General features: G+C 37.7%; 2 protein-coding genes and 1 long non-coding RNA gene across 11 annotated transcripts; 2 read left to right on the forward strand and 1 right to left on the reverse strand.

Annotated features, from left to right (window-relative positions):
- Positions 1-13,160: 13,160 nt before the first annotated feature.
- On the forward strand, positions 13,161-44,840 carry PCYT1B (phosphate cytidylyltransferase 1B, choline; the record flags this gene model as incomplete). The annotated part of the gene is made up of 8 exons (XM_081326624.1): positions 13,161-13,277; positions 18,863-18,962; positions 27,645-27,761; positions 28,765-28,916; positions 30,254-30,332; positions 40,624-40,766; positions 42,880-43,068; positions 44,573-44,840. The coding sequence occupies 8 exons, from the start codon at positions 13,161-13,163 to the stop codon at positions 44,783-44,785; spliced, it is 1,110 nt and encodes a 369-aa protein (XP_081182750.1). The 3' UTR covers positions 44,786-44,840.
- A 14,672-nt stretch (positions 44,841-59,512) lies between these two features.
- PDK3 (pyruvate dehydrogenase kinase 3) lies at positions 59,513-106,104 on the reverse strand. Of its 9 annotated transcripts, XR_014026335.1 has the most exons (15): positions 105,637-106,104; positions 87,745-87,886; positions 84,988-85,059; positions 82,863-83,047; positions 75,920-76,009; positions 73,224-73,301; positions 72,647-72,723; positions 70,671-70,772; positions 70,062-70,169; positions 66,300-66,413; positions 65,535-65,659; positions 63,346-63,390; positions 61,577-61,635; positions 60,838-60,921; positions 59,513-59,804 (listed from the first exon to the last, which is right to left on the reverse strand). XR_014026335.1 is itself a non-coding variant. In XM_081327008.1 (13 exons), the coding sequence occupies exons 1-12, from the start codon at positions 105,740-105,742 to the stop codon at positions 63,363-63,365; spliced, it is 1,227 nt and encodes a 408-aa protein (XP_081183134.1). In that variant the 5' UTR covers positions 105,743-106,104; the 3' UTR covers positions 59,513-59,804; positions 63,346-63,362. The 9 variants fall into 9 exon arrangements, 1 of the variants encoding a protein (XP_081183134.1); XR_014026334.1 differs by lacking the exon at positions 60,838-60,921; XR_014026336.1 differs by having other exon boundaries at positions 59,513-60,921.
- A 226-nt stretch (positions 106,105-106,330) lies between these two features.
- LOC308667929 lies at positions 106,331-116,765 on the forward strand. The gene is made up of 3 exons (XR_014026424.1): positions 106,331-106,467; positions 110,109-110,258; positions 116,598-116,765. It is a non-coding gene; the product is annotated as an uncharacterized lncRNA (long non-coding RNA).
- Positions 116,766-132,780: the final 16,015 nt, after the last annotated feature.

Raw genomic sequence — 132,780 nt, forward strand, 5'->3', positions numbered from 1 at the left:
CATTCATTCATTCTTATCCCAATTTTATTATTTTCACAAATAACTCAAGGCAGCAAACATATCCAACACACCTTCCTCCTTCTGTTTCCCCCACCACAACAGCTCTGTGAGGTGAGTTGGACTGAGAGAGAGTGATTGGCTCAAGGTCACCCAAATGGCTTTTATGGCTAAGGTTGAACTTGAACCTCATAGTCTCTTGATTTCTAGCCTGGTGTCTTAACCACTAGACCAAACTTGCTTTCTTTAAAATTAAGTCTTTTATCCTAGTGTCTGGTCTTTAATATGTGCAAATCTTAATTGCTTCCTAGACTGAAATTTCAAATAAGCGTGTTAGATTTTCTGATGCACAGCTCCAGTGAGATCTGAGTAGATCTTTTTTATAACTTAGCAAGCCGTAACTTTACATATAGACATGAAAAAGAGAAAACCGATCAGCAGTTTCAGTCATCCTGTTGCAAATAGTCTTATCTCCAGCAAGTTATGCTGACATGATCTTTAACCTTATTTCAACAGTCATAATGTACAACTTGGCAAAACCTTTGTCCGTTTCTATGAAGTGGAAAAAGAATATTTGTTCAATTTGTAAATGAAAAGTGTGCATGCAAAGGGATTTAAAGCATATTAGCAGCAATGGTAGGCCAGCAGAAATGTAAGATCAAAGAAGCTACATTAATTGCCTGTCTATGTCATCGAAAGGTGAGTAATTCTATCATTTTTATGAAGTAAATACAACTTTATGATACCAAATTATTGAGCCAGATAATTATCAAAGATTATATATTACATATTTGAACACACTAAATAGTCTTACTATGTGTTGTGCATGTGTGATGTACATATATATGGAGATTATCTTAATGCAAGTTTTCACTACACTTCGTACAAAATAAAGTATTTGAAGGCATGGCCCCTTGCAAGGGACCAAAATGTAAGTAGTACTGCAATAAGCTACCTCTAGACAAGATGCGCAGTACACAAATCTAATAAATAACTAAATAAAATAATGCAAATTAAATATAAACAGTAGTCTTCCACTTAATATTATTTATATAAATATAGATGATACAGATATAATTACATAGGTAATTACATAGGGGTTATATCTAGAGTGTTCTCTGCCATCTGTGATTTGGATTCCTGTTGTACTGGCTTCTGCATGGAGAAAACAGGCTGAAATTAAAAGTGCAGCAAGATGGAGTTGACACCAGTCTTGTCACTGGACAAGCTTGCAATATCTTTGAAAGAACCAATTTAGGATTTGAGGAAGTTTCTGGACTCATGGCTCTTGCTGGAGCATCAACTAGAAGCCATGGGTAGAGGGCCCTTTATCCAACTTCTGCTGGCACTACAACTGCAACTAAAGATGGTGATGGGAACATATAACACTAACATTGCAGGGCCTGCATTGGTTGCTGTTGGTTTATGTTCAATTTAAAATGCTTGTTTGAAACTACAAAGGCATTTATGACTTGGTACCTGAGTTCTTGCAAGACTGCCTGCTTGACCCTGAAGTAGTCTGACCCACTACTTCATCATCAATTACATCATCCTTGTTCCACACTTTTAGGAAGTGAAGGGAGCAAAGCCAAGAGGCACTATTTTTCAGTGGAATTTTCTGGAATAGTCGCTCAAGTAAGATCAAATTAGTTTAGAAAAATGCTAAAAATGAAACTTTTCCAGAGTGTGTTTTGCTGAGTTTATGGTTTATGTCATCTTTGATTCTTTTTATTTTTTGCCTTCATTTTTGTGATTATTATTGAAATGATTGATTGGTTTGTTTTAATGGTAATTGAATAATATATAATTGACACTGCTATGTTTAATGTTTTGTAAATATTTTAATTATTTTTTCCTATCCTAGAAACTTCTGAGAGTTCTTAGATTACAGTAAGATGTAAATGTGATAAGAGTGAAAGAAAGAACTACAGGTTATTAGTGTGTTAAGCATGGCTGCAGAGGTGTTGAATTCTGAATGAAAGGGTGCAAGAGGTAACTGAGCAAAATTTTGGGAAACTGCATGGTTTTATGCTGTCCTTGATCTATGTATATTTTTTATTTTTTTCAGTTTTGATATATATCAATGTTATATCGGCGTTTAAGTGACATTTGTTAATGTAGATAGAGGGTATAATAAAGTGATAAAGTTTTGTGCAAATAAGGAGTCAAAGGAAGTTTGCTGGATGTATTATATAATATCAGCTCATTGTAAAAATGGTAGATTCCATCAACCATTATTCAATAAAGAAATGAAATTAAAATTGACAAAATTCTAGTGCTTTTATTCTACAACTGTATGATGTAACCAAACCTGGGATGCTGTCTCAAGTTCTGATTATTGCATTTTTTAAATGATCTTTGTTAATCTTGAAGAAAGGACCAAACCAAACGAGGCACAGCTGTTTCCATATAAGCAAATATTCTTCTGTTTGGGACTTTATAACTTAGAGATAAAAAGGGAATAAGGCAATGCATAATTGAATTACACACATTTATGCATGCTGGAGGAAAAGCAGATAGGTTTTTTTCCCCCTTATGATAACTAGAATCTGAATCAGTCTGTCAGTTCAGAATGATAGAAACTACTTCTAAATATGGCATGTAATCCCATTTGAAATTTGCTATCACAAAATGGTGATGGTCACCAAACTGAACAGCTTTCAGAAAAAATCAGAGAAGGGAAGATCATCAATAGCTATCGACACATGGCTGACATTGTGTAGAATGTATCTTGATACTAAGAGCGATATTTCATGCTCCCTTTCAGGCAGGAAAATGTCTTGGACTTTTTTTTAATTCATAGGTTTTGGGGATCATAATTAGAAGGTTGCTATTGTCATCCTGTCTTGTCTTGAATGTGCAATCTGATTTGCTACTGTGACTAGATTCAGCAAGTCCCTTTTATATTTTTACCTCTTGGGGTTTCCATCAACGAATATTATATGAGAAGAATATTTAGTAGGCTTTGACTTAATTGCTTGACTAGATTATAGAGTTAAGATAAGAAACACATTTCATTTATCCAGAGTTTAATTGTTTACTAAAACAAGGGTAGGCTAGGAATTGCAAATATATCAGATTTTTGTATGTTTTGGACTTTGCTATTCAATTGTTTCTGACTCCTTTTGATCTGATGGACATTTTAACAGGATTTGCAATAACTGCTTCTTTCATTGCTTGTAAGGCTGTGCTTGTGTCATTAGTGATATCTTGCCAACTTGTCTCTTGTCAGCCTCTTTTTTTTATTAACTTTTCCAAGTATAAACTTTTTTACAGTAACTCTTACCTTTCTGTTACATATCCACAATATTAAAAATTTTAGCTTCATTATTAGTGCTTCTATTGAACAGTGTAGTTTGTTTTTCTTGTAGCTCAAGATCTTCTCACACTTTTCTTCAGTCCCTTAATTCAAAGAAACTTGTTTTGTTCAGCCTCTCTGGTGATCCAGTTTTTACAGCCATTTCTTAGAACTGGAAAACCATTCTATCTAGATGTATCACAATCTTTTCAACATGCCCACTTTTACAACGGCTACAATTGCTGTCTCTGCATATTTTTAAGCCTAGGAAGATAAAACTTATTTTTACTTCATACAGTACATAGACATAACTATGATATTGGCTGGGTGGAACTGATAAATTCTGAAAAGAGAAATGAGAAGAACAAAAGTCAAATGTATGAAATGGTGGATGGATGTGGTGGAAGGAAGGAGATTTGTAATGAATGATTAGATATAAATTAGTTTTAGCTATATTTTGTTCTCTTTTTCTTATTTCATGCCTCAGTTCCTTTTACTTATTGTTTCTTCCTCATTTCCTTTGTTTGCATAATTTGCCTTTACCAAAACGGAACAGAATTTTCCCTTTTCTGAGAAATTATTTTCTCAGAAAATAGAATCATTTTAGCAGGAGAAGGAAGGAAGGAAAAAAGATAAGAAAATAAAGAAATAAATCCCCAACCAAAACTAGAACTTGAATTGACTGATGAGCATGGTAGATTTATTGGGTGGAAGTCAATATGTCACTGGGAATTTATGATCCAAATGAGAACAAGTATTGTTTTATAAATAATTTTATTATGGAGAGTTTAATAGGCTTTTCTCATGAAAATTGGTGTTGGATGGGGCATTGGAATGGAGTGATCTCTCCCCACAATTGGACAGAACTTCTGAGAAAAATATTATTATTAAAGTTTTTTTTAACTTGAGGGACAATTTAGGGTTTGTTGATATATGGAGACAGAAAAATGGCAATTCAAGAAAGCATATATATTTGTCTGAAAGACATAGACCCTTTTCAAGAATAGATGTCATTTGGATTTCAAACAATTTGATTACCAAGGTTCATAAAGTAGAGGTGGACATAAAAAGTAAAGCCTTTTTCAAATCATAATCCTGTGAATTTGACACATAAAAGCTATTTTGGATGAAATAAAGAGAAAAGAAGAATTAAATTTCCAGGGAAGATATATTTTATATTTATATTTATTATATTTTTATACCACCCTTCTCCCGAAGTACTCAGGGCGGTGTACAGGGCAATAAATATAAAAACAGAATACAAAAGTTAAAAAACGATTAAATATTATGCCCAAGTTTAAAACAGTAATTAAAAACATATTAAAACCCCAACCCTAACCCATCAAACCAGGTCAGACTGCTCGAATAAATAAGTTTTTAGATCGCGCCGGAAGGAGCGAAGGTCAGGGGCCATCCGGAGCTCAACCGGCAAGCGGTTCCACAGGTCTGGCGCGCCCACAGAGAACGCCCTCCCCCTAGGGGCCACCAATTGACATTCTTTGATCAGAGGCACCCTGAGGAGGCCCTCTCTTTGGGAGCGCACTGGACGGAGGGAAGTTGACGCCGGCTGCAGGTGTTGCCGTAGGTAATCCGGACCCATGCCATGTAGGGCTTTGTAAGTCATAACCAACACCTTGAATCTCACCTGGAGGACAACCGGCAGCCAATGCAGCTCGCGGAGCAAAGTTGTAACATGGGAGTATCGGGAGACTCCCAGCACAACTCGCGCGGCTGCATTCTGCACCAGTTGGAGCCTCCGAGTGGACTTCAAGGGCAGCCCCATGTAGAGAGCATTACAGTAGTCTAGACGAGAGGTCACGAGCGCATGAGTGTATATCTTCTTCTTTATCAACTTTAAAACTTTAACAATGACAGTTACCTATATTAATAGTAAGAGAAATGAAAATAAAAATGATTATATAAAGAAAAAATAAGTTTACAAGTAAGCCAGGGAAATAGCAAATAAATTATGAAAAGAAAAAGAAAAATGTATTGAAATTACAAGAGAGAGATAGTGTATTAATTATGAAAAGAAAAAGAAAAATGTATTGAAATTACAAGAGAGAGATAGTGTATTAATGGACAATATGGACATACAAAAAGCATTTTACCAACTTTGTTTCCATTTGTATATAAGAAGTGACATGTCTCTAAAGTAAATAGATGAATATCTAAATAAACAAAATTTACCAGAATTATAGAGGAACAGATTGTTAAGAAACCTATAATAATGAAAGTTTCTGAAGCTGGAAAAGTGTTTGAACTAGGAAAGTACCTGGATCAGACAGATTATCAGGTTTTTATTATAAATGTTTTGAGAATGAATTTTTACAACATTTACAAACCATTCTGAATTCTATTTTACAGGGAGGAAAGAGGCCAGAGAATTGGAAAGAGCATTAATACACAAAAAGAGACAAGACTTAATTTTAACAAGAAACAATAGGACAGCTTCATTATTGAATAATAACTACAAATTCACATTCTAGTTGATAGACTGTGTTATATACTGGGTTCGTTGCTTGATTGACGAGATGAGGCGAGTGAGTGGGTGTCTGTCAATCTGTAGTGAATAACCCCAATAGCGGTTTATGGTCTGTGAAGACCGTGAAGTCCCTGCCATACAAGTAGTCATGGAATTTTTTTACTCCAGCTACTATGGCTAATGCCTCCTTATCAATTTGTGCGTAATTACGTTCTGCGGAGGACAGTGTCCTGGAATAAAAAGCAATCGGGACTTGAATCCCATCTCTCTCCAAGTGACTTAGGACAGCCCCCACCCCGTATGGGGACACATCACACACAAGGCATACCGGCATCGATTCCTTGAAGTGAGTGATCGTTGAACTGACGGATAGTAGAGCCTTCAATTCCTGAAAGCTTCTTTCGTGAACACTAGTCTACTTCCACGCAGTATTTTTGTCCAAGAGCTGGTGTAACGGCTCTGCAACTGCGGCCTTGTTAGGAAGGAACGCATGGTAAAAATTTAGGAGGCCTAGGAATGCCTGAAGCTCTCCCTTTGTTTTGGGGCTGGGTGCCATCTCAATGGCTTTCACTTTTGACTCAGCAGGGTGTATGCCGTCGGCATCGATACAGAAACCCAAGAATTCAGTTGAAGGGACTCCAATACTACACTTATTCTTTTTAAGCTTGAGGCCTGCTTCGCGCAGCCTTTGAAGGATGGCTCTGAGCCTCCTTGCCAGCACCTCAGTGGACTCACCAGCGATGAGCACGTCATCAAAATAGGGACAAACCCCCAGAATGCCCTTGAGCGTTCGCTCCATGATGCCTTGAAAAATGCCAGGGGCTACGCTGACCCCAAATTGCAGGCATTTTACTTTAAACGCCCCCCTGTGGGTTACAATTGTCTGTGCCGCGGCTGTGGCCTCGTCTACAGGAAGCTGTTGGTAGGCCTGAGCCAAATCTAATTTTGCAAAAATTGTACCACCTTGCAAGGACACCAGGATGTGGCTTACTACTGGTACAGGGTACGCATGCTGTTTGAGTGCACGATTAATTGTGCATTTGTAATCGGCACAGATTCTGACCTCCTCATTGGCTTTTAGTGGCGTGACGATTGGGGTCTCCCATTCACCCCCATCTACGGGCTGAAGTAGTCCCTGTTTTACATGTTTATCTAACTCAGCGTCTATCTTGTGTTTAAGAGCAAATGGCATTCTACGAGGTTTAATCCTGACCGGCACTACAGTAGGATCTAGTTTAAATGTTATTGGCAGGCCTGTGTACGTCCCCAGACCTGAGTCAAACACATCTGTGAATTCCTTGCATACTGTTGCTAGACTCGTGACTTGCATCCGGTTGATTCCGGTTACTTGGGTGCCTAGTGCATCAAACTAGTCGAACCTGATCAGGCTCATTCGCAGACCCCCTACTACGACAACATTCAGGTGCCCAGAAAACCACTTAAATTTGATGGCCAGTGTGGCCATAGCCTTGACTGCGACTCTGGCATTCTGGAAGTCGGTCAGTATAATGTCAGATGGTGTCAGCTTGGCCCATCTCTTACTGCGATTGCAGATGAAGTTAAATGTCTCAAATGATATAATGCATGGGTGTCAAACTCAATTTCAATGAGGGCCGCATCAGCATTGCGGTTACCCTCAGGGGGCCGGCTGGGTATGGCCAGGGTGGGCGTGGCCTACTGGGCAGGCGTGGCTAGAGTGCCTATGGCCTACTGGGTGGGCGTGGCCAGCTCTACATTGTTCACATCAAGGGTGCCTATGGGGGCCTGGGCAGGAGTGGGACAGATCTGGGGGTCTCTGGCAGAAGGAGGGTCTCTGGGCCAGGGCCAAGGCAGTGGGGGCCGTTCCCTCACTGTTTCCAGGATGGCTTTCCGGGCCGCATGAAACCACTTCGCGGGCCGGATCTGGCCCCCAGGCCTTGTGTTTGACATGTCTGATATAATGGATACGGCTGAGCCCATGTCCAGTTCCATCTTGCAAGGGACCCCTTGCAGTTCCCCATGAATTCTAAACTTCGGCTTAATAGGGCGGTGAGCTTTCGTGCGGCAAATGCTTCTGTGGCTGGAGCAAAACCCTATGCTATACTGCCCCAGGGCCCTAGTACCTCTCCTAATCAGAATGTCCGACTGGCGATTCGATTGCCAGTCCCTCTGGCGACCTCTGCAGACGGACGCAATATGGCCAGTCTTCCCACAGGCCCGGCATGTGGCTGTCCGGAACCTATAGTCCATACATTGGTGGCGGCTGCCACACCCTGGGCACCTAAGGAAGGGATCTGCCTTGTAAGTCGCCCCTTGTTGCTTGTCACTGTGACACTGTGTTGTGTTTTTGTAGCTTGTCAACTTCCGTGTTGTCTTCGGGGTCTTCCGCGTGTTCGGCATCCTTGTGGTGGACGGCTTCCTCATGGTGTGCTGTTTTGGTGGACCACATGGCTCGTACAGCCCCGCCGGCGGCTTCATCCTCCATGATTTCTTTCAGCGCATCTGGAAATGACAGAGTCTCTTTGGCGAAGAGTTTTTGCTGTGACTCTCGATTCCGGAGACCGCAGACAAACCGGTCCCGGAGCCTCTCCTCTGTGTCAGAGAACTGGCACAGGTGTGCAGCCTGCCTCAAGGCCACGATGAATTCGGACGCTGTTTCACCTTGTTGCTGAACCCTTTGTTCGAATGCGTGGCACCAAGCAATTACCGACAGCTTGAGCTGGAAATGGTCGCCGAGCTGTTTCTTCAAGTCTGTGAACGTTACAGACTCCAATGGCGTTGGTGCAAACAAGTTCTCCGCAATGTCAAACGTGTCTGGGCCACACACACACAGGAGCGTAGCGGCCTTCAGGCCATCCTCGGCGACTTGATTCGGGTGTAGATAGTTCTCGACCCTGTATAGATATGAAGACCATCTTTCCAGGTGAGCTATATCAAATTCTTCCAGCTTTCCGACCGTTGCCATTTCTGTTGGTCTTTGCGGCTGAGGCTCGACGTCTTCTTATCCTGCTCCTCCGTATGCCCAGGGACTGGCCCTCTGGGCATGTGGTCGCTAGCGTGGCTGTGCTAGGCCGACTAAGGGGGGTGAATCGCTTTTCCCACCAGGTGCGTTTGGCCTCTCCCCTAGTGACTCTCAGCTCTGTTGGAGAAGCAGGATCCCACCTTCGTCGCCAGTGTTATATACTGGGTTCGTTGCTTGGTTGACGAGATGAGGCAAGTGAGTTCAGCAAGAATCATTCTTTATTTGGTTGCAGGAACTGAACTGGGAAATGGCTGTGAATGCAGCTATTTATACCCTGGCCTCTAAGTGGTGGCCAATAGGTTTAAAGCAACCTATTGCCGCCCTAGAGGCAGCCAATGGCGGCACTGGAGATGGGTTGTCTGAGGAGCTGGTAGCCGTTAGCCAGCTTCCCTGCTTAAACAACCTTCCAGCAATTAACCCCACGTGATACTCTTTAGTAAGACAAAACCCAATTATTATTATTATTATTATTATTATTATTATTATTATTATTATTATTATTATTATTATTATTATTATTATTATTATTATTATTTAATTTTTATACCACCCTTCTCCCAAAGGACTCAGGGCGGTGTACAGGGCAATACAATAAAATACAATATATAAAAATTAAAAGAAATATTAAATACAATAGCCCAATTAAATAAATTAATACAAAATGTTAAAATACCCCTAAACCCATCAGACCAGGCCGGCTTGTTCAAATAAATATGTTTTTAGGTCACGTCGGAAGGAGCGGAGGTCGGGAGCCATCCGGAGCTCCACCGGTAAACGGTTCCAAAGGTCTGGCGTGCCCACAGAGAATGCCCTCCCCCTGGGGGCCACCAGTCGACACTCTTTGACCGACGGCACCCTAAGCAGGCCCTCTCTGTGGGAGCGCACTGGACGAAGGGAAGTTGATGCCGGCAGCAGATGCTCCCATAAGTAACCCGGACCCATGCCATTTAGGGTTTTATAGGTCATAACCAGCACCTTGAATCTTACCCGGAGGACAACCGGAAGCCAATGCAGCTCACGGAGTAGAGGTGTTACATGGGAGTATCGGGAAGCCCCCACCACCACTCACGCGGCTGCATTCTGCACCAGCTGGAGCCTCCGAGTAGTCCTCAAGGGCAGCCCCATGTAGAGAGCATTGCAGTAGTCCAAACGGGAGGTCACGAGTGCATGAGTGACTGTGCGCAAGGCATCCCGGTGTAGATAGGGCCGCAACTGACGCACCAGGTGAACCTGAGCGAAGGCACCCCTAGTCACAGCTCCTATATGATCATCCAAGGAGAGCTGTGAATCTAGGAGGACACCCAAGTTACGAGCCCTATCTATGGGGGGTAATATCTCACCCCCCATAATTAGCGATGGAATATTCTGAATTTCCCGAGACGCCGGCACACACAGCCACTCAGTCTTGTCAGGGTTGAGTCGAAGCCTGTTCCTCCCCATCCAGACCCGGACCGCCTCCAGGCAACGGGACATCACGGAGAGGCCAGACTGAAAATAATTTTGCAAGAATTTATTCTTGAGGATCAATATGGGTTTTACCTAAAAGACAGATAAAGGACAATATTACAAATGTATTGGACACTTTGGAATATTTGGAGCACATGATGAAAAACATGCCACATTGGTCTTTTAGATTCAGAGAAGGCCTTTGACAGTTTGAACTTGGCTTTCTTGTTCAAGGTTTTGTAAGATAAATTTTGGGTAGAACTTTACAAAATGGATAAGACTGATTTACATTTAATAGAAAACACAAATAATTGTTAATGGAGATCTAACAAAATCCTATGAGATGCAAAAAGGAACAAGGCAGTCTCCTTTCTCCTTTCTTGTTTATTTTGGTTCTTGAAAAACTAAATAGAGATATAAAACGAGTTCGTGGGAATAAAGGTTAAAAAGGAAACTTATAAGTTAAGGCATTTTGCAGATGATTTGGTGTTGGCAAAAATGTGAAAATAGAATTGATGAATAAAATGGGTTTTAAGATTGAGAAGGAGGTATGATATCTGAGTATCAGTAAGACAAATATGAATTGTATGTTATTTCAAAATAACCATGCTAAGACATGAAATGAAGTTTAAAAGACATGTTAAGATGTAAGAAATGACAACTTTCATTGCTGGGGAGAATTTCTATGATAAAAATGAATGCCTTCCCTAGAATGATGTTTTTCTTTTAGATAATAGTTGTTTTGACAACTGATGCACCATTTAAACAGTAACAGAGGGACATATCTATCTGTGGCAGGAGAAAAAAAACATGAGTTAAATACAAGGTGTTACAAGATGCAAAGAAAAAAGGAGGATAGGGATTACCTGATTTGAAATTGTATTTTGCAGCTTGCTGTTTGGTTTTGATGGAAGAGTGTGTATTACTGAGAAATAGAAAACTTCTGGTGTTAATACAACATAACCTGAAAATTGGGTATTTGTGATACAATAAAGTTAAAAGTAATGTGAGACATGCCATATTGAGAATATGCAATAGATCAAACTCAGATTGTGCCTGAAAATAGCTTTGTGGCTCAGGGCTATAGCTATCAATGGTCTCTTATTTACAATTATTGGAAGGATTAAAGGTAGATAAATGATGAAGATGTAATTGCTAAAACATAAACTTTTAATTTGAAACAGAAGAGCAACAAGTAAAAAAATGTTTGATAAAATGGTCTAAAATTTGTTATAATATACAGATGGAACAATGGAAAAATATGTGTGTGGAAGGATTGCAATATAAACTACCGGTATATTATAATATTAAAGAGAATTTTTATAAAATTATTGATTGTATATGTCACAAGAGAAATGTCTAGAATGTATTAAAGCACTCCAAATTTATGTTAGAAATATGAACAACAAGAAGGGACTTTGGTTTACCTGTTAAATAGCTAGAAAATTCTGGATTCGAATACATATACTGATTCAGAGGATTTTAAAGATTAATAAACAATTAAGATTAAAGGTTTTTCTTTTGGATTGATGAACAAACAGTTGGAAACAAATCATGAAACTTTGTTTTATACATGATAACTGCGGCAAGTTGCACAAAAATAGAAAGATTTTGCATCACCCACAATTAGTTAAGATAATGGAACTGGCTAAGATAGTTAAACTGACTACTTTGATCAGAGAAAAGACAATATGCTTATTGCTGTTTGGAAACATTGCATAGACTTTTTGTATGAAACAGGGAAAAAATGAACATGATATATGGTTTTTATTATTAAATAAGATAGACCAGTATTTCTCAACCTTAACAGCTTTAAAATGTGTAGATGACAATTCCTAGAATTCTCCAGCCAGCATTCTGGCTGGGAAATTCTGACTGTTGCAAGTCTGCACATCTTAAAGCTGTCAAGGTTGATAAACACTGGGATAAATTATAAAAACAATAATAAACCTACTTTGTTTCTAATTTTTTTTACTTTTTCCCCTTTGTTTCACTGTTAGCTTTCTCTTTAATTTTTTCTTTCTTTTTCTTTTCTTTCAACTTCATATTAATTTGCATTAGTTTTTTATTCCTTTTCAAAAAATATTTACTTAAAATTACATCAATTATGTATATCTCTAGTTTACATAAGTCAGCATTATTTGATCACTGACTTACATAGTTACTACTAAGAGGAGCTGTCCTTTCAGCACCATAATACCATTGTGTAAGAACTGGAATGCAAGCTTGAAATAATAGTGTGGAAAGTATATATTATTTTGACACGTTTGAAATGAATTTATGAATTCTCAATTCACTCAGCATTGTTAAATTCAGGGCTAAATGAGATCAATATTTTTCTCCATATTTCTTCTCAATTTATGACTTTCCATTATGCTCATCTCAGCCTCTTTTTCTAAATCATACATTTATTTTTAAATACAGAAATAGAATTTAAAACTTGGAGCAATTCAGTCATCAAAAAATCTCAGTGTGTGTCTTTTTATTTAAAAGAAGAGGAAGAAAAATTCAAAATGAAATAAAAGTATAATAATCAATGTGAAGAATATTATCAAATGTGTAAAGTCATGTGATGCTTAGCAGGAAAGCACTAAATAAAGAAAAGAAGGCATTCGTATCAACCTACCTTCCAGCATATATCAGCTACTTCAGTCAAAGTGGTACTATGATGACAGTAACCAACCAGAATGCGATATGCAAATTAGAATACTGTATCATGTACCAACTGCTCTGCTGCTAGCTGGTTGTTATAGTGATAAACTGAGGCCTTGCCTCTTGGCTTCTCCTTGAAAGAAAAACCTTTAATTTCTCAAGGGAATGAAAAGAAGAGAAGCGGGAGAAGGCGAGGGAGGGAAAGAATTACATGCGAAAACATTATCTGGCTGAGAGAAGGATAGCAGAAAGGGCATCACCACAAGAAGCATTCACTGGCCATGCCAGTGCTTGCAACTAATGCTGAGTCAGAAACAGGTATCCCAAAATCCCTTTCTAATGAGCTTCCTTCAGAAACCATGGAGGAGATAGAGCACACATGTCCTCAGCCTCGACTGGTAAGTAAAAGACAAAGGATACTTTCTTTTTTGCTTTTCTGGAGCTCAGTGCATTATGAAGTTACAGGCTAATCCTGCTTTGTAGTCTGAATAGAAATATAAAAAAGGACCTAATCTGTGTTAGCTCTGTGTTTGCTTTCTTTATTACCAGAATGGGGGTTACAAAGCAATTATTGTGCCTGCTGCATTCAGAGAGAGAATCTGGGATTACAGTATGTTTCTGCAGCCTGGTTTTTTTCAATAAAAAGTCCATCCAGCTCTGCAATAGGCTTTTCCTCTAGTCTTTGCTAGATTTCCCCTACAAAGCTTAATTCTTGTCTGTTAATTTGCCTTTTTACTTATTAAAACAAATTTGCTTAGAAACAGATTTTCACATTAATTTTTAAAAAGCCTACTCAGCATTAGGAAAGGATATCACAGTTCACTCTCTTTTTTTCCAAAGATGCAGTTAAACTGTATATATAAATCATGTGAAATTGTACACATATATGTCATTTTCAAGTAGTTCAGCACATATGAGTTGGGAGAGTTACCTTAGGAGAAAATCTGCATTTCCTTAGTAATTTATCTATTGAAGCAGTATGTATAAAGCAGCCAGTTGTGTATAGAATATAGCATCCTTTCCTTGCTGCCTAACATTTTCATTGGCATCATTTGGCATATACATTTTCTATTAAAGGAAACTCTTTTCTAAAAAGTAGTAAGGATAAGAGTTTGTTCTGTTCTTTATTCTATTAGCTTTGTGTGAGCTTCCATAAGAATTTATTAAAAATTTGCATGGAAGGAAGCAATCATTTTAGGAGATAATGAGATTTGGAAGACCAACATACTTTCTCCTGATTTATATGTCTGGGATGAGAAGATTTCTCTAAAAGTAAGGAAGCATGCTAAGCCTACTTCTCTGAAAGTAAATGTAGTTAAGATTAGGCCTGAGAACCTAACCTTGTCTATTCACAATGGCCCAGTAACAGTGTGCTCTCTGTAATAACAGAAGTTACAAAAAACAACAAAAAAAAATATATCATTTTCTTCACTGTAGGAAAAACTTTTCCTATGAAGGTTTCCTATTGATGTATTGTAGGTAGCAGCTAACTGAGAAAGGAAAACTCAGAAGAGCTCTCTACAAATTGTTGTTGTTGTTAGTTGCGAAGTCGTGTCCAACCCATCGCGACCCTACGGACAATGTTCCTCCAGGCCTTCCTGTCCTCTACCATCTTCTGGAGTCCATTTAAGCTCACACCTACTGCTTCAGTGACTCCATCCAGCCACCTCATTCTCTGTCGTCCCCTTCTTCTATTGCCCTCAATCTTTCCCAGAATTAGGCTCTTCTCCAGTGAGTTCTTCCTTCTCATTAGGTGGCCAAAGTATTTAAGTTTTAGCTTCAGGATCTGGCCTTCTAAAGAGCAGTCAGGGTTGATCTCCTCTAGGACTGACCGGTTTGATCGCCTTGCAGTCCAAGGAACTCGCAGGAGTCTTCTCCAGCACCATAGTTCAAAGGCCTCCATTCTCTGGCGCTCAGCCTTTCTTATGGTCAAACTTTTACAGCCATTTAAAAACTTACTGTACATTTAAACACATGAAACCACCTAATAATAGTTCCTGCACATATTACACTGGTTATAGTCATTTTCACAGCATAATTCAACCCAATGGGCACCATGCTGGTAAATTTTGTAGAAATATTCTGTGAAGTATTGCCCTTGCTAGCAAAAGGCCAGCATAGTAGTTTTATGAAGCTAGGTAGTGCAAAGCACTATAGAATACTTGAACTAGCACTGTCAAAGGATTTTCCTGTGGCACTGGGGGGCGGGGTTGAATTGCAAAACTGATATTTCCTAAAAGTAAACTCCCAGGAAACTGGCTTTTCCTATGTAGATTAGGATTAGCACTTGTAGACTCAGACTATATCCATGATTGTTTTAACATTTGTTCTTTGCTATTTAACTCAGTATGAACCATTTGGATTGGTTATTGTATAACTTAGTCTTACTTAGAAACAAAAGGGCAGTTTAGCGCTCAATTCCATTCCATTCCATCATTGTCTTTTGACAATGAGAAAGGAAAGGAAAGGACCCAGCCTCTATTATCATGGATAATTAAAAGGAAAAAATACTGCCTCGTGATCACTCAGTGCAAAAGCATGGTTTCTGAAAAAGAGACCTTTTCATTTAATTACATTTATTGCCTTGTTAGAAATATGCATTTATGTGGGAGGGCATTCTCTGTGGGTGCGCCTGCCCTTTGGAATGATTTACCTGTGGAACTCGGGACTGCCCCCGACCTGCACTCGTTTCGCCAGGACCTGAAAACCTGGCTTTTCGATCTATCTGGCCTGGACTGAGGGGGTTTTTAGTTTTAAGTTTTTAACATTGTTTTATTGTTGGGCTATTATTAATTTAATTCTTTTTAATTCTATTTTTTTCGTAATTTTATATTGTCTTTTAAATATTGCCCTGTAAACCGCCCTGAGTCCTTCGGGAATAGGGCGGTATAGAAAACTAATTAAATAAATAATCCTTACATTGGAAATAATATATTTTGCATAAACCTATGCAATGGATTACATATTTAAAATTTTTAATATTTTGAAAATCAGCTTAGGGATTTGTCAAAGAATCAATTAAATAAAAATATATGTAAACAAAAACAATATTTTGCAGAACCCTAATTGCTGTCTACAGTTATTCAGTGCTGTATATTTCAATGGAACTAACCTAAACAGTATATTTGTAAAGAATGATATGGTATAGTTATTCTAAGTTTGGTTTATGTTATCTCAAAATTGTAAGGTAGAATAAAAAAACTGAGCTTAAGACATATTTTAAAAAATAAAGGTTCCTTCGCACGTGCGTGCTAGTCGTTTCCAACTCTAGGGGCTGGTGCTCATCTCCGTTTCAAAGCCGAAGAGCCAGCGCTTGTCCAAGGACGTCTCCGTGGTCATGTGGCAATTAGTCATGCCTAAATTAAGTTCCCTTAATTTTGGTAAGACTACTCTTAAATTTATTTCTGTCAAAGATACCATATGCTACATCCAACATTATGTGAGTTGACATCTAATCATGTAATGTGTCTTCTTCTTTGTAACAAGGAATTAATACCGTTCTCTAAAATTTGCAGGGACAGAAGTGATTTCACAGGGAACATGAAATCTATTCCAATGGCAGATGTCATTATGACATAGATTTTTCCATATCCTATTCTAAAATTGAACTAGCCCTAAAGAAATTTCCTCTCTAACTGAGACCTGTGGTAGCCCAAAAAACAAAGGACTCTGGTAGTACTATTTTAGACTAACAATTTTTATTAAAAAGGTATAAGCTTTTGTGAGTTATAACTCTTATCAGTGCAATGAGGTGGTTAAACTGGTGTAGGATTTAAATTGAAATGAGTGGGTGAAGAGGGGTGAAGACAGGGTGGACATGAAATTGCTCCCCAAAGTGGGTTTAAAGTTAAAATAACAGAATGTCATTGCTCTTAGTGGATTACATGATATTCTTTCCTGTGTAGAACCAGCTTGATTTTTTTGCACCGAGATACATAAGTGCAAGCACAGGTCCCCAATAGCGTCATGACAGAAAAGTAACATAGAAAAAGGAAGGGCCAATGGACTGAAAAGTAAGAGCTGCCACAATTGCTACTCTCAAGCCACTTATTATTGCCTCAACAGTAGTATCATACGCTGCAGGTGGAGTCCTGCCTACCAGGAGTCTTCCTGGCAATTGCTTGCTAGTCTCTTCTTTTTTCTTCTCTTTCCTACTTATAAAGATAAAGATAATAAAACTGCCATATCTGGGCTGTGGAGGTCCACAGATGCCAATAAAGAGATAGAACCCAAATACAGTATACCTAGGGTATCTTTCAATTAGCTACTTTAAAAAATAGTTCTGGTAACAGAACTACCAGTATGAATCTGGGAGAACACCTTTTGATTTAAATCAATCTGTGCAGCTCAAAAAAAGCAGTCTTAACACTCTTGCAAAAAATACGAAACCTGTATTTTTAAGGACCCCATGAAAGATCTGACAAGCACTATGAAAAATGCTGGTTAGGGCCTGCAACCCGCGGCTCCGGAGCCGCATGCGGCTCTTTCAGCCATCTCCTGCGGCTCCCAGTCCTCTGCCATGTGCAGTCCAAAAAAAAAAAAGTGGGACTAAAAAAGTTCAACCAATCAATTCAAATATGCAGGGTAGGTACATATCTCGCCTTGGCTCCACTCTTCAGTCAAACCCTGTTCTGCGCATGCGCGCATGTACGCACATGCGCACACATTTTTTGCGGCTCCCAGTTTTTCCTTTTGTGAGGGAACCGGTTCCGAGTGGCTCTTTCACTGTTTCAGACTGCTGACCCCTGGCTTAGGCATTCTCCTGCAGCCTTAGACAAAGTGGCCTTGGAGGGCAGTTCTCAGTGATCCATAGAAAAGGAGTACCCACAGTAACCTAAAATAGCTAATAGGAAAGTTGGGCAATTTCCATCCCCTGATAGCATCAGTATTCATTGGAGAAGTGTGCCAAACTGTATCCATGGATACAAGAAGGGAAAACTACCTTTAAATTAATAGCTATGGATGACTGTACATCCCCAGCCTCAGATGTGGGCTGGGGATGAATCAGAGCAAAGCCATGCAGACATGGCAGAAAAAAAGCAGTGACTAGGTCACATTAGAGGAAAAGCTCTAAGGGGGGAGAAGTTAGGGTCTGAATGCAGAAGGTAAAACAGAAGGAGAAAAGGATATTTTATGGTGGCTGAAGAATTGAGGGAAAACCTTTTGGGGTTCAGGCCCACTGTTGCAATGGCAGTAAAGAACTCTCCTATTTTCTTTCTCCTGCTATCGTCACCTGCTGCAGCCAAAGTGGAACAGTATTTGCATGGCCTCACCATTGGCAGGCTGCATCTGAGAGGTTTATCTTTGTGCCCAGAAAGCTTTATTGGTTCCCCTACACACACATTGGTACCAGCCATAAGGATGTGGGAGTTGGAATGTTTCAAGTTTTTTTCCCAGCTTTCCAGAACTGTTGACTCTGCAATGTTACAGTAGTTTCACATGAAAGCTGACCGTGACAAACTTCACTCCTTTTTATTTTTTCTGTTCTTTCTATTCTTGCTTAATATGACATAAGAAGCCAAAAGAAGAAAAATGATATGCATAATATCCAGCTTCTTTATTATTAGTGGAAAGAATCTCTATTTGAATTCTTAATTAAACTTTTTCTGTTCTCAGCTCATATTATTGTATACTATGTATGGATGTGTTAATGCAATTTATTTAATGGGGAAAATTATAGATATTTCAAATAAAATTTTCTCAGGAATTGGAATAAATAGCAGTGAGAATGCACTTGAAATCAGTAGGTGAATGAAATATTTACATCCCTGTGTCCACTTCTAAAATATTTCACTGGAAGAAAACAAATGTGAAGGATATTATAAAGTTATTCACTCTGCTTAAGATTTAACTTTTTTTAAAAAAATCCTTATCAAGTGGTATTGGTGGAAGCAAGGAACAATAACATCATGTTTGATAATGTCCACAACTGACAATTTATTTTGCTCTCTTTTTTCATAATCTGACCTTTCCCATCTTCTAGACTTTGACAGCACCGGCTCCATTTGCGGGTGAAACAAGCTGTCAGTGCAAAGCTCCTCATGAGAAGCTAACCATTGCTCAGGCCCGTCTTGGAACACCAGGTGAGTCTGGTATTATGCATTATAAATTAATTTCAGAATGTATTTCAACCACATTAGTCCAGTGCCTCCAGAATTCCAAGCAGACTGGACTTTGTAGTCCCAATTTAAAGCACTTTTCCCCATCGTAGGGGCACCAGTTGGGAAAATTGGAATCAGATACAAGTAGTCCTTGCCATACAATGGTTTAGGGATTGTTCAAAGTTAGAGTAGCACTGAAAAGGTGACTTATGATCATTTTTCACACTTACAACTGTTGCAGCATCTCCATTGTTGTGTAGTGAGTTCTTCGCACAGGAAAGGAGACGAGGCAAGTGAGTTCAACAAAGCTCATGGTTTATTGCTTGCAGGATCTGAACTGAGAATTGGGCTGCAGCTTGCAGCAATTTATAGCCTGGCCCCTAGGCGGCAGCCAATAGGTTTAAAGCAACCCATTGCCGCCTAGGGACAGCCAATAGCAGCACTGGAGACCTGGAGTCTGGGTAGCTGGAGAGCCGTTAGCTGCTCCAGCTTACCATGTGGTGTTACAACTGAGCCCAATACCTAACACCCCTCCCCTCTTAGATCAGACAACATCATAGCAATAATTGGCAAACAGTACAAGTTACAAAAAAGGGACACGGTGGCTCAGTGGGTTAGGACACTGAGCTTGTCGATCAGATGGTTGGCAGTTTGGCAGGTCGAATCCCACGTGCTGCGTAACAGAGTGAGCGCCTGTTACTCATCCCAGTTTCTGCCAACCTAGCAGTTCGAAAGCACATAAAAATGCAAGTAGAAAAATAGGGACCACTATGGTGGGAAGGTAACAGTGTTCCGTGTGCCTTTGGCGTCTAGTCATGCCGGCCACATGACCACCGAGACGTCCTCGGACAAGCACTGGCTCTTCGGCTTTGAAACAGAGATGAGCACCGGCCCCTAGAATTGGAAACGACTAGCACGCATGTGCGGGGGAACCTTTACCTTTACCTTACAAGTTACAAGACTTAACATCAAAACAACTTTTGCAAAACAATGCAAGTTATATTATAGCATCAGTTAGCCCGAATGAATAGACTTCCATTATAGCACACAAGACAGTTAACATCATAGCTGCAATACTGTTTCAGTACAGCGACAAGTTACAGTACAGGCAACATTATAGTTCCTTTATTTTTCAACATAATCAGTTAGATAAGAAGGAGGCTTGCATGCCCTTGTGGAACGCCTTGGGGTTCCAGTCACTTTCTGGTCTACCAGCTTACCCATCGGGCCAGGTAGACCAATGTCCCTTGATGCACCTGAGTCAAAGGAATTAGATGCTCTCTGGCTGGCCTCTCCAGGTTGGCCCACCCCAGAGTTATACTGATCAGCAGAGTTGGCATAGCATTTGTTAAAGTCTGGTTGGCTTGCTTCTTCAGGGAATCCATGTTGCACTTCTGGACTCCCCTCCTCTATGCCCAGTTCCTCACTGCTTAAGAAGGAAGAGTCTTGAGAGTCCATGTATGGGCTGGCTTGGCTGCAAGTTTGAGGACTTTGGGAGGGACTTATGATGCAGTCCTCGCTTAGTGGCCATTCTGGAAACCGTTTTCTGAGTTGATCAATGTGGTGTCTGATAACTCGCCCTCCCTCCAGCCCTTCATAAGAAAGGGTACCAGATGATTTGGTAATTTTACCAGGAACCCACAGATTCCCATGTCCATAGTTTCTGGCCCATACCCAATCGCCCATTTGCAGCCCCCTTGGGGGTTTTGGTCGAGAGGCTTCTGCTGCCACTCTATCTGGATGCAACCTGTCCAGTTTAGTGATCAGTCGCCTCCCCCAACGAAGTTCTTCAGGACTTTTGCCTGTAGCAGTGCAGGGCATAGAATGTTGGCAGAGTAAAAAATCTGCCAGTCTGTGATGCCAGTCACCTGTTACGATGCGTTTGAGTGATTCCTTCCTAGTCCTCACCATTCGTTCAGCTTGACCATTAGAGGATGAGTGAAAAGGGGCAGATGTTGCATGCCTGATAAGATTTGCTCTTAGGAGGGCCTGAAATTCAGCAGCAGTGAATTGGGCCCCATTGTCTGAAACTAAGATATCTGGCAACCCATGTGTGGCGAAGAGTTTTCTCAGCACCTGGATGGTCCTAGCAGTAGTCATATTTGCAACTGGAATTACTTCCAGCCATTTGGAATGGCTGTCCACCACTATGAGAAAGAGCTGTCCCTGAAAGGGCCCAGTGTAGTCTATGTGAATTATAGACCAGGGAGTGTGCATTTCCTCCCACCTGTGAACTGGGGCGTGTGGCATCTCAGGCCTAGATTGCTGGCATGTATAACAACCATGTACCTGTGCCTCAATGTCCTTGTCAAGGCCAGGCCACCAAAGGTAGCTTCTTGCTAAAGCTTTCATTCTGACAATGCCTGGATGGCCCTCATGTAATGACTGTAAAACCCTGTCTCTCAGTGAAGAAGGGATTATGACTCTGTTTCCCCATAGGATGCACCCCTTGTGAGCTGATAGCTCATGTCTTCTGACAAAATAACTCTGAAACTCAGAGCTTGGGCTTTTATCTAACCACCCTGTGTGTACCCATGAAAGCACTCTACTAAGTGTTCTATCTGTAGCTGTTTCTGCAGCAATGTTTCTGCAGTGGGAGTCTGCTGAGGCCATCAGCATGGTCCATTTCTTTACCAGGTTTGTGAACCAATTTAAAAGTGTATGCAGATAAGAAAATAGACCATCTCAACATTCTTGGAGAAAGTATGTGGGGGGTTTGTTTGTCTGTTGTGAAGAGTCCCAACAGTGGTTTGTGGTCTGTAAAGACCATGAAGTCCCTGCCATATAAATAGTCATGGAATTTTTTTATTCCAGCAACAATGGATAGGGCCTCTTTGTCAATTTGAGCATAGTTACGCTCAGCAGAGGACAGTGTCCTAGAATAAAATGCAATAGGGACTTGTGTTCCATTCTTTTCTAAATGACTCAAGACTGCTCCCACCCCATAAGGAGATGCATCACATGCTAAACAGACTGGTTTAGACTCCCTAAAATGAGTTACAGTGGATTTAACTGACAACAGTGCCTTTAAGGCCTGGAAGCTTTTTTCATGAATGCTGGTCGATTTCCATGGAGCTTTCTTATCTAAGAGCCTGTGAAGAGGCTCTGCTAATGCAGCCTTGTTAGGCAGAAAGGCATGGTAGAAGTTGAGGAGGCCCAAGAATGCTTGTAGGCTCTCCTTTGGATTTAGGACTAGGAGCCATTTTAATGGCCTTCACTTCACTCAGCGGGGTGAATACCTTTAGCATCAATTCGAAATCCCAGAAATTCTGTTGAAGGGACCCCAATACTACATTTACTCTTTTTTAGTTTGAGGCCTGCTTCACGAAGCCTCTGTAGGACAGCCCTGAGCCTGTTGGCTAACACTTCTGTAGATTCCCCAGCGATAAGAACATCATCAAAATAAGGGCAGATGCCCTGAATGCCTTTAAGTGTGCGCTCCATGATCCCCTGGGAAATGCCTGGAGCTACGCTGACTCCAAATTGTAAACGCTTAACCTTGAAAGCCCCCCTGTGAGTCACAATCGTCTGAGCCTCAGCTGTGGCCTCATCAACCAGCATTTGCTGATAGGCCTGTGCTAAATCTAATTTAGCGAAAATAGTACCCCCTTGCAAGGAAGCTAAAATGTGGTTGACCACTGGGACAGGGTAAGCATGTTGCTTAAGGGCTTTATTAATTGTACATTTATAGTCTGCACATATCCTAATTTCCCTGTTGTCCTTAAGTGGGGTGACTATAGGAGTTTCCCACTCCCCACCATCAACTGGTTGTAAAACACCCTGTTCTACAAGCTTGTCTATTTCTGAGTCAATTTTATGTTTGAGACCCTTCGTGACTTAACCCTAATGGGAACTATGTTGGGGTCTAGCTTGAATGAGATAGGCAGTCCTGTGTATGTTCCTAGGGCTGAATCAAAAACGTCTGCAAAGTCCTCGCAAACTGACGAAAGGGTTGCAGCTTGTGTCCAGTTGATACCAGTTATCTGAATGCCTAAGGCATCAAACCAATCGAGTCCTATGAGACTTGTTCTCTGGCCCCCTACTACTATGACATCCAGGTGCCCATAAAACCCCTTAAATTTTACAGCCAAAGTAGCTTGTTAATTTCGGTCTGGCAAAAAGTCTTTGTTGGAGCGTTCGGTTCCACAGGCCGCAGACGAGCCGGTCTCGCAGTCGCTTTTCAAGGTTCGAGAATTTACAGAGGCATGCGGCCTGCCTCAAGGCCACGATGAATTCTGATGCTGTTTCGCCGGGTTGCTGCACTCGCTGATCAAACGTGAAGTGCCAGGCAATCTCTGAAATCTTGGGCTGAAAATGCTCTCCCAGCTTCTTCTTGAGGTCCGTGTAGGAAATCGATTCTAGCGGTGTTGAAGGAAAGAGGTTTTCAGCCAGGTGGAAAGTGGCTGGGCCACACACGCAGAGCAGCGTTGCAGCCTTCAGCCCATCTTCTGCGATTTGGTTTGCCCAGAGGTAGTTTTCTACCTGGGACAAGTAGGAAGGCCATCCCTCTGGATGCTTGACATCAAATTTGCGAAGTCTTCTGACCTTCAGCATTCCGTCTTCGGCTGGTTCCTGTGGTTTTTGATCCTGCTTCTCCAAGGCCCAGGGACTGAATCCGCTGAGCGTGGCTTCCTAGCCGACTGTAGGGGGGGGAAATGCCTTTTCCCTCCAGGCATGAGCTGCCTCTCCCCTAGTGAACTTCACCTCTTTTGGAGAAGCAGGATCCCACCTTCGTCGCCAGTGTTGTGTAGTGAGTTCTTCGCGCAGGAAAGGCGACAAGGCAAGTGAGTTCAAAAAAGCTCATGGTTTATTGCTTGCAGGATCTGAACTGAGAATTGGGCTGCAGCTTGCAGCAATTTATAGCCTGGCCCCTAGGTGGCAGCCAATAGGTTTAAACCAACCCATTGCCACCTAGGGGCAGCCAATAGCAGCACTGGAGATCTGGAGTCTGGGTAGCTGGAGAGCCGTTAGTTGCTCCAGCTTACCACATGGTGTTACAACTGAGCCCAATACATAACACCCATGATCACTTCATCAATATTCAGATACTTGGGAACTAGTTCATATTTATGACAGTTGCACTGTTCTGGGACCTGAGATCATATTTTGTGTCCTTCTAGCTTTATTTTTATTGTTCGTTTTGTTTTTAATCCTACATTAGCCACCTAGAGTTGCTTTTTGCAATTTTGACAGCCATACAAAATAAATAACTAAATTAAACATCTGAACATATTTAAAAGCAGTTTTGCAAATAGACAGACTGAAACAATCACCACAGCAACAGATGTTGGGGATAGCGGGGATAGCAGAAATCACTCTCCTATTCCTTCTGGGTTCTCCTTCTCACTCTTTCCTTTTCAGGAGGACAGGGGTCTGCATTCGGCACACAATTAGCCCAATTAGCCTGCTGCCCTTGTAGTCCTGTCCCATAACAAGTTCAGCTGCTTTTCAAGGGAAACTAGGCAATCCGTGACCCCTTGGATCATCCTTTTAGAGATATTTCCTTATCAGATTCCTCAATGCCTTTAACAGTTACAGAGCTTCATATAAGTTTTCTGTCATAAAATGTTGTATAAAATTTGTCAAATTTCAACTGCATGGAAGTCATAGGTTCCAGATTTTGGTCACATTCTGTAAGCAATCAAGTAAGCTGAACCATACTTTGGTTCAAAAAAAATTGTCCTGTGGTGCATCATTTCATCCAGTTAAAGGTTATAGGAAAGAGAGTTTTAATAGTATATAGATGAAAAAGTACCAAGAAATAAACATTTGAGTTATAAATGTGTGCATATGCTTCTCATTTTAAAAGAGCACTTTCTGTTTTAGCTCTACTATATAGAAGCAATTAGAATAGAATAGAGTTCTTTATTGGCCAAGTGTGATTGGACACACAAGGAATTTGTCTCCGGTGCATAAGCTCTCAGTGAACATACAAGCAAAAGGTGATAAATCATGATTATAATCATAAAATACATTCATCATAAATCATACGTTACAACACTCAGTGATAGTCATAGGATACTAAATAAGCAATCAATATAAATCATTCTAGCATACTAAATAAAAATATATAAATCGTAAGATACAAGCAACAAACTTATAAGAAGATAAGGAATAGGTAATAAAAAAAGATGAGAAAGGTGATAGTAATACAGCCCTACTAGGTAGCTTGACAGTGCTGTGGGAATTAGTTGTTTAGGAGAATGATGGCATGGGGGGGGGAAACTGTCCTTCTGTCTAGTTGTTTTGGCATGCAATGCCCTATACCGTTGTCTTGAGGGAAGAAGTTGAAACAGTTTATGTGCAGGATGTGAGGGGTCTGTAGATATTTTCATAGCCCTCTTTCTGACTCGTGCAGTATACAGGTCCTCAGTGGAAGGCAGGCTGGTAGCAATTGTTTTTTTTTTCTGCAGTTCTAACCATCAGTTGAATTCTGTGTCTGTCTTGTTTGGTTGCAGTGCCAAACCAGACAGTTATAGAGGTACAAATGACAGACAGATTCCTTTGCAGAACTGTATCAGCAGCTCCTTGGGTAGTCTGAGCTTTCTAAGTTGGCCCAGGAAGAACCTTCTTTGTTGTGCTTTTTTGATGACATTTTTGAAGTTAGGTGTCCATTTTAAGTCTTGAGATATTATAGAACCTAGAAACTATAACATCTATACTGTTGATTCTGTGTTGTCTAGTATTGTAAGAGGTGGTAGAATTGGAGGGCTTCTCCTAAAATCTACTATCATTTCCACAGTTTTGATTGTGTTCAGTTCAAGATTGTTCCGGCTGCGCCACAAGGCCAGTTGTTCAACTTCCCATCTGTATGCAGATTCATCATTGTCTCGAATGAGACCAATGACTGTTGTATTATCTGCAAACTTCAGTACTTTAACAGAGGGATCCTTTGAGATGCAGTTGTTGGTATAGAAAGAAAAAAGAATGGAGAGAGCACACAGCCCTGGCCTGGGGGGGGCTGTGCTAATTGTACAGGTATCTGATGTGATTTTGCCTAGCTTCACCTGCTGCTTCCTGTCTGCTAAAAAACCTATGACCCACTTACAAGTGTGGTCAAGCACAGCTAATGAATTAGTTTAGTTAGAAGAATATCTGGAATGATGGTGAAGTCTACAAGCTGAAGTCTACAAAAGGACATAGGTCCTTGGAGATTCAAGATGTTGTAGGATATAGTGCAGAGACATATTAACAGCATCATCTGCTGATCTGTTTGCTTGGTAGGCAAATCGCAAGGGGTCTAACAGAGGATCTGTGATAGTTTTCAGGTGAGCCAGCACTAACCTTGCAAAGGTTTTCATAATTACGTATGTCAGAGCAACTGGTGTGTTGTCATTCAGTTCCTTGATGGAGGACTTCTTCAGCACCAGGATGATAGTAGAGCATTTTAAGCAAGAAGGAACATAACACATCTCTAGTGATTTATTAAAGTTGCAGGTGAAGATGGGGGCCACTTGGTCAGCACAAGCTTTCAAGCAAGAAGGAGTTAGTGGTGGGATTCAAAATGTGAACAACCAGTCCTCTGTGTGGATGCTGCTTCCGAAAGTCTATTCTGGGCCTGGGCAACAAAAAATTAGCTACCAGTACAGCCGAAGTGGTGCAAACCAGCTGAATCCCACCACTGCAGTTATCTTGTCTGGGTCTGGTGCTTTTCCAGGCTTTTTCTGTGAAATAGATCTCGCACATCTTTTTCTGTGATCACCAGAAGTGGGGGACCCAAAGGGATGGGGTCAGTTGTAGGAGGCTTGGCTGTTGTTGGTGTATCTGAGATGGAGATGGTGGCGATAGTTGCCAGTGGTTTCCTTTCAAACCTATAGTAAAACACATTCAGGTCATCTGCCAGTTGTCAATTCCCTTCAGCATGGGAAGGAAGTTTGCTGTAATCAGTGATATTTTTAAGAATTTTCCACACATTTGCTGGTTCATTTATTGAGATTTGATTCCTCAGTTTTTCAAAGTAGCTTCTTTTTGCTGCTCGGATCTCCCTTGTTAATACATTTTTGGCCTGATTGTACAACATTCTATCTCTTTTCCTGTAGGCTTCCTCCTTGGCACGACGTAGCTGCTTGAGTTTAGCTGTAAACCAAGGCTTGTTGTTACTGTTACTGTTACTGTTACTGTTACTGCGGATTTCTGGTCTGCATTATTATAATTTAATAATTATAGTAATAGTTGTTAACAACAACAAAACAACAACAACAACAACAACAACAACAATAATAATAATAATAATAATAATAATAATAATAATAATTCATCTGGTAGTTTATTTCTTTATTAAGGAAATTGTCTTTGAACTAAACTCACCTTCTAGTGATATTGTACAGATTCCATGAAACAGAGTAATGGAGCAATCTTTTCTTCTGGGATGCAGATCAAATTCCCAATCTGATCTAGGGCTCTGGAATTTCTTGGTGCTCTTGTATCCGAGTATTGGGCCTGACTCTTGTTAGCTTCTGAGCCCAGCCAAGACCAGCCAATCACTGTTTTTTTTTTATGGTAAATAATTTTTCTGATATGGATTTTTATTGGGCTAAATGGCTCAACACTGCCTGAACCTCTTCCTTATATTTTTGAATAGAAGTAGCAAATGCATCATTATCATCTGACTAGATTTGAGATAAACTTCTGGTATGACATGAAAATTGTTTCTTATGTTCATAGTGGACAGACCTGTCAGAGTCTACGCAGATGGAATATTTGATCTCTTCCATTCTGGTCATGCAAGAGCTCTCATGCAAGCCAAAACTCTGTTTCCTAATAGCTACTTATTAGTAGGAGGTAAGCCTGATATTCAAACAATTATTACATTTAGACTGATATTCTTTTTTATATAGTTTGCTAAACATGCCCAGATTTTCTGAGTTTTCTAATTTTAATTTACTGAAAAGCAAGCTTTTAATTTTAACCTTTTCCTACGAAATATTAGGAAAGAACTAAAGTGCTTGCAAATGTCACATAAGCAGCTTGCTGATCAATAAGGTAATTTTTCTCTGATCCAGAAGATCTTTTTTCTGTTTGTAAAGCTGACCAGTTCCCTAAGACTTGTAGAACCTATGAAATTGAGATAAGAAAAGAAATTTAATATTACATATGTTCAAGATCAATTCTGGATTCTTCTTTCTCAGATATTAAAAACAGAAATGTGGAATGGAGCCTATTGAATGTCATTTCATCCAAATTTATATGCTGAAATATAATTGCTTCTTTCCATTAGTTTGTATTAAGAGAAGGCAATTGATGAACATGTCCCTATGACTGGTATGCTGATATTTCCATAAGAAATTGGAACAATAGTAATATCCAGAAAAAGAAATGCCATGGAGAATGTGGAAATGCTGAAATAAAACAATGGCCAGTCTAGCTTCCCTCAATTTCATTGCTATCTCTGTGTCTTGAGACAAGTCTCAGACTTTCCAGCTAGGACAGCAAAGAGAACTGCAAGAAAAGATCCACCATTCCACAGTTGAAAAGCTTTGGGACTCGCTTCTGAAAGAAACTCAGCTAGCAATTTCTCTGACCAACAAATTAGAGAAACAGCTATCCAACATAGAATAGCTTTTAATGTAATGGCCGTCCAATATAAGCAAGTTTTCAACTGACTAAATGTGATCAAGGGACTGAAAATGGTTTTCCAATTTTAGATTGCTGCCTTTGTGATTTGGTATGACAACTACTGTTTTAAACTCTGAAAATAGATTTGAATCATTTATAGCCAAAGAGATGCACTGAATTTTACAGGGTCATGATTACTCTTTTTGAATTCTTCTTGCATGTATGTCAGTTTGCAGTGATGATCTAACACATAAGTTTAAAGGTTTCACTGTAATGAATGAAGAGGAACGTTATGAGGCTCTCAGACACTGTCGCTATGTAGATGAAGTAATCAGAGATGCTCCATGGACACTCACAGCAGAGTTTTTGGAAAAGCATAAGGTATTTTTCTTTCTATTTTTTAACCTCTCCCCCCCATAAACCAGTTTCATACTAGTGCTGGTGCCAAATACTGCATATTTGTCATGTTTATAAAGCATAGTTGGACTCTAAACTGAGGTGTCTTTTGCTACCATTCCTACCATATTATTTGTGTAATTCAGGTTGTAATTCAAAAGTGGTAATAATTCTTTTGCTTATAGCTGTGATGGTAACAACACTATGAAAAACTCTTTTCCTTTTCTTGTCTCCTTTTAGATGCTATGCAGCAAAATCTTAGAAAATGTAATTAGGATTTGAGGAAGTGGGGAAAAAACTTTTCAGGCTACTATAACAAAAAGGGAAAATATCTTTTCAAACATTGACTCAGTTCCAGTAATAACAATGATAATGCAACTGAATTAAAATCCCGTGTGCAATCTTCCTTCCATCCGTTTATCTGTTACTTTCATAGGCCTTTCTTGTAACAATCCAAATCCCCAAATGTCCAAAATAGCATAGCATTTAGGCTTATATAATGCCCCATAGCGCTTTACAGTATTCTCTGGATGGTTTACAATGTAAGCATCATTTGCACATTGCCCCCAACAATCTGGGTCCTCATTTACTGACCTCGGAAGGATGGAAAGCTGAGTCAAGCTCGAGCCCTTTCAGGATCGAACTCCAGACTGTGGGCAGAGTTTGCCTGCAATACTGCACCTAACCTCTACACAACCAGGGCTGCTAGTAACCAAATTAACAATACAGTTGCAGAAAACTGGATTTTCTCTTCTTTCTTATAAACTGTATATACAGGTTACTTAGATATTTTGGGAGGAAACTGTTAATTGTTTTATTGCTGTGCAAGCATATATCCATGAAAAATCATGCTGGTTGATTGAATTGTAAGATTAGCTACTCTTCACTACCTACTACATGTTTATGTCATACATTTCTCAATAATATACAAAGCTCAAGTAAATAATTAGCTATGGTTGGTCTTCCACGTATTTTGAATAACTTTATTAAGTTGTATTATATTAAGAAGCAAAGTATAATAGTAAAAATGTCATTAAAATATTCTGAGATAAGTTTTTTCTTTAGCATGATTCTTTAGGTTTCAGCATAGTGAATATTTTGTATTACTGATGTGGTACTTAATATAATTGTAAACAGCTTAGATTCTTTAACTAACATCACATATATAACTAAAAGGTTTTGCAGTTTCATGTGCTATACAGTGATATAAAATCTATTATAATCATTTAAAATATTTTTTATTTAAAATTTGTTTAGCAAATAAGGAAGTTAGGTTTCCAAAGTAAGAGACAACTTAACTTCCTTTTATTCTGTATTTTTAGATTGATTTTGTAGCCCATGATGATATTCCATATTCTTCTGCTGGTTCAGATGATGTTTACAAGCATATAAAGGAGGCAGGTAGGTATGCTTTGTTGTTCCTTTAAGTAGCTAACCTCATTATTGCCTCACATAACTATCAGACTGAAAAAATACTTCTTCAGTGATTTTTTTTAAATCTTAAATTTTAAGACCACAATAAAATTTTTAAAAAGCATCCCTGACAGGTGGCAAAACAGCCTTCAGTTGAATACTGCCAACTGAAGAGGAACCCATTTATCTTTCTAAGTAATTGTTCCACTGCTGAGCCGATGTTAATGATAGGATATATTTCTAACATTCAATTGGAATCTGTCTTTCTGTAACTATTATTCTGCACACTGGAATAAAACAAAACAACCTTGACTTTCTTTGTGTGACATCCTCACACATTTGATGAATGTTGTACATTCTTCAGTCTCCTCAAACTTTTTCAGAGGTGTATTTCCATTTCCCCGATCATTCCCATTGCCCTTCTAATTTCTTTGAATACTTCTTCTTGTGTGGTTTCCAGAACTGAATGCAACATTCAGAGTGGGATCTGATCAAAATAGAAAAAATGAAATGATTACTTCTTGTGATTTGGAAATAATTCAGACTTAATTATACTTGCTTGTTTGGCAGCCACATTACACTGCTGACTCATAATCAGTTCTCCTAAATGTCATACTATCCAGTCTATGCTTAACTAACTTACTAATCTGAATGTCATGAGGTACTTCAGCAAATGTTTTGCTAATGTCAAAATATGTTGGATCTATCACATTTCTACAATTTATTAAAATTGTGTGAGAGAGAGTGCTTTCAACCCAGTCTTGAATCCTGGCAACTGGCTGTATCAGTTCATGCAGATTTCTTGGCAGTATTTTTAGAAATAGTTTGCCCTCACCTTCTTTCTAAGGCTGAGAGAGTAAGTGGATCAAAGTTACCAGTTGGTTTGCTGCCTAAGTAAGGATTAGAACTCAAGGTCACCTTGCCTTAAACACTATACCAAATTGACTGTCATTATAGAAATGACCCTATCCAATAACATGACATGACAAACAACATGGCATAACATAATGGCATAAATATTTAGGCAAGACATGCCCTTGACAAATGCTTGCTAATAATTCTGGTGATTATGGCATTTTTCCCAAGGTACTTATAGAATTTACAAACTTCTCTAGAAATTTCCTAGTAATCACTGTATGACTAATAAAGATGATAAGAGGTCTTGAAGCTAAACCATACCATGAACAGTTAAGGGAACTAGGTATGTCTAGCCTAATGAACAGAATGATTAGGGAGAAATGATAACTGTCTTCCAGTATTTGGAGGTAGCCACAGAGATGAGGGGTCAATTTATTCTCCATAGCACCTGAGGACAGGACAGGAATCCATGGGTGGAAGCTTATTAAAGAGAGATTCTTCCTAGAACTAAGAAAAATTTCCTGACAGTGAGAGCAATTAACCAATGGAAGAGCTTGCCTCGTGGAGTTGTGGGTGCTCCATTGGGGAAGGTTTTTAAGAAAAGATTGGACATCCATTTGTCCAGGATCCATTTGGGCAGGGGATTGAACTATAAAACATAAGTAAAATACTTCTTTAAAATACTTTTCTTATACATGACTTAAACGTGAAATGTTTTCTCGGTATCCTAGTTATTGTGAATGTTCCCAAGGTGACTGTGTTACATAGGACAGTTGCCCAGTTTAAGAGAGAATCAGCTATACTTAAATCGTCACAGAAAGAATTTAAGCAGCTAAGCTGCAAACATCATAAGGTGTAGAGAAATTTTTTTTCATGAAAAACCAAGTTCAGACTATTTGTTTTTTATTCCATCATAAAGATACAAAGGTAGCTTGCAAATAAGAGTTTGTTAAGCTTCTTTCTATACAATAATTTGAACTATTTGGACCAATGCGGGAGAGATGGTGATTAAGCAAAAAAATTGATTGGATTATCTAGCTTGCCTCTAGTTTTGATTATCATAATATAAAAAAGATGTTGAGACTGTAGAAAGAGTGCAGAGAAGAGCAAGATGATTAGGAGAACTAGAGGCTTAAACATATGAAGAATATTGCAGGAATTGAGTATCTCTCATTTAATGAAAAGAAGGACTAGGGGTAACATGATAGCAGTGTTCCAATATCCAAAGAGCTGCTACAAAGCAAAGAAGGTCTACTTATTCTCCAACACACCTGAAGGCAAGGTAAGAAGCAATGGATGGAAACTAATCAAGGAGATTTATGTGAGATTTTGTTTTTCTGATACTACAGTTGCAGTGTTGGGCTTTCTACATGTACTTTTCTCTGACGCTCTGGGATTTTTTTTCAGTCGCTTATATGTACATGTAGTCGATTAACAATCATTTATTTAGTGACCATTCAAAGTAACAATGACACTGAAAAAATTGACTTGCAACTGGGCCTTGTACTTACAGCCATTGCAAATCTCCACAGTCACACGATAAAAATTGAGGCACTTATCAATCAGCATGTATTTATGATGGTTGTAGTGTTCTGGGATCATGCAATTGCTATTTGCAACCTTCCCAGCCAGTTTCCAATGAGCAAAGACAGTAGGAGAATCTGAGTTCACTTAATGACCACATGATTCACTTAGCAACTGGAGTAATCCACTAAACAAGTATGGCAAAAAGTTGTAAAATTGGGCATGATTCACTTAACAGTTGCCTTGCTTAGCAATGTAAATGTTGGTCCCAATTGTGGTTGTATGTAGAGGACTACCCTTTTTTGTTTTTATAATTTCACTTTGTTTTTTGTGTAGTCACATTTGCATCCTCTACTATTCTCATTTCTCCCTCCTCCTCTTCCTCCTTCTTCTCTCTTCAAATTGTTTCCCATGCTTTTAGTATTCTTTTCTAAGTAATGCTGAATCATTTTAAGTTGCCTTCCTATTTATTTCTGCTGTCTTGAAATCCTGATTATTGTTCTCACAGTTATTAAAATCTAATTTTAAAGTCCTAGATCAATGATGGTGAAACTTTTGGGCACATTATGTCAAACATATGGCAAATGCCTAACTTGACTCTGCTGCCATGTCTCTCTCACACACAAACCCACATATGGAACAAAAGAGAAACAGAATAACAGAGTTGGAAGGGACCTTGGAGGTCTTCTAGTCCAACCCCCTGCTCAAGCAGGAAACCTTATACCATTTCAGACAAACGGTTGTCCAATTTCTTCTTAAAAACGTTCAGTGTTGGACCACCCACAACTTCTTGAAGCAAGTCATTCCACTGATTAATTGTCCTGTCAGGAAATTTCTCCTTAGCTCTAGGTTGCTTCTCTCCTTGATGAGTTTCCATCCATTGCTTCATATCCTGCTTTTGGGTGCTTTAGAGAATAGACTGACCCTCTCTTCTTTGTGGTAGCCCCTTAGATATTGGAACACTGCTATGATGTCACTCCTAGTCATTCTTTTCATTAAACTAAAGGTACAGTAAACAACTCTATGTATCCATTTATGTAAAAAATACATTCCGATCATGTGTGGTGCTATATATTATATAAAGAAACATGAAATAATTATAAAGATGAAATATGAATAGGACTCATTCTGATGGCTCCAGAGGCCCTGTGAGAGCATGGCCCACTTAAGTGATTTTTGGAGGGTCTGAAGACTAGGCAAGAGAAACCCCATTCTCACATAGCTTCAGCAGGCATCAAAAGTCATGTGAGTACATGATGTATTCTGAGATAGTTGTTGGGAATTGGTGAACACTGGTGTGTTTTCTTTGAAACACGTGTCATAGGTTAATCATAATTGTCCTAGGCACCTGTTGGATTTCACTTAGCTTTAATTTTTCTTAAAATGAAGAACTCCAGAATTACACGTTCATTGTCTTCTAATGTTCTAAGTTCTTTAGCTTCACAACTAAATCTTACTTATGGGATGGTATCAAATCAAGGACAGTTGATCCTTTGGTGGACAGGCAATAGATTACACCAACAACCATACTGTTTTAATTCAGTTACTCTCTATAACAATACCAAACGTATTGTGATTATTTTATAGTGGTTTTTTTTTGAGCCTGATAGTCAGCAGAAATGTAGGCTGGCATAAATTGTGCTTCTCTCTGCCAATCTGCATTCTGCATCAAAAACAAGGCCAGCAAATGATGCTGTTTTTATTATTTTAATATGGGACAAGTTAAGAAAAAGGCTTAATGGGTTCCTTTACTTTGTTTCCTTTCCCATAGGAAAAAACTGTAATATCATTGGTGACAGAACCAGAACCACACAGTTTACAGAACCCAGCTCTGTTTCCCAATTGAAATTGACTTTCTGTGCAGAATGCAATAAAAGCCTTCTCAAGAGAATGATAATTTGGATTTTTAAACATAGATTTAGGATTTTTCAGAAGAATGCTAATCCTTATACATTTAAGGAATTCATGTTACATTTGATAAATATTTTGGAAAACAGTGATCAAGGATTACATGGGCATATGCCTCATCAGAAGGTAGATACCTGGTCTCTCCTGCAGTCCAAGCCAAATAGTCATGGATGTTCCCATGGCAGTTTAAAGTGACTAATAAGAACTCAGTAGATGCCATCTCTATTAGGATCATCAACCACAATCATGCCATGGTTCATGCCATGGTTACTGGGTATGAGAATGAGGAATTTGGATTTTGAAGAATGGATATTGCAACATATAGTATATTTCTATGGAGATTCTCAATCATCCAGGTCATGGTTGTCTCAAAGGTGCTTTTTCAAGAGGCAACTGGAATTTCTTTTTTTTTTCTTTAAAGACATTTTGCTTCTCATCCAAGAGAGCTGACGAAGCTTCTTGGGTGAGAAGCAAACTGTCTTCAAATGAAAAAAAGAAAAGAAAAGAAAGTCCAGGTGCCTCTTGTAAAAGCACCTTTGAGACAACATATAGCACAACATCTCCATTTCTATTAGTCCTGTTCCTTTGTAACAAAACATATCCATTACCTGCTATATTGCAACAATAGGAGTCATCAGGGCTTTTTTTGTAAAAGAAAAAGGTGCTGGAACTCACACATGTCATACAACCCGCCTTGCCTACCCTACAAGGTTCCATCCAAAAAAGGTGCCGGAACTCCGTTCTGAGCGTTCTATGAGGAAAAAAAGCCCTGGGAGTCATCAATTATGCTTGTGTGTGTGCTTGCATGCTTTTCTGTGCTTGCATGCTTTTCTGTGCCTTTGAATCAGAATCCATATTGATTTCTGGCAACTGCCAAATCTCTATAGTTTTCTTGGCAAGGTTTTGGAAGTGGTTTGCCATAGTTTGCTTCATAGGGCTGAAAAAGAGTGACTGGCTCAAGGTCACCAGCTGGATTTGGCCTAAGACAGGACAAGAACTTGTCGTCTCCCAGGTTCTAGACTGGTGCCTTAACTACTACACCAAATTGGCTCTCAATCCATTATATACATTGCATAAATTATTTCTATACTAAAATGCTTCCTTTTTCTGTTCTAGAGGAACATTCTTAAATTTGAGATAGGGAGAAGCAAACTTGTCTATGAACAACAAACTATTAGATACCATTGGTCCTTTAAGTTAGACCAGTTTAGGAAAAAGGTACCTCAAGTAACATAGAATTCTCTTGATATAGGTTTTAATAACAGAATCTTAAAAGCCTACAGTTTCGTTTTCCTTTCTCTTATTCCAAAGACAGTGAAGCGGCTATCTTGACTTTCCACACTTTTCTCTTTTCCCCAGATTAAGCTGATGTTTTACTAATAGTTGCCACATATTTTGTAGAACAACAAAAAAAAAGGCCGTTCTCCTTGGAACTGTGCATGCAGTTACCCACAGCATTGTTTTCTCTGGCTCTGCAAAATTCTGTCACTTTTGATATATAGAGATATTTACAACTGACCTTGGGGAAAGCATGAATGAACTGTTAAGGAGGAACTTGGATATGAGATTATATAGTCCAGAGGTAGGAGAAAGTACAAAAAAGAAAATAACTTTGCCTTGATTTTGTTTCATATAAGATGTGACAAAGAGAAACTTGGACAGGCTTTCAAGATTCTGCTATTATACCTTGCAACTGAAAAGTACCACTGATTTTATCTACCTTGAAGGGCTGATGTATGAATATATACATAATGTAAAGTCCTATCTGTTGTTCATGTCTGTCTCTCTTCCTGATTTTGTCTGCTTCGTCCGATTTTGTTAGTTAGCAGTTTTTGATGTTTGCTAATGTTTACTAAATAAACATTAAGCTTATTTTTATAATGGAACTGAGTTGGACTCTATTTGCCTGCTTTGATCTGGATACAGAGATTGACAGGAAATTTGTTGGCTGCAAACTGAACTAAAAATTACCTATGACAATTTTCCAATGCAGAATTCCTCTACCATTCCTTAGGTAAACATCTACAAATATTATAGCCTTTTCTGATAAAAGGTCTTTCTCTCTGTACATTTCTGATTGTCAAGGAATTTTTCAGAATCTGAATCTAGTAGCAATTCTAACAAGAGTGTGTTTGTTTTTTAATCAGTCAATATTATATACCCTGATATGTCAGTTTTTTGTAAATGGTAAACTTTTAGTGTATAGTCACATTCATTTTAAGACCCAGTGTTTCCTCTTCTAGATAATGAGGCTGTTAACTTTTTGAATTTAATATATTTTTACGTTTCATTATTTGTACAAAAGTATGGAAATTCAAAAGGGACGCGGTGGCTCAGTGGGTTAGGACGCTGAGCTTGTCGATCAGATGGTCGGCAGTTTGGCGGGTCAAATCCTGAGTGCCGCGTAACAGACTGAGTGCCTGTTACTCGTCCCAGCTTCTGCCAACCCAGCAGTTTGAAAGCACGTAAAAATGCAAGTAGAAAAATAGGGACCACTACGGTGGGAAGGTAACAGCATTCCGTGCGCCTTTGGCGTCTAGTCATGCCAGCCACATGACCATGGAGACGTCCTCGGACAAGCGCTGGCTCTTCAGCTTTGAAACAGAGATGAGCACCAGCCCCTAGAGTTGGAAACGACTAGCACGCATGTGCGGGGGAACCTTTACCTTTACCTTTATGGAAATTCAGGAACCCAAATAACAGAAAAGCTTGATTCTTTTAAAACTAGACCTAGATATTATTAGAAGTTGTCTCCTTTCCTTTCCTTCTTTCCTTTCCTTTCCTTTCCTTTCCTTTCCTTTCCTTTCCTTTCCTTTCCTTTCCTTTCCTTTCCTTTCTAGACTTTCAGATATTTCCCTATAGATATTGGTGGCAGACATTAGTTACAAGCAGAATAATGCACAATATAATTACATCATAGTCTGCCTGCTTTGATGCTGGGAGAAAGGGACAAAAATGATAGAGCGTGCCAGTTTTATTTCTTGTAACATCTAGCCATGCCTTGAAACCTGATATTTTCAGTTAATTCATACAATTATCTATTCATCTTAGCTTTGATATCAATTATTGGTGCTTCCTGGACCATTATTTCTTTCCAACAATATATTTGTTAAACGATGAAGGGGCTTCTTTTTGTTTGCAATGTAGTCTCAACAGTTCTCTAAATTGTGAGGCAGTGATGATGCTCCATACTTTTTAAAAAGACAATAAAACTTTTTTAAAAAATGTTTTATTGGATACAAAACCAAGCCCAAGACAACAAACAAAATTGAAGTTTAAATTTAGAAATCTTTAATCTTGTTCTCAACCTATAATATTAGTTGTTAATATCAACAGTTAACAGAATTAAAGAAAGCAGTAACAACTTTCTCCCTGAATTTCATAGGGATTTCAGATTGTTCAGCCGTCCTTTGCCTCATTTTACTATTCCGATTCTGATTATAATCAGAATATAATCTGTCTGTCTGAATTCTTCTTACATTTAAAGGAAAATTTTCCTGTAAGATTCATGTGCTCCTCACTATTGTTTTCTTTCAAAGAATAATCTATTTCTAGAGAAATTCTTATTAATATTACTTTACCAATTATGGGGACAATTGAATTGTAAATGCTTACAATGTTGCACATAATGTGTGTTTTGGTGGATTATTGAAAACCTGCTGCATACATGTTTGCATATATATTATAAAAAAGAAGATGCATATTTATATTAGGCTGTACAAAATGCAAGATTATATGACAGTCTTATATACCTTACTTCCAAGTATGTTTCTAGGGGATGATGCAAGCTTATGTTAACATAAATGAAACGTTGAGGTGCAGAATGATTTAAGCTACTTGTAACAATTAATGTGTTGGGTGTAAATTATATTTATGGCTATACAAATTTGTTAAATAAAATAAAAATTGTAAATGATAGTTAATGCTTTAATTAAATCGTTAGTTTAACAATTACAATACATATTTATAAGAACTTTTGAAATATATATACCATTAAAGTTACTTTGATTTGAATCTTTTAAATGCTCAATATCTTCAAATCATTTCAAAGTCAGTGTCAAGACTGATTCACCTTTTCACCTACATTTTCTCCCTTGCTCATAGCTTCACAAGATTGTGGAATGGAATGAAAAGGTGAAAGGGGTGGTATCTAGGCAACCGAGGCATCTTTGAGAGTTTGCAAGAATGCCAAGGTGACTAATGCAGGTGCTTGATGGAGAAGTGGACTCCCCATAGCAAGAAGAAGTATTACTATTGGACAATGTGAACACCTGGTGGGCGGGGGCGAGGGAATCTATTTTTTAATTAAGTAAGCTTGCGAGCAGGAAAACCAGAGCTGGTTTCACTTCTTCTGTGCCAATGTAAATTTTCAGTAAAGTATTATACTCTTGGTAAAATCATGTTCCAGGAGTTTCTTTTTCTGGAAATGCCAACTGGACATCGAATGCACTTTTTAGTAAAGTGCAATTTTGTCTACATTAAAGATGGTAAGAATTATACATGGCATACCATTTATGTAATCAAGTAACAGACATATTTCTATATCAGATTTTATAAAGAATTATGTAAGATCAATCTCATATGTTCAGCATATGAGAGCCTGTCATAGTTAAAGTATCAAGTTAGAAACCAGAAGACCATGAATTGTAATCCTGTCTTTGGCACAAAGCCTGCTGGGTGATCATGGGCCACTCTCTCTCTCTCAGCCCTAGGAAGTAGGCAATGGCAAATCACTTCTGAAAAACCTTGCCAAGAAAATTGCAGGGTCTTGTCCAGGCATTATTCAAGAATCAGACAAGATTGAATGGAAGGAAAAGAAATAGTAAGTAAAAAGTAATTCAGGTGTCATTCTTAGATAGCTGAAGGGACTTCAGTAGGAATTTCTACTTATGATCTTCTTAATATAGTGTTTAGTTTATTTTTCAATTTCATCTTGACAGGTTTTTGATTTCCTGAGATACCTTTCCTATCATAAACTTGGCATCAAACATATGTAACAATGCATATTTTTTTCATATTTAGAGAAATAATTTAATTCAACTCAGTTCTGGTATAAAATAATTTAAAGAGATAAAATTATACTCACAATATCTAGAATATGTATGCAACTTTTCTGTCATTTTCTGAGGGTCTGCCTATGTAATAATTAGCACTGAATTTATGATACTAACATTCCTTATTTTATAACCCATTGTATTCCACCAGTATGGTGTCCCTAAACCCCAGAGTCAGAATTAGGTAGGACATGCAGATTTCTTGCAATCATATTAGGTATTAATTTATTCTTCTCAGAATCATTGGCCTTTTGTCCAAATGCTTTTTCTTAGAGAATATCCATATTTTATTAACTAGTACTCTCTCTCAAATTAAATTGTGCAAGAATTCCTTTCTCTGTCAAAAATCACTTCCCTGAAATTATTTTGAAAATTTACTGAAATAAATTTATTGAAATAAATTATGAAAATAAATTGCATAATAAGCCAATTATTTAAACATTTGTCATTATAGAGTTGATTATTTTGTACTATGAAATAACTTCTCCAGAGCCACTGTTATCAAACAATAAATTATTGGTTTATTATTACATTACAGAGCTTCTAGGATGGTTCAGTCAGAATCAACTCTGAGCTATATACAATTCCCAGTTCTATAACTCAGATTAAGGATAAAAAATATAAAAAAATAGATGTGACTCCATAAAATCACACGTATTGGACAGAAATATATCACAAACAACTCATCTAAAAGTAAAATATTTTCCCTTTGTAATGGGGTCAATCATACCACTTCTGCCTCAGGCCCTATTAGTATACAGTAGACTTTCAGTGCCAAAAGGGAAGATGAATGCTCTTTGAGGGCAGTCTCATGTAAAGTGTATTTCACTAACTCAAGTGATAGGAGACAAAGACATCAAGCACTTTGAAATAATTAAACATATGAAAGCTGGAGATTTTATCACAATTCTGTTTTCTTTTTCTCCTTTCAAAAGGTATGTTTGTACCAACTCAAAGAACTGAAGGCATCTCAACTTCAGATATTATCACTAGAATTGTACGTGATTATGATGTCTATGCCCGTCGCAACCTGCAAAGAGGATATACTGCTAAAGAGCTGAATGTCAGCTTTATAAATGTAAGTGCATCATCAATCATTCCAGTTACATTGTACTTGGAAAAAATGTGTTATGATTATGTAATGATTGTGGCATGGTTAGGAAGACAGTGGTTTGTTTTGCTGTATTTCTTCTCAACATTGGCACCTGGCAGGTGGTATGCAGCCATGCCCAGCCTAGCCAAGTATAACAGGGGAGGGAATGAACCAAAGCGGTGCAGCACAGGGCTTGCTGTGAGAGAGTCCTTGGGAGGTGAAGGGCGGCTGGGGCGAGACAAAGGCCGCAAGATCGGTACTTCCAGCACACCCAGAAGAGAAAGGAGGAGGGGGGTGGAAACAAGAAGGGATATAAAAGGAGCCAGTTTGGGTGGGAGAGGGATAAAAAAAAAGATGCAGTGTTGGGAGGAGGAGTCAACTGGAGCTGCACTGAAGAGAAAAGGAGGAGGAAGGGCGAGAAAGGAAAGAATAAAAAACAGGCCAGCCGGCAGCTGATGGTGGCAGTGACAAACAAGCAAGAAACACAGCTGGGGAAGGGTCACCCTCCAGGAGGAATGAAGAAAGGCAACATACCTGAAGGAGACCAGCAAATGGCCCTCACCCACTTCACACACTCTTGGACTCCAAGGAAGGGGATGCTGCGAGTGACATGATAGTCCACGTTACCTGCACTACACCGCCCAGACCCCAGCCTGCCCGGTTTCAGCAGCCAATAGCACACTCTCCTCACTGTGTGGATTGGGGTGGATCCTGACAGTGAGTCTACTTATAGTAAGCTCTTCTGAATTTCTGAAACAGCATAACAACTAGATTTCATTGGCTGGCACCTTTATCCACATTATCTTATCCATGTTTATATAATACTATCCAGCTCACATGTCCTTAAGGTAAGCTAACATCTTCCAAATGTGTATTGCGCAAAAGTTGCAGAGAATAAGATTTGCACCTCACACGGCATCTGCTGACATTCATTGTATCCTTGGGGTATAGCATCCTTCCCTCAGTGTGACTATGGGGTCTCACATCAAACTGTAGATCACATCATGACTGGCTGTAAGTTGAGGCATTTACCAGTCCAGTTTCTGATTTCTTTCAGATAAATGATGCTGTGCTTCAATGGTTAGATGGCCTAGACATTGGTATCTGAATATAGATCTTTTTAACATTCATGCATTACTGTATTTTCATTTTAGGTGACACATTAATATACACTGTAAGTCCATGTATGTTATGCCATATGCTAAATAAGTAAATAACTGCAGAGAATAATAACAGGTACCTTAAAAACCAGGAGTCTGGTAGCACCTTTTATGACTAATACAATTTATTAAGTCATAAGCTTGTGTCTTTTAATAAAATTTGGTAGTCAGAAAATATGCTATCAGACACCTTCTGGGTTTTTTTGCCCACCGTAGACTAATACAGCTCTCCTTCTACAATGTCTAGAACAGGTAACTTAATTTTTCAAGTGGTCATCTGTATATTCACCACCTCTAATTCTTCTTTGCTATACATGCTGTCTTATCAGTAGCACAGTGGTGGTCTGGGAACTCAGGGATTTAGTGAATGTCAATGGTTTCTCCAGAAGGTAAGTTTCCTGCCCAAAAGCTCAATTTGAGAAGTTCTAGAACAAAGATCACACAGACCAATATTGCTTTTTCTGTTGAATGTACATGTATATCTCCTTTTACATTAAATACCAAATAAACAAATCTATTTTGCAATCTGTTTGATCAAATCCACAAGAAAAAAGAAATATGCATATATATCCATTAGGCTGGAGAAAGCATTGCTATGTCCTGAAAAAAGCATGCTGTGTCACAATTAAAATATCTTGCATGTCCTAAAAATATTCCTTTCAGCAAATACCTTTATCAGGTACCATAAGGTCATCTTTCTGTATAAGTTAATGAGCTCCCTGTCTGTCATCCCAAATTACCCCATACTATGTTGGTTTCATCTATTCAGTGCTTTTTTTCATGGAAAATACATTTTATTTCTATTTCCTAAGCTGTGATTTTGCTATCTTTAATACTCAAATGTTTATGTAAATATTTAAGATGTTACTTATATGAATTTCAATATATAGTGACCAAAATTTCTTCATGTCTCATGTTACTTTTATTTTTTTTATTAGGAGAAGAAATATCGTTTTCAAAATCAGGTAGACAAGATGAAAGAAAAGGTGAAGAATGTGGAAGAAAGATCTAAAGAATTTGTGAATAGAGTTGAAGAAAAAAGCCATGATCTCATTCAGAAATGGGAAGAAAAGTCTAGGGAATTTATTGGCAACTTCTTAGAACTATTTGGACCAGATGGAGCTTGGGTATTTGTTTTTTTCACACACATATATAATTTATAAGTTATTGATACATCATCTTGTATGTCCCAAATATCTTAAAGATAACAGAAAAATAAAGCATGCTATACCTACTCAAACAATTAATATAACAAAAATACAACAGCAAAATTATATCCTGAGCTGTATTATATTTAAAATCATTCAACATTCAAAATCAGATAGAACAAACTCTCTTAAAATGCCAGGGATTAAATCTGAGGCCATTCTCATGCAAGATAAATTACTAAGTAGTAATGTAAGATTTTTGCCTCAGTTTGTAATGAAAAACATGTGTGCTAAAAGAAAGCACTGTACTATATAAAGTAGTAATCAGTAATACTGATTTTAAGAGAAACAGTTGCATGTAATGGATTTGATTTCACAATAACTGTATTGGTAAACCATTTTCAGTGAAAAGATCTTTTGGTTTTTTTCTACAATTCAGCATGGCAGTACCTACACTACTGAAGTTTAATAGTTGCACGAAAGCCTTTGTAGAGGCCACATAGAATAATCAGCTTAAGAGTACAACTTGAGCTAGCATTGTTCTAGAAAAATAAACGATATTGCTGTGAGGCAAATTAAGTCTATCAACATTGTTAATTTTTCTTTTCAAACATTGCTTTCAATGCTGACATTAAATACAGAAGATTAATTCATCTCTTGATTCATACATGTGCATGTATTAATATGCTATTATCATAACTATATAAAATAATGTATTTGAACTCCCATGCACTTTCTCCATTAAAATGGAGAAATCAATCCATTACAGTTTAATCTTATTTCTTTTCTTAAGGAGTTGGAAGTTCAATTGATCTGCATAGCAGTAATTGGTGCTGGCATGAAAAGCTTTATAAAATATGTTTCTTATGTGAAAAATAGGCAGTACTCTATGTTGCATTATTTTGGTTGGGTTTATACTTTTTATTTTTTATTTTAAAAGTGTGTAAACTTGCATAGGAAGGATGCATAAAACAAACCTTAATTGTGCTTATTCACAATTCTGGTTCATAAGTGTTTGATTAGTTTTTTAGTTTTTCCATTATATTTTAAAAATCACTGTTTTCCTGCCTAAAAATCCTCCTGGTTTACCCAAGTATTTAGTAACTTGCTAGAAATAATATAAGAGCTAGCCCTTGTTAAGCCTGATTATATTCTGATGAAGGAAAATTTTTGTTTTACACTTTATTTTTTCCCTTTATCAGAAACACTGTAAGGCACTCAAATAATGTAAGGAACAATGCTCCAAGCTCACTTGTGGCCCTTTCCTTCTCTCTGCCACTTCATTGCCCTTTGAAATCCCTCCTAACTTGCATGTACTTTGGCTACATCAGTTTTTTGGGGGAAGATATCTCATCACCGAAAGGGCCATCATAAAAACAGACATAAAGATAAAAAGATTATTGAGCAAAAATAGAATTAAGAGAGCGTGCTGGGGACATATCTGTTACTGTATCCATACATGTCCACATTTCTTTGTTTCCAGAAGCAGATGTTTCAAGAGAGGAGTGGGCGCATGCTTCAAGCCTTATCTCCAAGGCAAAGTCCCACAAGCAGTCCAACCCGGGGACGTTCCCCATCACGTTCCCCATCTCCTCCTTCCCCTTGGCTCTTCAGAAAGGCTTCACCGCCTTCCTCCCCAAAGGCTGCCTCAGCATCCATTAGCAGCATGAGTGAAGGAGATGAGGATGAGAAGTAAACAAGGGAAAATTTGTAGTAAAAGAAAGAAGAAATATGCCAATGGCTCACCATACAGTTCAAAGTAGAAGAAAGAAAATGTTGCATGAGATGTTTCTGGGGAAAAAAAATCAGATTATTGGAGCACTGAAGATCTCAACTATAAAGTAGTACTTGCCAAAGGACAGCCTGTCAAAAAAAGTCACATATGATGAAAGAACATATAACAACTTGCCATTATTTCCCAACAGTTATGAGTAGTTTTTTATGCTATTGCAGCTTTTGCTGCTTGAAGCTATTGGACTGTTGTGACGATTTGTTGAAAGGTTAATTTGGCAAATGATGATAAAAAGGATTCTTTTCGGTTAGAGAAGACACATTTAAATTTGAATAACACTGCACTCCACTAAAAAGTTGGATCTCACAAGAATAAAATGAAATACTGCCTGAAACAGCAGAAGTTCCTACAGTGCCAGGAAACTCTCAAATAAAATCATGCCATTAGAATTAAGCTCTGTCTTTCACAATGGACACAATATAGTTCTATTGAATTTGATTAATATTGCTTATTGAAAAGGCTTTTGTACACACCAGAGAAAGTTATTTAATGTGAAAAAATGATGGGTTCAGTTTTATTATCATATATCCTCCAAAGCTATTTTTTCCCTCTTTTTAGAATTATTGTTTGGGTTTCCTAAAGCTGTTCATTCTGTATGATTTTATATCTGTTGAATTTGGTAAAGTAACTCACAGAGCAAGGTCCAATTCATTCATTGTTTATATCACACACTATATCATTTAAAACAATTTTTGCATATAACCTATTATTACAGAGAGTTTTCAGATAATAAACCTGGAAGCAATCAAGGGTGGCCTGGGTGCTGTCCCATTGGGTAAAGTGTTTGGTAATATGCATGTAATTCCACTGAGAATCCATGTGTAATTCTATAGAAGCAAAGCATTACATTACAACTGAGTTTTTATTGCCAAAATATCATTAGATTTTAGTAGTCAACTTTTCAGCAGCTTTGTTTTCTGCATATGGACTTAATAAAACATTTTTGTTTTTATATGCTGTTATAATACTGTAGGACAGAGTTCCCCAATGTTTAGGGTTTGGGGAACCGGCGGGGGGCGGGTGGGGGAAAGAGGGGATGGCTCCACGTGAGTGGCTGGCAAGACTGTGTGCGCAGCTCCATTTGCATGAATGGCATACACGTACGTCTGCCACTCACTTAAATGAAGTGCCTGTGCTCACCCATTGCACAAGTGAGGATACACATGCTCACGCCTGCACTTGCCTGCCATTTCCACAGCCCGATTGCAAACCCCTCATGGCCCACAGGTTAGGGCCTTTCTCAACTTAGTGCCTTTCAGATGTGTTAGACAATTTCCCATAGCCCTTAACATATCTGAGGGTGCATTGGGGAAAACCTGTCTAGAAACACACATATGCAGCATATAACTAAACATCGTAAGTAATCAGATCCTTTTTAGTAGTCTGTGTCCCTGGCATCACATCTGTTAATATTCAAAAGCAGACACGAGGAAATTTACCTTGCAAAGTAATACTTAGAAAGTGATTGAAACTTCAGAATATTTCCTATGCAGCCTAATGTCTTTTTTGCAGGGAAGTGGATAGCCCTATTGTGTTTTACAATGTTCTTTAAACACTAGTTCTTATTGATCAACTAACCGTTGAAATGTCTCCCATCAGCCTTTCAATTTTTTAAATGACAATTAAGATTACCAAGTGAAAGAAATTATTTGTGGTATTATTGCAGGCCTGCCTAATTTATGCCTATCAAGCCTATCAACCTATCAAGTTGTAGCTGTTAAAGTGGCCTTCAAATCAAACTGATTCCCATGCCTGCATGGAAACATATTTTTTTGCAACAATACAAAGTGGATTGCCCTCACCTTCTTCTGAAATATTTATTAGAGTTCCCATCTATGCTAGTGCTCTGTATTCCCTGAAGAGTTCTCAATGAAACCCAATCTTGTTCATGTTCCAAACTAAGATAGATCTCCACAAAAATCTTTATTCTTTATATCTTGAAACTATGGACACATCTGGCATTTCCAGATGTCAACCATTGTATAAGGCTCACAAACTGTATTTTGCTTCTTAATTTACAAATTGGCAGGCCTGTACAGTAGATCTGTCTCTCTCAGTTAGATGGTTGCTTCTACCTGGCCTTAAAAGAATTTAAAATGCTAAGCAGGATGAGGTCTGGGTGATACTTGAATGGGTGCCACCAGGACAAATAGAGCTGTAGGCTAGTTTTGAAAGTTAAAACAACATCCTAAAAGAAAGCAGTGACAATTTTTTTCAGTAGTATTGCCAAAAACAAAGTAATATGAGTGTTTTCATATATTTAGCAGTCTGTGAGTCCAATTTTAAGACAGATTTAATTTTATATTTCTTGCAAGTAGCATTAAATATAACTGCATTTTTTGATAAACTGTCCAGTGCTCTGGTTAATTTTGAGTAGAGAGCCTTTTGTTCAAGAATCATAGAACTCAATTGAAAAATTCAATTTTAAATCAAGAATGATATATTTTATCATAGGTGGCTCTATAGAACTTTCTAAAGAAGGAAATTGCAAGGAAAAAAATTAAATATTCCAGCAGAAAGAAGAGACAGTCATATAATTACAAATACAAATCACCTGTGATGATTGAAAATCACTGGTCAAATGTATAGTTTATGTCTCTGGTCACAGGTAGCACTGTCCTTTCCTCTTGAATTACTTAGTTGCCTCAGCTGCCCTCTGCATAAAAAGATGGAGCGTAACTATAACAGCAGCAGCAGAACAATAGCAGCAACAATTTTATTTACTTGAGGTATCAGATGTGCCTTTCCTATACAATATATATTATGCAAATCTATTTTGATCAACAGAGGTTTGGCATGCATGACATATAGATGCAATCTTATCAGCAATCAGGGCTTTTTTTGTCATAGAACTCCCAGAAGGGAGTTCCGGCACCTTTTTTGAATGGAACCTTGTAGGGTAGGCAAGGCGAGTTGTATGACGTGTGTGAGTTCCAGCACCTTTTTTTTTTAAGAAAAAAAGCACTGTCAGCAATTATAAGCAACTATCCATGCTAGTATATGTACTGTATAGGGAGCAATCCTAACAGTTAAGAGTCTTCATTGGTACTAAGAAGACAACTGTCTTGAGAGGCCAAAGAGAATTGATGGATGCCAGGTTGAAGATTGCTTCAGTAATCATTTTGTTCATTTATTAGCTTACAGTGCCTTATGACTTGTTAGAATTTGCATATCTGAAGCTGAAGGAGACAAAGACAGTCAAGTTTAGTTAACACTTGGGGAAGACAGAATTTGAGATCTAAATTCGTTGTTGTTGTTGTTAGTTGTGAAGTCGTGTCCGACCCATCGCGACCCCATGGACAACGTTCCTCCAGGCCTTCCTGTCCTCTACCATCTTCTGATCTAAATTCAGGCTTAGTTAACTAAATGTTGATTTAGTCAGAGGCAGCATGGAATGCATAAAACCCTTAAGAAATATTGAAAAGCTATGGAATTTGATGGAAGTAAGATCAGACACACAAAAAACCAGAGGCTAGTTTCATGAGATACTTAAAGCATCCAAATAGCTGTTTAAGGTAGCCATACTTCTGTCTTGCTTGCCCAGGAACATAAGGCCTTTTTTTTCTTCACTTGTATTTTCTTTACCTATAATAACAAATTTAATTATACAGATAAATATTCTACAGTTTCTATGGTAAATATCTGCATATGATAAAAAGTTCAGTTAAATTTTACTTAGTGCTCAGGCAGCGATGAATGCACTAATCTCATGCTATGAGGAATTTTTGTATGCAAGGTTCATAATTGTATATTTTAACATGATCTTCCAAAATCCTAACTATAAGTAGTCATTGACTAATAACCGTTCATTCAATGTCCGCTTGAAATTACAATAGTGTTGAACAAACACAGTTACAATCCCTGGTTGACGGTACGGCTGTTGCAGCATTCCTCACATGATCAAAATTTGGGTGATTGGCAATTCACCAACCCTTACAATCAGCCACAGGGGCGCTGTCACCTCCCATCTCAAATCCCACTGGGCCCACCTGAACACTCAAAGCTGTCTCAGCCTTGGAGGCCTCTCTTCCCTTCTGACCTCTCTTCACTTTACCATGCCTGACTCCACTTACCTTTATGTTGTTCTGCAGCTGCTGACAGGCATGCCCAACCAAGGCAAGACAGAAAGCTCCCTCTGAAAATTGTGCAATTTGGACAAGGGACCTTCCAAACCATCACAAGAATGATCATGTTTTCTACCTTTCCTAGGCTGGGGATGAATCTGGGCATGATGGCATGGGGGATAAGACAGCAGGCTTCCATGCACTGGTTGGCACCGGACCTCCCCACACCAAGGCATCCCATACTCCAGTTAATAACTTGTATGGTTGCTTAACACTTGCAACTATGAGAGACAAAATTAGAGTCATTGATTTAAGCTATGTGGGCCTCTCACATAACAATTGCTTCACTCAATAACCAAAATTCTGGTATCAATTGTGGTCATAAATTGAAGACTACCTTTGGTGTATTTTGTGAGCAATCTGCCTTGAGGGGAAAAGACGATGTCAGGGCATTATTTTAGCAGTGATTTTAAGGAAGCAGATGGATGAAATGTGAAAATATGCCTCTATGATACTTACATTTCAGAGATTTTTATGTAATTGATCAATTTAATATAATTTCCCCCACTGATAGTGAAGATTTCCTGTTTCCATGACACACTGATAGAATACATTCTTATGCTGGGTCACATAGGAAGTGTTTTTAACTTTGTTTTGCTGTTGTTGCATTTTTATATTTTTTAAAATCTGTACTATGTATCAAATTCCAGTGTACTCACACTCCATGTAAAGTAAATCCCGTACATTGGAAGATATGTTGACATTATTTTTTACAGTGGCTTACCTCACATATATAATTAGTGTATGATGTCAAGCTTCGATTATTTAAAAAAATGGCAGTAGATAATTCAAAATACTTTTAAGGCAAGAGCAGGATATTTGGTGCTTGGAAATGCAATTTTAATTTTTTTTTATTAAATAATTGCTATTAGATGTTAATCAAAATCAGTTCATCCAGCCGGTCTTTCTGGGCTTTGTCTACTCTACATTTTAGGTGACATGGATTTTTGGATGAATTTCTCTGAATTAGTACAGTATACATTATAGATGTTTTCATAGAATAATAAGAGTTAGAAGCCTTGGTGGAGCAGTGGGCTAATGCCTCCTTAAGTAACACCAGCTGCCTGCAATTAGTGCAGGTTCGCATCCCACCAGGCTCAAGGTTGACTCAGCCTTCCATCCTTCCGAGGTAGGTAAAATGAGGACCCAGATTGTTGGGGGCAATTAAGCTGGCTTTGTAATAATGCCGCCTGGGGGTGTGTGTGAAAGCCCTAATAAGCAGGCATATACATAGAATGAAGGCTACTGCTAAGCTTGTAAGCCGCCCTGAGTCTTCGGAGAAGGGCGGGATATAAATGGAATTTTTTTTAAAAAAAAATAAGGGACCTTGGAGATCTTCTAGTAGTCCAATCCCCTGCTCGAGCAGAAGGTCCTATACTATTTCAGACAAATCATTGTCCGGTCTCTTTTTGAAAGCATCCAGTGATGGAGCACCTACAACTTCTGAAGGCAAGCTGTTCCATTGATTGATTGCTCTCACCACTAAGAAATTTTAGGTTGCTTCTCTCCAACCATTGTTTCTTGTCTTGCCTTTTGATGTTTTGGAAAATAGTCTGACCGCCTTGTCATTGTAGGAGCACCTCAAATATTGGAACAGTATTATCATTGTCACCCCTAGTTTTTTTATTAGACTAGACATACCCATTTCCTGCAACTGTTCATGTATTTTAGCCTCCAGCCCCCTAATAATTTTTGTTGCTGTTCCCTGCACACTTTCCAGTATCTTAAATATGGCTTACTACATTTCTGCCACTTTTTTTTTCTTGTGGTGAAAAAACAGGGCAGAGATTAAAGGAAGCCATAATTTATTAACAATCATTTGGAAGCCAAATCCTGATTTGACCTTGCTACAAATGGATGTTTTAAATTTGGAAAACTGTGTGGTATGCATAAAATACCAAACTAAAGTGTGTGGGATTCATTCTAGTCATGCATTTCAAATATAAACATCAACCTGTGCTTATTTTCAGGAAATAATAATTCATTGTAACTCCAATGACCCCTGGAATGATTGTCTAATGATCGTAATATATAGAAATCCCATCCTTTTTTTCTGCTCTCTACTGCCACAAATTACCTTAAGCTTTTCCCTTATCTTTCTTCTACTCAGCACCAACATCTCAGAATTAAATCAGGATCAAACTTTCAGACCAAATCTTTCTTTCAGGTTTGAGGACAGCTTAACGCTCGGGCTTGTTTGAAGGGTACTGGAAGAATATGTTTACAAACTATTTTAAATATTGTAAGCTGCCCAGAATCTTTATGGAATCAGGTGGCCCCCAAAAATAAATCATCAAAATTTATATTGTTGAAAGCCTTGGCATGGATCAACTTTCCCCACCTGCTTTCAAGGAGATAAAAAAGTATGCTTGTCTTTGACATTTGGCACTCAAAAGTCAGCAGTCAGCATTTTGAATCAGGGGTGGCAACTCTGGCAACTTTATGACCTGTGAACTTCAGCTCCCAGAATTCCTGAGCCAAACACGCTGATCATAGTTGCATAATTGTCCACATGATTTTGAATATAAATCCAGCTTTTAGCATTGCACATTAAACTAAGTAGGAATAAAATCCAAGCAATATTATAGAATTAAAGTTTTTAATGTTTTCTTTAGAAATATAAGAAAGAATGTGAGATAGCGAATCATAAGAGATAATCAGGGACAGATTTTTTAAAAAGCAATATTCAACTTTTTTTCATGACTATACTGTGTGAACAACCTATAACAGCTCCCCCCCTTCAAATATCCAGAATGGATGCAATTCAAATTTTAATCAAGTCCAAATATTTTTGGCTTGACTGAACATACAGTAAGCAATGGTGCTTCCAGTGTAATTTTATTATGATGTAACACACTAGCAAAAAGGCATGGGAATACTTGTATTGTCCTATCATCTCCAATTTCCAGTGATACAGTGAGGGAAAAAATTATTTGATCCCCTGCTGATTTTGTGTGTTTGCCCACTGACAAAGAAATGATCAGTCTATATTGTAATGGTAAGCTTATTTTAACAGTGAGAGAATAACAACAAAAAAATTCAGAAAAACATATTTCAAAAACGTTATAAATTGATTAGCATTTTAATGAGTATTTGACTCCTTCGCAAAACATACTTAGTACTTGGTGGCAAAACCTTTGTTGGCAATCCCAGAAGCCAGATGTTTCTTGTAGTTGGCCACCAGGATTGCACACATCTCAGGAGGGATTTTGTCCCACTCTTTGCAGATCCTTTCCAAGTCATTAAGGTTTCGAGGCTGCCATTTGGCAGCTCGAACCTGCAACTCCCTCCACAGATGTTCTATGGGATTAAGGTCTGGAGACTGGCTAGGCCACTCCAGGACCTTAATGTGCTTCTTCTTGAGCCACTCCTTTGTTGCCTTGGCCATGTTTTGGATCATTGGCATGCTGGAAAACCCATCCATGACCCATTTTCAATGCCCTGGCTGAGGGAAGGAGGTTCTCACCCAAGATTTGATGGTACATGGCCCCGTCCATCAACCCTTTGATGCCGTGAAGTTGTCCTGTCCCCTTTGCAGAAAAACACCCCCAAAGCATAATGTTTCCAATTCCATATTTGATGGTGGGGATGGTGTTCTTGGGATCATAGGCACCACTCCTCCTCCTCCAAACACAGCGAGTTGAGTTGATGCCAAAGAGCTCAATTTTGGTCTCAGCAGACCACAACACTTTCACCCAGTTCTCCTCTGAATCATGCAGATGTTCACTGGCAAACTTTAGACGGGCCTTTATATGTGCTTTCTTGAGCAGGGGGACCTAGCGGAAGCTGCAGGATTTCAGTCCTTCATGGTGTAAGGTGTTACTAAGTGTTTTCTTGGTGACTATGGTAGTTCTGGGCTGATTCCTCACCATTCTCATGATCATTGAAACTCCACAAGGTGAGATCTTGCATGGAGCCCCAAACTGAGGGAGATTGACAGTTATTTTGTGTATCTTCCATTTGCAAATAATCACACCAACTGTTGTCACCTTCTCATCAAGCTGCTTGGTGATAGTTTTGTAGCCCATTCCAGCTTTGTGTAGGTCTAGAATCTTGTCCTTCAAATCCTTGCACAGCTCTTTAGTCTTGGCCCTGATGGAGAGTTTGGAATCTGATTGACTGCTTCTGTGGACAAGTGTCTTTTATACAGGTAACAAGCTGAGATTAGGAACACACCCTTTAAGAGAGTGCTCCTAATCTCAGCTCATTACCTGTATAAAAGACACCTGGGAACCGGATCTCTTGCTGATTGATAGGGGATCAAATACTTATTTCACTCATTAAAATGCAAATCAATTTATAACTTTTTTGACATGCATTTTTCTGGATTTTTTTGTTATTCTCTCTCACTGTTAACATAAACTTACAATTAAAATTATAGGCTCATCATTTTGTCAGTGGGCAAACGTACAAAATCAGCAGGGGATCAAATAGTTTTTTCCCTCACTGTAGTAGGAATATTTCTAAATACTTGAAGTCTTAATTTTTATCTTGGATTGCTGAGTAATATTGGATATTTCACTCAGCAAGCCACATTTTATCGCAAAGCCAAGTTCTCCTTTAAAGGTTGGGAACTCCTGCTTTAAATTATAGGCATTGTGTTAAGGGAAGTTCCAGAAGAATGGAAGAAGTACATGTTGCTTTAGCTGTCAGTATTTTATAGGGCCATTAAGGACTATCAGAGACATTATTACTCACATACCTAATTTCTAATCGGATAATGGGTTATGCTGGGTGAATAACAAAGTATTTTAAAAATGGTTTGTTATACAGGTGTATGTACTTCAAAAGAATTTATGTATTGGAATTCTACTTCAAATTAACACATTAGTAAAACAATACTTATGTGATTTGATTGTTTTAAAACAATGTTTATTGCTTATAATTTCCAGAAAATAGAAAAAAATGAAATTAATTTTCTGCTGTTGTCCCTGCTCTATGCAATATCTTGCCCCAGAGGTGAAGTTGGCCCCTACTTATCTGGCCTTCCAGAAAAGCATTAAGATCCAAGTCTGCCAAGTGGCGTGGGGATCCAATAGTGGTACACAGCCCTGGGTGTAGTTGGCAGTTTGAGGACACTCTCTCTTTGTGTATTTTTGTAAGGATTTTTATGGTGTTCTTTGTATTTGTAAGCCACTCACGAGTCCTTTATATAAGATGGGTGGCTTATAAATTTCATCAATAAAACAATATCTAAATCAGATAATATTTAAAATCAGGTGTGTCAAGAGTCCTTGAATCAACATAAAACAGCATTTGTAGTAAGAGAGCATGTACGATAAATCCATTCCTAAATTGTTAAGTTTCACTTTTTTGATATATCAACATAAGCATCTTTGAATCTTTGTTTTCTTTCCAATACTACAGTAATATGGATATTAAATCCATATAATACAGCAGGTTCTACATATGTCTCTCTCCCATTTTGCACTTTCATCGTATTGACATTTATGCTTAAATCCTCCAAGGTGCCCAATATGCAGAAATCACTTTTTTAGATGAATTAAATGTATCATTACCACTCTAATGGCAGAAACTGAAGAGGAACTAAAGAGCCTCTTGTTGCGAGTGGAGTGCAAAACCTGGGTTGAAACTAAACATTAAGAAAACCAAGATCATGGCATCTGGCCCTCTCAATTCCTGGCAAATAGATGGGGAAGAAATGGAGGTAGTGACAGATTTTATTTTCCTGGGCTCCAAGATCACTGCAGATGGGGACTGTAGCCAAGAAATTAAAAGACGCTTGCTCCTTGGGAGGAAAGCCATGACAAATCTAGACAGCACACTAAAAAGCAGAGACATCACCCTGTCAACAAAAGTGCGTATAGTCAAGGCTATGGTCTTCCCAGTTGCAATGTATGGCAGTGAAAGCTGGACCATAAGAAAGGCTGAGCGCCAAAGAATTGAAACCTTTGAAATATGGTGCTGGTGAAGACTCCTGCGAGTTCCTTGGACTGCAAGGCGATCAAACCGGTCAGTCCTAGAGGAGATCAACCCTGACTGCTCTTTAGAAGGCCAGATCCTGAAGCTAAAACTCAAATACTTTGGCCACCTAATGAGAAGGAAGGACTCACTGGAGAAGAGCCTAATGCTGGGGAAGATTGAGGGCAATAGAAGAAGGGGACGACAGAGAATGAGGTGGCTGGATGGAGTCACTGAAGCAGTAGGCGTGAGCTTAAATGGACTCCAGAAGATGGTAGAGGACAGGAAGGCCTGGAGGAACATTGTCCATAGGGTCGCGATGGGTCGGACACGACTTCGCAACTAACAACAACAACAACAAAATGTATCATGATTAAAATACATATCTTCAGGGCTTCTTTTGTCATAGAATGCTCAGAACTGAGTTCTGACACCTTTTTTGGATGGAACCTTGTAGGGTAGGCAAGGCGGGTTGTATGACATGTGTGAATTCCAGCACCTTTTTCTTTTACAAAAAAAGCACTGCATATATTTAATATTAAAAAATATTTTTTTAAAACCCAAACAAAATGATTTGTTAGAAGATTTTTAAAAATGTGAATAGACTCTTACAATTTTGTTTTTGTTGTTCTAGCTGCTATTGTATTCAAATTATATGGATTGCTGATATACCCAAATGGAATGGACAAAGTTCTTTAACTGTATTTACTATCATTCATGAATTTTAGACTTATTTATAGAATATGCTTCAAAGCCACTTGACTCCAGAACTATAGGCTTCTTACATATTTAAAAGGCAAGAAACATCACAGTTATCAGAAAAGAATGATAGTCACCCAGAGGAAACATGACACCATTTTACATCTAATCTAAAGGAGTCCAATGGCCAGGCTCAGGGAAGTAGCCAGGTTTCCAAGGCTCATTTAAAAGCATGCAGTTCAGGGGAAATTTAAATCTCTGGGGAGCTGCTATTCCATAAGGCAGGCACTATGACAGAGAAGGCACATTTCCTGGGACACAAGAGATGACCCTGCTTATCAATCCGATTGTCCAAATGTCAATATTTGGGGGAAAAATCTGAATTACCAATTTTTACAATACATCTATTAACATAGGGATCTCTCTATATACATTTGACAGCCAGTTTGGCCTAGTAGTTAAACCACCAGGAGACTATGAGTTCTATTCCTGCCTTAACCATAAAAGCCAGCTAGGTGACCTTGGGCCAATCACTTTCTCAGCCCACAACGTCAGGCTTGTGCAACAAGCCACCCAGGCAATTTCTGTTACAATCAATGGCTCAACATTGGTTGATCCAAATAGCGAAACTTGCACTTTGGGGGAAAAGCTAAGAAAAAAAAATCATTTTCTGTACGTATATTAAATTCTGTATTTTGAATTTTAGGAGCACATAATTAGCTCTCTCACTAAATGGATATAACAGTCAATTAAAAAACATCAATTTTTCAGAAAGTAAACTAATTGTGGTTGTTTTCTGCAGGTTCTCCTGTGGTTTTTTTTCTTTGAAAAATGGCCATTCTTTCAGTAAAACACTAGACTTTAGCCAGTCATCTTGGGTTTTTTGGGTTTTTGTCTTTTAATTTAGAATGTTTGTGGAGTATATGTGAAAAACCAGTGTATTCCTAGAAATACCAAATTATGTCTGGAGCTTGATCTTTGGAGCATGTTAGTTTTCCATTTTTGATTGAGAATTGAAATCTAAGAGGGTGAAATATGAAACCTGTTGCGTGCAAAAATGTTGCTGGATACATTGGTGTCCATGCACATCATTGTACACACACACCTTTTAAGATCAGTCTCACAAATGTACACTAATTGGGGGATATAGATCTTAAGGGACGTGTACATAATGATGATCTATCAGATTTATAAGTTATTTGTAACAAAATGTAGCTTACTTAACAATTGTTGGATTATTTTTTAACCTAATGAGGACTTTCCACAATATTTATGTAGGAGTCTCAGAAACCACATTTCCCAATTTTTTTCATTAAAAAAATAAATGCAACAAATTAAACTTGAGCAATGAAACCCATCAACCATTTATGAAAAGTACATTCATTATTACATCCTTTTTACAAGTAAAAGATAGATGGTTTGGAATGCTAACATAATTAAGTTTAATAACTTATACTGAGTTCTTATTCACCAAGTATTTAACTGTGACAGTTTTTCTTACACTTCAGTATACAAGCCAATATAAGGTTTTTTTTTACAAGCATTCTGTTTTTAAGAATGTTCATTGTCCTTAAACTTGTAAGTCAAGGACTTTCAGTTTTAAGAGATATTTCAGCAATTAGAAATTGGAATTTATGATTGTTAGTCAAGTGCTCCCAAATTCTATTTATGTAAATTGATTACAAATGCAATTTGATACTTATAACCTATTCATCCCTGACTTGGGTGATTTATGCTGAGTTGACTTTCCTGATTTGACTTACTGAAGGGCCTCAGGTGTGCATAATAATATTGATAGTAGAACCAACAAAAAGTGCATTTTTTAAAATATTCATACTGTATATGTGAATAAAGAATGGCAAAAATTCTACAAGATGATTAGACTAATCAGGCATTTTGTAAGTCAAATAGATGCAAATCACTGTAAATTTTGCTCCAAAAGTTCATGAACAGAAATAATAGCAAGGATTTTAAACACTTTTTGCAGTAGAAAAACTGGCAAAATAAGGTGTAATAAGATCACCTACATTAAGTATTCTTTTTATGTTGTTCAGGATACAAAGTACAGACATCATAAAAGCGAATAGGAAACTGATTCCAAATGATTTGCATATATAATTGCCTACTTTGTCTAAAATTTGAAGCACAGCAATATATACAAAATGAATATTAACTAGATTAATACCCATTTTAATATGAATCTTCCCTAAAGCAATATATAAGAAGTTCAAATTGCAAGTCATCCTCATGAATGCAGATTCTATTCTAAAACTCATTAAAATTAGCGGCCTGTCTCTTCGGCACAGATACCCTTTCAAGAAAAGCACTGAAGCATTAGACAAACCCATGTGAGGAAGTCCAAATGGTGGCATACAAAGGCAGGAATATATGGGTTTGTTGTATCACTATCAGAGACATGTTAAGCTTATGCTGAAAGTAACTTCTCCAAGCAATCATGATAGTAACAGGGGTATGACCTTGGGGCCAGGAAAATCAATCCTTTCTGCTTTTGCAATTTGAATGCCACGTAAAATGGAGATAGTGCCTTGGGGAAAATTTATGTTGATACATTACACAGGTATTTTAAAAATAATCACAGGTTATCCTTAAAATATTTATTGATCACAAACTTGAAGTGGACATTTAACATTCGAACCATCATTAAAAAGACACAACAAAGAATGTTCTTTCTGCGTCAACTCAGGCAATTCAGACTGCCTCAGGAACTGTTAATACAGTTTTAAAGAATAATTATTTAATCTGTCATTTGTACTTCTATAACTGCCTGGTTTGGTACAGCAAACAGGACAGATACAGACTCCATCAGATAATTAAGACTGCAGAAAGAACAATTGCAACCAGCCTGCCTTCCATAGATGATCTGTACATTGCACGGGTCTGAGGCTTGAGAAAATATCAAGACCCCTCATATCCTGGCCATAAACGGTTTCAACTCCTCCCCTTGGGATGGTGCTATAGGGAATCACAAACAATAACAAGCAATAATCCCTCTCTTCTAATGACAAAAAATTCAGTGAAATTATCCTATCCCTATGCTTGGACACAGGATGCAGCTGAAATCACCAGTACAGTGGGAAAGACACTTTTACTTACTGGTGTGGGTAAATGGTTTTAACCTGCTCTGTTCAGACTCAGTATATTTTTGGTTCTGATTTGTTGTTTCAGATTATTACTCTATTGCAAACAGAAGCACTGGTTTTCTCTCTCTCTCTCTCTCACACACACACACACAAAGGGAGAGGAGGGGGGAATGTATGTATCAGTGCTTGCTTTCTTAAAATATCTTCTGAAAAGAAGCAGGTAGTCATTAACAAATAGTTCAGACTGACCCTCGCAATCAAACCACCATCAATCACAACTGCAGCCTTTTAGATCAGGGGTCCCCAACCCCCAGTCCGTGGACTAGTGACGGGCCGCGGCATGCCAGCAACCGGTCCGCACAAACAAGCAAAGCCCCATCCACGGGATGCAGGCAGCACACAAAACCACACACCCTCCAGTCCACGGAAAAACCTCTCTCCACGGAACTGGTCCCTGGTGCCCAAGAGGTTGCGAACTTCTGTTTCAGATGGATACTAAGATAAAGAGCTAGGACCTTTCAGATAAAGTGTCTAGCTGGAGAAATCAAGAACAGGCAGAGTAGGCATAATTATACTCAAAGGATTATGGGAGTTTTGTACAGTAAACACTGCTAAAGCAGGCTAAGTAATAGGATGCTAAAACTGAAACAAAACACACCATATGTACGGTAATGGCTTCAGACTAAAGAATGCAGTCCAGTTTGGAAAGTATATTTAACTGGCCAAACCCTAGCTACTTTTAAGAATATATGGCTAAAATATAGCCCCAAAAGAATCAATAATAATTTATCATTTTAGTATTTTTATTGCACAGTATGAAGGGAGAGATACAGCATTTACAGTGAAATAACTTTATATGTGGCAACACCAGAATTCTAGAACATGTTACAGAGTATTATGAAGAGCTCCATGTGTTTGGAATTCCGCGAGAAGGCAATCCCTTTCTCCAGTGAATTTCATCCTCTCACATTCGTGTGAGCTTCTTTTGTAATGCAGAACTACCTAGGCAAGCACTCCCAACTTGGTCCAAAAAAGTTTTCTGAGGTCAGAATGCAGGTCTTTTCCACCGTTATGAGCCTTTAAAGTGGACATGTTAAATATTGCAAGATTGATCCATACTATGGAGTACACTTATATGACAAGTTAACTTTCCTCAGATATCTTTGGCCATAATGAGGTTATCTTATTATGATTTTGGTTTTAACCTGCCAGATTCTCAATTACATCACAAGGCATTTAACAACTATATTTGTTTAGAATGCAACCTTCTATGAATATTCCTCTTTGGGTATACAGTGGTAAACATGAACACCTCTGAAATACTAGCAAGTTTTAGGGCACAAGTATTAAAGAGGGATCTTTGTTATTAACCTTGATAGCTGCCAGAAACATTTGGTTACTAACTGTTAAGAGGTTAATCACATGAGAATTCAACATTGAGGAATAGCCAAATGTGAAAATAGCAGGTAAGATAGCTTAATATAACACTTTAGGCAAATAAAAGATACTTTGATCTGATTGACTTCTAAAGGTTGTTTCGAAAACTTTTGCAAGACTGCATTTTGAACGTGACTTTCCTACAACAATAGATACCGGTACAGATCTACAAAGCAAAATGGCCCAAATACATTAGCAGAATTACCTGAAATTTTTGGAACCTCAATAGAAGCAGCATTCTAATGGAAACCATTAATCCAATTTAAATAAAAGATAAAAAAAGTTTATCAGTTCTTTACCTGAATTGTGGAATGAAGAACTGGAATACTTAATTTTAAAGAATCAGTGGATTCTGTTAAGAAATATAAACTATACTTCCTATGATTTAAAAACAAAATTAATTCACCAGAAAGTATGTCATGCTTTTGTATCATTCTTAAATGTTTTAAGATTTTTTTCATGCTAATGCTGTAAAAAGTTTTGAAGTTCCTTAATTCATGTAATCTGAACTGATTCAGCTATGTCATATTGTTTTCAAATTACTACATATATCAAATTCTGAGAAAAAAATATCCTTAAAATACTTAATGTGCTGTCGAAGTATAGTTGTTAGTTATCTCATTAAGAGTTTTGGCTTTATCAAGCCTAGGCAAAGCTAAGAGAATAATTTTACCTAAATGGAAAGAAACATATCCATCTGTTTTTAAGGATTGGGTTCAGGATACGATTTTCTGTCCTTTTCAGAAGTTTATGTGTTCTGAAAATAATATGAAATATAGTTTCATCTGACATATTTAATAAGTTTATGGACTGGATTAATTTTGTATCAATGCCTACGGATATTTTACATTTTTGTTATTTTTTCCTCTTTCTTGTTTTTATTTTAATCATCACAATATATTTTGGTGTTTTACGTTTTCTTCACTTATAATCGTCATTTTTTTCCTACTGACATTATTCTTTTTTATTTCACTATTAAAAATAATTTAAAAAGCATAGAGACACAAAAGGAGCTATTTCCTCTCTCATATTAAACCAATGAGCTAATATTTGATTATGTTCAATAAATGTGCATGAACAAGTTTTTCCTTCTCTTAGGAAAGAAAAAGGTTTTCTAACCAAATGAAGCTCCATTCTAACCAAATAAAAATACCACTACCTAACAGTGACATATAGGTGTTGTACAGAACAACACAAAGTTCCATTAAGGTTAACAGAATCAATGAATTTAAAAACAGACTAATTTCTGTGGAATGAGTGAAGTACCGTGAAACACTTGCTTGAGGACAATTTCAAGGGAAAGAGCCAAGAAGCAAAGAGAGTTTTTAAGATGCTGTTAGATCCTAGGTTTTCAAATTATTTTGAGAGAGAGAGTACAGCACACTACAAGGGTGGAGGCATCATGTTCTTACAGCAGGAGGATCCCAAGATAGATGAAGAGCCAAGAGCTGGCACTGCCGTTAATTGCTACCTGCATGAAAGAAATAAAACAACTTAGTGGCTTCCACACATTGTGCTACACTAGATGATGACTTGGTTGGTTTTGCTTAGTGTGATACGTGAACTATCAATGGTTAAGCAAACTAAAATAGCGCAAACATGAATGCAGTCATTTTCTTCCTAGTACAAGTTAATACTAAAACCACTGCCATCTCGGGGTTTTTTTCCAAATGAAACTTTTACTGTATAATCCTTCAACATATACATTTTAAAGAAACTGAAATTTTTCATGTTCCTTTTTATAACCTCTTGTGTTTTCTCACAATTTTTTTTTACTTTAATACTAAAAAAAAAAGAGAAAAAAAACTGCACAATGCTTTTTAACTGAAAGCAGTTTATCCGTTAGGGACACTTTACGTTTTTTTGTGATTTCTATTCTATATCACAAGGTACTGATTGCATTGGACATTTTTGCCCCACTCTCTCCCCAACCGATCTTTGCTGAGACATTAATGTATTCCAGATGTTATAAAAAATAAATGCCCAAATTCAGATGCATCAGTGTAGGGCATCTACATCTACCAGAACATTTCCCATAAATAAATGAGACATTCAAATTTTTGAGAAAGTGCATTGCAGAGAAATCACACATTACATACTATTCTTGCCTCCCTTTAATAAATCAGACAGAGCCAATAAAAATTTGTTTGAGAATCTAACATTTCTCTTTCTCAATGGAATTTAATAAAACCTTGGTTTAGTGGATTTTGGATATAATTGACTAAATTTATATTTTTCACCTCCACTTCTCCCTAAATAACAGAGATCAATTGCATCCAAAATACTCCAGACAGTTAAAAATTAGTTAAATTTACATTCAATTTGTATCTTTTGTGTAATGACATCCTTACTCAAAGATGCAAATCACATTTGCCTCAATCTGCCATTATTTAATTTGCATTTTGATGGATATGCAAAATTAATGGGCATTCCCTCCCAACTGATCTGTTAAACTGAAGTTGCATTGTAATTTATTTTAGAAAAAGCACACAATCCTTTAAAATCTTTGGAAATAAAAAAGGAACAGCAGGAAAATCCTTACCCTGTTTTGCTAAAACCAAGCATCTCAACATATGGATATGATGTAGATAAAAAAGCATTTGAGGGCCATTTTAGGAGAGAAACAAGTCTAGAATAATTTTTATGAAGCTTCCTGATGCTATTTTAGTCCAATACTACTTTCATATATAACAGAGACATAGAACTGAATGTAATTTCTAATTTGGTTTCAAATTATTCTATAGATAGTATCACTACAATTCTTCCAAATATTAAAATGCTGCATTTACACTTAAATCATACTTGTGTGTATAAAACAAGAATGTTGAGACTTTAGCATGAAGTTGCCCATATTTTAGACCACAGCTAATACATAAGAGCACAATAGTGTAAATGAAACTACAGAAGGCAGGAACACTGAATCACCTACATATAATTTGCTTTTATCTAGGCTCAAACTGCTGGCCCACGGGCTGGATGCATCATGCCAAAACTGCGCCCACCCCATTGCCGACAATGGGGAAAAAGTTGCAATACATCATGTCATGTGATGTCGCAAGTTTGACACCCGATCTAGGCCTTATTTTCTACTTACTGGCCAACACTTAAACAGCTAGTTGAGAGGTTTTAGCCAATCTCAGTTGACCCTGAAAAGCAAAATAGGGTCACAGATATTTAGTACCTGGATGGGAAAATACTTCAGGAAATCCCAGGACTGCAGGCTAGTCTGAGGAATAAAAAAAGAAATTCCAGAGGGCAACAGTGTATTTTTAAAAATAACTCCACATCAAAATGGCACAGTCGTATCTAAGATAGAGATACAAGTTTTAATCCTGTAGTTTGGGAGGCAGGGATGCCTTTAAGTTAATGTTAAGTCTTGGAAACTGTGTGAATTAATCCTTGCAGTCTTCTTGGCAAGATTTCTGGAAATGGTTTGCCACTGCCTTCTGGTGCAAAGAAACTGTGACTGGCCCAAGTCACCTAGTTGGCTTTGTGTCTAAAATAGGACTAGAATTTGCAATCTCTCAGTTTCTGGCCTGATGCTTTAACTACTATATCAAATTGGTACTCAATCAAATAGTATCCATTCCAAATCTTCTGGAAGGGGATTTGAATGTACCTTATAGTGACTGAACCATTGTTTAATTCTTGTCCTTTCCAGATGAAAAATGAAGAATTTACTACATCTGTTTTTCAGATGCCAAGACACTTTAACCCAGTAAGATTAACAGCTTTACACACAAGATAAATGAGGAGTTCTAAAAGTTGATATATGGTAATATTCTGTTGATCACTCTATACCTTATTTTCCTTTTAATTAAATTGTGAGCTATTGGAAATATACATAGAGCTAATACGGATATTTTTCAGAGTGCAAAGGATTTCTACTGCTCAGAAAGAAGACATTAGCATAAAATTAATAAACATCATTAAAATGCATGTATATATTTAGATACACAAATATGTATATCACAAAAGTTTCAAAACAAAGCTATAGATGCCTCAATTGCAACTGGGGTACTTTGTTTTAATTAGGAATTAGGATTCTTGCTACATCTAAATATAGATTGCCATAGTAATTTTTAAACATCTAGGCAAAAATTCAAACTTTCTCCTTATTTTCATATTAGAACAAACTGTATTACAATTTTGTTCATAGGTTCTTGTCAAAACAACATAAAGACACAATCTAAAGATAACTAAGATTCTTTGTGTGTTTTGAAGATCTCCTCACGTTAGTACTGCTTTTGTGAAAAAATATTACAAGAATTCTTACTTGACTTCTTTGAAAATAAAATTCTATTTCTAGTCATAATATCGGATGAAGTATCATTCAAATGTGTCATCTGTTTCACCTTTATTCTGTTTCCATTAAAGAAAATTCTTAAACAATTTTTAGACATTTTGTCAGTGTGCTGTTGAATATTTAATCTGACAATATTTGACATTCCTTTTATGATCCTTTTGCTAATTATTTTCATTTTAATATAAATGGGTCTCTAATGACTAACATATTAACATTAATACTATAAATTAAGATCTGATGTTATGAACCTAACATTTGAAATTACTCTTTTCTTTATGATCAGTAGAAAATACTTCAATTATAAAACATAATTGTCTTATTTATCAATAGGTTTGGCCTGGCAGAAGAGGCAGTTTGCACATTTACAGTATTGAAGCTATTAACCTAAAAAGGAAAACTTTATCAGGATAGTGCCTGCAAAATGAAAGTCTTACTATTTTCCCTGAAAACTAAATCAATATTAAATAAACTGGCTCTTGAAACTGGGAATTAGAAAGAAAACATTTAAAGCCTAAAGGACTTTTTGATTATAGCAAAAATCATATACTGATATAAGATCTGACAAACTTCATAATAAGGATTTTTTTAAGATAACGGATTATATATAGTGCCATATAAAATGCAGCAATATGAGTTTTCTATGCACACATTCAAGTACACAAGAATTTTTCTGTTGCATTATATTGCTGTGCAAGGCATTATTGTCAAATAACAAGTCAAAGCATTTTTTTCAATTATTACATAGGAGTAGAAAGTGATCTTACAAAATAGTACCCTTTTACTATACAATTTTATAATCTAACTGTAGTCATAGTGCAACCCTCTTTGTAATTTATGACATAGTAATCAAGCATATTTTGGCAAAATAATTACAAAAACTCACACCAAAAATGCATAATGCCAGTCCTTCAAAGTCCTCTGTTCTTGCTATTTCAAATCCCTTAACAGATCTTTCCAAATAAATAATTGGCTACATAAGATTTAGAGGAGTTTGGAAACTGAAACAAAGCATTGTTGAATGCAAGTATGTATCAAGGCTGATGAATTATCTGTTAGCTTTATACTTGGAAGCATCCCTCGGTTCACTGCTAGGGTTACTCCAATCATCCGCTTCTGGAGTGGTTTTGTAATGTCGCCAAGCTGACTTATTAAAAACTGGTAGTCTTTCAAATGATTCACTTGATAACGCCTAAAAAAAGAAACAGGAACACATACATGCTTCAGATCATTCCAATTGGTTACAAGAAAATTCAATAAAGACAGATCATCATCCTAAATGAAGAAAGAGTATACATGCTCAATACATATTCATTGGAACATGTATTTTATTTCATATTTTGTATTTTTAATCTTTATTTCACTTTCTGTACTTTTGTTTGTACTGCAGCATGTGGATTTATACCTTCTTACTACAGACACATAATCATGCTTAGTTACTGAAGCCCTACAATATAATATATTCTATCTCAGATTTGGAGTTTGTTTCAATAATGAAACATTCCATTGTCTATTAGCTAGAATTATGCTATCTCATTGTTTCTATTTAGGAACAGCTTTATTGGAAAGAATAAACAGAGAAAAGTTTAGTAATGTTACAACTGAACCTAGTTACCAATCTGGTTTCAAAGGCCATTTTATTATCTATGAATAAAGGGTTTAAAAAATGTTCCCAGAATGTAGAAAAGTACTATCTTGAATAAATCAGAATGACTTCTACTACAGATGCATAGCAATAAAGCACTTGCCAAAATATAATCAGCTATAAAACTTTAAAAGTTAGTAAGAGTACTAACTTCCCATATTGTTCTTGTACAATAATCCATTATTACCTTCAGATAGATTACTGCATCTGTACCCACTCCTTCCATAGAATATAGTTTGAGGTCACCTTGAAAATATCGAGCATAAAGACGAGAAATTGGCAGACCATACCCATATCCAGCCTACGAAAAAAATCAGTAACATAAGAATTAAAAAACCTGAAATGTTAATCGTCATAGAGACAAGAATCTTCAGAGATTTAAAAATAACTTATGTTTCCCGTCAATTATGTGATGAGCAGATTATCCAAAGTTTTATCTCCTATTTTGTGCCACAGTATTCTATGATAGATTACAACTGTCTCCCCTTATACTTAAATTAATCAACAACCTGCCCTGTTTAACAATGGAGAAATGTTCATTCAATTTTTGTGACACTTCTACTCTTGAATTTGGAATTAATATGCCTTACTGTATTTTAAAATGCCTAATGGCAGAGACAAAAAGCATGCTATTCAATTATTCCTTTTTACATAAAAATGAAAATTACACACATAAAATGGCACTTGCTCTTTTAATATATGTAGAATCTCACTCACATTTAAGGTATATCAGGTCTAATGGACACGCCTTTCCTCCTATTAGTCTGTTAAATTGAGGCTTTATTATGTAGATGAAATTGACAAGTAGTGACTTTCCCCTTCTATTCCCTCATCTAAGTCATTTATGAAGATATAAAAGAGTACCGGGCCTAAGAAAAAACCTTGTGGTACCCCACTGTTTCCTTCCTACCATGTAGATGTAGTACCATTAAGGATTACTCGTTGACTATGGTTTGTCAGTCATCTGGTGGTGATGCTGTCTATCCCACATTTTTCTAATTCACCACGTAGGTTTGATCTACTTAGTCAAATGCCTTGCTGAAGTCTAAATATACTATGCTATACATTTTGCTGGTCTGCTAATTTAGTCACTTTATCAAAGAATTAAATAAAATTGATTTGGCATGATCTGTTTTTAACAAACCTGTGCTGGCTATTAGTTATAACTTTGTTTCTAGATATTCACAGATCTGTTTTTTTATTATTATTTTTTCAGTACTGATATTGGGCTGATTGGTCTGTAATTTCCTGGATCTGTTTTTCCCCCTTTTTTGAAGATGGAAAGCACATCAGCTCTTTTCCAATCCTCTGGTGCTCCAGGATTTTTTAAAGATATGGTACAGTGGTTCTGAGATAACATCTGCCAGCTCCTTCAGAATTCTGGGATGTACTCCATTAGGTCCTGGTGATTTATATATTCATCAAGATGTTAATGAATACATGACAGATGTTCTTTTACCATTTTCTTGCTTATTTTAATTATTTCTAGTCTGTCTTTTACAGTTATGTGTTTGGTAGATTGGACTATAGTTTCTTTTTGTGTGAAAACTGATGCAAACAATGAGTTAAGCAGCTCCGCTTTCTCTCTACTGCCTGTTACTTCCTTGCCATCTTCTTTCTTTAGTGGACCGTTTCCTTGACTGTTTTCTTGCTGCTTACACGTTGAAAGAATTTTTTTATTATCTTTGACTTTTGTTGCAAGTCTTTGTTCATTCTGAGTCTTTGCTTTCCTGACTTCATCTTTGCATATTCTGGCTATCTGCTGATATTCTGTCTTAGTTATGTGTCCCTCTTTCCATTTTTTTGTAATTATCCCTTTTGTCTTTCAGTTTATCAAAGAGATCTTTGTGCAGCCATCCTGGTTTCTTCTTTGATTTCTTGTTTTCCTTTTTCAATGCTGTTCTGTTGGACTCGCTTTTATGATCACATGTTTATCCATGGAATTTTTCTTAGGCTCTGAGGAGTTCGTTAAAAATTTTTGCTTCCTCACTGGATGTTTGCCTTTTGTTGGAAATATAGGTGAAAACACCACTTGTGCTCCTAATTCTTTAACTTTCTTCCCCAGCTGTTCATAATGCCTTGTTACTGTTTTCAGATTCATTGTTGTGTCACTGGTCCTCACATGTGAGAAAAGAAAGGGGTAGTAATCCATGGGGTTATTTTAGTAAGGTACCCTAGATTGACTGTCTCGTCTGCAAACTAGTTTCTGTTTCCCTAAGAATTGAATCTATTACTAATAGTCACCTTTTTTTTCCTTAGGGAAATGTGGGGTACTTTTCTTCCTGTCATGGGAATGCTGGGTTGTGTCTCTTTTTAAGAAACTGATGAATACTCTTTTGTGGATGTCTGCATATTTTCTTTCAGGGGGAGGCTATGAAAGCAATTGTTCAGTTCCAGAAGGGCTTCATTGGAGTAGGTTAGGGTAGATACTAAGGGCTTTGCTCTTGGTTGTTGTTTTCTTCTAAAAGTGATGTTTCCACTGGTCTTGATCTTTAGGTACATATGTAGGGTCATTTTTTACAGAAGCTGTTTGTTCCTTATTGTGTTCAATTTGGGTGTATCGACTTTCTTCTTTATGTTCATATATGGGGTCATTTTTTAAAGCTGTTTGTTCCCTATTGTGTTTTATTTTGGTGTAGTCTTCTTGTTTAGGTTGGGACTTCTCGCTTTGTTCATTGAATTTCAGAGTGGCTAGAGTAGCCTCTCGATTCTTTACCTTTTCCTCTAGTAATTCAGGTAGTTTACATTTGATACATACATAATTTGGGTCTTCTGTGGGCATAAGCTGAAACATATCACACACTATGCAACTCACTATAGCGTTAGTCTCTATTTTCATGACCTTTTGTTTATTTGTTAAAAAAGTAAAAATTTCTTTAAAAAATAATATTTTCCCTGTTGCAAGTGTCAGTTTACAAGAGTTTACTGGAGTTCTTGGTCTTATGCTCTCAATCTTGAAAAATTCATTATCTTCCCTGTTTTGAAGTGTCTGTTTTTCCATGGTTTATTTTTTCTCCCTTAGATTATTAAGATTTAAAAATTTCTAAAGAATTAAAATAAGTAAACTTTATTTTTAATTGAAAAAAGAAATTGAAAATTGAAGAAATTAAAATGGAAAAAAGATTTTTTATAAAAAATTGATAATTTAAAGTTTAAAATCAACAAGGTCAAGTAAGTTACGTTTATCCATCTCAGCAAGATCTGTCAATTTAATCAACCATTCTTCCATAGTAGGTAGTGTCGAATATTGCAGATATGTGCCATATAGATGTTTGCACTTATCTGACAACTCAGCTAGAATTATGAATAGTTTAAATTAAAGAACTTAAAATCTTTTAGGAACATTCAGTTTGGTTTGTGCTACTAATATTACTTATTATCATAAGAGGGAGAGTTGGAAGAATAAGTTCAAAATGTATAAATATCCACTTCACTAGATAGTTTTACTACTGTGATTTCACTTTTACCTGAATGTTTACTGAATGGTACTCCATCAAGGATTTTATTCAAACAGTTCAAGACTGTTTCTTAGTTTAAATTCTGCTATTTTCACCAATACTGAATCAAAGCCACAGAATTCAGGTTCAGCATATTTGAAAATTGTGAGCATACTTCTTTCATGAAATGTATGGAAATGGCAATATGGAAAGTAATCACATACCTGCTATTATACAAACAGTGATTTATATAAAGTGATGCATGCATTTGATATCTGATAATCAAAAAATACAAAATATAAAAAAACAGAAAGAATTCTATAGGAATACATGAGAGTTGCTGGTCTGCTATTGCTATGTGAATAATCTATAATTTAGACTCTATTATGTATGTATTATTATGACATCTCAAGTGAAGAGCTTGTGTTCATAGTACAAACTATTATTCCCTTAATGTGCTTTATGTTGAAACACAATCCAGAGAGCACTTTAGCTTGCAGAAAAGAACTTACCAAAGGTACTCTTGATGGCTCCAAACTAGGCCTGGGAGCAGTTGAATACATATAATTAAAAAGGCGATCTATTTTTCTCAGAGGTACACCACCACCTTTATCACTTATCTATAGAATAAAACCAGAAATTGACATAACACAATGACCTCCAAGGAACTAACAGAATGTACCATATTTGTCTACAATTTCCACAGGTTAAATTTACAGAACTAGGGAAGAGAGATTGAGAAGCAGCAATTCAGAAACATAAAATAAATTCATCATTCATGAAGCAAGCCCAATATCCAGCCTCCCTATACTGATAGACACTATCCTAATTATAGTGTACTGAAAAGTAGGTGACCCATGTTAGAAAAGCCTACTCAATTCATCAAGGTGCTATAAACTAAAATGAATGTGTAAATAACTATTCAAAGAGCCAAATAGTCATAATAATTTGAAATAAAATTCTACCTGAGAAAATTAACACCAATATCTCATAATAAAAATTTCTCAACCTATGCCTTTTATGTTACCTACATTATTCACAAAGGTACTCACTCAATATATACAGTTATTTTCTACCTCAGTTAACAAAAAAGATTTTTTAAATTTTAGTATATTATTTACCTTTATTGATAGGTCTTCTTTTCCCAAAGTGACTAATGTTTTAACTGATGGATAGCTTTCACATTTACCTTCATGCAGCTCTACTGTAGCTCGCATTGAATTCTGCAATTTGAAACAAAACTTTTAAAGACACTTAACTCATGTTAGTAGTAACACCAGAAAATTTTACAAATTCTGGTCACCTTTTAATTTAAAACTATGAACTTCTGTCTCATTTATATACAATTTAAAAAAGAAGACAGTAACCTGAATGTATAAAGTAACCTGAATGTATAAAGTATTCAAGTGTATAAATGACACTATGTAAACATTCTTTCTTGTTATGCAAGTAGGAGCATATTTCTTTGTACAAAAATTACTGCAATTATAATAGAAGCTTAATCTTATTAATGTAATTTTATTTTTAAATTGAAGCTCAATCTTTCTTGTGATCAGGAGACTGCAAGTCTGAAACAGTCAGCCAGCCTGCTTGGCAGATAGCTGTAGATATATAATCCACATCTTCATGAGAGATATCCTTTGTAATGTTCATAGATACCCCAGTTCATTCTCCTATTTAAAGTGTATAAAATATTGCTCTAAGTTGCTCTACTTTTAAAACCAGGACAAAATTTGCTCGACCAAAGCTGAGAAGAGAGAATTATTATTTCCAAGAGCTTCAATTTAGTTTCAGATTTTAATAGGGAAAAAAGAACTCTAAAGAATTGAAAATGTTCCTTTCAATACTAAGAATAATTAACAAATCTCTTAAGGAATTTTCATTGAAATGTGGATGTTTCTCTGTGCAAGCTCAGAAATTTTGTTTATGGATGTTTATTTTTCAGGTTTTATAGATCACTTCAGTTAGAAACAATTAACATACTATGGCAGACACCTGGCTAAGCATACAAAGTATACCAAGTGGATTGTACTCATTGATCCTAGTCTCGTCAGATGTTATTCACAACAGCAATCCTTTTTTTTATCCATGTTAGAACTCAGACCCAAAACCTTTTCCAGTTCTGAAGCCTCCACAATCTTCACCCCAAAGAGGAGGTTGCATTGTGTATTACTGCTAAGATGTTCAGAGCAATGGTTTCTTGTGGCGGAGGCGCCCTTCAAGGAAGATGCAGTCCCTCTTCACTCATAGGATAGATTTCCAACTGCTCTAATCTAGGCACTTCTCAATTCCTGGGATTTTCACTACCCAAAAGTGAAAAGAAATTCAGACTGCATGTGGAAGAGCTGATGTTGCAAAAAAAGTTATCCAATTCTTTTGTGCCATAAAATCAATCTGGTATAATCCTGCATATTTACTTACTTTAACATGAACTAGTATTTCTGTATCTAAAATTAGGTATTCAAAGTTATCATTATTTTTTAATTTAATGTTGACATCATTTTTATTTATTCTAATTTAGTTTATCTCCCAGGGGTAGGCTGAAACCTCTAACCATACCTTGATGCCATGTGAGCAGAGATTATACTATAGGAATTAAACTAGATTTGCCTTTTCATCAGAAAAGCAAAATGAGGTATGAGAGCCATATGCTTCTTATACATCAGGATTTGAAAAGTGGATGCCAGGATGGGTGAAATTAGCAGGAACTACCAAGTCACTATTCTAAAACAGACAGTAGGGTCAAGATGTGAAGATTCAATGACTTCCTGGAGGTGAGGTTTGCAACCTTCATCCATCCATTCCATGGGCTATCTAATATTAACTATTTTCATGAAATAACAATAAATGAAACAGAAGAGATGAGTTTCCAATTTCAGATAGCAATACATTTAGCATCTAAAAGTTTCCCCATGTTGTTAAAATCTGTTGCTGAAATCTGACTTTTAATTAGCATGAACAGTTTGCAATCAAAGACAATATTGCATCCAAAGGTGTACCTACAGCTATATTCAGGGTGAAGCGTGATAACACTATTTCTGGCAAACTCAAAAAGAAGCCAAATAATATCCCATTCATCTGATGTTACTATACTCACCTTAAACAATTCGAAAAGCATGTGAAACAAATGTGAGGGTACATAGACAACCTGAATGGGCCTGCCTGGTGCTTTAGCTAGAAAACATAAATAAAACTTTTAACTGAGAATTAAAGTTAACACAAATAACAGTAAATTTTCTGATTTATATTATTTCCTAGAAATGTACATCATCTAAAAATTAAATTAGCTCTCTCACAAAGATTATAATACTAGGAAAGATTCAAGGAAAGAGAAATGGACAACCTGAAGCAATGGAATGGATTTAATTACAGCAGTAATGGCTGCACCATCATAGGAGCCGAAGGACAAGCTGAGGACATGATTCTCCTGGATAAAATGTACATGGCTGCTAAGTTGTTACCAACTGGGTGACCCATAAGCAATCAATCAGTCAATCAAATCCAAAAGAAAGAAATGGTGGAATGAAAGGAAAAGTATTTTCTGCACGATAGAAAACTGTTACAGTTCTCAGTTAAAAATGTATTCAGCAATTAGTTTTCATTTAAATAACAATTTCTTGCAATCAATACACTGAAAGATTTTTAATATTAAAAAGCATTCATATCTGTATCACCATTGAATTCTTCAATTTCCAAATCAGGTGCTACTTGATAATACTGCTCACACAACATCTTGGCAGTTGCAAAGGCATCTGTTAGGGAAGAGTAACAATTAGGGAAGAGTAACAAGTTCTTCTTATTTTTAGACAAAACCTATAAGATTTCAAGTAATGTGAGAGATGCCTAATTGAATCTCCTAATATCTATCTGCTAAGGGAGAAAAATTTAAGATATAGTATTACTCACACTTACCTGAAGAATAAATTCTATTGAAATCAATGGTAACAATTCTTCATTAGGCATATGTAAGATTGCACAGCCCAATTTCAGAACCCAAAATGCCCATATTAATAAAAGCTAAATTTCAAAAGCTACACTTGCACCTTTCGTGAAAACTACCTTAAAATTGTAGACAAAGTAATTATTGGCATCTCACTCATAATGTAGATATAAAATACAGTCCAAGGAAATAAAGTTATTTCAATAATGGATTTTCCAGTGCAGTTTCATAGTTGACAAACCTATTTGAACAAGGAAATGGACATTTAACCCACTATTTCCAATATTCAATGAATGTAACAAGCACGAAAATGTAAACAGATAGGTCTCTGTATCCTACCAGTGTATTTCATTGGGGCATTTAAAAATTTTTTGAAATATTTTTATGACTACTTTTACTATTATATTTTACTAAGAAGAATATACACTTGATTATATTAAGTATCTCAGGGGCTGCCACAAAGAAGAGGGAGTTAAGCTATTCTCCAAAGCACCTGAAGGCAGGACAAGAAGCAACGGATGGAAATTAATCAAAGAGAGAAGCAACCTAGAACTAAGGAGAAACTTCCTGACAGTTAGAACAATTAACCAGTGGAACAACCTGCCTCCAGTAGCTGTGAATGCTCCAACGCTGGAAGTTTTTAAGAAAAGACTGGATGTATCTGAAATGGTATAGGGTTTCCTGCCTGAACAGGGGGTTGGACTAGATCACAGGTCGGCAACCCGCGGCTCTGGAGCCGCATGCAGCTCTTTCAACCTTCTCCTGCGGCTCCCAGTCATCCTCCGCCATTTGCAGAGAAACACAGAGAGGCACTTGCATTTCCCTTCTCTCTCTCTCTCTCTCTCTCTCTGTGTGTGTGTGTGTTTGCGTAAAAAAGAGAGTGGCCTCACACTGTTCTCCGACAAGCCTTTGCTGCATCTCCGCAGGAAGCAGCAGAAAGCAGCAGCTCTCTCCCTCTCCCTCTCACACACACACTCACACTGAGTGGGGGAAGAGGACTGGCAGACCAAGGGCAGGAGAGCCAGCCCAATAAGAATGTGTGTCAGCTTGTTGGACAACAGCATGAAGCCAGCTTGCCAGGTGAGAAGATTGGAGAGGGAGAGAGAGGGAGGGAGGGAAGGGGAGAGGGAGGGAGAGAGAGAGAGAAAGGGAGAGGGAGAGAGAGAGAACTCATGCATAGCAGCCTCTATTTCTTTTAAATTAAACTCTTCAATCAAGCTCCCCCCCTCGCGCGCAAGTTTTGCGACTCCCAGTGTTTTCTTTTCTCTGGGAAACGGGTCCAAGTGGCTCTTTGAGTGTTTAAGGTTGCCGACCCCTGGACTAGATGATCTCCAAGGTCCCTTCCAACTTATTATTATTGTTGTTGTTGTTGTCATTGGCGTTATGTATGTTGTGCCTCTATCTAGTGACAAAAAAGTCAGCTCGCTCCTGAATCATTTTTTGCATAATCAAGCTAAGCAATATTTTTTATTTATTTAAACTGAGGAAGCTATTGGTTCATCTCCAATATACTAGGAACACAAATGCCATCACAAATAAAATACAACTTGCAATTATTTTATGTAATGGCAATCAGTGTAATGTAAAAGGTAACGTGGAAATAAATATATTGAGGACTATATAGAATTCTGAAGACAGAAAATTAGGAATAATATAATCTCATTGACTATGAGACACTGATGGGAAAAGGGCCAAGGTCAAGTCCAAAGTGATGATTAATTACAAATAGGGCAACAATATCTGTAACTCACTGCAAAACATACTTAGCAAAGTTAAAGCCAGACATGATATTGCATCTTAAGCCACTTTACTTGTGTCTTGGTTTAATCATGGTACACCTAAGCCAGGGGTGTCAAACTCAATTTCATTGAGGGCCACATCAGCATTGCAGTTTCCCTCAGGGGGCCGGGTGGGTGTGGCCAGGGTGGGCGTTACCTGCTGGGTGGGCATGGCTAGAGTGCGTATGGCCTACTGGGTGGGCATGGCCAGCTCTACATCGTTCACATCAAGGGTGCCTATGGGGGCCTGGGCAGGAGTGGGACAGATCTGAGGGTCTCTGGCAAAAGGAGATGGGACCAGGGCAAGTGCCAAGGCAGTGGGGGCCGTTCCCTCACTGTTTCCAGGATGGCTTTGCGGGCCACATGAAACCACTTTGTGGGCCAGATCCGGCCCCCGGGCCTTGTGTTTGACATGTCTGACCTAAGCCATCACTAACAATGATACCAAATTTAACCTGAAGTGGGTATGGAAATTTTGGCTGAAAAAAATATGACTGATTTTTAACTATGGTTAGCATCAATAATGCAAAGATCAAGCTATCAAAATACAGAAAGAAGAAGCAAACTTACTTTGATGAAAACTAATATAGCTACTGAATTTATGATCAGAAATTACATTTGAAATGCAAAGCAATATTATTTTTACTTTTACCTTCTACTACATCAGCCACATTACACGTAGGATCAATGCTCCCAATATGTTTTGGATGAGCAGGATTGGTGACTCCACCAAAAAGCAGTGCTATGAGGATAAAAAGGCAGAATCAATTGAAATACTATTATTTTTAAAGATTAAAAAATTATAGGTTTCTAATCCATGCAAAGGAAAAACAAACCTTTTAACAAACCTTGTTAAAATCCTTCATAAAATATTTATATTTATAAAATTATTAATACTGAAAAATGTGTTTCCAGTGATTGTGAAGAAATCCTTGTGCAGACAAAATGTATCCTGGTGACAACTGCTATGCTTCTTTCTTCAGCAGTACTAAATTCCTGCATACAATGTACTACAATACAGATTAGCCTAATTGCAGGTTGTATTGAATGGATCCCCTTTACTCAACCTTTTAAATATGCCATGAACAATCATATGAAATGTCCCTATGCTCCTCAAAAACATTCACAATCTCTTGGTTTTGAGATTTAGCTCTAGGAAAGACTTAGAGAAAGCTTCCATGGATCTTGTTTCTTAGTAGACTTGTATAGAATTGCTTTGTAATCTATACAGTGCCCAAGACAGATGGATAAATTTTAAACAAATTAAATGTCATATCAATAACACTAGGAATAGTATTTAATACTAAACATACAAGTACATAAATACAACAAACCCACACATTGTTAAAGTCCTATCTGTTACCTATCTCTGTGATTTAATTCATACAGCTAATCAACTTAATATCTGGAAAAATTAAGATTGGCTTTATGCAAACTTAACAAAAAAAAATACTGAAATCATTATTTTACGTCAAGCAGCACAAGTGTCACATGGCTTTGCCAGTGGTGCGTTTCATTAAATATCATTTAATCCGTACATTTCTATTTTTAAAATAAAATGGTCCTGCAGAACATCTTAATAAGCAGCCTTCAGATTAAACCTACTGAAGTTCATAAAACTGGTATAGTTATGACCTGCTTAATTTTTATTTGGGAGGGTTTAAGACAACCTACAATTCCATACATACATACCGATCATGCTATTCCCTTTGGGGGGGTAAGCAAGAGTACAAAAAAAAAGAGTAAGAAATAGTAAGACAAAGAAATTAAAGCGTGAGAAAAGGAAACAGCTTTCCCCTCAGCTATACACAGAGCATCACACACTGCCTTTTTTGTTCAACTTTTTTCTTCACTCCGCACCACTATCTCCACATGAATCCTTCATAGAGGCAATAAAATTATGTCATCTAGCTAACATTCACTGAGATTCTCAGCCACCTAATGGTATCATCCATATACACTTGTAATATCTCCCCAAGCTTCCTTATTCATTTATAAATAAACATGGAGATACCACTAATCCGTCTTACACCGCCCTGAGTCCTTCGGGAGAAGGGCGGTATAGAAATCAAATTATTAAATTAAATTAAATTATTCTCTGCAGAAGGTTGACCATTCCATTTATTTTCATGTGTGCTTTACTTCCATCATATATCACTTATTGCATTCAGAAAACAACTTTCAATTTCATATTTATTACAGAAATCAAAAATAATTTATCAAATGCTTTCTCTAAGTAAACAACTAGACAGCAAACTATATACTATACTGTACTAATAAGCTGGCAGAAAATATTAATATAATTTGCTAAAAACAAAATCTGATCTGCATGGTCTTTGTCCAGAATAATGTTATATTTCACATACCGGTATATGGCTTTGCATCACCTTTTCAATCAAAATACTGCTAACACCTTACTGGGCACCCTACACAAACCAATTTTCTTGTAGCTTTTGCAGGCATACTTGCTACTTTTCTCCTTGTGGAATAACATTCTTTCATATATAGATGCATATATATAATTGCGTAACCACTCCTTAAGCAAACCATGCATATATTTTAATGATTTATGTGTCATTAAGTCAATGTTAACTCTTAAAAGAGCAGACTGACATTTTCCAGGGTGATCTGTCCCAAGCCTGGCCCTTTACATCCTCCAACTGTGAATCCTTCACCACTGTAATTAAGTCCATCTATCTTGCTGCTGTTTGTCCTCTGAACTGATTTGTCCTACGATCTATTTGCTTATTTTTTAGTTTTTATATATTTTATTTTATTATTCAGGGTGTTTTCAAGACTCATCTCAAAAAGCAAAGTTCAAAAATGCCAATACTTTTTCTATCCTTTTTCTTGAAGTTCAACTTTCACATCAGTAGAGTGTCAGAGGAAAAACTACTTTTGTTGCTCTGATTTTTGAAGAAAAAAGATACACTGGGCATCTGACTATCATTTTCATAATCTTCATTGCTATCCAGGTCTAGGACAACTTGCCCTGGCTGACTTGCCCCGGCCATCTTGCCCCAGCCAACTTGCTGCGGGACAACTCAGCATGGGGAAAATCCAATGTGCAATAACTCAGTGCAAGATAACCACCAGTTCCTTTGACATTATTTTAATTTTTGTCATTCATAATTCATTTTCCCCCTCCTTTAGCATTCCTTCTTTAATGATTCTAACCCATCATTTCTTCGATATTATCTTTCTTTATTCCCTCTTCCACTAAGGCCATGCCTTCCTGTCCTTGGCTTGGGAAGGGCAGTTGTGGAAAGTTGGGCTGGAAATCTAAATTTACTCACTTACAACCATTTATTATTGCTAAGTCATGATGATAATACTATTAGGATTAAGAATGATTAAACTGCCTACTGAAAAATGCCAACTCAAGTGGACTCAGTATTATTAAATTCAGTGGCATTTATTTCAGAACGTGCATGCATAAATTCACATTGTCCTATTCAAATGTTTTCTGATCAGTACTTGGAACTGCAAAGAGGGCAGATTTATTTATTTATGACATTAAGGATAAATTATTTATTTATTTAATCAATCTGTGATAGGACATATATGCATAAAACACACACACAGGAAAAATGCTCAGAAATGTTAACTGGGGATACACAAGCACAAGCATACATGTGTGTTCTTTAGAAATATAAACATTTAAAACATCCATATTCGGCATTTATATCCAAAATTAAATTTCTACAAATGAGAATCAATTCTTAGAAAAAGCATTATTAATAAGATGGATAACATATGCATACTGATAGAAGAGAATATCTGAAGCTCAGGCTTGAACACATCCCAATATTACCTTTTTTTTTCATTTTTAAAAAATTCAGCCAAAGCAATTTTCTACAGTCTAAAGCAGGCATTTCAAACTTGCGATGTCATGTGACATATCGCAACTTTTTCCCCATTGCTGGCAATGAGGTGGGCGTGGTTTCAGCATGACACATCTGGCCCGCAGGCCGGCAGTTTGACATGCTTGGTCTAAAATATCAATTAAATATTAATTTTGGCTACTTGGATCATTAGGAAGTGTTACAGTAGCAGCTAACAGTGAAAAACTACACCATATGCACAATTATTAGGCAAGGTGTATTTTGGAGGATTAATTTTCTTACTGAACAACTACAATGCTGTCAGTCAAAGGAAAGGTTTACCTATACTGTTTTCACGAGAAAATGTTAGAACTGGCTTTTCCAATTCTGTAACCACATGGAATCTTCAGTAAATATACTCTTGGTAAAAAAATGTCCCAGGAATTTCTTTTGCTGTCTAACTTAGTGGAATGATTGACATTAAGCCAGTTCTCACAGAAATAGCCTACCTGGATCCCACCAGGAGGTCACCTTGAGATATCGGCTATGAGCAAAGACTCGGAAGAGGAAAAAAAAACTGGGAGAGACCCCAGCTCAGAAAGAGCTAGCACCACCTCAGGCTGGAGCACAGCCAGCCATCGCATGTCTGAAACCAAAGACTGAGAAGTCTGAGCAGCCAGCCACGGCCACAAAGTAGCGAGTGAGGGACGAGCCCCACAGACTGTGCAATTGAAATCATGCCTGGGGCTAAATTGCCAAAGCCAAAGCTATATTCAATGACACCCAGGGAGATGGAGTAGCTCTGTACCTTCACTGAAAAATTTTTAGCCAGGGGGTTCATTCAGCTGGCCAGGTTGAGGATGGTGGCCCCTGTGTTTTTTAAAGGGAAGAAAGATAGGTCCCTTAGGCTGTGTATCGACTATAGAGGGCTAAATGGTATATGCATGGAAAATATGTATCCCCTCCCATTGATGAAGGACATGCTGGGGCACCTTGCAAAGGGGAGGATCTTGAGGGACTTGAGGGAGGCGTACTATCAAGTGAGAATTAAGGAAGGGGATAAGAGGAAAACAGAAACTGCCCCCTAGGCTGCTACCAATTCCAAGTGATACTGTTTGGATTACAGGGCGCCCCAGCAGTGTTCATGCAGCTGATAAATGACGTACTGCACAAGCACCTGTATAAAGGAGGCCTAATGTGTCTGGATGATATATTAATTACACCAAAACCAAGGAGGAGCATGTGAAATTAGTCAGAGGAGTGCTTGAGAAGCTGCAGAAGGCGCAAATTTATGCAACGTTCTCTAAGTGTGATTTCCATAAAGCCAGCCTAGACTACCTAGGGGACCAGATTTTGAAAGATGGCATAGAGATGGATCCCGGGAAGGTCTGGGCAATATTAGAGTAGGACCCCCCATGAACGAAGAGACAATTGCAAAGTTTTCTCGGCTTTGCAAACTTCTATTGCCAATTCATCCCCACATTCGCTCAAATAGCCCTGCTGATCATGAACTTATTGAAGACGAAAGTGGAAGCTAACTCCAAGCCCAGCCAACCCCTGAATTGGTCACTCAAATGCCAAGCCACATTTAAGAACCTAAAACGTCTTTTGGCGCCGAACTTAAAGCATCCTGACCCAGACAAACCTTTTGTGATACAAGCAGACACCAGCGATGTGGCTGTGGGGGCAGTGCTGCTCCAGAAGAATGAAAAAAGGAATTGCAGCCATGCGCCTACACATCCCGCAAGCTCTTAAGAGACTGAGAGATGATAGGCTATCTGGGAAAAGGAAGTCTATGTGGTCCATTGGGCTCTCCTAACCTGGAGGCAATTCTTGCAAGGCAGTAAGATTCCTTTCAAGGTGTGGACGGACCACAAGAACTTAAAAATAAATGAGGTCTTCCTGAAATTTGTCTTCCAAACAAGTCCGATGGGCCCAATACTTCAGTCACTTCAAATTCACTCTCTGCCTCTACTGGGAGGGCGAATTTCTGGTGGACAATGGACAGTAGGAGGTCCAGGGGATGAAGGAAAAGTTTATCTATGCTGTTTTCTCAGGAAAACATTAGAACTGGCTTTCCTATTTCTGTAACCACATGAAATCTACAGTAAAGTTATATTTTTGGTTTAAAAAGTCCCAGTAATTTCTTTTGCTGTCTAACATAGTGGGACAGTTTATATCAGTTTTAAATCTGTGGTTAGATTTCATTATACTGGTTATTTTAATTGTGCACTGCCATAAGTCCTTTAGAAATATAACATTAAAAATACAGTAAGTAATATCCCTCAGCTTATTTCATCAGTCTTGGTAAATTAGCAGCTTCTTGAGAAGCGTATCCAAATATACTGCACATATTAAATCAAATTTGCAAGCTTTATGCAATGGAATGGTATGTACAGTGCACACTCTTTACACATGTATGTTGTTGTTGTTATTGTTGTTAGTTGCAAAGACGTGTCTGACCCATCACAACCCCATGGACAACACATGTATACAAAAAAAAAAAATCCTGAAAATAACTGAGTAAGAAACACATTTTTCTGTAATTTATTTACAGCTGTTGAAATAGCAGTTTAAAATATGCCATCATCAAAACAAAACTGACCAAGTGGATAATTAGTGCAGAATAATTTAAATACTAATTTCAAAGTTAAATCTGTGAAATATCACAATGTTAGATGAATCATATTTACTGCAATTTTAAAAATGGTTCCACTGGTACATTTTTAAACTGGGCTGGGGGTAAAAACTGGCACAATCACAATGACAATGCAAATCAGATTTCCTTAACTGATAAACGATATGCAATTCAAACGAGCCTTGCTTATTTTTTTTAAAAAAATAAGTCTCCTGACCACTGAGCCTTGGCAATTACTGTGACTTGGAGACGTCATACAAGATAATGCTTTCTGCCCAATGTACAAGCTGAAGCAACTACTCCTTGCCAAACAAGCAAAGGCATTCATTATACATCCCTGTTTTGACTTTTCCTGGCAACATGTCCTAAAATTAATATATCTTTTACAATTTTTCTATATACCCTATATTGCTCAGGTATTTTCCAAGGTCATTTTCTAGATTCCTCCCCAGTTTCATTTCTCCTTAGAAGCTGGAGGGGGAAAAAATCTGAAAAAGCTGTTGGCTTGTTTCCTATTAATTTTGACTGATACGACTTTCTCTTTCTGCCAAATAAAATCCTGAGTCTTTGGAGAAGGGCGGGATATAAATGGAATTAATTAAATAAATAAATAAATAAATAAATAAATAAATAAATAAATAAATAAAATCCCCACCTACTCCCAAAAGTATTTTTGTCCATTAAACATCCATATTTTTTAATTTCTAATAAGAAATTGTGCAGTACTGCAGTTAGCCTAGGAAAAAGCCACAAATTCAATAAATAATTCCAATAGCTAATTATTTTGTTAGCTGGAATTAAATGAAGTCAGGGCAGGATAGTAAATAGCATGTTTTACTAGAATGTAGGAAAATCCAGGTCCAAATGCCCAATGGCTTATTATACTCTCTTGTATATTCTTTAGCCAATTATCCCTCCTGTCTAGTGCTAGACTATTTCACAAATTTCAAATGAGAAGAAAGGAGAAGGAAAGACAACCATATACAGTGAAATGAAATTCTGAGTAACAAAGATATAAATAATATATGTCAAAAATTACATTCTTTAAAAATATGTTTTCACTACAGGCATATATCCTTTTTTGCTGTAAAAGACCAATTTATTTCCTTATTATTAAATAAAGAGATACTTACTGTGCTGATTAATAAGCATGCGAAATGAGATGCGATTGGTATAGAATCTATCTAAAAAATACTGAATGTTACTGCTCACAAAAGGATCAAATCCATACTTTTCCTTGTATTCAATAACTCCTTGGGCCATAGTAGGAACAACATCATTGTGACGATTCCTGACTTTAATTAAAATATCTAAAAAGCTGCAGAGAAAAAAAATAGAAGCAAAAGTATTACAATTACTGTTATTTTCAAATTTTGGATAACAGCTTCAAAATATCATTCACAATTCAGAACCATAAAGTTTGCTGAAGGAAAAGGTTGAACTAAGTTGTCCAGAATGTTAATGAAAATTTCTACTGTGCAATAATTGCAGAATTAAAAATGGTATTATTGTTGTTCAATAGTTCTAAAATAAAAATGATGTATCATATAGTTTGCATGGTGATTTTGGGATAGCAGTACACTGTTAGGTAATTATTGAGTATTTTCAAACTTACATATTATTAGTATTATATTTATTTTAGTGATTTTGGGCCAACCACTATTAGTTCAAGCTAGTTTTGAATTTTAAAAATTTGAATCATTGTGAATAATGTCTACAAATTGTAATTGGAAACTAACAATGCTTCAGACAATTTTAGAAAGAAATGAAGAGAAACTATATGCAAAAGGGAAATCTAATAAATCTAATAAAATAAGACTGATCAGTCTACAGTTAGCAGATCAAATCTTCTACATTTGTGCTAAACGAAGCTGGATAAATTAATTGTTGGAAACATGATGGCTAGAGAATGGACACAATGATTACATTATCTACATACATTACATGAAAAAATGACAATTGCAATATACAGATAGCCATAATCCTGGGTAATGATGAACTGTTACTGATATAATTCATAAATATATAGTCAAGAGTACAAATATGGCATTCTATGAGTATTCTGATTAGTATTAGTAGCTTTGTTTTCTCAAATTATCTTAATATCCAAGGAATAGTAAATGTTAATTCCACACAACATAGTATTGGATCCAGCAGCCACTATTCATGAAACTCTAAGCTTTCTTTAAAAAAAATTAGACACATAAAGCTGACTTTAAATTTCACTTCTCCTATCAGAAATTTCTTTAGAGGAGTGAAGAAATGTAAATATAAGCTTTTCTATCCAGTAATAAAATCGTATCAGTTTTCCTTGCAGCTACTTTTCTAGCATATATTTCTGATTGCAAGAGAATATCATACTTCCTAAGATTCCTTACTTGCCTTTTCCCTCATCTAATCAGCACAGCTTAAGGAAGGTTGAAAATTCCTCATGCAGTTTTCAAATGATTTATTACTCTAAGAATAACTGAAAAATCTGAACGGTAATACTGAATCCCAAAACTTTATATTGATCAAGGAGTATTTAAACTACTCACTTGGCTTGCTGATTGGAATTATTCTTGAAAATTATTTAATGCTTAAATACTTAGATTAGAACCTGCTGATTCTATGACGATTTGATAATGCCAAGTCAATTTTCTACTTTGCTACTTCAAATTAAGAAAACAGAAGTATACAGAAAATGTGAATTTAAAAAATATCATTTTCTAAAATAGACATACAAAACAGAAATATGATACATGGCAATAAAATTGGATTACCTGATTTTTATGACATACTTTCAAAGCCAAAGTATGAAAAATCCACTCTTAGTAATGTTTTTCACAAAGAAATTTGGCTTGCAGCATTTTGTTTATGCTCAGTCTTATCTATGCTCTTTGAACTAAAGTTATCCAAACTATTTAATGCTATGCTCATTGAAAGCTTTAGCTCAAGAAGGGAAAACAAATAGTTTCAAGATATTCTATATTTATTTGCTTAATTTTTATTTATTAAACTCAATCTAGTCCTTACATTTTTCTGAAATAATTTCACTTGATATTGTAATATTGATTTCTCCATTTTAAACAAGATCAAGCTCCTACTTAGAAACACATTAGTATTGCATAATTTGTTCTAATACAATTAAAAATTATTACAATTAAAAACTTAAAAAGTTCAAAAGTGCTCATTGAACTATTGCCAGCTTATTACAAGACTAAACTCAGCCCAAGTTCAACATACTGATTTCATGTTTCAACACCTTTCTTTACTTACTTATCTAAAACTTGTGGATCTTCAGGATTTTTATTTTCATACTGTAAGAGCTCAAGAAAGCTCTGCATATACCTGAAACATAGAAGAATAATATATTTGATATTTGCATATTAAATCTGCAGACATCAACCTGGAGGGAAATTGCTAATACTCTGGAAGGTAGACTTGAACACTGGACTCTGTCCAACAAGATGCAGTTCAGTGGTGAGGTCCTGCACTTAAGAAGGAAAATTCAAATGCAGTTATAGAATACGTAGTACCTGGGTGAACAGTAGTAACTGTGAGAGGGATTTAGGTGTCCTAATGCAGGGATCCCCAACCCCTGTGCTGTGGCCTATTTGCAACCAGGCAGCACGAGTGGCGGCCGTCCCACATGCATGCACCACTCAACTTGTGCGAGCAGCAGGATATTGCAAGTACACACACACAGCTCAACTTATGCAAGTCAAGCTGCATGCACATGCGTGCTGGCCCACCATTCACGTGACCCAGTTACACTCTCCCCACCAGGCCACCAAGCCACTTAAATATTAATCAGCAGTGTGATGCAGCTGTCAAAAAAGCCAGTGCAGACTTAGGCTGTATCAACAGAAGATAGCATCAAGATCACAAGATGTGATAGTACTGCTATCTACTACACCACAAAGGACACACTGCATTCCGTTCTGGTTGCCACAATACAAAAAGATGTTGAGATCCTAGAAAGAGTTAAGAGAAGAGCAATGAAGATGGTAAGAGGTCTGGAGGCTAAACTGTATGATGATGGTGAACAGTTAAGGGAACTAGATATGTCTAGCCTAACAAAGGGAAGCATTAGGGATGACACGATAGCTGTCTTCCAGTACTTGAGGTGTTGTCACAGGGAAGAGGGGGTTGACTTAATTCTCCAAAACACCCAAGGACAGGACATGAAGCAATAGGTGGAAGCTCATTAAAGACAGATCCAACCTGGAACTAACGAGAAATTTCCTGACAGTGAGGACAATCAATGGAACAGCTTGTCTCCTGGAATTGTAGCAAGAGTTGGACTACAAGACGTTCAAGGTCCCTCCCAACCCCATGATTCTATGAGTTAATATTATTATTTTGGGAAAAGAAATAAAAAAATTCAGCTTCCCCCAGAAGTTAGTAAAGATGCAAATGTACACTCTAAGGATGGACAATCTTTCGTGAGAAAAGTAGTCAACATGGAGAAGAAGAAATGGAAGGTTCTGATGGATAGAACAATTTTTCAATACAAACAAGGCATAACACAAGTATCCAGATTGGGGTGATTTTTTTACACAGAAGTTAATAACAACCATAGCTATCATAATTTTGTAATATGAAAGATCAACATTTTCAATATTATTTGATAGGCTTCTGTAACAGAGAGCTATAACATGTTATCACATGACTGTGAGGTGTTGATAATGACTATAAGAGCAACAGATTGCCAAGCATTCAGATCACAATCACATGATGTGGTGTGTGCGCGCACACATGCTTTGTGATGGTTGGAAGTGCTTTACAGGCCTTAAAGTACTCTTTCCAAGGCTATTAAGCTGGACAATTGTTAAGTAAGGGCTTTTCAACCATTGGTACGGGTACCACCTGTGGTACATTGGCACCTGGCAGGTGGTACGTGACCATCCTAGAAAAGTGGTAGCGGGGGAAGGGAATGAGCTGAACTGGTGGCAGCACCGCACAAGCCTGAGCGAGAGATGGCTGGAGCTGCAGGGCTGTCAGGGCTCAGCAGAAGTGCCAGGATCAGTGCTTCTTTGGGGCTGTCAGGGCTCAGTGGAAGCGCCAGGATCAGCACCAGACTGCAGCTGGAGCTCGGCGCTGATCCTGGCGCTTCTGAGCCCAGAATAAGCACCAATGAGCTGGAATGTTACAGCATCTCCAGGGTCTTGTGATTTACATTCAGATGCTTGGCAACTGATTCATATTTATGATGGTCAGTGTGTCCCAGGGTCATGTGAAGTGACCAAAACCTGCTGCAACCACCCAGGAGACAGGGGGAATAAAAACCAACCCCCTCCTCACCCCACCTGCCAATCCTCAACAGAAATGCTCACAAAAATGAAAACCTCGGACAGGAGGAAGAGTGCCGCCGGGCGGGCAGGCAGGCAGGTGTCTTGCTTGGCTGTGGCTTGGGGGGCACTTTTTTCAGTGCCATTGTAACTTTGAACAGTCACTAGGCAAATTGTTGAGGACTACCTGTACTTCATCACTTTTTTCCTTTTTTTTTCTGGCCATCAAGTTTTTGACACCTTGCTAGGTGACTGGTGGTACTGGGATGTTGCCATATCCTAAAAGTGGTACAATGGGTGAAAAGGTTGAAAAGCCCTGTGTTAAGTTACCAGTCATTAAGCAAGGACTACCAAATAGGAAAATAATTTTTTAAAGAAAGGTCATCTTAACATAACATAAATTATCTTCAGTCGCAAAGGATAATCTTAGTCTTATACTATAAAATTACATAATTAATACATCCATGTATCCATGTTTATACATATACACAAAAATTATTTTAAATTGTTGTAGCAGATTAAAAAAAAACACTTAGAAAATTAGGGGAACAGAAAAACAGGGAATAGTTTCTACCAGTAAGGCCAGAAAAAAAAGGGAATTGAGCTTTCCTAAAAGGAAAGAAGTAAAAAATGCACAAGGCAAGTAGAGAATGGAGCAGAAACACAGCTACTGAATTAATTATAAGGAAATACAGTATGTTATAACTAATTTTCATTTGCCCTTATTTTAATGAGTGCTTACCAACTTTGTACTAGCTTAACAGAAGGCCTATTCAACAAATTGTCAGGCAACAAATTTACTTCTCTCATAGTATTAGCAAGTCGCACAGGAAGCTCTTTTCTCAGAAACATGTATGATGTTTTCTCACATGCATTGTCACGCCCTGTGGAAAGAAAAGAGTTTTATGTTTTCATGTTCTTGAAACATTTAGACAATACAAATAAGATATTAAAATATAATTTATTAGGACTGCACTTTATTGTAAGTTTTCTTCTTGGTTACTAAATATGATTTCAACCTGATTATAAGAATTCTGCATCAAGCTTAACATCATTTCTGGCTATGGCTGCTTTATTGTAGCTTCTTTTTTTACACAAACTAGTCATTTTGTAAAGGATGAAGATCTGGGAAATATAATGAACTTCAGTGATTAAAATCTGATATGTTACATATAAACATACATTGCAAGTGTATCCGAATTATCAACTACAACAAAATCATCAACTTCAAGAATTTCTCAATTTCACATATCATATCTATTAAAGGTTTCACCTGTCCAGTCATAACCAACTCAAGAAAGGGGGTGCTCAGTTCTGATTCTCAGCCAAGGAAGCCTGCGTTGCCTGACAAAACGCTTCCTCGTCATGTGGCCAGTATGAAAATATGGAACGCAGAAACCTTCCCATCGAAACGGTATCTGCAGAAACCTTCCCATCGAAACGGTATCTATTTATTCACATTTGCATGCTTTCAGATTGCTAGCTTGGCAGAAGCTGGGGCATATAATAGGAGCTCATACCATCGCATGACACTCACGTCTCAAACCTGGGCTGGCTTTCCAGCTGACAAGCCCGATGTCTTAACCGCTGAGCCGTCATGCCACCCAAGGCCATTATTAAGGCAACTGAGTGCAATAGCACAGCCACAATGCTCTGAACTTCTGGTCCTGTATATCAAAAATTTAAATAGACTATTTGCTATTTAACGTACAAGCGAGATCACAAGAAGGTCCTTTCCTGAAGTTCTCAAATCCTAGATAAACTAGCTTAGGATATAATGCAATCTTTAATTAGCTTCCATTTGCTTCTGATGAAGACTGGATCCAACATTATATATATATTTATATATTTTCAACTGTATTAATTCACATTCAGGATATAACAATAATGATTAACTAAATAAATGTTTGATCCAAATTACTTCTTTTCAAAACAAATATTAGAGGATTTTAATAGTATAATACTTGATGGTTTTGTATGTGGATGGTTTTAAGAATAAAGAGATAGGTTAATTCATTGTTGAATTTCTCTACAATGATAGTTAGACTAGTGTCACAGTACATATATTCCGACAAACTCCATGTACTTCTCATAAACCAATGGTTCTGTTGTAAAAGCATGTGTGATAAAAGAAAATCTGTTCTCTGAAAATGGTACACTCTTAAAATGCTAGGGACATTTCAGAAAGTTAGATTTTCTAAAATATTTCCATTAAAATTAATGATAATTAAGGGTTGTACTATGTGCCTCATCCTCATGAAATTTAATGAGCCTTTAGCTTTAACTTTGTTATGACTTTAATGTATAATCTTATGTACTCAGCTAAGTAGTAAGCTTAATAGGGCTTGTTCCCAGTCAAGTGGATATTGGATTGTAATGCTATCTTCAACTTATTAAAAATCCATTAAAATTTATTCACTATTCCTATAAGGAAACTTAACCATGCTATACAGTATAAAGTCAGACATTTAGATTTCAGATTAGAGACTATACCCAACTTTCATTCCTCTCACCCACCTCTTTAACAGCAGACACCACCCCAGTAATATTGAAAAAGGCCAGGTGAACTCAGACCTATGTTTTACTTAATGAGCTGCCAGTATTCCATTTTATGGAAAAGAAAGATTGCAAATGCATTAGTCATAGTCACAAAAGACAACTGCCTCAAAAATGAACAAGTGCTGCAAGGTACTGATTAAGTTATGTTCTTGCAGCCCAGGAAATAATGTTAAAAGCATTGCTATGCATATAATAACTAAGATTTGCAATTTGAAAAATCCTTAAGTGTAGTGCAACTGGCACAATCAAGGTCATACTTTTTAAGGCAATCCCATTATAATCAGTCCAACAGCACATCATTCAGCATCTGTTCACAGATAAATGTACAATGGCAGAATACAACACTGTTATTTCTTATGTATACTTTTTCCTTGCTCTTTTAAGCTATGGCTAACAATGGCTTGTTATAATTTAGTAATGTTGGTTTTAGACATGAACCTAAAATATTAATATGTTTTCATGCTTGTCCATAATTGTTTTTTCCTTTTAACTAGAAAACCTTTCTGTTAAAATTAAAATATGTTATTAAAATACAGATCAGGTTCTTCCATGTAATTTGCCATATAAAGATTGGGGAAACATGCAGATCATAGGTTCTAGAACAGGACTTTTCAACCAGTGGTATGGGCACCACCTGTGGTACATTGGCACCTGGCAGGTGGTACACCACCATCCTAGGAAAGTAGTAGCGGGGGACAGGAATGAGCTGAACCGGTGGCAGCACCGCACAAGCCTCAGCAAGAGATGGTTGGAGCTGCAGGACTGTCAGGGCTCAGCGGACGCACCAGGATCAGCGCTTCTTCAGGGCTGTCAGGGCTCAGCGGAAGCGCCAGGAGAAGCACCAGGCTGCAGCTGGAGCTCGGCGCTGATCCTGGTGCTTCTGAGCCCAGAATAAGCGCCAATGAGCTGGAATGTTACAGCATCTTCAGGGTCTTGTGATTTACATTCAGATGCTTGGCAACTGATTATTTATGATGGTCACAGTGTCCCAGGGTCATGTGAAGTGATCAAAACCTGCTGCAACCACCCAGCAGACAGGGGGGGAATAAAACCAACCCCCACCCCTCCCTTGCTGCCAATCCTCAACAGAAATGCTGACAACAATGAAAACCTCAGAAAGGAGGAAGAGTGCCACCGCGTAGGCAGGCAGGTGTCTTGCTCGGCTGTGGTTTGGGGGGCACTTTTTTCAGTGCCATTGTAACTTCGAACAGTCACTAAGAGAACTGCTGTAAGTTGAGGACTACCTGTATTTCATCACTTTTTTCCTTTTTTGGGGGTGGGTGGGTGGGTTCATCAAGTTTTTGACAACTTGCTAGGTGACTGGTGGTACTGGGATGTTGCCATATCCTAAAAGTGGTACAATGGGTGACAAGGTTGAAAAGCCTTGGTCTAGAATTTTTCCTAATCACTTACCAAAAATGGCTCCACTTCTTTTGCATAATAAAGTCACACATTGTCTTTTATGTGTGCATATGCATTTCCTCCTCAAATATTAATCAGGGTCAGTACATATATACTGTATTGTTTACGCGTAATCATGTTTCTGCTCTCCCCTCCTGTATCTTTTCTCTTTGGGGGTGCATGCACAATGGAAGCACAAGGCTGCCTGAATATGCTCTAGGTAAAAAGGTAAAGCTTCCCCCGCACATGCGTGCTAGTCATTTCTGACTCTAGGGGCCGGTGCTCATCTCTGTTTCAAAGCCGAACGCTGTTACCTTCCCACCGTAGTGGTCCCTATTTTTCTACTTGCATTTTTGTGTGCTTTCGAACTGCTAGGTTGGCAGAAGCTGGGATGAGCAACAGGCGCTCACTCTGTTACGCAGCACTCAGGATTTGACCCGCCAAACTGCCGACCATCTGGTCGACAAGCTCAGCGTCCTAACCCACTGAGCCACCGCGTCCCTCTGAACATGCTCTAATCTGCATCAAATGACCAGGTGGGAATGAGTGAGAATGGAAGAGTCAGCAACATACCAAATTATAGTCCAAATGCACTTCCTGGATTTTTTTTCTTCACAGCCCTTACCAGAATCTTGGCCATTTTTGAATGTAAGTTTTTTTTATCAATTTCTCTCTATAGTATCAAATTTGACACTATTGTTTTTCACTTTTGGAAAGTTATCCTCTTGACTGAGTTCTGAGCCCTTACATAATTTTCTTCCAATATTCAATTGTGTTGGAAACAATAAAAATGATTTAATATATGTCTGAAATTAATAGGCCTGCTGAAAAGAATAAGGACCTATTGTTCCAATTAGGCACTCAGTCCATTCATCACAAGGAGTCAAACTGTATAATTACAATGGTCTAAACTACTACCTCTTCCATAAAATCTCAAGCTTTTCATATTGCAGGAAGCATTTTGCCAGAATACAATCAGTGTTAAGAGTCTCTTACAGATAAATTGATATATCACAAGATGCAGACAAACCTATTAATAACTACCACTTTCTCAGGTTCAATTTAAACTGCTAGTTTAATTCTATAAAAACGTCTATGGCTGATATCTTTTCAGAACTACCTCCCTGAATCAAAATTGATGCATCCCTGATGCAATGCCTCAGGAAAATTTGTTAGTAATTTTCAAGTACTGTAAAATGGAAGAAACAAGAAGGTGCTTCTCCATTATGTCCCCAAACCATAGTGTAGTCTTCCACTGAAAATCAGACTTGCCCTAATCTAATGACATTCCAGAAGAGGCTAAAATAGTTTCTCTTCCAGAGGGCTTTTTTAATTTAGTTAAGATAGCACTGTTAGATAGCACTGTTAGAACTGTTCATATAATGTTGATTTTAATTAATGTATTGGGAAATAAATCTTTGCCTATTGGCGTTAATTCTGACAGTGTATTCAGGAACTTGCCTAAACTCATTAATAAGTACATCATGACTGAAATCAAAATAAACTAAACAAAAAGTATTGGTATTCTCTAGGAAATGCTTTAAGGCTCCAAGCAGATGGACAATGAAAAGAAATACATCAAACAGACAAGGGGGGAATAATTATTATTGCTGTAATACATTTATCAGTATTCAACCAGGGCAGACATTTTATATGTTTTATGTGAATGTTTGATATTTTGTTCAATATACCTTTTTGTTTTGTTTTTATCTTTGTTTTGTTTTTCATTTTTTCTTTTTTGATTTTGTATTTTAACTTTGGAAATAAAAGTTTATTAAAACAATAAAAATATCAATCAGGTAAAATCCTTTATATATCCACGTCTCTGTTTTAATCTTCTACCTGTTGATCTATTCAAACGACGTTTCTACTAAAAGCTCCCAAAGCATATCTTTCAATTGCTAAATCTGCAGGTCAATTTGTTAATAATTATGTCCCTGAAGCTTTTAAAGAATTTGAAGCCAACAATCTGGGTTAGATATTAGTGGCACTCAGCTATTTATTTATAAGGACTTTCCTGGTTTACAGTTTTAAAAACGTATTATGAGATCCATATTCAACTCTTAATACTCTAATACAAGTAGAATTAGACTGATTTTCTCTTGAGTACAATTAAAATTTTGCTATCTTAAGATTTTGGCTGAAACAAATATACTGCAAAACTTTCTTAATCCATCTCACCTTGCTAGATAGGTTCTCTTCCACTTAAACAAAGAAACTGATTATTTGGCACACTTGTCAGCACTAATTGTTTTGGAATTTTATTTATTTATTTATTTATTCAATTTATATACCACCCTTCTCCCGTAGACTCAGGGCGGTTCACAAGGTTATTTAAAAAACAAATACAACAGTTACAAAAATTAAAATCAATTAAAAGAATTATATAAACCTTGAAATAAAACCCCAGTTAAAAACAGTTAAAAACCCAATTAATATGTTCAGCCAGGCCAGAGAGCTCAAAGAGCCAGGTCTTCAGGTCCCGGCAGAATGAGCGAAGGTCAGGGGCAGTCCTAAGCTCTACAGGCAGCTGGTTCCAAAGGGCAGGCGCACCCACAGAGAAGGGCAATCTTTTACCGGCGGTACCCTGAGAAGACCCTCCCTGTGGGAGCGCACAGGACGAAGGGAGCTTGATGCTGGCAGCAGGTGCTCCCTCAGATATCTCGGACCCAAGCCATTTAGGGCTTTATAGGTCATCACCAGTACCTTGAATCTCACCCGGAGGGCAACCGGAAGCCAATGCAGTTCGCGGAGCAGAGGTGTTACATGGGAGTATCGGGAAACCCCCATCACAACCCGCGCGGCTGCATTCTGCACCAGCTGAAGCCTCCGGGTGGTCCCCAAGGGCAGCCTCATGTAGACAGCATTGCAGTAGTCCAATCGGGAGGTCATGAGCACGTGACTGTGCACAGGGCATCTCGGTCCAGGTAGGACCGCAACTGGCGCACCAGGCGAACCTGGGCAAAGGCCCCTCTGGTCACGGCTCCTATATGGTCTTCAAAACTGAGCCGTGAATCCAGGACGCCCAGGTTGCGAGCCCTATCAATGGGGGGTAACACCTCACCCCCCATCATTAAAGGTGGAATAGACTGGTTAGTCCGAGATGCCGGTATGCACAGCCACTCAGTCTTGGCAGGATTGAGACGAAGCCTGTTTCTCCCCATCCAGACCCAGACTGCCTCCAGGCAACGGGACATCACGGCGAGGGCATCACTGGGTTGGTTCGGGGTGGAAAGAAAAAGTTGGGCATCACTGGGTTGGTTCGGGGTGGAAAGAAAAAGTTGGGTATCATCAGCGTACTGATGATACCCCACCCCGAAACCACGAATGATCTCGCCCAGCGGCTTCATATACATGTTGAACAGGAGGGGAGAGAGAACCGACCCCTGAGGGACTCCACAATCAAGAGGCCTTGGGGCAGACCTCTGCCCTCCTATCAACACCGATTGCGAACGGCCCAGGAGATAGGAGAACCACTGCAAAACAGTGCCTCCCACTTCCAACCCCCTGAGACGCTGCAATAGGATACCATGGTCGATGGTATCGAAAGCCGCTGAGAGATCTAATAGAACTAGGACAGAGGAGCAACCCCTGTCCCGAGCCTGCCAGAGATCATTCACCAGTGCGACCAATGCCGTCTCCGTGCTGTACCCGGGCCTGAAACCCGATTGGTACGGGTCCAGATAATCAGTTTCCTCCAGGAACAGAGGAAGCTGATGCGCCACCACGCTCTCCACAACCTTCGCCAAAAAGCGAAGGTTGGAGACAGGACGATAGTTGTTTAAAATCGCTGGGTCCAGGACAGGCTTCTTGAGAAGGGGCCTCACCACCGCCTCCTTCAAAGCGGCGGGGAAGACACCCTCACTCAAAGAGGCAGATATTACTGCCTGGAACCAGCTTCGTGTCTCCTCCCGAGCCGCATAAATCAGCCAAGAGGGACAAGGGTCCAATACACAGGTGGTGGAACTCAGCCTCCCCATAATCCTGTCCACATCATCAGGGGAAACAGGATCGAACTCAGTCCAGATAACATGCTCAAGACCGTCCGATTCCTCCACATCCGACTCTGCCCAGTTAAAGTCCAAACCAGCCCGGATCTGAGCGATTTTGTCCATCAGATGATGACTAAATTCCTCGGCCCTCCCCTGGAAGGGCTCCTCTCTCACCTCCTGATTAAGGAGGGAGCGAGTCACCCTAAACAGGGCGGCAAGATAAGACCTTATAAAGGTTCTTAGCTGCAATCAATAACACCATAAGCGAACTGAAGCAGAAGATTTGGGTTTTAGATATCCAATGATAGAGCCATGTTCCTCTTTTATGACATACTTGCACACTTGTTTCCTTAGACCAGACATGTCAAACTTGCAACGTCAAATGTGATGTCACGCAATGTATCGGGAGTTTTGCCATTGCCAGCAATGGGGTGGGCGCGGCTTCTGGATGATGCGTCCGGCCCATGGGCCAGCAGTTTGACACCCCTGCCTTAGACTATCCCTAGTTATTTATTCAGCATTTTATATGTTCTTCATAGGAGACCATTTAGCCTAATATGAATTGGGGCACTACCTACAACTAGTCTTTGACTTACAATCACAATAGAGCTTGGAATTTTGGATGCAAGTTGTTGCAGTTATTAAGCAGGTCATCATGTGACCTGACTTCATTTTACAATCATTTTACAATGGCCGTTAAGCAAGTCACCTTGGCTGTTAAGTGAATCATATGGTATTAAATGAAGAAAACAGCAAAAAACATTGCAAATCATGATCACATGACCACAGCTGCAAATAGTCATAAAAGTGAGCCTGCTATCAAGCACCTGAAAAGCAACTGCATGACTGTGGGAGTGGTGGTGCAGCAGTTGTAACTTCAAGGGCTTATCATAAGTAACTTTTTTGAAATCTGTTGAAACTTTAAACAGTCATTAAGTGACCACTTGTTAAGCAAGAAATAACTTATTAGGGCAACAAAGGGTAGATATGTAAGTCTGTCGCATGAAAATAATGGGGATGCTGTGATGGATAGAACTCTGGGGACCATTCATAAGTCCCCTTGTTCAGTGCTGCCATAAATTTGAACAGTCACTGAACAAGTAGTCATAACCTGAGATGCTCTGTAATGTACTGTTAATAAGCAAGGTAATAAAAAGTGTAACATTACTCTTATCAAAAACAGAACTACAGTCTTAAGTCTGCCATCCATAGCAAAGGATGAAATCAACATGAAATATGGATCAAATGGATATCTCATGGAGATGGTTCCATAAGATGGGGGCTGTTAATGAAGAGGCATACTTTCAGTCTCCTACTTTCATCATGGGGCGATACTCTCAGCAATCCTCTTAGCATAAATACACAGAACAGGAAAAAACCTCTACAGGATAGATTAGCATGTAAACTCATAGCTGCTGTCCTGTGTGTTGGCCACCAGAACACAGAAAGCCAGACAAATACCAGGTTCCATTGACCAAGGAAAGTCAATGGAAGTTGGAAGTCCTAGACAGGTAGTTTGTACAATGGTACAAAGAAGTCACAGCAAGGGTGACCCAATGAATCATGGGTTACCTAGTATTCCCTAACAAATGAAAGAACTAAGAATTTTGCTAAGCACCTCATTTGGCAACCAAGAACATTTGTTACCAATTGTGACCATAAAACCAATGGGCAAGAGCAATGTTAAACTGATATATACAATTTGTTCATTATTTATCATTCAGAAGGACTAGTGGCACTTTGGATTCAAAGCAAAAGCAAAAAGGTAACTTGGAGCACATAAGGGGTGCTTATGTAGCACCTATATGCAACTCCTTGAAACCACAGCTTCTTTTCCAAAGCTCATGAAACTGCCCTCAGCATTGGCAGGATATTCCAGGAAATGAAATGGCTTAAAGACTTGTAGATAGGTATCGTACACATTTTCAACTGACTCCTGCACAGCCCTACCACTATAAAGGATATTCTTTTAAAATACAATGCGAATTAGCTTCAATTCTGATGTGATATTTGTACAAATATAGTATAGTGAGTAGCTGAAGGCATTCCACTAATCATCTATGCCATTTATTATTTTCAACTACTTCTGTTCCCCAGATTATCTGAGCAGGTGAAGTTTTTACTAATGAAAGCCATTAAGCTTTCAGAATTTCCTACTCTTTTTATATTGTGATAATCACAAATGAAATTGGAATGTATTCTACAATTGAAGATCATTTTTTAATCCAAGCACAAGGAATTCAACATGGGCACAACCTGCTTCATATAATAAAACAAGATCTGATCGTGAAAATATTTATGAATGATTATGGTTACTAATGTCGCTTTTGTCACACTTGTTTTGCAAATCAGAGAAATTATGAATATTTTAATATTTTTTTATTTCATAAAATTAAATGAAAAGTTTTTCAGTATAAGCAATATGAACTGAATACTTTTCAGAAGTTTTCAGTAGTTTGGTACCATTTTGCAATGTTGATGACACTACTAAATATTAAAATATTTTTAAAAATAAATACTAAAATTGATGGAATTATTTTTAGCCAATTAAGTACCTTTTCACCTTTATAATAAAAAACCCTTTAGAAATAGAACACAGCTGGTTAATATTTAATCTAATCTTTACATTTGGATTAAATCAGCGCTAGATACTTGAGCTTGAAGCCTTTCCAAATAGCTCTACTTTTACTTATTTGCACTCAATTTAGATAATAGTGACTGTTTGTTTCAGATTCCCAAGAATTCTGAATACAGAAATGAATATTAACGTTTATGATTTACCTATTTTATGATTTATATCACAAAAGTATTGTAACCTCTTAAAGATTTTTATTACTAAACATTTTGCATAAAATATTTATATGCTGTCTTTATTATTTTTATAAATAACCTGAGGCAGTGAACATACCTAATACTCCTCCTATTTCCACACAACAATATTGTGAGGTGAGTTGAGCTGGGAGAGCGACTGGCCTAAGGTCACCCAGCTGGCTTTCCATGCCTAATGCAGGAGTAACAAACATAATATTCTGGTTTGTAGTTTGGTACTTTAACCACTAAACTGATCCTAACAAGAACTATGGAACAAAATAAATATGTAAGAATTATATTTAGGCCAAGCATTTTCAATGTATTTATGCATTGTTTGAGAAGTTGGTGAGCCCCTTCTCAGAAAGATGTATTTAAATGCATAAAATAAAATAGTGAAAATAAAGTTGAGTTTTTTTCTCATCTAAATTCTTGATCCACCAATCAGTCCATGCTATAGATAGTGGCTCTGGCACATGGACATTTTTAAATCAACATATGAGAAATATGAATATAGACATAAAATAGGATTCTTTATGAATTATTAACAGAGACACTGTAAATTACAGAGAAACAGATAAATTTATAAAATACTTGTATATTTTAAGGCAAAACCAATTGTTTTCCATTTTTGCTGTTTGAAACATCTGAATGATAATCAATACAAGTAATTCTTGAACTGTACTTCACAGATATAATTCAATGTAATGTTCCATTTTAAATATCCAGCGCAAATAATTATCCTTGATCATCTCGGTCACACCTCAATAATGGTATTTCAATTCTAAGGCTGCAAAGGTGAACGGGAATGTGCAAAACTCCCATCAGCTCTTCAGCGTCAAAGCTGGTAAAAGACCAAGGACTCTTCCGCTGGCGGCGCGGCGCTGAAGACAGCCTCCCCTGGCTGCCCGCGGCTCAGCTGTTTGTTTTTTTGCCTGAAACAGCGCCGATCAGCTGTTCGGGCGAAATTGAAGCCCCCTCCTCGGGAGAAGAGGAGGGGGTGAGGCCCCAGGTAGGGGTAGAGTTCTCCGAGGCCGCCTGAGCTTTGAGCTTGGGCGGCTGAAGGATCGAACTCCCCCGAAGCCTGGGTTGCTCCCAGCTGGCCGTCGTCTCTGCTCCGAACTTCCTGGAGCAGAGCCAGGCGTCTGCGAACCAGCCCTGCCTGATGAAAGGACTATGATTTAAAGGAGCAGGCAGAGCGGTACAAGAGGAAAAGGTGAAGAGGACTATTTTACTGTACTCTCTAACTTGTTGGACTTTTTAAACTTTAATTGAAAGTGCGTCATAATTGAGGATTAAAAGATGGCGGCTAAACCTCCCTCTAAAACTCTTCGGAGTGGAGGATCCTCGCCGGTGCAACAATCATCACTACAGGCATTGCACCCTCCTGAAGTGCTGACATCGAAGGATTTGCGAGATGCCTTGGATAAACATGCCCAGGTACTTTTGGAATCAATTAATCAATCAATTGCTGATAAATTTGCACAGATGGAGGAGAAATTGGAGAAATTTGAGGAAAGAATGGAAGAGAGGATGGAACAGAAGTACAGCGTGATGAAGGTAGACATTTTGACTTCAGTGCATAAAGTGGCGGAATGTGTGGAAGATTTAGATGAAAAAGTGGATGATTTGGCTCAAAGGAATGCTATACTAGAAGTAAAAGCACGGGAGAATGAAATTGAAAGAGGCAAGTTGGAAAGGGAGTTAAGCCATGCCCAACATTACCAGATGCAGTTTGCTGTCAGAATTAGAGGCTTAAAAGAGAATGTTAAAGAAGATTTAAAGCAGCTGATCTCTGAGGCTCTCGAAGGGGTATTGAACCAGCCAGCATCTGAAATAAGAGCAGCTATGGATAAAGTGTTTCGGGTGAATTCATGGATTGCCAGACAGAGAAAGTTGCCTAGAGATGTGGTGGTTTATTTTGCAAAAAGAGAAATTAGAGATCAAGTTATACAAGCTGCCTATGATGTTAAGGTTGTGATTGCTGAACAAGAAGTCTTGGTTTTAAAAGAAATTCCTCCAAGGATTTTAAGGGGAAGAAAGGACTATACATTTCTTGTGCAAGAGCTCAAGCAAAGAGATATAAGGTTCAGATGGGAGATTCCAGAGGGGCTGATGGTGATGTATGAAGGTAAAAGGTATAGGCTGACTACTGTGAAACAAGCACGTGATTTCTACAATAATGTCTTAAAAGCAACCTCATTAACGCTCTTGGAAGTTGGAAAGGGATCTGGAGAAGAAGAACAACAAGAGGAGGAAACAGAGGAAAATGGTGCTGGAGGAGATCAAGCTACAATCTCTTTGGATGATCCTAGAGAGCAAAGAGTGACGCGTGCTGCTTTAAAACGAGCAAAGAAAATAAAAGAACAAGATCAGCAAAAGTCTTCAGATTCTTCACATCGCATTCATAGCCAAGCTGTGGGAGGAGCACGGCCTAAAGTAACCAGTCCTATCAAAGCTGTGGTCCAAGAGCTTTTCGAGGATATACATGGCAACTAAATTTTTAACCTGGAATGTTAATGGACTAAACTCACCGCAGAAGAGGAAGAAAGTTTTTCAATATTTAAAACAATTTAAGATAGATGTTATATGCCTGCAAGAAACGCATATTAGAGTTTTGGATCAAAAGTATTTATTGAACTCGAGGCTGGGTACGCAATTTGTTGCTTCTGCAGAGAATAAGAAAAATGGAGTGGTTGTTTATGTTAAAAGTGCCTTAACAGCGGACCTAATTGAAGCAGATAAGCATGGAAGATATGTTATGATCGAGCTGTTGTTTGAAGGTAAAAAGACGCTTTTAGTTGGATTATATGCTCCAAATCAACAACAAGCTGACTTTTTTAGTTTACTTCATACAAAGCTTACCCAGTTGGATTATAAATCCTTTATTTTTATGGGGGACTGGAATGGAGTTATGGATGTACAGTTGGATAAGGCTGGAGCCTTTAAACGCATTCCAAGTCACGCTAGACTGCCTAAATCTTTTTTTGAAATGAAGGATGACCTGGAATTGCGAGATATTTGGCGTGAGAGACATTTGCGGGAGAAGGATTATACATTTTATTCTGATAGACACCAATCTTTTTCGAGGATTGATTTTATTTTGTTGACTAATGATCTTCTTTTGAGAACTAAAAAGGTGAAAATCTGCGCAAGAATTATCTCTGATCACAGTCCAGTGTGGTTGGAGATTGATAAGGAAAGAGGAGATAGACGCTCATGGCGCGTAAATGAGAATTTGTTTAGAAATCAGAGAAATGTGGAAGAATGCAAACAGCGGATGAAGGATTTTTTTGAGATGAATATGAATAAGGGTACCTCTATGGATATGGTTTGGGATGCTAGCAAGGCCTATATGAGAGGGGTGTTGATATATATGAATAATAGACATAGACGTGCAGTGGAAACTAGAAGGAAAGAACTGGAGAATGAAATAAAGGAAAAAGAAAAGGCTTTGATTTTGAACCCAGAGGAGGTGAAGATCAAGGAGGCTATTAGACTGTTACGAGGACAATTTGATAAATTAATGGCTGATCAAGTGGCGACCAATCTGCGGTTTGCTAGGCATAATACTTTTTGCAATGCTAATAAGCCAGGCAGATGGTTGGCTTATAGACTGAGGAAAAAACAAAGGGCATCTAATATAGATAAGATTGAGCATAAAGGAAGGGTTGTGTATCAACAGAATCTTATTAAGGATGCCTTTGTGGATTTTTATTCGAAATTATATACTAAAGAGGACATTAATGCAAAAGATATTGATACGTATTTGGAGAAGGCTAGCATCCCGGTTCTTACGCAAGTACAAAAAGAGGGGATTAACCAACTGATTACAGAAGAAGAAATTTTTACAGCTATTAAGGAACTGAAGGTGGATAAAGCACCAGGCACTGATGGCTTGACTGCGGCCTATTATAAAAATTTACAATTAGAGATGATAAAACCGTTAAAGGAACTGTTCCAGACAATCCAGAGGGGGGGAAAGGTGCCCCCGTCTTGGAGAACAGCTTTTATCTCTTTGATTCCGAAGGAAGACCAGGATGCTACTTTAGTTAAAAATTACAGACCGATATCGCTTTTAAATACAGATTATAAGATATTTGCTAAGGTTTTGGCTAATAGACTGATGAGGGTTCTGCAACAGGTGATTCATGGGGACCAAACGGGGTTTATTAGTGGAAGACAAATGAAAACCAATGTGAGACATATAGTTGATGTGTTAGAGTTTTTGGAAAGGCACAACCAGATCTCTGCTGCGCTAATCTTTTTAGATGCTGAAAAGGCTTTTGATCAATTGAACTGGCAATTTTTGTTGAAAGTTTTAGACAAAATGGATTTTGGGGAAAAATTTTTACAACCGATTAGGGCATTATACCAAAAACAAACTGCCCGAATTATAGTTAACAATAGTTTGACAACAGTATGTAATATTGAGAAGGGCACAAGGCAAGGCTGTCCGCTATCGCCCTTGTTATTTATATTAACATTAGAGATACTATTGGTTAAGATTCGGAATTCGGAAAAAATTAAGGGGATACAAGTTGGAGATCAGGATTACAGATTGAGAGCATTTGCAGATGATCTGGTTGTTACAGTGACCCAGCCAGAGAACTCTGTTGTGGACCTGATGGAGATAATAACACAATATGGGAAGGTTTCTGGATTTAAAGTAAATATACAGAAAACTAAAATTTTGGCTAGAAATATGACAGTTTCGCAGAAGGCTCTCTTAGAAGGATTAACTGGATTTGAGATTGTTAAAAGGGTTAAATATTTGGGGGTGATTTTGTCGCCCTCTAATACAAAGCTATATAAAAATAATTATGAAAAGTTATGGGGGAAAATTCAAAAAGAACTGGAGAGTTGGGAAAAATTGCAATTGTCTTTGTTGGGACGGATCGCAGCAGTGAAAATGAATGTCCTGCCCAAATTTTTATTCTTATTTCAAATGATACCGATTCTTAAGAAAGATTCTAACTTGGAGGAATGGCAGCGTGGTATCAATAAATTTGTGTGGGCAGGGAAAAAGCCACGAGTTAAACTTAAGATTATGCAGGATACTCGTGAGAGAGGTGGCCTTAAAATGCCTAATTTTAAATTATATTATGAAGCTGCTGCACTAGTAGGAATAAGTGATTGGATTAATTTGACACAATCGAGGTTATTAAATCTTGAGGGCCATGATCTGTTGTTTGGCTGGCATGCATATTTGTTGTATGATAAGAAGGTAGATACTGTGTTTAGGATGCATATTTTAAGACAGGCATTGCTGAGAGTTTGGAAGAAGTATAGACATAAATTAAGCAGCAAGATACCATTGTGGGCAATCCCAAAACACGCAATAGAAAATATACATGCTGGTTTCAAACATGATGAGACTACTTACAAGGAAATTTTAAGTTTGGAAAGGAATATTTGGTGCTTGAAATCATATAGTTTCTTGCGAGAAGAGAAGGTTGTTCAGACTTGGTTTCAATATATTCAGTTACAGGCCAGGTGGAAAGAAGACCAAAAAAATGGATTTGCAACGACTGATGAAAATTTGATAAAGCAAATTAGAAATCAAGGACCAGCACATATTAAACGGATATATCTTGCATTGATAGAGATCGATTCAGAAACAGAGCTTGTTAAGGATTGTATGATAAAATGGGCCCAAAACATTCAGGAAGTTATTACAATGGACACGTGGGAAAAGATCTGGGTGAGGAATGTAAAATTCACTCAAGCTCAAAGTTTAAGAGAGAACTTTTACAAAATGTTTTATAGATGGCATCTAGATCCTAAAAAGCTTGCAAGTATGTATCCGAATTATCAGCCTAAATGTTGGAGGTGTGGTGATGAAGAGGCAACATATTTTCACATATGGTGGACATGTAAAAAGGTCAAGGCTTTTTGGATAAAAGTCTGGTGGAATATGCAGAAGATTTTTAAACGGAGGATAAAGTTTTGTCCGCAATTTTTTTTGTTGGGAATAATTGTTGACGCTACAGTTGTGGACTCTAAGTTGATGCTGAATTTAGTTACGGCAGCAAGACTTTTGATAGGTCAATATTGGAAGAAAGAGGAACTGCCGACTATACAAGAGTGGATTTTAAAGGTTTCCGACTTGGCAGAGATGGCGAAGATTTCGGCCTATTTGAAAGATTACTCGCAAGAACATTATATTATGGAATGGAGAAAATGGATTGAGTTTATCCAGAATAAGTATAGGGTCAAGAAGTTTTATCTAGCATTTGAATAAGTCTTCTTTCGTTTTCTTTTTTCTTTTTTTATTTTGTCTTCTATATATATTTAATAATGCTAAGTTTTGTTTGATCCTATATAAGTTAGAGAGTGATGGATTTTAGAATTTATAGTTGTTAGTATATGGTTGTTTATGATTGCCTTTTTATATATATATACCTTGTATTTAGCTCTGGGAAGTCCGGGGGGGGGAGGGGGGTTAGGGGGAGGTGGGGGGGGAGGAGGGAGGGGGGGAGGGGGGGAAGGGGGGAGGTAGGGAGGGGAGGTAGGGAGGGGGAAGGGGGTTTTTTAAAGGAAAACTGTATTTTTAAAACTTTTCAATAAAAAAAAAAAAAAAAAAAAAAAAAAGACCAAGGACTGTTTGGCAGTTGTGAGAAAGAAATACAATATTAAGAACCTGGAATGGCCAAGGAACTGATTTTTTAAAAAAGACAAAATGAATTGTTGACTTACCCAAATCAAACAGCACTGCACAAAGCAAATTCATTTCTGCACATTATATCAAAATACTAAAAACAATGTAATATTCAGGTAAGTCAAACTACGTTCAAATTAGTTTAAATCAGGCTGCTCACTATGTTCTCATTTGAAACCAAAGTAAAGGATTTAAATAATTCCTCAAATAAGAATTGTCCTGAAAGCCAATCCATTTTTGTTTCTCCTGAATTCCATTCACCTTGAACTCCAATTTCCTTTGTTACAAATTTCCTCTAATGAGCTGCTGTACTGCAACCCAACTACAGTTGGATCAGAACACAAATATAACATTGCATACCCTAAATCACCAAACTCGTATATAAGATTGATGGTTGAAGACTCTTGCATAACTAGCACAATATTGAAAACACAAGTAGCACTAACTCTAACCTAGGCTTTGCAGGCCTGAGTAAAAAGTATGATTGCTTGCTTAGTTTGGGCAGTGTTAACACTTGAACTTGAAAAAGCTGTTGCACAGCTGGAAGGAAAAAAAAGATTTAGGAAACTGAAATTCAATAACGAACAGGTCCAGGAAATGGCGTGAAGATGCACAGTGCTGGCTAAGTAAAGCAATATTTCTTTTCACTTCCAGTTCACTCTCTGGACGAGAGACCTATGGAGAACTTCGAAGCAGTTTTGACGTACAAGAGCTAGAGCTTTCCGCACTCTTAGTAGTAGGAGGGGGGGAAAAACCATCTGTTGAGCTTGTTTTCCTGCAGCAGGTTCCAAGCTGCCTTCTAAATTCCCAGACTAATACCGTATACCAGCGTTTTCCAACCTTAGGAACTTGAAGATGCGTGGACTTCAACTCCCAGAATTCCCCAGCCAGCTATGCTGGCTGGGGAATTCTGGGAGTTGAAGTCCACGCATCTTCAAGTTCCTAAGGTTGGGAAACGCTGCCGTATACGGTACTCACTCGCCACTCAGTGACGTCTCCTTAAATCCTACCCGTAGCAGCACTGCCTTGTCTCCAGCCCCCCTACCTGCCCAAACTTGATGACGTCAAAGAGAGCAGAGGGGGAGTAGCCTAGAGATCTTTCTCTCCAGGTCAAAAATTGAATCAAAAATTCTTAGTTGGGCGGAGAAGAGAAGAGAAGATGGTAGTTGCGCGCGCGCGCTGTGACCGCACAGGTGCCGCTTTGATCACTCACCAAAGTCCAGGAACTGCTTAATAGAGAGCGGCGACGGGGAAAAGCGAGAGTAGTATTCGATTTGTTTGGGGATGGGGCTTTTTAGTAGCGCCCCACATAGCCGCATGGTTCCTTTACTGGAGTTGAGGAAGCGGCTTAGGTGCGCGGATATGCCAGGCCGCCGTCGCCGCCGCCTCCGCCGCGGACGTCAACAGGGCCCCGGTCGAACCGGCCAAGCAACCGCCTGGCGACGCGCACGGAGGCTCACGCACATAAACAGCGCGCGGAGGGGGCGGGAAGACGCTCGCGACGGCTTAATAACTCCCCACGGCCAGTGGAACGCGCGGGAGAGGCGCGAGCATCAGCAACAGTTGGTGTTGTTTTCGCCGCCGCTCCGCTCTCCATTCCTCCCAGTAACCTACAAGAGAAAGCGAGAGGACGTGTTATGCCGCGCCCCCCCCCGCCCCACTCGTAGCTGGTCAGCCCGCCCCCGACGTCGCCGGCTATTTAAGAAATGCCCGCCTTCCGAGCGCACCCAGTCTTCTGACTGGATAATCAAAAGCCAACATCCACCGGCCGCCCTCTTGCTTTCCTGAATGCCCCGCCTACCTAAGCACCGCCTACTATCACCATGACACACAGAGACACACACACACACACACACACACACACCCCAAAAAAAGCGCGCAAGCGCAAATGGTAGTGTACGGGCCTAGCGGGGTTTCAAGGTGAAGATGAGATGTTCGTACGCTCGGGATTGACGTACAAATAAACCCTTGTTCTTTTGCTTATTAATTGAAGCTCTTCTCCCGTTTGCTCTGTCTTCAGAAGCCTGTCCTTGGAAAGCAAGAGGTACTACGTTCAACTGTATCCTCAGGAGAAAAATAATGTACAAGTTAACTGCGAAGTCCACTGTAATATATTTGGAACCCACGTTCGTTTAGTAATTTTTATTATCCAAATAAGCAGTGGTAATAACGAATATATGCATCATATATGTGAGCACACATGCAAGCACTAGCTGTTTTTAATATCTTAAGAATCTAAGGAAAGGAGCAGAATTTTAGCAGCTGTAACAAAAATATACATATGCACCAGTGCAGTTTAAGATCGGTCTCTAGGATTACCATATATGTACTCCAGAAATCCAGAAGTTGGTTAGATGGTATAGAGATTCCTATATCTCAATTCTGACTGTCACTGTACTATCTAACGGTCATTCTGATTACTAGATTGAGAGTCATCTCCCAAAAAGTATGGAGTTAGTTCAACCAATTAGCAAACTTTCAGGCTAAGCAGTTCAAATTTTTAATTTGTTTAATATTAATTTGCCTGTTGGAGACTAATATTATAAAATAATCTCATTTTTGAAGTACATTTTACACCAATTCCTGTGTTTCAGGAAATCAGAGACATGAATATAAAAACTTTAAAATGAGAAAATATAGTCTACATTAGGGGTTCCCAACCAGGGGTGCTCGCAACCCTTGGGGGTGCAAGACTATATTCCAGGAGGTGTGAAAACTTGGGTTTTTAAAATTAGAGTGTATATGCATAATTCATTGCCATTATTTCAAACTTTTGTAAGGAGTGCGAGTGTTATCAGAAGCATTATAGGAGTGCGGGGTATAGAAAAGGTTGGGAACCACTGTTCTAGTTCAAGGATAGAGTAAAAAAAGTGATTTTGTATGATTGTATGTCACTGTATTGGGCATAGACATAAAAACAACTCAACAAAAAAATGGACAACATCAACAACAATGCAGTAAATATAAAGGGAAAATAGAAATATAATTTACCTGAATAATTTGCTTGGCAATATCTAAATACTACTAAACTCATGTCTATAACTTTTAACTGGGCGAAACAGTGCATATGGCAACATTTTTTCAACACCAAACAAGCCAGCTTACTGAATTGTTCTAAATCCGGGACTCATGCCTTTTATGGAACTGAAAATTGGCAAATTTTATAAACAATTATGACATAAAAGTTATCATAAAGCATTTTATAACATAATACAAAATGTCATAATGTCACAAACCATTTCCTGTGGTCAACTCCTGATGTGTGACTGTGCTATGCAGTTCAACATGGGCTACTTTCAAGGCAGATACATCTGAATATCTCCCTGAATTTTAAAGAACTTTTCAAGTATATTAGATGCGCTGCATTGTGGAAGGCATTGAGGAAATGTGGTTCCCATCTTCAAAAAAAAAGGGGGGGGGGGAACAGACCCAGGAAACTACAGACCAATCAGCCTAACATCAATACCCAGAAGAGACTGGAAAAGATAATAAAAAAACAGATCTGCAAACATCTAGAAACAAGTAAAATAATAACTAAAAGTCAGCATGGGTTTGTTAAAAACAGATCATGCCAAACCAATCTTATTTGAATTCTTTGACAAAGTGACTAAATTAGTAGATGTTAGGCTCAAGACCCAGATGGATCTTGACAAACTTGAACTCTGGGCGATATCTAACAAAATTAAATTCACTACAGAGAAAAGTAAATTCCTACACTTAGGCAAAAAAAACCAAAAGTACAACAGATTGGGTTGAACCAGGCTTAATAGCAGTAACTCTGAGAGGGATCTTGGAGTCTTAGTGCACAATCAATTAAATATGAGCCAACTATGTGGTGGCAGCCAAAAAAGCCAATGCAATCCTAATTTGCATTAACAGACGGATTCCATCAAGATTGTGTGAGGTACTAATATCACTTTATAAAGCCTTAGTAAGACCACACTTAGAATACTGCAACCAGTTTTGTTCACCGCACTATAAAAAAGATGTTGAGACTCTAGAAAGACTGCAGAGAAGAGCAACAAAGATGATTAAGAACGGTTACAGGAACTGGGCATGGCTTGTTTAGTGAAGAGAAGGACCAGGGATGACACGATAGCAGTGTTCCAATATTTGAGGGGCTGTCACAAAGGAGGGCATCAACCTATTTTCCAAAACACCTGAAGGCCAGACAAGGAATAATGGATGGAAACTGATCAAGGACAAATTCAACCTAGGAATAAGGAGCATTTTTCTGACAGTGAGAACAATCAACCAATGGCACAGATTGCCTTCAGAAGTTGTGGGAGCTTCATCACTGGAAGCTTTCAAGAAGAGACTGGACTGCCATCTGTCAGAATTGATGTAGGTTCTCCTGCTTGGACGGGAGGTTGGACTAGGTCCCTCCCAACTCTGTTATTCTATTCTATTTCTATTTCTATTCTATTCTAGCAATATCAGTGAGAAGGGAGTGGAGTTTGTGGTGAGGAGGAGGAGGAAGAGAGAGAAAGAGGGCAATTTTGGGATCCTTGGTGTCCTCTGAGCTTGGCTGTTTTCTTGCAGATGTTTCATTACCCAAACTAGATAATATAATCAGCACTGTTGATGTTACCTAGTTTGAGTAATGAAATATCTGCAAGAAATAGACCAAGTTCAGAGAGCCTTTCCTTTGGCACACATCCCAAGGAAAGTGCTTGAAGTTATGGCTTGAAAGAAAAAGGCATCTACCTTGATAAATAACAATTCTTCAGACTTTGAATCAGGATGTCTTTCTCCCCTTCTCTGAACTTGACACACTCCAAGTGCTAAGGAAGCCAATCCACTGTTACAGGATGATTCTTTCTTCATCATTTCTTGTTTCTTGTTTGGCAGGGTTGCTGATACTGGAGAAACTAAAACAATTCCATTGGTGTCCCTTCAGGCTAAGTTCCAGTTAATTTGCAAAAGGCTTAAATAGCTGTGAAGGTTCTTGAGATCCTAAGAGTAGTTACCTGCACATCTATTAACACTCATGAACTGTCAGTATGGGGAATACTTAGAAGTCCCTCTGTAACCCTTCAGCTGAATGGGCAAAAGAAAATTGGGGTGTTGGTCTCTTTACTTCTCAAATGGCTACTCCTTAGTGGATTAAAAAAAACCAAATCCAATTTTTAAGGTTTCTTTTTCTTCTCTAAACTAAATAATTGCTTCAATCACATTTTGTGGAGACATAAGCACACACATGCCAGGACACGAAAAGATGGCTGGAAGCTCATCAAAGGGATATCCAGGCTAGAACTAAGGAGAAATCTCCTGACAGGGAGAACAAGTAACCAGTGGAATGACTTGCCTCCAGAATTTGTGGGTACTCTGTCCTTGGAGGCTTTCAAGAAAAGACTGGAAAACCATTTACCTGGGATGGTATAGAGTCCCCTGTCTTGGGCCGGGGGTTGGACTAGAAGACCTTCAAGATGCCTTCCAGCCCTTTGATTCTATGACATAAACATTCCTTAAATTTAATGGTTGTTAGCAAACAGCAGCCGGATCCTTCCAGAATGTGAAAATTTGAAAATGAAGACACTGTTCTCTTGTTTGTCAGTAGCGCAAGGAAGAGTGCCCTTGAATATGGATATTGAATTTAGCTGCCTTGTCTAACTCCCTTGTTGATATTGTCTGCTACTTTCTGGATACTTTTCATTTTCAATGTGCTACTTTTATGTCTTTTAGCTTCTACTAATGATACAAAGCAGCCATATGTGGGACTGACCTCTGGTACCCCCTCACGACCAAGCCATGAGTTCAAGTGACTTACAAACGCATGCTGTGGGTTTGAATGTGAGCAGTGAGTGAAAGCAGCAACTGGCAAACAATATAAATGTGAGTGGGAGGAACTTGGCTTTTAAAAACAGGGACAAGTTTCTGTAACCACCTGGTTCCTAAGTTTTCAGTTATGTTAAGCAGAGGAGTGCTGGGGCCACGTTCCATGTGGAGGAGATTTTACATTTTGCTTGTTTCACACTGGAGAGGGGATTGACTTATTTCCCAAAGCAGCTGAGGACAGGACAAGATGTTGTTGTTAGCTGCAAAGTCGTGTCCGACCCATCGCGACCCTATGGACAACGTTCCTCCAGGCCTTCCTGTCCTCTACCATCTTCTGGAGTCCATTTAAGCTCACGCCTACTGCTTCAGTGACTCCATCCAGCCACCTCATTCTCTGTCGTCCCCTTCTTCTATTGCCCTCAATCTTCCCCAGCATTAGTCTCTTCTCCAGTGAGTCCTTCCTTCTCATTAGATGGCCAAAGTATTTGAGTTTTAGCTTCAGGATCTGGCCTTCTAAAGAGCAGTCAGGGTTGGTCTCCTCTAGGACTGACCGGTTTGATCGCCTTGCAGTCCAAGGGACTCGCAGGAGTCTTCTCCAGCACCATAGTTCAAAGGCCTCAATTCTTTGGCGCTCAGCCTTTTTTATGGTCCAACTTTCACTGCCATACATTGCAACAGGGAAGACCATAGCCTTGACTATACGCACTTTTGTTGGCAGGGTGATGTCTCTGCTTTTTAGTGTGCTGTCTAGATGTACCCAGTAGAATATTATTAAAGAGAGATCCAACTTAGAACTAAGAAGAAATGTCCTTAAAATGAAAATAATTAATCAGTGGAATGACTTACCTCCCAAAGTTGTGGTGTTTCATCACTCGAGGTTTTCAAGAATAGACCAGACAGCCATTTGCCTGGGATGGTATAGGGTCTCCTGTCTTGAGCAGGGGACTGAACTAGATTACTAGAAGACCTCTGAGGCTCTTTCTAGCCTTATGATTCTATGTTCTGTGCTAAACAAAAAGTAGCATTTTTGGAAAGGCGATTTCTCCAGCAAATTATAGGTTAATGTCTGCCATTCATTGGAAGGAGAGAGCCAAGGTCTTCATTTGTAAAGTAAATGAACGTTTGGACGGATGGTGAATTTTAGGCTGTCCCGAGAAACGTAGCTGGATTACTTTTCCATGAAGTTGGTGGAAACAACACTTCTGTTTTTCATTTTCCTCCTCATCTTCAAATGGGATTGGTTTCAATCCATGAAGAGTTCAGGAAGTTAGACACATTTCACCTGGAGAAGAGAAGCCTGAGAGGAAAGCATAATCACTTCCTTCAACTACCTGGAATTTTATCAGGTGTTCTGCAGAGTGGGGTGAGAAAAAATGGGTGAAGATTGCAATAAGGCAGGTAAGAACTATTTTGTGATGGATCAGATATGGAATTTCTTTCATTAAAGCAGAAATGGGACAAAATTGATAGAAAGTGGACAGGTGCTATTTTTATTGTCACCAACATCGTCATCATTGAAGATCAACAGCATAATTCTGGGAATTTTGAGAGGAGAAATAAATAGTAAAACTCTCTAGAACAGTGTTTCTCAGTCTTGGAAACTCTTAAGATGGGTGGACTTCAACTCCCAGAATTCAGCCAGCCAGCCATGCGAGGCTGATAAGTGCACTGATGTGAGAACTTCAACCCAGGAGAATGGCTGTGCAATTTTTCTCTTGGGAAAAAAATCCAAAGTAAATTCTCTGCCCACTAATTGATTGATAACTGGTGGGGAAAAATGCAGATTCCCCTCCCCCAACTTCTAGAAGGAATCCATCTGCAGGATTTTGTGATCAAAATTCAAAGTCCTGCAAAGATTAATGTCCTACATGGCTCAGGGCTTGGAGATTTCAAGACATCTTGCTCTGAGTGGTTTCTGGTCAATGAACAAGGCCAGGTAGTATGGCCAGCTTGTTCTGTACAGTTCCTTCTCAGTCCCACAGATGGAGAGTTCTCAATTGCAGCCTTCTTTCCTGCCCTGAGTTCAGATTAGCCCTTACCCTATTTGTCCTATTTGGACAAATATACAGGTGGCAGAAAAGCCTTCCTTTTAATGGCGTCTCAGGAAGACATCCGAAGTGTTTCTGAAGTGAGCAGCATTGTATATATCTGGTAAAGAAATCTCTAAAACAATGACTTAGTGGGTCATAAGTTGTCTAGAGTGTACTATTAAAATATGTATTGTTAAAACAACATGACCTTTATGAGTGAAGGTAAATATATTTATTCCAGGATAATGTTGCAGGATCTGGGTCGGTCATCAGGACCAGAGGTTTTCTCTTCTGAGCTTTCGGACTCACTCTGGAGCCCATCTGCAGAAAACTTCTCTCTAGCAGTGTGTCTTGTTCTGTGTATGGTATTTATAGTGCCTGTTGTAGGTGGCTTTTTAGAAGTTGATTGGGGTGTGTTGATGGCTGGCTTTTAAATCATTAGCTCATTTGCTTGTGCTGCCCAGCCCTCACCGTCTAAGTACTTGATAGGCTGGTGGTAAATCAGCACTCCTGTTGACTGACTTGGGGCCTGCTTCCCAGGCTTCAGTCGCTTCCCTGGTTGGTGTAGGAAGCAAATTTAGTATGCCATCTAGTGACCATTTGGAGAGCATATAAATTATATTTAAGAGAAATTTTCTGTTTTAGGTAGATGATACACAGAAATAAGAGGGCAAGGATTTTATTTCCTGTACTCTATTTGATCAAAATATGGGTATTTCATACAAACTCAGAATAGTGAAAATTGATACTAGAGCTATACTTTCAAGATGATTTTCTAGGAAAAACCTAGTAACAATAACACAAGTCTAGTATGACAAATTAACTTTGGCTTTCTTTGTTTGTTTTTTAACCCAGTCGATGCATTTGGCTCTTGTGGAAAAATATCATTGCATCAAAATCTGAAAGATTGAATTCAAATAGCTAATTTTAAGAACTAAGCAAAAATAACTATCTTTTAACGTTATTAAGTTAGAAAACACTTCATCTTCTCTAAGACCATGTCCTCAGTTAAGGCATCTTCTACAGCAGGGGTGTCAAATTGCCAGCCCGTGGGCCGGTTGCATCATACAGAGGCCACACCCACCCCAGCTCTGGCAATGCAAAAAAAATAGTGATACGTTGTGACACGTCACGTGACATGGTAAGTTTGACACTCGTGTTCTAGGAATTGGTTTTATTACTTTAAAAATGGCTAGAAGTGGTGTGACAGTGCTGTAAGTCACTACTGAGGAAATGGCCTTAAATACCTTTGATTTTTAAAAGAATTAAAGGATTCTTCTCTGGAAACAATTACAAATGATACAGCTAGTCCTCGACTTACAACCATTTGCAAACTAACATTACATATACAGTATGTATCATCTATTTCAATGGAAGTTCCATTCACACCAAATGGAAATTAGCTCTGTATGGACATGACTTTGATTATATTGTAGATCAGAGGTGTTCATCTTGTTTGACTTTCTGTTGGCCTTGGAATTTAGTGGGGATTACAATCTAATACAGAGCAAAATGGAACCAGAATATAAATTAAATTTAAAAGTAATTGAATATTAATATTTCTTCATACAGTACAGGTAGGCCTTGACCCACAACCACAATTTAGCCCAAGCTAAGTGAGACATTTGTTAAATTAAATTTGCCCCATTTTATGACCTTTCTTGCCACAGTTGTTAAGTGAATCCCTGCAGTTGTTAAATTCTTAAAAGAGCCTTGGTGGAGCAGTGGGCTAATGCCTCCTTAAGTAACACCAGCTGCCTGCAATTAGTGCAGGTTCGCATCCCACCAGGCTCAAGGTTGACTCAGCCTTCCATCCTTCCGAGGTAGGTAAAATGAGGACCCAGATTGTTGGGGGCAATAAGCTGACTTTGTAATAATGCCGCTTGGGGGGGGGGCGAAAGCCCTAATAAGCAGGCATATACATAGAGTGAAGGCTACTGCTAAGCACATTGGGATTGTAAGCCGCCCTGAGTCTTCGGAGAAGGGCGGGATATAAATGGGATTAAAAATTTTTTTAGTAACATGCTAAGTGAATCTGGCTTCCCCATTGACTTTGCTTGTCAAAAGGTTGCAAAAGGTAATCGTATGATCCTGGGACACTGCAACTGTCATAAAATATGAATGAATTGAAGAAAAATAAATGCTCAATTGAGAGTATTTCTGCAGCACTTCTTGTTCAGTAGGCTTTCCCATGAATTGAATCACAGCATCCCCCAACAGTTGTCTTCTGGCTGCATATAACACTGTAAGTCTATTTCACAATCTCCTTTAGCTTTCCTAAAACGACCTGCTCCTTATATCTGCTGTAAAAGAAGTCAGAAGTCTTTTTTATTTTGTTGCACTTCTCTCTATCCTTTTCCTCTTCTCTTTTTCTTGATTATTAATAGTTCCTGTTACTTATTATCTTTCTATTTTAAAATTTAAAGTTTTCAAAATTAAGATGTACTGTTATAAGTACATAATCAGTATACCTCTGCTGATTATGCTATGCAGTATTTATCTTCACTTCTGATGGTTATCATATTGCAAATGATCAAGAATAATATTTTTAACAGATGATTAAAGCCCAAGATGCAGCTGAAAACAATCTGGAATTTAGAACAGAATGAAGATCTAGCTGTGGCTACGTAACATAAAAAGGTGGAGACTGAAAAGCTTGTTCATGATAGAAAAAGGTTAAAAACTAATTTATATAGATATTGTAAATTATGGGCTAAATACCCTACAAATCTGATCTCTAAGACAAACCTTATGGAACTAAATGCTCCTATTTCTAGAAGCAAAAATTCCATCAATAGAAAACAGATTGACCACAGTGACTGTTCAGCTGCACTGATTCAAAGGAAAATGCCAATTTTGCTACTATTGCTAGTAAACCAGACTAAATGGAAAAATGCATCAATACTTAAGAAAAATAGATGAAGCCATGAGATCAACACTATCTGGAATTAAGCTCAAAATGGTTGTATATGGATCTTATTGGAATGATAATTATTTTTACTATAATTCATATAATTCATTATAAAATTACCTTTCTTGTAATATTTATTAAAACAAGCATTGCTTCTAAATTGTCCATTTGCGTTATAGAAATGGTTTTGTATTAGTCGCGTTTTGACTCATTGTGATAATTGGCAAAACTAATAGCTAAACTTTGATTAAATGTGCTCTTTTTTCACTTCTCTGCATCCTTTTCATCTTGAAAACTGGAACTTATCTCTGATTAAATGTCTCTAAATTCTCAGAAAATAAGCGTAATAATATTCAAACTTTTGTTGAAGACTCATTCTGGCTTAAAATAATAGAGCAGTAATAAAATTCACTGCTACTGCTATCAGTTCCTAAACAAATTTCTTGCTTCCTCACATTTTTTCTTTTGGTACAATTTCATAAGATAGCATACTGACATTGGTCTTCTGTATTACCGAAAATTGTATTAAATAGCTTTGAGTCTGCAATAGGAAGAAACAGAACGAAAATGGTTAAAACTAGTAAATTGCATTGTTTGGGGGAAAATGATATCTTGAAATATATCCTTAAGGAAGAAATAAGGGTGCAAAGCGTTTTTCCCCAGATAAAAACTGTTGACCTAAATCAGCCATGAATCCTGTTTTGGAAAGTATTTTATTTGAATATTTTATTTGGACACTATCAATTTCTCTCTTAATCTGAAGAATTGAAATCACATGAAGACAGAACTGAGACCCTGATGTCCCCAACAACAAAGCAAAAGTGAAACAAACAATTGGTCACAGTCTTCCCAATTATAATGAGATGTATTACCATGTATTTCCAAATATAGATTTCTGTCTTTTTTTTTAGAGTAATGTATTTTCTGCTTAATGGTGAATTTTCTTTGTTGCTTTCACTAAAATCAAGAAGAGTCCATGCAAAGGTATATTTGGAAAATCCTGTTTTTACTGTGGTCAGATATGCCTCCAGGAAGGCTATAAGCAGCAGGGCCAACAGCTGGGTTTATGGAAGCTAACAGACATTCCTACTCAAGTGGAAATAACTTTAAAGTTGTCTATTTCAGGTTATCTCACTACATCCCCAAATGGAACATATATCATTCTTAGCATTATACTAAAAACAGTGCAGTCTAAATTAAAAACATAGATTTACATCTTTGAAAGCCACAAATTGGGGAAGGCTGACATAGAGATCAAAGCAGTAAGATTCTGAGCCATGATTTAATCATAGCTAGGCTGCATTGAGTTCATATATTAAGCCATAAAACATGACTCCACAAAGGCTGAGTTCATACATCATGTTTAACCATAATATGGATTTGACTTTTTGTGTTGTCTAAAGCTAGTTATGGTGACATCTGTGTTGATAATATAATGTAATTTATCTCTTCCAGGTTTGAAATGACTGCTCAGCATCAAGATAGACATAATTCTAACATAAATTAACATTCTCTGTGGAATCAGAGTGAAATACATACCAACTTGAAAGAACAATTAGAACTGTCTGTAAAAGTTATCAGATGTACAAATGACAGTGTTTAGCTAATAAAAATCTATAGGACATCACAAATTATTTCAGCTTTTTTCTCATTCCACAGAAATGAATTCTCTCATTAGCTTCTACATAGGTTAAGATGTTATACATTGTGGTAATTATTTCCAAATCACAAGTGCAAACACTTACCCTGATTGGAAAATTAGCAGATTTCAAACTCAAGTAATTTGTTCTTAATGAGGAACTTGTTGAACTGAATTTAACAATTAGCTCATTCCTTTTACTGGATAAGTGTGTTAGAGTTATACGTGAGTGATCAAACATTCATCCAAGTATTTTCAGCCAAAATAAATGAAATCAAAACCATAATTCAATATATATATTTATCTTGAATTAATTTCCGCTGGCTATACATGAACGTGTGTATGATCACATAGCACAAAACCTCTGGGTCATTTTCCAGGGCATCATTCCTTTTATTAATGTTATGAATCAGTCAAGTCCAAGTAGGGCTACCAGATCTAGATGACCATAAGATGGCAGCAAAGAGACATAGTAAACATTAACTCTCTGCTGTCAACTAGTGACTGCATTTTTACAGTAGCTGGTAGCCCTAGGTTTTTATGAAATTGATCATATCTTTAATTGAAGGCTGTACAATAGAGCTACAGCATGATGTGAGTGCAGAATTGTTTTCTCTCTATAACAGCATGATTACTAAAGTATCCAGTAAAATAGCTGTTGCAAGTATGTATTTTGTTATTGTGAAACCTAAATAATGAGAGTATCATTATGAAAGCAAAGATACTAAAAGACTGTCAATGAAGACTAATGACTATAGACTACCAAAGTTTGTGAAAAATATAAATTGAATCCAGCTAAAATAATCCTAAATCTGTTTACTCCAGAAGAATGTGTTGCTATCAAGTAAGAATCTATATATCTGCCTAATAAGATGGATGCAAAGATTCAGTCACAATCACATCATTTATTTACAAAGCCAATAATATGTGACAAACATGGTTATTGTATGCTAGCTATAACGAATTTGCTCATTTGATACCCCAATGAGTAATGTCTGATTTGGGGGAAAAACTCTGCAAACTACATGCCTGGATCAGACATTATCTTTTGAACTTAGAATCTTGGGGTTGGAAGGGACTTTGGAGGCCTTCTAGTCCATCTCCCTTCCCAAAGACAACATTTGCCCAATCTTTTCTTTAAAAACCTTTAATGATGGAGCACCCACAACTCCAGGAGACAAGCTGTTCCATTAATATTGAAACTTATTATTCAAACAAGATAATAAACCTATTTTCCCATATTAGTATTCTATACATCAAACTAGGAACAAACAGCATTGATTTATATAATAATTGAAAGCTTCTACAAGATGTCAAGTACAATTCCATAGGTGATAAATTTATTTTTTGGGTTACCCAGTAAAAAGGATACTTATCTTTCGCACCTGCTCTTTCTTATCTTTTGGTGACACCTAAGAAATGAATATATCTATTCATTTTAAACACATGTACATCTTCACTATTTTTATTTTCTACTCTGTCAAAATTATGCTTAACCCGGTAATTATTTCCATCAGATTTGAAATGCTGAGAAAGTGTAGGAACTATACAGTGCTTATCCAGCAGCTCAATAAAAATGTGCAAAGAATGATATTCATTCACAACCCCACGTTACTGGTTTTGGAGCTAGTTAGCTAGATAGGATCTATTTCCCTCCCTTCTGCAGATATGAAAAGTCTACTCACTCCTGCTAAAACGCTAGGTTTTTGAGATTTAAAAAAATCAGATCAAGATGAATCACTTCAGATTTTCCCCCCCACCTTTAATACAACATATAAGCTGTACAATTCAATGGAAAAACAAACTGAAATCTTTCAGAGCAAAAAAACGACTTGTTTACAATAAATGTGCACACCTACTTATAAGAAGGATATAGGTAAAGGTAAAGGTTCCCCCGCACATGCGTGCTAGTCGTTTCCAACTCTAGGGGCTGGTGCTCATCTCCATTTCAAAGCCGAAGAGCCAGCACTTGTCCGAGGACGTCTCCGTGGTCATGTGGCCGGCATGACTAGACGCCAAAGGCGCACGGAACGCTGTTACCTTCCCACCATAGTGGTCCCTATTTTTCTACTTGCATTTTTACGTGCTTTCGAACTGCTAGGTTGGCAGAAGCTGGGACGAGTAACAGGCGCTCACTCTGTTACGCGGCACTCGGGATTCAACCCGCCAAACTGCCGACCTTCTGATCGACAAGCTCAGCATCCTAACCCACTGAGCCACCGCGTCCCTAAGAAGGATATAGCTGTATTCAAAACCATTCACAATGACACTGATGTTAAATAGTAAATACATACCTGGCATCAATTAAAGTAATTCTGATCAAGTCCATATAAAGTTCAGCTGTTCCAGTAGGATTTTTCTGAGATTTATTTATCAAAAGCAAAAAGCTTACAAAGTATCAAAGGGATCTCATTGTTGGAAGGTATCAGTCAGGAGAGGGGTACAAAAAATTTCCAAGATACTGGTTATACCATGAAACACAATGAAGGCAGTCAACAAGTGGAGAAAATATGGCACAACAGTCACACTACCAAGAACTGGATGTACCTGCAAAAATGATGCAAAAAAAACCAAGAAGAAAACTGGTCCAAGAGGCTCCCAAGAAGCCTACAGCAACATTAAAAGAGCTGCAAGAATTTCTGGTGAGTACTGGTTGTATACTACATATAACAACAATCTCATATTCTTCATATGTCTGGTCTGTGCGGTAAGGTGGCAAGATGAAAGCCTTTTCTTACAAAAAATAAAAATAAAATCCAAGCTACATTTTCCAAAATCTGCATCAAGTCTTATCAAAAGTATATGGGAAAATGTGTTATGCTCTGATGAGACCAAGGTTGAACGTTTTGGCCATAATTTCAAAAAGTATGGTGCAAAAGTAACATTGCACATTGCCAAATGTTTTCCATGCCCACAGTCAAATGTGATGGCAGCATTTTGCTTTGGAGCTAGTTCTCATCAGCTGGAATTGGGGGTTTAGTCAAGGTGGAAGGAACTTTGAACAGTTGTAAGTATCAGTCAGTTTTGGCACTAAACCTTCAGATCTCTGTTAAAATGCTGAAGATGAAGAGGAATTTCACCTTTCAATACAAAACCCAAAGCATATCTAACAACCCCACCACCACCACCACTATTGGTATAGGAGAGAAAATACAGTCTGGGGTCATAGTTGCATGGGAGCTAGGGCCTAATCCAGGAGTTTTGAAATTGTGAGCTTGCTGAAGGAATTACATTTTATAAAAGCTTGATCACACTTCTTCATGTATAGCAGGACTACTATTAAAATTCTTTCTGGACTTTGTTCCCTACTTGGCCTGCACTAGGTGAATGTAGGCTTGGCCAAAGAAAATGGTTTTGCCAGCACTCTAGGTTTGCCAACACAGGGAGAGTAAGGTTTACATTTCACTTTGCATATGCCAGTGGGCATATGATAAAAAGTTTGAAAATCCTGTGATATTTATTTTATTTATTTATTTTATTGGATTTATATACCGCCCTTTCCCGAAGGACTCAGGGCAGTTTACAGGGTAGTTAAAACCAAATCAATACAAAAATTAAAAAGAATTTTTTAAAAAATTAAATCATCCCTAAAAATAAAAATATACAGTACATTAAAAATTAATTTTGTAAATAGAAGTAGATTGATTTCCTGCTCAATAAAATCACTACTATTATTCACAGAAGAGTGTCTCACAAATTCATTTACCCTTTTAGCAGATAACTATCTAGTCATGCCGGCCACATGACCACAGAGACGTCCTCGGACAAGTGCTGGCTCTTCGGCTTTGAAACGGAGATGAGCACTGGCCCCTACAGTTGGAAACGACTAGCACACATGTGTGGGGGAACCTTTACCTTTACCTTTTTATACAACCCATGACCTGTTGGGTCATCCTTTCCGAAATATTTCCTTACCTAAACAGGGAAACAGAATGATCATGGCAAAAAAGCAGTGGGAGCAACTTTCGACTTCCTGCCAGCTTCCCTATTGACCCTGTTTGCTTACTTGCTTTATTTTATTTTATTATTTTATTTATTTTATATTTTGTTTTATTTTTTTTAATTATTTTATTTTACATTTATTATTTCATATTTATTATTTTACTATATTTATTTTATTTATATAATTTATATAGCTGCCCAACTCATGCACAGGTGATTTTGGGCAGCTTACAACATTAAAAAAAGTCCACCATATAATGTAATCTTATAAGAAACCTCCCCCCTCACTCTTCATGGCAGCAACAACCCAATCAGATCAGCCATCTGATCAGCTCCGTTTCAATTTGTGGTCCCAGGCCTGCTGACAAAACCACATTTTTAGGGCCTTTCAGAAGAACAAAAGGGTGGTGGCCAACAATACCTCTAAAGAAGGGCTACCACCAAGAAGGACTATTTTTTGTGGTCCCACTAGATAAACATCCCTAATTGATGGGATCCATAACATGCCTTGCTTTCCTGTCCTGATGGGCTATGTAGATGTAATAAGGGAGAAGCAGTTCTTCAAATAGCCCTGGTCCCGAGTCATGTCCAGGGCTTTTGCTTGCTTATCACTCAGTTACCTTCTGTAGATATTTGGAGTTCCAGAGCTTATGTTAGGGAAGGAGGGCAAGCTGCTCCACTCTTTGGCATCTCTAGGTTGCATGGCTTTATCCCGGAAGCAGGCATCAATTTTTGAGCAACCGCAATGATTTGTGGCTGCTTCAAAAATGGCACCCACTTTTGTGACAATGCCATGTGGCCTGCAGGGATGCTGAGGAACAAAGCAGCCTGCTCTCGTTCCCTGGGGATCTACTGTATAGAAGGTAAATGCATAATCAGTGAAGGAGGGTGTGGGACCTGGCAGGATGGGAAGCACGCCCAAGGCCTGTGGGGACATTGAGCGCTGAGAAGCAAAGCATGGGTGCCACAAGGAGGGGTGCGGAAGGTCTAGGGCAGGTCAGCCTGGGCCTGCTCTAGTCCTCCCAGCCCCCCCTTTCAATCTCCACTTAATGAGCTGCACGGTCATTTAATGACCTTGTCAGGGAGAGTAGGGACAAGGACTATTAAGTGAGGTGGTCATGAGGCCACCTTGTTTAATGACCATCACAACTTGTGACTGTAATGGACTGATTCCACTACAATTCTCAAACACTACCTGTACCAGGTCCTCTTGCTGAAGATGAAAATACAAGTCATCACCCCTTGCATAGCCAGAATATTATTGCACGAAGCTAGCTCTGGATTAGAGGAGACTGGAAAAAGGAAAGAACAAAGAGAGCACTGTACTAAGTAACATCCTTCTGATTTCCAAGATAGAGTGAGAAATTGAAAAAAATTCCTACCAATGAGAAAGTTTAGATGATTAGGCACGTGAATAGAGAGCCAAACTACTCTTACTGTATATGCAAGCAGAGGCTATGGGATAGAGGTAAAGAATGTAAATTTTAATTTTTTATGCTCTTTCATCTTTCTGAGTCTACATGTAAGGTTTTTTTTTTAAAAAAAATCCATACTGTATAGTAATAATATTTGCTGAACCCAAATGATTAAAATGTGAACAAGTAGGCCATTTCCTCATTAGTAATTATTGTGTTTTGTAGCATCATCAATCATTATGATGACAACATACTAGAAAAAAAGATAACCTTTATATTACTTAAGCAATGGCTGGATGATAGCCAAGGATATTATGAAGTCCTAGTGATGAAATGATCAAGAGAAATATATTCCTACTGCTGCCTTAAACTATTTGGATATATCTAATATATGAATACGTGAAATCTTATCAGTTTGTCCACTATTCTGTGCTTTGTTAAAAACAATTTTTTCTACAATTTTTGATTGACTAGAAAAATAAATGTGTAATTTTCTTAGTTATATGTGACAGTGATGATTTCCAACCTATACTGCATAAGTGGATTTCTGTTCATACATTGAAGGTGATCCTTCTTTTCCCCTTTTTATTTATTTATTTATTTTATTTATTAATGGGATTTATATCCCACCCTATCTCCCGAAGGACTCAGGGCGGCTAACAACAATAACATATAATAAGTACAGAAATTAAGATAAAAATAAAATTAAAATCATCTGTGCAATAAATTAAAATTAAAAATTAAAAATAAATAAAAAATTGTAAACATAATTAAAATGTCTGTCAGTCCAGGTCAGCCAGGTGGAAAAGGAGTGTTTTGCTAACATGTTCCTACATAGGGAACAGGGTGGCCAGGACAATCCATTCTTCCAACAATATCTGTTCTAGCAAAGGATTTTGTATTAGTTCTTTATAAAAAATCTGAGGCTATGAATGTGACAAACCGCCTTCCTCCAGCTTGGTGTCCTCCAGATGGATGGATGATTTATTTGAATGTATTAGCGGCCCAAATCCAATGGACTCTGAGCTTTCCAGATGTTTTAAACACTTATCCACAACCAACATGCCTATTAAATGGTCTAGAAAAAAATCAGTACTTCCACAGAGAAATTCCTTCTTTCTACATTTCTGCATGATGACACTGAAGATGTTCCCAAAACTGTTTACCAAATTGGCTCCAGGATGGATCTGTGTAATTTTCTATCTCTGGAGCAGATTTTGGTGAACATGAGAGATTGTAAAAAAAATAATAATGTTTCAGAATCAACAGCCATTCCACCCATTGATGCACACTATTGGATCTACTGTGATATCTATTTACTACTAAAGCTCTTGTGTCTGTACTTTTTTACTAGGCAAGAAGGTGCATCAACTGTGGATTAATTATGCATTAATTCTGTAATGCATTAAGCACCACATTTACTGTCCAATGGGATGAATGATCTGGAATTTTAGATAACATCTAAAATATTATCTTAGATAATATTATCTTAGATAATATCCACTTCCAAAGGAAGTTTAGATAAAATAAACTCATCTGATTCTATTACCATGTTCATAGCAAATCTATGAACCTTACCATTTTAAAATTTAAAGAAAAGCATAAACTATTTTTCCCTGTAAATTTCAACCACTTAATCATGGGTTAAATTCAGTAATATCTGTGTAGAGCGAATGATTTCCTTTGTCTCTGTAATTGTTTCTGAGAGTCAATAAAGTTTTTACCTAATTTTCTGATTGTTATATCTGCTAAATTTTCTCAGGTAAGGCATTCTCATTGTACAAGTATTTGTAACTCCATCAGCTCACCAGCTAGTATTTGTAACTCCATCAGCTCACCAGCACAACTAAAAAGTCTTTTTCATTATTTTATTTGTTTTAGTCCAAATTGTTTACTAGATTTTAATTGTGAATGTCTTTTTAATGAATTCTGTAATCTACCTTGAGAGAATTATTTTGGCCTATAAATAATCCATAAATAATCTTATTTTAATTTCATTCATTTATTTAAAGTTACTTATAGGCTATCTATAAGGCAAGAGTACTCTTAAAGTGGGCTTTCAAAATTTCAGCTATGCATACTGATTTCATACATTGGATAAAATTGTTTCTTAAAGATGTCTTGGGCATACATTTTAGTAGTTGGGTGCTGAGAGTATTTCCTTGGTTGCCTGGTGTAACAGTTTTATATACTTTATCATACCTAGCATGTTAGCTAAGTATGTTTCTTTCCTTTCCATAGAAGTGCTGTTTATTACTAGCAAGGCTATTTCCAAAATTGCAGTTGCCTCATCATCATGCTGACTAATGAGCCACTTATTATAAGGGTGACTTCCTTGGGGCCCTTTTGGGTTTATATTGGAGTTGCAGGCAGTGATCTTAGAAGTCAGATTCTGCCAGGAATACTGAGATCTGATAGAAGATATTATATGAGATAGAGCAAATCTCTAAAGAGATTTGGATTTGAATCTCAGCAGAAAAATAAAATAATTTAGAAAATTCATCACACCTTATTTTAATTAACCATAGTTAATTCTCCTCCTCCTCTCTTCTGCTTTTAAAGGACCATTATATGTTGTCCAGGAAGTGGGCAAAGATTTCATGCTATTTCATGAATAGTGTGGTTTTAAAAATTACCGTAGCTTTGTTTGCAATGATTTAGCATTTTTCTTGAAATGGCAGCACTTTGGCAACATCCTTTCCTTCCTCAGACACTCGGTGAAGACAAGCTTCTATTTTATGCACTCTGTATTAATGAACTTTGGCTTTATATAATTGCTCAATTAATATAGCCATAATTACATTATAATGATATAATTATAGTGGTAATTTTATTCCTGCAAATAATTAGAGAATTATAAACAGAATGAACAAGTGTACAAATGAACAAGAACATCCTCTCTCTCTCTCTCTCTCTCTCTCTCTCTCTCTCTCTCTCCTTCTTCAACAATAAACAAACTGTCCAGGTTACTGTTTGAGATTTGCTATATACTTCCTGTCTTCTAGGAATGGAGATTCAAAATAGTCAGGACTCAAGACCATGAAAGAATTTGATCTTCCAAGGATTTGTTAACATTAACATTTCAAATCAGCTATAGGAAACAAAAAAGCAACTCAAATTCAAGGAACAATAACTGACTTTTTTTTACTTAAATAGGCAAAATTCCCCATAATTTGCAGTCCACAAAGATTATGCTATTTGGGAAATATGGAAGTTAAAGTCCAATGGATATAGAAAGCACCAGATTCAGAACTTTTCATAAGATTCAACCCGTCCCCCCCACAACCCTCTGTACTCTGATAATGGGGAAAATTGATTCCAGTTCTACTTGCATCTTTCCACAGAAGAACTTCTGCTAATAATCCATGAGAGGTCACTAGGTGTTCTACTAGAGAGCATGAATGAAATACTGTGAAATAATATGGGTGGCCAATAAATTTTACAAACAAACTTACAAATAAATAAACATTTTTTTACTTCATATCTTACCAGACCACCGGCAGCAGTCAGAACTTTTATGTGCCACATAATTCAGCTTCTGACCTTCTGCTTTGCTGTTATTGCAAACCCCTAGATTAGAATATAAACTGAGAGCAAATCCACTCCTTACTAGCACTGATGATGGTACCTTGTTTGGGTAATGAAATGTCTGCAAGAAAAGAACCAAACTCAGAGAGCTCCAAGGACCCCTCATTTCAACCCTGAGCTACAAATACTCTCTTTTATTGCTAAATCAATGTGTTTCATTCAATAAACAAAGATAAACAAAAGATGGCTTAGCATGATGAAAAAACTGGGCAGGCACTAAACACTGAATACTAAACATTCTAATGTCTAATTTCAAAATACTATTCTAATAATGTCATATATATTTGAATAAACTAAGTTGATGGAATTACAAAAATCACAGCTCAGTCAAATGAAACAGTGTATCATTAATTTTATTGATTGATTTATTTATTAATTTTATTCATTCACATACACACAACTTTTGCATCCTATTGAAGCACATCCAGCTTTTTCTCCCCCTTGGTCTTTAAAGACCTTAATGTCTAGGTGAAGTTGGGAGGTTTGGCAAGTTGCCTTGGATCAATGGCAGGGAAAACATAAAAGGACAGGCTACCAAATGGATGAAGTTACACAAAGGACAAATGGGACAGATGCAGAATTAATGCTAGGGATTGTTTGTGTCCTGTATTGTTTGAATAGCATTCTTCTTCATACAGTAATGGAAATACCTTGAAACCCCTCTGGATGGTAGGCCTTGATGATGGCAGGCTGACAGTTGATTTTTTTTTTGTTCTCTGCTGGTAATCTTCCACAATAGCAACTCCTCTCACTCCATTATCATGTTTATATTTGAAATTCACTATATGAAACATAGGACTTTTGCTATTGGTGCTGCACTTTGATTCTAGTAGATTACCAACATTTTCTAAATCCAGAGTTGAGAACATGGCATTCCTATAAAACAAGTTTCAACAAAAAAATTCCCACAAATTCCAATCAGTGGTAAGAAAAGTAAGGTGCTACACAGAAGAGAAAAATAAAATGCACAAGGGTAGAATAGGTGGTATCTGGCTCAACAGTAGTAACTGTGAAAAGAATCTAGGTGTCCTAGTAGACCACTATTTAAGTAAGAGCCAGTAGAGTGCTGCAGCTGCCAAAAATCTGCTAATGGAGTCCTAGGTTGCATCAACAGAGGAATAGTTTCAAGATCATGTGAAGTAATAGCATAACTATTAAGACCACACTTGGAATACTGCATCCGGTTCTGGTCACCATGATACAAAAAAGATGTTGAGGCCCTAAAAAGAGTGCAGAGAAGAACAATGAAGATGATAACAGGGCTGGAGGCTAAACCATACAATTATTTTATTTATTTTTATTTTAATTCCATTTATATCCCGCCCTTCTCCGAAGACTCAGGGCGGCTTACAAGCTTAGCAGTAGCCTTCATTCTATGTATATGCCTGCTTATTAGGGCTTTCACACACACCCCCAAGCGGCATTATTACAAAGTCAGCTTAATTGCCCCCAACAATCTGGGTCCTCATTTTACCTACCTCGGAAGGATGGAAGGCTGAGTCAACCTTGAGCCTGGTGGGATGCGAACCTGCACTAATTGCAGGCAGCTGGTGTTACTTAAGGAGGCATTAGCCCACTGCTCCACCAAGGCTCCAATGAAGATTGAGGGAACTAGGTATGTCTAGTCTAACAAAGAGGGATGATACGTTAGCAGTATTTCAATACTTGAGGATAGTGTGGGGCTGTCACAGAGAATAAGGGGTCAACCTAATTTCCAAAATACCTGAGGGCAGGAGAAGAAGTAATGGGTAGAAGATCATTAAAGAGAAATCCAACCTAGAATTAAGGAGAATTTCCCTGTCGGCAAGAACAATTAGTCAATGGAATGGCTTGCCTCTGGAAATTGTGGATGCTGTGTTTCTGGAGGTTTTCAAGAAGTGACTGGACAGCCATTTGTCTGGAATGATGTAGGGACTCAAGCTAGAGCATGACCTCCAAGATCCCTTCCACCCCTATTATTTTATGTTCTATACTGTTCAGTGTATTTTCATACAGTGTAGCTTTCTATAGGTGGTGCCTTCCAGTTATCTTTGGTCTGTATCTGATGGCTCTAACTGACTTTAAAATGCAGTTTTGAGGGTACCAGTTAATGTAATGTCAATACTCCTTAGTGTTTTCACACCACAAAACTCTGGAAGAAAATAATGCATGATGCCAAGTGCCTTCCAGATTCTTAATAATTTTAACTACATAACTCATATTTATGTACTTGCTCCCTGTCACATAGCATCTATATTAAAGCCTCATTCTATTTTCTATTACCTTTTTTCCTCCACTTGTCTGTAAAACAATCTTTTTGTTTTATTTGCACCTCTCAGTCATAATGTTATTCTCCTCCTGCCTCCTGGTTTCCTGATTACCAATGAATTCACAGACTGTTTGATAAGTGTGGGTATCTTCTGCTTAGAAAAATGGAAGCTGAAAGTGTTCCTAATTCTGTCAAGAAAATGATTTTCAATCTCCTTACCTTGCAAATTATTCTTGTGAGGGTCAGATGTGAATCGATTTCTGAAGCTGTTTTTTCTTGGCTATAAAGTGGTAAAATGTGGAGTGCTTTGAAGTTAGAAATATAAATGTGGAGACATAAAAATTGTATATATAACCATCAGAGAGAAAGAGAGAGAGAAATTTGTCTTGAGATGACTGTCTCCATATCTTTCAGAGCAATAACTGCAACAACTCAGAACATAACAGAAAGCTGAAATGTTATGACTCATTTACTCCTAACAAGTCTAATACACTTCACTGAGAGCATGTTGCATAGGACATAAGGGACTCTCTGCTATACTGGAAAAAAGCTTCAAAGGCTATTAAAATAAAATAACAGCCATTACTCTGGCTCAAATATTCTTGAACAACTAAATAAAGCCAACAATACCACAAAATTGTAATTGTGTTATTTTTGTAATCTATTGTCACTCTGAGAAATGTCTATGTTTTGTCCACTTTTTGTCCTTCAGAAATGAAAATAAATTAGACTGATAAAACATGTTATTTTTATTGCCATGTGTAATGCTCCAGTTGCAATATTATTTGAAATGTTAAATGTTCATACTTTACATAAAAGATGCCTGAAATGCTTCTCTCTGACTAGAATGAAGAGGTGAGCATTTCAGAATATGGCGTAGAAAAGGGCAGATAACTAACATGTAGGGATTCTTCCCCCCCCAAAAAAAAACATGATATCTTTGGAATTAGTGTTAGACTTCCATAAGCTTCTTTTCCAAACCACTGGACTGAATATAATTTCACAAAAAGCACGCTACTGCTATAGTGATATTAGCTCCCTATGGCCTCAACTAGATTTTTAGTTCTATTGTTTGTGTGTTGACCTTGCCAATGGACACACACATTATATCACACATGATATAAGTTATATCATCTTCTCAACATGCAACACACTTTTTTTGTGCAGAATATATCTTGGCATGGAGAATTTATTTCAGTCTAATAGTTTAGCCACAGGTAAATTATCTGTGATAGCAAGACCTAAAATGAGCTAGTTAATAGATGAAAGGCAAGTAATTTTAGCAATTGATTAACAACATATTCTTTGCTTTCACATATCACAGGAAAGAAGACTTGATGCTGACTCTCCAACCTATAAACCAAAGTGTAAACTTGTTAATTTCCTGAGGAGTAGGTAAGGGAGGCTCATATCTAGTATAAGGTGTTCAACTCTCTCCTGCTAATGTAGTAGGTGAAAATATAAAATAATAGATATAAAGTTTCAGTCCATTTTGGTGCCTTATGGAGAGTTGGGAAACAAAGTACTAAATGAAACTTAGGAAGTCACAACCACACTAAATTGTTTTGTCAAACTGGTGCTTGTAGGAGTCTGATTGGAATAAGTGGCTTAGCACTGTGGCACAAAATAAGGGCTTGCCTTGGAAGGAAACCTCCCTTCTGGGAAAGTGGGGGTATGTGACATTCCCCCTGAATTAACACTCACGACACAAGGTTACATATGAGCTTTAATTGAGCCAACTTGCAAGCAACAGAGTAGAAAAGATTGCATTTGTGTTTTCTTTAGCATATTGGTTAAACTGGAGAATTCTGATTTCTTTCAAGAACAAACTGAGTATTCCTCTGGTTTGTTCTGAGTCTAAACCAATTTCCTCCAATCTTTGTCTCTTTCAGAATGAATTTCCACTCTTAGCAATGACATGCTGATTGGGAAGTTTTGGGAGTCAAAGTCAAGATATTTAGAGATTAGGGAATGCAGAGGTAACAAACAGCAGGCGAAACTTTTCAAGTTTGTCAGCCATATTCTGTAACAGAAAGAGCCAATGTGTGTGAGAAAGAGACCATTCTGACATATTCTGGCTTGCTGTGTTATGAAAATACAAGAGCAATTTGTTAATGATTGCAAACATGATTGACATTGATGTATGAGTTGACTCTTCTTTCAGTTGAACTGTTCATTTTCTTACTGAGTTTAACCATGATTTTCTTCTTTTCTTTTTATATTTAATATATTATTTTTATCTTAAAAATATTATCAGCTTTGCAAGGTAGTCCAGACAAGAAACACACCCAGAAATACTAGCTCTAACTTTATTGTAAAATCAGATTTAACAGAATCTTGCAAGCCTAAAAGTATAACTCTTCTCCTTTGTGTTCACAGTTCAGAAAAATAGGGAGGGTCCCTTCCGAGATATTTGCTATGCCTCCATTCCTTTTGCTCATCTAGCCTCTGGCTCTTCCTCCTGTCTCCCAAGGTCATTCTCACTACCATTACAAATACATCATTATGGTGGGCTAAACATCCCAATGGTTAGGTAACACAGAGAATAAATTGTATTTGTTGGATTTAGCTCATTCAGTTTGAATTCAGTTAAATTTTGTTTTGATCTTAGTATGAATTGGACTCTCAATATGAGGGATAATAAAGTGCATCCAAAGTGTAAAATCAATTCAGAAATCAATATTCTGTTTTTCAGAATGTTAAGGTTTGATTTCCCATCAATATTTGAGATATCTTTGTCAGTTATGATTTTCTCAATATTAATTACATTTATATAGTATGAAATTCCATTCATACCAGTCCTCCTCTTATTTTCATATTTCTCATATCAAAAAAAGAAAAAATGCTATTTTAATTCTAAATCATATCTTTCATTATAAAAGTCTAATTGTATCTAAGGGTCATCCGCTCTTTTAATCTTATTCAAACAAGTATTTAAACATATAATGCCCCCTCTAATAGGTCAAATCTTCTGTTTTTTTAAATCTAACTCTTGCTTTCTTTCTTTGCCAAGTAGCTTTCCAAGGCAAGGCAATTAAATCACCCAGGAATTTTCTTTCTATTTTTGTGAAATTTGCTTGGCATGAGGAAAACAATTTAGGTAGGGTATTTGGGGGGGATTCTGCCAATTTATATTCCTTTCCCTTTAAAATTTTTGTCTCCCTAGTTGTGACATTTCCCCTAACAGCTCTATATTCCATTTTTTAAAATCTTCTTCCTTGCCATAAGGTGTATTTGTCAGATTTAAGGGGTAAAGGGTCTTTTGCATTTTGATTGTTATGACTGAATCTTGCAGTATTTTATTTATATATGGTAATTTATATTTCCCTTTTTTTATCTCTTCCGTCTCTAGGTCCATTTCCTCTGCTTCATCTTCTCATTTCTGGCTTATTTGTTCATACTTTGTAGTCGTCTAGTTGTAGACTTAATTTGAAGATTTGCTCATTTATATTATCTAAATTGTTTTTAGTTTCATTATGGTTTCTTTTTATGTCCTCTTTGTATGCAACAATTGTTTGGTGAATTAGTGTGGCATAGAGTATATTTCCTTCTGAAAGGTGTTTGTTTTTTCTCTAGGCTTCATTGCTGGAGATCCTCTAGTACAGGGGTAGGCAACCTCGGCTCTTTTATGACTCATGGACTTCGGGAGAAGGGCAGTATATAAATAAAATTAATAATAATAATAATAATAATAATAATAATAATAATAATAATAATAATAATAATAATAACTCCCGGAATTCCTCAGTCAGCATAGCTGACTCAGGAATTCTAGGAGTTGAAGTCCATGAGTCATAAAAGAGCCGAGGTTGCCTACCCCTGCTCTAGTATAACCAGTCTCAATAAGAGTAGATGAAAGTTTCATCTAGTTTTAGGGGCTTCTGCTTCTGCGCAGCTAGTGTGACAGCCAAGGGATCGAGACAATCCAATCCCTCTGGCTGATTTCTCTCTGTTTGGGTACCCTAAATCAGCCCAAAGCCACGCCGGAGAGGTGGCAAGGAAAGAGGGAAGCCCTACTGATCCTGGGAAGATGGTGGTTGATCCAGACATCTGGGGAAAGTTCTGCAAAAACTGACAGAAGAAAGGCTAGTGTCATTCGGGAGTCTAGCCCAAGCTACATACAGCCGAAGGCAAAAAAAACACTAAACTAAGCGTGATTGTAAACAGTGTGACTAAACTGGGTAAGAATATTGGTTTTCTCTCTTCTAACTGACTGGTTTCCTGAGAAAAAAAGAAAAAAACCCAGAAATTAAAATTCTTCGAAAGTGAGGGTGTGTGTGTCTTTGTTCCACCCTTCTCTAAACAGAAGTGGCGAACTAAGGTTACGGGGGGGGGGAAATATAGAAAATTGAAAGATGGACTGTTGCTCACATTTAACAGTGGATGAAAATACTCCCCTAAATATACAGCCCAGAAAGAAAAGCCTGTTGTCGTGACCTTCAGGGCTTTGATTAAACAAAGAGCAGCTGTAACAAAAGAAAAGAAAACATTGTGGGCTATCTACAAAGTGAGAACTATAAAACTTAGAAAAAAATGACCTTCCTGGATTATAAATATTTTTTAAATTGCAACTTTAAAGTGATTGGCAGAGAAAGGATTTTTGGTCATTATGGAGCATCAGAGATCTGCAGAAAGAACATACCAAGAAAAAAATAAATACTTACCAGGAGAAAATGTATGTTCTGTTACAACAAATGCAAATGATGTTAACTTCAAACCATGAGGAAATTAAAAATGAATTTGAAAATTTAAATGAATGCATTCTCAATTTAACGTCACAACAATCAAATGATCAGAAAACAAAAA

Source organism: Vipera berus, assembly GCF_964194415.1.
Source record: "Vipera berus genome assembly, chromosome: 4".
Taxonomy (NCBI): Eukaryota; Metazoa; Chordata; class Lepidosauria; order Squamata; family Viperidae; genus Vipera; species Vipera berus.

Coding starts and splice junctions, on each gene's coding strand:
- PDK3 (XM_081327008.1), bottom strand. CDS start 105,742: ATGCGGCTATGTGGGGCGCTACTAAAAAGCCCCATCCCCAAACAAATC. Junction 70,773..72,646: donor TGCTTTTCGAATTGTTTAAG/GTGAGTATAGTA, acceptor TTCAAATTGCAG/AATTCAATGCGAGCTACAGT. Junction 66,414..70,061: donor AGCCATCAAGAGTACCTTTG/GTAAGTTCTTTT, acceptor TTTTTTTCGTAG/GCTGGATATGGGTATGGTCT.